Below are 122,868 nucleotides of genomic sequence, written 5' to 3'. Positions count from 1 at the left end.
GACACGTCTTGTCTCTCGCTCAAAGCATGCCAGCAACAAAACCGAGCAAAAAGGGTTCTCTAAAATGCTCCACACAGTCGTACATGAGCACTATATATGCCGCATAAGCTGTACTGAAAAAACTGTGCAACCTGTGAGAAAAATCGCTAGAAAACTGACATACACTACCTCATCGGTCGGTAAACTTGTCGATCAGAAACACCTGCCAAGAGTTGAGCGCGTTTGAGGAAAACCTGCTCCGGAATGGTCCGTCGGAGCCGAATGTGTCGTATGTGTGTCGTCGAAGCCGAAAATTGGAGAATCATCGAAGACGAAATGCCGTGGAGAGTATGTCGGAGCCCTGCCGCTCCGACGGATGGGGGCTAGAGGAGAGACGATGCCACTCTCACTCGTCTGTCTTCTACTATGTCGAGGTCGGGACGTGCGTCGGAGCCAAATCCGCTCCCGAATGAGCGTGGAAGGGAAGTCGATGGCGAAGCTATGCTGGAAGAGAGTCGGGCCGCTCTCACTATGTCGAAGCTGAGGAAAACGCTCGATGTTGCCTTCCGCCGCAGGATGGAAGCACCGATGCCGTAGCCACATGTGGTCGAGGCCAAAGCCGAGCCACCAAATCAGTGTCGAAAACTGATGCTGCGAGAGAAACTGGCAAGTGGATGCCGTATGCCGTGGGTCTGCCGATGCTCAAAGCCAATGACAACAGAGGTAGAGAACTTCCAAGCTTACTCGCTCGTACCTGCACACGACTGTATCTACTCTCTACGATCAAGAGAGCTCTCAAATTCTCTCTTTCTCTCTATCTGCCCGAGATAAAAGATAGACGTTCCCGGGCGAAGTGCAAGTGTCACAAAGGTAAAGAAAAAAAAAATCATTCTCTTCCTCTGTTCTCTGTCGAAACCAGTGTGTGTGTGTGTGTGTGTGTATCTACACACAACACTAGATTTCCAAAAAAGCTCCCTCCCTGTGCTATTGCCCAATTGCGAGCTGCCTCTTGCTGAATGCCCAATGTGGCAATGCTACCCGAGCTCGCCAGTCCAATTCTCTGCTGCTCGACAGCCTTAATGCTCCAGCGCTTGCAGGCTTGCTATGCACTCAGCACAGGGTTGCCCATGCTGCTCGATACGACCAAGGTCTACTGCCTGGCTTCTCTCGATTCTTTTGCCCGATTTTCCAATGCTTTCCAAGCTCTACAATAAGCTGCTCGTTTTTTTACTTAATGCATCTTCTCGATTTGGATGCAGTTTGTGTCTGTGTGGGCACACACACACACACGCCCCCAAGCTCTACCGATTGGCCCGACTGGTTTGCTCTACGTTTTACTCCCCTAGATCTCTTGCTCAGTTTGCTGCTGTCCAATTCACTCAAGAGCTGATGAGCTCCCCAATCCTATGCTCGGATTTGCTGCTCTCTGTCCCTGTGCTGCCTCCATTTGCTCTACAAGATTCCTGCTTGCTCACACACATGGCCTTGTAGATTCAGTGCCTTCTTTCACAGGGATCCCTTCCTGCTTGATTCTCCAAGTTCTACTGAGATCTGCAGACAACCTTCAGCTTGGAAGGGTTGCACACACCGGAGTTTTGAGCTCCATGACTCGCTCGGATCTCCTCCGATCCAACTCCTCCGTGCCGGATCCACCGCCGCCGATGACTGAGCTACATCGTTGCTGTCGAGAGCTAGTTGAGAAGCGGGACGAAAGACCACAACTCTAATACCACTTGTGAGTGCGCGGTGTGGTGGCAGTGCGTGCGAGGAAGGGGAGAAGCACGAGAGTGTGGGTGGAGCAGCCTCAAAAGTATATGAGCTAGGAGCTCCTTATTCTTTGTATATGAAAAGATAAGAGTGCATACACACGGTGGATGGACGGTCGGACATCGGACTTCCGACCGTGGCAAAGCTGGAGCGCGTTTACCTTAACGCGTTTACCTTAACACGTGGCACCCCCTTAAGAAAATTTTGTAGAAGAATCTCTTGGTGTGAATGACATAATTGTTGGAACTTGTGTGAAGTTTATGAAGAAATAGAAATAGACACCTGGGAGCCCCATAGGGGTGGACGTAACCCACAAGCAAAGATTTCAATGGTTCCTTGAAAAAATAAGCTCAAAAATGAGAATGGGAGTTTGTTCTCCTCCCCTTCCAATGCCGGATTAGAGTGATTAACTCTTATATGATCCCATATATTGCTTTCCTCAGCCCCGTGCTCAAGATGGCCAAGTGTCACTGGAAAGAATTCTTAAAACCAGTCAAAAGGTTTCTTTGGAAAAAACAACACGAAAACCTCCCGGCCATGGCAGTGCGCTAGATGGGAGGTGATTGCTTGCCCGGTAGACGAAGGAGGGCTCAGCATTCTTAACCCTGTATCCCATGCTGAGCCATGTGTGCCAAATTTATGGTCTCATGGCTAAACAGGACCAAGCTTGGGCTATCATGACCAAGGAAATGTTTGATGCAGTAAAACTGAGATCAAAAGGGGGAAAGTGGAAGGGGTTTGTGATGCACGACAAACTTCTCGCCCCAAGGTGGTCTTATCGTAGATCTGGTGGACTCTCAGGGGAACTGATGAGGAAGTGCAAAAGAGCAGCTGAGGTTTTGGAATGGGGGGAAGAAACTATGCATTTTGCATTGGTCTCCTTGGCTCTCTAAAATATTGGGGCCGCCGCAAAGCCCCTATTGGATAGAAATGGCCAAGAATATGAATAATAAGGGGCTCGTTCGACTAGAGCAATTCTGTGATTGTAACAGTAAGTGCTGGAAAACTGCTGACTCTATAGCAATTCAATTTCAACTGAATGGCTTTGAGATCTTACTAGTATACAGGGTGTTAAAAGAGATTGATAAGGTGGTGATGCCAATTTGTGAATCCAATTTTGAATGGGACGCTTGGAGATGGCCACGGAGTAGCCTCTTTTGGAAACCACATTCTAAAGGCATTTACCATGCATTAATGCACGAGGCTAACCGGTGTAGCCCCCTCAACAAATTATGGAAGAGGCACTGGATGGAAAGACGGTGGGAGGGAGTCATGGAGAACATCTGGAAGCCAAGGTGGCTTCAGTATATGAAGGTATTTCTGTGGAAAGTGATGTGGGGTGCTCTGCCACAGCGTAAAGATACAAGAAAGAGGAATCGGGTCCGATCGCTACTCGGGGTGCAGAATAGCTAGTGAAGACCTAGCCCACCTTTTCATGGGATGCCAGGCTATCATTGGCATGGCTGGGAAAATATGCAAGTGGATTTAAAGGACATGGCAAATTAAGTTCTTCAAGACTGATCTGCTCTTTGGTAGTATCAGGATGGGAAGTCCTGCTCTTCTTGTTTGCACTCAAATAATCAGATACTACTTCTTTCACCATATTTGGCAAGCAAGGAACTGCCGCGTGTTTGAGGGGGATCTGGTTGTGGAAAGCTTTTGTGAAATCATACAAGAGAGCAGAGTGACGATCCACATGATCGGAGGCAAACAAGCCTCAGAGGACTGGTCTAGAACCATACATGTCATCGTACTAAGTAAAGCCTAGGAGTAGTTGTGGTTTCTTTGTCAAGCAGAAAACTTGTAATCTTATGACCCTCAAGGCTCGGTCTGAGCTTGAGGTTGGTGTATATTTTTGATGTTCTTAATACTATCCACTCACAATTGTGAGTTTTACAAAAAAAAAGAAAAAAGAAATGGAAGAATTTCAATTACAATTTGAAAGGAACTGCAAGGACATAGAAGTAGAAAGTACTGTTAGACATTTTACTAAAAGTTCAAAATCGAGTTGACAGCCAAATACTAATACAGATAAAAAAATATTAATGCATGAGGACTATGTAAATGCAAAGTTCACATGCACACACTAATATTGATGGCATGACATTTTTCTCACTCAGTAATGTTATGCAATCACTTCCAAACCCACAGAACATCTGCACATATTATATATGCATAACTTGAAGCTCAAGATCCTAAGGTGGCTAGTCATGTGTGGCTAGCTAGTATACTATGCTTAGCAATTTCTTACTACACAAATGAAAAATTATGTGTGGCTCTATCACTCACCAAAATATAACCACAATGATGGTGATTGCGACATGCATGAATAGTAGCTCATCGGGACCAACAACATTGATGTCCACATAGAGACCATACGACGACATTTCATTGGAGGCTCTAGCATGAGTTGACATGCATTGAAAAGACCGTTTCTCTTTCTTTGCTCTCTCAAAGTCTTCAATGAGAGGTCTCCTTCATCAACTCACTAAATCCTTGTTTGCTGTAATTAAAATTTGATCCTTGAAACTTAAATGCTTAGAAGAATCCACTGTTACCCTTCTTCTTGATCATCAAGATTTCGGCATTGAAAATTTTACCTCAAGGGTCATGGGAGTATATACTGGGCCTTGAACTTCTTGTCAAACCCACAAATACACTCCTTTAAAAGCGACTCAATTTGTCAAATTTGAGAACAATCTCATGGGACTTGGGTATGTATGTATTAAGTTTGCTCCTCCAAAAGGAAATCTATGCAATGCAACTTCTCAAGCTCACATATTGAGCCAAGCTTATTGGTTGAGACTCATCCATCATGTGTAGTCCTACCATTAACTATAAGATTAGCCTTGATACCAATTAGATGGCGGTCCAACATATGATGCATGTCTCTTCAAATGTATAGCAGTATATTAAATTCATTCTTGGTTTGGTTGTTCTTTTTGAAATGGAGCATACACAAGAAGTTTTGGACAAATTCTCACAATATTTCCCACATTGTGACTTACATCAACATCATGAGCTTCTGTGAGGGAGGCGTTGCATATCTAGCTAGGTACGATTGGGGGCAGGGGACCGCCGGCCCGGTTGGGGGGGGGGGGGGGGGGGGGGGGGGGGGGCAGTCCCCTGCCCCCAATCGTACCTAGCTAGGTATGCGGTGCCTCTCGAGCAGAAGCTCATGATGTTATACATTGTATGAAAAACACTGAGAAAGACTCCGTTTTCCTACATGAGAAAATTTCTAAATCTTCTTCTGATAGGAAGCTTCATCTTCTTGATGAGAAAATTAGACCCTTCCTATGTCCCAAAGAGTCTTGGGGCTTTAGTGGCTTTGGCGAAAATTGAGAAAGGAGAGATCCCTGGGGCATTAGCACCCACAAGATGCAAATGAGTCACTTAGGGTTTATTGGGTTAATAATGGGCCAAGTAATTTAGTGATGTGTCAAATCACATTTAGTTAAGACTTGTCCCTCCACTTTAGTCCCAAAGCATGGGATCAATGGTCCCAATTGAAAGGTGGGATGGTCGTTGATCTGGATCGTTCATCGATTAAATCTAAACTCGGGATCTCGAGTTTAGATTTCGAAAAACTAATCTCGGGAGATCAGCCACGTGAACCTGTGGAGATCTAATCTCGAGACACCTCGTTTTTTAGCCAGGTTTTGAACCCTCACCATCAGCTTGAGGGACACACGCCTTGACCAACATGTCCGCGTGCGTCTCGTTGAAATAGATGTGATTTCACACCTATTTGAAGGTAAACTCGGGATCTCGACATAAAAACTAAACTCGAGATCTCGAGTTTAGTTTTTGTGGACCCCACCATAAAAACTAAATTCGAGATCTTAAGTTTAGTTTTTACCCGCCGACGATCGAGATCTACGCGCGCCTTTGATTTTGCACAAGAGCCATTGATCCCATGGTTGGGACCCTGTGGCACTTAAAGCTGAGGTCATGTGCCTACAATAAGCATTACACAGTTCTCCTCTAACATGGATGAATCTCTAGCTAATGGTCACTATGTGTGTTGCACTCAATAAAATAACACTTTTCTCAAAGGCCATGATGCATATGCTTATTGTTGACAAAAGGAACAATTACCAAAGAGAGATTCATGGCTCGTTAAAAATCTACAATGAGCAAATGTAGGTGACTACCAGAATTTTAATTTAGTGAAGATTGCACTCCACATTGCATGCAATCGCATGTATGGAAAACTATTTCAAAGGTGATTAAGTTTTTACAAGGTGAAAACATTCTCAACACTATTTTTTTAGAAAATTGATTTATAAGAGCTAGCATGTGAAATAGTGGCATGCAGCATTAGGAGACACCAACCTCAAGTTCAAAACGTGTGCATGAATGCAAAGTTATTTATAGTGATTGCTTCTATTTTTGCATAAAATCATGTGCATGACTTGCATTAACTACTTGTACTCATACCAAGGCTGTAGAAGCACTCAAATCAATTGCATGAAAACATAATGCAAGTGTTTTAAGGTTTCCTTGCATCTATAGTCCATTTGCTCAATGAAACTATCATCTATCGCTCAATGATAAAATTTTGGTTACTAGAGTGTAATGCTTAATCTTACTTTTGTAGCTTGCCTGATACTCTCCATAGTGCTCTACAAGTCTACATTCACCTACATGCGCCAATCAAATAAGTTATATCAAGATTGTTATGCTAGTGTACAATAATTGGTGCTACAATATTTGTAGCGATGATTTTCTAGTATACATGCCCTCTTGAGATTGTTGACTATTGCCTTTTTAACTTGCATAATGTAAATTTGAGGGCACGAGGCTAGCATGTAAGCCCCAAAATCCCCTCCTTTTGAGCGTTGCAAGAAGACCATTTCTCCTCTACCAACAATGGACTATCTAGAATGATGCGCTCTCTATTTATTCTTTTTTGGGGGAAACCTAAAAAAAAATAACCCCTTAAAGGGGCTATTCTTACACAAAAGGTTAACTTTTAGTTTGAAAAACCTCCTAAAATCTCACTGTTGGAGCCCAACTTGTCTAACTTTTGTAATGAGCCCACCTTGTAAAGCCTATCAAATTCTCATTATTTTTATGTCAAAGACGTTTTATCATTTTGATCCACTTGTCTGCAACAGAATGGGGCATATATGCGTTTAGGGTAATGCCATTTGCCTTGACCAATGCTTAAGTCACATTTTAGAGATTAATGATACATGCTTTTAAAGAATACTTGAGGATATTTTTGGATATTTACATGGATGACTTGTGTGTCTATTCTCTATTGAGAGAAGACCATATAGATCATCTTAGAAAGGTATTCGAAAAATGCAAAACATATAGGATTTGTCTCAACCCAGAAAAATGTGTATTCATGGTACGGCAAGGTAAGATCCTAGGCCACATAGTATTGGCTAATGGAATTACCACTGATGAAGACAAGGTAAAGGTGATCATAGAATTGCCAAGACCAAACACTATACGAGAGGTGGATACTACCGACGTTTTATCTACATGTATGCTGTAATAGCAAAACCCTTGTATTGTCTGATCACAATTTTCATATGGACCGATGAATGTGAGGAGTCTTTCCAGAAATTAAAAGAGGCACTGGTATCTGCACCAATTCTAAAAGCACCAGATTAGTCAAAGATTTTCCATGTACATGTAGATGCTTCGGCATTTGCAATAGGTTGTATATTAGCACAACCAGGGGAGGGTAATACAGATTTTCCCATCAGTTATGCTAGTAGACAACTCAACAGTGCAGAGAAGAATATACCACCACTGAAAGAGAAGGATTGGGTATGATATACGCGGTGAAGAAATTTCGTCATTATTTGCTTGCGAACAAATTCACATTTTTTGTGGATCATCAGGCACTTTTGTACTTAGTAAACAAACTTTGTAACACGGAACGAATTGTAAGATGGTTCATTGTGTTGCTGGAGTTTGATTTTACGGTAGTAGTAAAGAAAGGATAAACTCATCAAAGAGCAGACCACCTTTCCCGATTACTACATGGCGAAAAGGCTACTGGTGTAGATGATGATCTCCCAGACGCATACCTATTTAATATAGAGATGGTACCGAAATGGTCAGAACAGATTATTCCTTTGTTGACATATGGAATGAATCTTGACGAAAGACACACGATGGAAGACGTTAGGCAAGCACAAAATTACACTATGCTTGCGGGAAGAATGTATCATCATGGTAACGATGGGATTCTAAGGTTGTGTATAGGCCCAGAGGAGTACGACGCGTATCTAGAGGAGGCACATACACAGACAGGGGGATTCCATCAAGGAAATCAAATAACCTATGAACGATTAAGAAGACTTGGAGTATATTGGCCTGGAATGGCAGGCGATGTATCTAATTACATTAAGAAATACAACTTTTGCACAACCAATACCACTGTGGATTATGCCACATTATACCAAGTGACGATAGCACCCGCATGGAGTCATGCTATTGTGGAATATTTGACTAATAAGGAGTTACCAGGAGATTGGTCTAAAGCCAGACAAAAGGCTTTACAAATCGAAGCGAATAGGTATACCATCATTAATGACCAATTGTATAAAAGAGGAACTGATGACCAGTTGAGGTTAGTCCCTCATGAACATGACTACTTTCCATTATTGGAGCAAGCTCATGCAGGCATAGCAGGAGGTCATTTTTCAGCGGAGAGAACATTAAAAATCATTATGGTTGTAGGCATATGGTGGCCGACCATGATTCAAGATGCAGTAGAATTCGTGAAAAGGTGTGATGAATGCCAACACACTAAGGTGCCAGTTAAAAGAGACGACATGCCTTTAAGACCAATGATGAGTGCTCGAGCATTCACTAAATGGGGATTGGACTTTGTTGGTCCTATTACTCCTCTAGCTTATCGTTCACAAGCACAATACATCATAGTGGCCACTGATTATATGACCAAATGGGTGGAAGCAAAAGCCACAACGAAAGTAGATGCTAGAACCATGGCACAATTTTTATATGAATATGTGTTTACACGATATGGCGTTCCAATTGAGCTGGTGAGTTATAGAGGGACACACTTTGTAAATGAAGTTATCGAACATCTCTTGACTGAGTTTATGGTAATTCATCGCAAATCTGAACCCTACCATCCACAAGCCAATGGCCAAGCAGAAGCGACCAACAAAATATTGTGCACAGTTCTTACAAAACTAGTTAGTGAAACAAGAACGGACTGGGATCAAATGCTATATTCAGCATTGTGGGCTTATCGAGTTGCATATAAAACAACAGTCAATGCTACACCATTTAATATGGTGTATGGGTTAAATGCCATACTGCCTATTGAATTTTTGATTCCAACGTTAAGGGTAGCTAAACGGTTGGACTATACGGGCCATGAGCTTTCAGAAAGGTTAGATGGCCTAGAAAAACTAGATGAGTTACGACTCAATGCAATAGCAGCCATTTTTGCAAAAAAAAGGCAACAAAAAGAGTTTTTTGACAAACATGTCAAAAACAAGGACTTTAAAACAGGGGACTATGTCTTGGTATACACCCTTAAACAACATGCCAAGAAGCTAAAGAAAAGAGGAATGGGGACTTATTTGATACAAGAAATCTCGTCTAGCCGAGCAGTAAAACTGTCGACACTAGATGGAAAAGAAATGCCGAATTGGATTAGTGGGTGCCGTTTGAAAAAGTACATCTACCTCTAACTCCTGGGATATTGTTTCAAGTGCATTATGGCAAAGCCTATAGACAGGAACAACAACAAGTTCATGACCAAGCACAACAAGAAGCCAAGGAACGCATTGCTAAGCGAAAGCAGTTTCTAAGGACAATAAACATGGTCACACCAATGATGACTGGAGAATATCCTCTTCCAACATTCCAAACAATTGAAGCGGATATACAAAGAGAAGAATTAGCAAAGACAATCACAGACTTTATGGCTCAGGACGACAACACCATTGACACTTTAGAAAATACGTGGTGTAGTCCTTACATAAAAGCATATGCAGGCACATAACAAGTAGAAATCTATGCATTGCTTGACACTGGAGCGAAATTGAATGTCATCAGCTTTGAGCTCTTTCAAAAACTTGGACCAATGACGAAATTATCAGATACACATAGGTTGAAAGTACAATCGAGTAACGAGGTGTGGTCTATTATGTTACCAATCACAGTGCAGGGGCACACGTACACTCATAAGTTCCATGTGCTGCCACCAATTAGATTAGCAACGCCGTGTATCTTAGCAGTGTCGTGGATGAAAGCTAACAGGGTATTCATTGATTTGGATACTAATGAAGCACTGTTCAGAAATCAAAACTTTTCAGAACCCTTCTTATCATATGATAGATATATGTCAATGTGGAGACATGAGTCAATACATCCGCAACGCATTAATCAACAACAATCAAAGTTTGGATGGCAAGAAATGTATTATCAAAAACCAACAATCATGCAGGGAACCAGGCAAGTTTGGGTACGACGTACAGATCTAGCCGAGGCGCAATTTCATCAAGGGCAGAAATATCGAGTTTGGCTCAAGCAAGACAGCTTAATTCATGTAAAAGAGTTGACAGACGAAAAGACAAAACACCCAAAGCCAGCAAAGCTTCAAAGAACAATTATTAACAAGCCGAATCCTCAACGGACTATATTGATATGGCGTCCAAAATTACCAATTCAGAACGAGCCAACAACACAAGTATGGATGCCGAAGAAGACCAACGAACAGTTGTCTACAACTGTCAATGACAAGCTAGACCATACAACCATCACGCGTAAACACGTAGCGTCCACAACAACAAACACGAGGATCTGTACAACCAAAGTCATCACAAAGATATGGAAACGAAAGACAGTTCAAACAGAACATGCAACAAAGAATACAACCATATTGACTTTAGCGGAGGCACAACCAAAAGTTCATACACCTTGGAAGACCATCAAACAAAGAGCGGCAGAATTACAACTTCTTATAGCCAAGATAATCTGCTAGCCAACTCAGGTTACCACAGGAAACCTCAACGACGAATGCCAATAAGCGTATCGCTTATACCTTCCTCTTACATCGCATAAATTTTTTCTAAATGCATTGACTGTGCATGCATATAGGGCTACTTTACAAGGCCTGCATTAGCACGAGTTAATGCCCATGCACAGCACATACCCTTGATGATACCCTGTCATCCGGGAGGACTCCGACCAGGAGGGGGGGAGGCATTCCAAATGCGGACTCACGTCATATATTAGAGGGCAATGTTTGTGATTAATTTTTCAACCATTTTTGCGTTTTATTGTGTGATTTTTGGGAAAAGAATATGCCCTCGTAATTAATTGAGAGTGGGGACCAAATGATCATATATGGGCCCCTAGGGATGTGTATATACTGTAAAGCAAGTCAAAATTGGCCAAAAACCGTCGAAAAACAGCAAAAAAATAGGCCAGGGTTGACGATTGAGAGTGAGAATATACATAGACAAGAGAAAAGTGAGCTACAAAGTGTTTTGCTATTTATTGATATTTTTATAGTTTAAAATTGCTATTTTCGGGTTATTTTGGGATTTATTTGCTTTATTTTAGCCATTTTCTAGCAAAAAAATTTAGAAAAAAATCCATAATCCAGATAAAACCACAACAGAAGAGACGCCTGATCAGAGCAAGGTAAAGAAGACGCATAAAAAATATGGAGTGCGAATTTCACAGGGCAAAAATGACCACCGTCATGACGGGACCTCCAAAAGGAGAAATCTGCAAAAATTGTAGAACTGGAGCAAATGAGGTCCAAATCAGGAAATCTGCAAGCCTAAACCGCATCTCGCGAAAAGTTATGGCCACAGGTAAAAGATGGGAAAATTTCATGTCGGCGCCTAGACTAATGTCTCATTTGAGTCATTTTCCATTGTGAGAGAGAGAGAGCTCCCTACAGCATCTGAGACTTCGAGGAGCTCATCCATCGCGCACGATCACCATATCAACATTAGATATGAGAGGTATGCTCGTCAACACTGACTCTAAGTGTTGTTTACTTCAATTAGTCGCAAAACCTCGCTAGCACCACCGTCACAACCTGTGCACACATACAGTAGACCGGTTGTTAGAAAGACCTAGAGACCACCAAATGGAACCAAAATTGAAAGGCACAATGACTATAGCTTAGGGATCAAGCCTATGACCTCGAAAAGCGCGAAGGAAGCCTCCCAAAAAACCCTAATTTCACAGGGCCTGCAGAAGGGCAGCTGACCCAAAGTGATCGAAAATGAGCCAAAATTCATAGGCAGCAAGCCAATAACCTCGACAAACTAACTGAATGGTTAGACCATGAAAAAGTCAGTCAAAACTGAGCCTAAAGTCTCTATCTGACGAAAACTACGCAAAGCGTCACGAAACTCTAACAGGCCGACCAAGTGACCAAATGACACCAGATTTGACAGGGTACATCCAAAAGAGGTCAATTACGAGTTGGAATGTTGCCACTCAAGAAGAAGCACTTCCACAAGGGCAAACACCAGCAACAGGCCAGAAAGACGTCCAAATGGTCGTCCTTGGTGATGTAAGCACCAAAAGGACAACCAACTGCTTCGACAGAAGGTCAAAAGGAAAGGAAAGTCAGCCTGAGTCATACAATGACCAGAAAGTACAACAACCATCACCTAAGTGGTCTACTCTGACTCCAGAAACAGCCAAGTGCTGCCAACAGGGAGTACACTTTTCCAAATTAGTTAGAACTTAATGTGTGTGTCTAGGAGAGCCTACTAGCACCATTGTGGTTAACTAACATCAAAAAAACTTGTAAAAATGACTAGACGCTGAGTCTATCGCGATAGGCTTGCTCATACACGTAGACACGTAAAATTTTGATTGTGACTTCATAAAGGGTACTAACAAGGCCTAATGACCCCAGATACTAAATCAAAGTGCAAATTTTCTCTATCTTGACCAAGAAACTGAGTCTATCGCGATAGACCAACTACTCATCTTTGGGGGGGGGGGGGGCTTTTCAAAAAATTATCACAAGGATAGACTTGGGGAAGCATATAGAGGCAGTACACTAAATTTTGAGACAAGATGGACTCATATGACAAGAAGAGATAAACTTGACAGCAGCTTAGAGTCAGAACAGGACACCTCAAGGGTAGACAATTAAAATTCACAGGTGAGGGGTCAAGGGACCTTACATCAACTAGGAGAAGGCAGACAGATGACTACAAAGCCAAAATATAACAAAATGACACTAAGTCGTAGTCTATCGCGATAGACTAAGCAGAATGATACAGGGCCATCTGATCAAAAATTGGAATCAGCAGTTGGCTTCAGCATGATGCAAAAGGGCTACCCACTAAGTTTGATCCCAAAACAACACAAAATGAGGGAGATAGACCAACATCTCCTTGGAGGGAATCTGAAAAAATGAAAGTTGATCCAAAAGGGGGTCACTTGACATCCACTTGAGATGGAAATGGGATCAGATCATGTACAAGACATGAGGAACCAAATGGTGGAGTCACATGTGGAAAATATATCTCCTGTCAAAAGATAGCCTGTCTATCGTGATAGACCGGGCAGAATTTGCAATGAGCTGATTTTCAATTTGTGACTATAGGGTGACCTTACATGCCCTATGCACATACACCACACAAAATTTCAAGGCGTTTGGACATGTTCTCCTTCATCAGCAACGATAATTTGAAGCCGTCACAGTCAGACACTGAAAGAGCTTGCCTATCTGCTAACATTTTTCCTGAACTCATCTTGGGACTAAGAAGGCTCACCTAGATGCATGCTTAAGTGATAATCAATTTAGAAAAGAAGTACTATGTTTGCACATTAACCGTTACTTGTGAATACAGGATCCATGGATGCTTCTCCGGGAAAAAGAAAAGGCAAGAACCTGGCAACGGAGGGTGCAGTACCCTATACACTTCTACACTATTCATTAAAGCCAGCAGCCACATGGATACCTGCAAATGTGCAACAGGCAGTAGCTTTCCAAATCTACCAAGGTTCCTATGTGGATGACAAAGGAAATTTAGTGGATAGAGTAATGATCCCCAAGGAGGCAGAAAACTACCTGAAAAGATCGCCGCAAAGGTCATGGCTGAAGAAAGTTGGCTTATGGAACTTTGTTTCACTACCACAAGTGGGGATAGACTTCAAGAGGGTACAACAACTAATTGAGACTGTCCAAGAAGACGGAACTTGTAGGGTTGCAGGCATGGATAATGAGATGATGGAGATTCAGATCACCAAGGAAATCATCAAGGAAGCGTTAAAATTTTCTGATCAGGGAGCCAACATGAGAGAAAGAAGGAAGAATCTCACAATCTACCTGCAAAGATCCAAACTACCGTCTTTTGAACTCATAGCAAACCCAGAAGTAAGGGAACTGACACAGGTATACAGTCAATGTTTATTGAGCTACAGCAAGAGACCGCCTAGATACACTACACCACACGGGGTCATCTCAACAACAATGACCTGGGCTATGGGAATGACACATGATTTCTATATAGATCATGCATCATATCTATTTGAGGAAGTCACAAAGCTACAGCAGGACAAGCCAAATTACATTGCAGGAGGAGAAGTACTCACCAGAATGATATATTGTGCCATTGGAGCGGCAAATCATCTACCACTTGCTCCTCAACAGAATGACTTGCTGGTGCTAAGAGAGAATATTGAAGACAGACAACAAAGGCGAGTACCTCCCTCTACTAATACCATTGGAGGACGCAGGCTGGAAAGAGTCACCAGAAGTACACAGGAAAAGATGGAAGAAGAAAGAAAAGCTGAAGAAGAGAGCTTGAGATTAAAGAAGTGGAAAGCGGAAATTGAGAACAACACCAAATTACAGAAGGTAGCAAAGATGGAAAAAATGCTAGAAGGCTTTGTACTAGAAAGATCTCTACGAGGCGATGCAGGCGCCACTTGGAGACCCTCTAGTAGCACTTATACATTAAGAAAAAAGAATAAACACAATCCAGCTTTTGAGTTGGACTGGTTTGAGAGATACATCCAAGAGAGGAATGCTACGGATGAGCCAGAACTGCCACTTGAAGAGGAGGATCTCCAAACCTTGAGAGATCAATTGAGGCCAACTACACGAGATGAGGAAACACCACCTCTATCTCCAAAGCCAGAGACAAGTGAAAGGCAATCAACTCCACCTGTTGACTCTCCTCCGCATTCAGAGAGCTCACATCGTGATGAGAGAGTTCCTATACCACCCAATGGAGAAGAAGAAGAAATGACAGATAGCCATCTAAACACTGGAACAATATCAAACATTGATAAAGGCAAGTACATAGAGGTAGATCTGACAAGAGAAAAAACTTCCTCCCCTCAAGAAATTGCGTTGGAAGCTACTATAGACCTGGATTTACAGTCAATGGAGACTCTACTAAACCAAACAAGACTGCACAGTTGGTTGTTAGCCGATCAGAACAGGCAAACAAAAAGAAATTGGAAACAACCCATCAAGAGGTTCTGAAGTTGCAGGAGCAAAGAGATGACAACCTTAAACTGATCAGCATTAAAGATGCTGAGATCTTGGGTCTCAAAAGCAGAGTAAACCTCCTCAAAGAAAATTTACAGGAGTCAAAAAGTTTCAATGCCATTTGTGAAGATACAATCAATGTGTTTCTTGAAGATGTCAATGACAGAGATGAACAAATCCAAAGGTTGATGGCGGAAAAGCAGGATGCCCTAGAGATAGTCAAAAATTTACAAGTCATAATTGATGACTTACAAATCGAAGTGAAGGATTTGAGAGCAGTAACGAACATACAGGCAAGGGAGATAGAAAGAGCAAAGAAACAAAAAACGCTGCTACCAGCAACACTGGTGGTCCAACCGCAAGAAGAAGTGGAGGCACTAAAGAGAGAGCTGGAATTGGAAAGAAAACAGAGATTAATGATAGCCGAAAGTGCGCTTAGAGCCGAGGATCAATTGCAAAGGCAAATCTCGGACTTACAAAGTGAACAACAACAAGGACCAGCTCATGACAGTGAAATAGAAAGCCTCGTTTCCAAGTCCATCAAGGAAGAAAATGAGAATCTACTCAACAGAATAAAAGAGTTAGAAGAGGCTGTAGCCCAAAAGGAGATGGAATTTCAAACACTACAAATCAATAATCGAACAATGGATGCACAAATTGCAAGTCTCCAAACTGCAAAGCAACCCCAAGGGCAGGTGCGGGTGCACTTGGTGCAAGCGGCCACGGATTTGGCTGGCCTGGCAGAACTATATGGGGGTGATGATGACTATGAGGAAGTATCAGAGGACCATGGGGCCCCAGATACACAGAATGATCAAGCTGGCTCCAAAAACCAAGAAGAAGACGAAGATTTAGTCACAAAACTCGAAGAGCAGAAGCTGGCCGAAAAAATGGAAAAGCAATCAGAGATGATGTGGTACAAGGCCATGAAACTAGAGAAGGAGATGCTACAAGGACTCTCCAGATCATGCAAGATAGCAACAGAGCTACGGAAAGAGTGGAATGCCCCGATGTTACCCTATGCTCTCTTGAAATATGAAACACTGACACATCAACGACAGCTAGCAAAGGAAGAACAAGTGCCACTATTTGAAGGAGAAGTACAGGTTCGGGAATAGCAAAGCAGAATCGTAGAAATCCAGCCAAAGTGGAGGCGTCAGTGGCTTTTGGATCATCCTAACAACCTAATCCACTTAGTCAATGCACCACCTGAGCTCAGAGATGATAGAACTTTTTGCCCAACACCCAGAACTTATACTTACAACCAACATAAAGCCTTACAAAGCAGAAATTCCACATGGCTGAACTATCCAGTTTTGCCAGGACCGGCCGAAGGAGAGAGAATATCCGGTTCTTACATGGTGAAAACCCTTCAAGGCACCATTGCGGAATTCGGAGGCTCTCCCGACCTGTCCTGCAAAATGCTTTGTAAAATACTCGGACGTTTTTGGCCTGTCTCACAGCGTTTTCAGAGAGTTGGAGTTCAGAGTTCATGAATACTAAAAGAAACATATCGAAGCTATCATATGATTTAAGTGGGCCACCTATACAGAGCCAGTCTTGTACGCATACTTCAGACGGCTCATGTTTTTGCCCAGCTACCATCTCCAAACATTCAAAGAAGCATTTTACACCGACTTCTTCATGTACAAGTCAAAAAATTTTGGCCCATTAATGGCAATCGAATCTATGCGATACGATGCATTTCTACATCAAATAAACCAGGAAGAAAGACAAAGACATTGAAGACAAAGCCAGTCATGTCGTGGTAGACCTGAACTAGGAGGGGGGGAGTGTTGGAGCCTAGCTTGTCCAACTTTTGTAATGAGCCCACCTTGTAAAGCCTATCAAATTCCCATTATTTTTATGTCAAAGACGTCTTATCATTTTGATCCACTTGTCTGGATTATGTAAAGATTAATTAGTCGGCCGAGACCCAGATGCGTTTCCACTTTGTAATTATGATGAGTAGAACTCAATTAAAACCCCATGTACATTTTGAGCTAGGTGACTAAAGTATAAAGGTCACCTTAGAACCATTTTTTAAAACAACATTTGAATGATTAATCCTGTGTCGTACGAGTCTGAGAGAGAGAGAGAGAGAGAGAGAGAGAGAGAGAGAGAGAGAGAGAGAGATCTTATCCTCTTCGCTACGTGCATCTCCCTCATCGGATTCACAAAGCGACCACACCATCGCGGTAGCCTCTCCGAGAGCTACGCGCCTACGCCACGCATTCGCATCTTTGAGCTGTTCGCGAGCGATCCTTCCACGAGCTTGTTATGCTTGTAAGTAGCACAAACAATGTCTGTTTTCAACAATCAAGTACTTTATGGAATGAGGGAGAGATTAGCTACGCATAGATACTCATAGACTTCGGTTTTGCACACTTTTAGATTATGACCTGTGAGTCTATCGCGACTGTATTCGAGATAACTAGGGTTAAAATCTGGTGAGATTAGACTTATAGGTAAGTATATCCTAGTGAGAGGATGGTGCCTAGCAAGTTTGAAGCGATTCCGAGTTCATTTGATGTGTAAACGGTGTTATGAGCGTTTAGGGATATAGTGGGTTGGAGTTAACAAGGATTATTGATTGATGCATCATAGAAGTGCGTATGTGTAGGTTGGTCTCAGCCTAACAAGCTAACGAGATTGCCTCTGTGCACCTACGGGTTAGTCGTGTCATCGGAGGATAAGTATGTTGTCTGTGTCGTGCTTGTGAGCATGAACAGGGGAGCAGTTAGCCCTAAAACACTCACCTAAAGGAGGTCAAAGTCAAAGTGGATTTTCCTACAAATGTAGTATATTTGTATCAAAAGCATCATATTTCATTGAAGATTTGGCTATTTGATCATTGCTTGTTGTTGATAAATGGATTTTTCTTATTTGCAAGCAAAAAACTTCCTAGAAAACAAATTTGTAATAAGGGTTTTTGAAATTGATTAATTGAACTAGCATGTGGAGGAGATTGCACAACCACACAAAATTGAAAAGAGCATATGTTGACACTGATGACACATTGTTCATGTAACCTTAATTTAAAATTCAAAGAACAGGAAAACCAAACAAAAAGAGAAATGATACTCTTCATAGAAAGTGCTCATCCTTTTTCACCACGATCTTCATTTCCACTAACATTGCTAGAGGACATAAATCCTAGAGTTTCTTTGATCTATTGCATCTAGGTTCAAGATCTGCTATACAATTACCTATTAGAATTCACATAGAGCTTGAAAGTCTCAAAATAAAACAAGAATATTTTAAATGTATGAGACATTTATATCCTCCTTAGTGACCACCTTGGCCGAATACTTCATTTGATCCAATCTTGCAACCATGGTTGCATCTCGGATCTATTCACGTTTCCATCATGTTGATAGAACATGTCGGTGCTACAAGATTAACCCCCAATTTTCCATCCAAAAGTGTGAAAATTTTGAGGTGCCTAATTATAACATTGCAAGCTTCAAGAGAGGTGAGAAGACACCAATGGACACCAATAAGAATGTTCCTTTGTCAATGTAGCGTTTGATTGAATGCTAGCCAAGACACATTGATACTAAAATCAATTCACAACTGCTTGCAAAATAATGTTGGTAAGATGGGAGCTATGAATGTAGGGAAAACAGGGTTGGCTACATATACCTTCGAGCTTTTAGTTTTTCCATAAAGTTTGTGTGAGACTATAGTTGTGCAACTAGCATTTAGATCATCAATACAACAATAGCGCAAAAACTAAAGATTCATAGCTAATTAGAAAGAACAACCAAGGGTAATATAATAATGACCAGTTGTCTTTTTTCAACACTTTGTGCTTGCCTCTAAGTAACTTTTTTATCTAAAGTGTGTGATTGCATTTCAAGATTAGAATCAATGCTCACTTTGTGTGTGCCTCTTAGTAGCTTCTTAATTGTGGATCTTCTAAGATCAAAAGTTAATCAAATGTAGGCAGACAATGCTCAGCAGTTGCAAGAAAAAGGTGCAGTATCACAGTCATACCAGTCAACATCGACGGAAGCAGGTGATAAAGACAAAGACAATGTAGAAAAAGTTCAACCCACGGATACTGCCACAACAAAATCAATCAGTACAGAAAGAAATCCTGAGAAGATCAAGTGCAACATCACCAGTGAAAACGAAGAAAAGTGAAGTAAAGTCAAAATTTTAGTTAGACAAGAACCTCGTGTCTTTTTGCACTTGGAAAAAATGTAGCCAACCACAACTGGAAGATGCTCTTGAATTCATTATTATATATGGAAACAAACAAGCAGAATGCTGGGGAATTATCAATCATCTCCATTGCCATTCAAATAGGTCTACAGATCATCATACCTCAATTTCATGTGGCAATATCAAAAGATGTACCAGATAACATCATATTGGGAATTAAACTCTATATCTCTAGGACCTTTTGGGCCAATGGCATGATGACGGAGTCATCACAGAAAAGAAAGAATGAAGACCAAGACTGGTCACCCGCAAACAACATCACAAAGTCCTCAAGCACAGTTAAAATGGAGACTGATATCAGAGAAAATCTTATTGAAGATGATTTATCTTGAATAGAACTTCAGAAGAGCTTAAAGCAAATCAGGCAATAGCAAGTGTAGATCAAATAGAGCAAAGAGCAACCACCAAAGCTGTTGAGTAGAGAATGCCACCAAGACAAGAAGTAAAGAAGATCAAAATTGCAGACACCCAGGAAGAAATACGAAGTCCAAAGATCCAGACATTGCCAGCTAAATCATCTGATGAAAGTCAATTTGAAATACAAAGTCTCAAACCACCCTCCATAGAGTACAATTAGATCAAGATGAGACCATGACAAAAGCAGGACAAAAATCTTCAATAGAACCTCCAATGAGAATAGTTGTAATTCTCAACAGTACAAAAGGATAAAGTGTCGGATGCAATGCTCTATTGGATAAAGAAGCAAAGTGCAATATGATTGCAGAGAACATCCAAAGGATCCTCCAGATCACTCCATGCAAACATGATAGCAAAACAATGCTACGTACGCATATCGGTCAAAAAGACATGGTTGCTATTCTTAGCATCCAGAAGCATGAAGAGCGGGTAAAGTTTCAAGTAAAGTCTTCAAAAACATGCATGCAGATGTCATCCTTGGACATCAGTGGTTAGACCAAAACAGGGCCTACACAAAAGATACAATGCTAATACTCTCTTTTCCAAGAGGTAGCCAGCAAGATTTACAGGTACCTTTAATGCTAGATTCAGAGTTGCAAAAGACACAGGAATCAAAGATGTAGACAAAGGTAAAGCCAAAGTGGACCTTCCACCAATTAGCACAAAAGATGTGACAACATATGCCTCTACATTGAAGAACCCTCGTAGATCAGATACTTCTAGCAAGTCAAGATTTCAAAAGCTTTGTCAATTGCTGACCCAATTGAAACCTCTAGGAAGACACCCAAAAAAACAAAGATATTTCAGCCAAAGTACTCAAGTAAGCAAAAGATAGTCAAGCAAGTGTTTTTAGTTCAGATGTTGTAGAATTATTTACAAGCTGTAATAGAGTAATTAGAGGACTTAAGCAAAGGATAGGATTGAAGACAAAAAGAAAACAAGTAATTTACTTGTTCATTCAATGTGTGCTTAGAAGGGGAAAAGAAAGAGTTTCTAATGTAAGTACCAGTTAAGAGACACTCTATACATATACATGGAGAATCGAAAGGACAACATGTTGTGCAAGAGGAGTGTTTGAGGGGTGCTTTAGAGACTCTAGCATATATGACACCTAAAGATGACTCAGTAGCTTCCATTATTTGAACAAGGGTGTGTTGAAGCTTATCCATGTATATCTCACTTGGCTTCGTATTTTTTTACTTTTCACATGAATAGTACTAAATAGACCGAATTCTACTAGCAATTTCTATGATAAGCTCCAGGATTAACCTCACTCATTTAGTACCTCGACTACTCCTGACCTTGACTATACCAAAGGATCATCAAACATGAATGACACGACATAAATATGTTCAATTATGCTGACACAAGGAATACCCAGAATAGCTAAGGCACCTACAACATATATAAAGATTACAAGGGTTGACTTACTAATTTTGTGACACGTTTGTTGCATTATGACAACTCTCAAGCTTGCCACAAGATTTCATAGTGGAAGGCAAATTAATTTTTTTTTGTTGAAGGACCAAATTGATGGACTATGCCACTACCATACTTTGTTGAAGGACCAAATTGAGGGACTATGCCAAATTTGTTGAGGGACTATGCCACTACCATACTTTCAATCCTTTCTTGACATTTTGGGCTTTGATCATCCAAACTTCAAAGGATACTACGCATGTACCAGCATCAAGCTAAGCTCTTGAACTCCCTTTACAAGACCTAGAACGAGAAGGCATCAACTATGAATGATGCTACTTTTGGCACACCCAATACAAATGCTAGCAAGAGATGGCTGATGCCCTTCATTGCATCGAAAAAGAGGCTAATATCAAAATCTACGACCTCAGATGCAGCACAACATTATCCAAAGTCTGCACAAAAATCAAATAACCCATCACAAGCCCTTCAACACTCATGAGATGGTCCAAAGCCAAAAACCTTTTGGGTTGGCCTTACCTGAGACAAATGCCCCATTGCTACATACGGAAGAGCTTCAACTAGAGTCCTTTGGTGACAATTTATAGTCACAAAAGTTGCAACAATGACACAAAGTGGTAGAGCTTGATATAAACCCTTCTTCTAAAAACTTGAGAACCTACATATGGTGTATCTTAGAGGTAAGTCTACTATCTTTGAATGTTTATACACTAAATTTCTCTCAAAATTGTAGGTTTTCACTTTTTAATTCAAAATAGAGGTACACTTTAAACTTCGCAAGTGGGATTATAGGTTTTATTCAAGCATTGTTTGAAAGTGGGATTTGAGACTCACATCAGAAGTTTCATGAACAATTTTGGAAGCACCTCCATCAGCAAATCTACCATAATGGTGACAAGCGGCGATAACTGCTACCAATGCCCAAGGAGAAGTGTACTGGTAGAAAACCTGATTTGTCAACTTAAAGTCGCTAGATGGATTTCATATGTGTGTGCCGGACGGCCGGACTAGCTGTGAACTAAGCTGAGATAGGCTGAGAATGTGGACATATATCAGTTACCAAAAAGAATATGCAAGAAACCATCACCTCCAACATGTTCGACACTTTACCGTCTTCATCAAAGGGATAAGAATCATTATGGAATGAAAATTCTTTCTTGATCAATAGCAAATTTTCAATTAACTTTTAGAGTCTTAGGTAAGCCAAAAAAAAAGGAACAAACAAGGCAAAAATGACCAAAAAGCAATTCAAACCAGTATTCTTTATTGATACTACTCCAATGACGCCATAAATTGCCCTCTTACAGATAATAATAACAGATTGCTAAAAATCAAAATGATTTATCTGTCATGATGAAAATCAGCACGGACACTGATCACTAATATCTCTAATGTTGCTTACAAGAGAGAAAACCCCCATTATACATGCACAAGCTATATTTCCTTTGTGTATGCAGGTCACTCTAGCCGTGTGGTAGCACGCACAGCTCTCATTTATTTCTGTGACCTGTTTAGTGAAGAATCAAACCGCCTGAAAGAACCCCAATATGAGAAGGGTGAAAAGAAGAGGCCATCCACATCGGCTTACGGGCAATGAATAGTTGCTGCATCTCAACACAACCAGCATTGATCTCCTTATCTATTGCGTTGGGGGTCGAATGCGGCAAGCTCTGATGCAGGTATGTTCTTTCAGCAGAAAATACCCATGGGCACTCTGAATGCTGCTACTACAGACGACCTGCCTCCAAAGAAAGCTCCGCTCCAACAGCTAGTTGGTTTGGTCCATCATAACTACACCCAGCAGCACCCATGTGTACCCTTAGGCGAGACCCTACAGATTTGACGAGCCTGTATGCTGATTATAGCCACAAAGCATGCCAGATTGCAACTGGTCATACCTCGACTCTGCGTCTCTAACGTTTGCTTTGCCCACTGCTCAACTTGCTGCCCATCGAGTTGTTCTCCTTTGTATTATCTCCTGCTTTTTCTTGAATGCCAAGAGAGCTATCTGGCCTAGCCCAGACCTTTACATGCCCTTCATGACAAACTGTCAGGATGGCGTCTTTGGTGAAAATTAGCCCTGAAAGAGGTTCTACATGCACACGGTGGGCGACAACAGGTGCTAGCTTTGGAACCTCTCTTCTGACAGGAGGTGGCTGTAAAACACCGACTCGATGCTGCGCATTATCCCAATGAGCAGAATGGCCACTTCCACTGCTGAAAGTTGGAGAACCTCCAGAAGGAGTTAGTCTCCTAAGAGGCATAACCACTTCATCCATTGAGAGATCCCAGAGAAGTAGCTGAGTGTCCTGTACAGGCAGGAAAACCCACATTTACCATTGACCTCAATATTGTTGGTAATATGTTTATTAAGGTGCTTCAGGGTGGTGCGGCCTCATGTGTATGTAGGTAAATATAATGTGCCATAATCATGCACGTAGCAGAAAGCAGGTTAAAGCAGAAACAACCAAAAACGAAAAACAAAATAAAGCTGCCGTATAATCAATAGATTTCGAGGAACACTCCAACGATCAGCACCTGGCCAACAGACCCAAACCGGTAAGTAACAGCATCCCCGGTTCCATCTGATGGAGGAGGTGTCCAGAAAGAATCAAAGGCAACCCCACTTACCTGCCAGAAAATAACTTCAAAATTAGATACAGAATGTCATATATATACCAAACCAAAGAAAGTTACAATTGTGTTTGATAAAGGCACAATACAAATGTGTGCATAACATCACATCCAGAATCCGTTTGGAAGACCAGTGTATACGTTCAAGTAGAGCAATTTATACCAATGTACACTACAAACTGCCGTAACTAAAGCTACTCAAGAGATAAGTATAGATTTAATGAATGAGGATTACATGTGACATATGCACAGACGCAGGGAACAACAGCCTTTTGTCAAATCTACATGACATGAGTAACATGTGCGAGTACAACATATAAAAAAGAGTGAAGGGTGTCTAGAAGCAACATTTCCACTCTGCAAAATATCTTCCAGAAAATCGGATGTGAAAAGAAGATTGGTGCTCATTTGCATATTACCCAGGAATTATGCCCCTCAGCCCAAGCTACAACAGCACGGTCCTCCATACTCCAAACTTGAACCAGATCATCTTCACCTCCGGTCAACACGTACTTGCTATCCATGCTGAGAAAAGGTAGCACATTTAGCAGAGAAAAATTGAAGAAATTCAGTCTGTCTAATCCAACAATTATATCTCAGTCCAGGTTACAGTTGCACAAAATCTTCGAGGGCATTAGTCTCACATCATGTGCTTGAGCATGGAAACAAATTGCAAAGCAGATGACATCTCCATTGTGATGCGTCGATGAAGAGGACATCGGTGCCATTACAGCTAAAAAACATCCCACACCATGTGCACAACCTAGCCGACAATTAATACTAACTACTCCTTTGTAATAAACTAGCAAAACCTGAACTTAGTCTTGATCAAACTGGGATAGAGGCGCTAAAACACAATTTTACGAACTCCATTAATTTCTGCGCACACAGACCGAAGGCAAGAAAAGTGGCACAAGCCGTCTTTTCGCCCGGTGGTATACTTCCTTGAAATGCAACATTTACAGAGAACACCTTTTGATGTATCATGCAGTCTTGGTTCTTGAGTACAATAAGAAATTAATTCCATAAACATACAGCATTAATAATGCATCTTCTGGCAATTGTCTTCGTGCTAGAATCTTTCTAGAATTAGGCCTTTTCTACACAAGTGCAACACAGGCCAGCAAGCACTAAATTCACAACAAAAGCTCAAAGGGTCTTTAAGCAGCATTGCAATGCCGCCTTCTGTTAAATGTGGGCACCACTTTTGACCCCAATTCGTTTTTTGTAAAGAACGCAAGACCATAAACCTAAGGACAATGCTTCATTAACAGAGAGTCGCAAGGGCCTTAGTTTGACAAGTAAGTTTGTGTTTGCTTTTCGACTTTCAACAGCTAAGCTTAAAATTCCAACAATCATGAATTCTGATACCTTGAGTTACTTGAGTTTGTTCCATACTAATTCAACAGAGAAAGGCCTTAGCTCAAAAGTTATAATGAAAAACCTGCCAAAAAACTCAATACCTCCAAGCGCAACACAGCAAAGCCCCAAAGTAGCTTTTGCCTCCACATATAAGCTGCTCCAGCTTGAACTCGAAAATTTTAAGATAACCTATAGCAGTCAGCATCCACAGCAAACAAGAAACATAAATTTTAAGCCATTCCTCATGAAATTAAATCCCAAATGATTAACATTACATACCATCTCTACCAACAGTTGCTAGATATGTTCCATCGGAAGAAAATGCCAAACTGTTAATAGCCCCTTGGCATATATGCCATCTAGCAAGAGGATTGCTCTGCACACATTAGAAAAACTAGTGCTCAAAACTTGAAGACGGAATTCATAGCTCCCCTGCTCCCCTCGTGCTCTCCCTGCAACCCCCCAACCTAGTGTGTAGAAAGAGAGAGAAAAATTGCGTAGAGAGAGAAAGAGGGGAAAAAAAAGAGATGAATAGTGTAGAGAAAGAAAGGGTAGAGAGAGAGCCTCTGCCCGCGTAGAGAGAGAAAGAGAGGGGGAAAAAAAATTAAAAAAAACTCTTCATGACTTCTATAGCCCTCTCCCTCTCCTGTTGCGGCCTTTCAATCATGAGAAAGTAGAATGGCAAGGATGACCCGATGGAGGATGCCATCCAAAAATGCAAAGAAGAATTGAGCGAGTCCATCAGCAAGATCAACCGCCACCTCCTAGGTACTATTAATGTACTCGATGCGTGCGTGGCAGCACAGGAAAACACGATAAATACACTCGAGGATCGCGTGAAGGCTCAAGATGAGGAAATCGCACTACTCAAGAAAGAGCTTGCAGAGGTGCGATCGCAGAATGTCCTCAGTAATTGAAGAACTTAACACGATCAAAGAACAAGTGCGGGCCATCAAAGAAGGTGGGGAGCAACAAAAAGAAATGACGACCTAGTGGGTAGATTTCATCACAAAGACCCAACAAAAAGCAGAAGGCTATGGGGATATGTGGCCTCAGAGACCAAGATAATGTGGATGAAGAGCTGAAAGAACTCATGACTCTGGTGGTGGTCAACGAGCAGACGCATACGAGGGCTTGGAGAGTGGGCACTAAGAAAAGTGGGAGCAACGGAGAAACCTCGAAGGAAAGGGCACTCATTCTCCGCTTCCCCTCCATGGAAGCGAAGGACTTCTTGAAGAAGAGACCGACTCTAAAGAAGACTGGCATCTTTCTTGCAGATGACCTCACCCTCTCGTAGATTGCTCATATGCAAGAAGTAATGCCGGAAATTAGAGCAACAAGGGAAAAGGGGAAGATCGAGTTTTACAGGGATGGAAAGGTGGTGATATTGGAGCGACGCCCCGCATGACGGTGCGAGACCTATGGGACCACACTAAAGATGGCAACCTGGAATTGTAATGGGTCACTCCGTCTTGATGTAGGGGCCTTTGAGGATAGCTTCACACAGAGAGACATCATTTTCTACTCTGAGACGCATCAAGCCCCTGGGCAATCCATGCCACAAGTGAGCGGATATAGATGGGAGACACCCTGCAGCAGCAGACAGGAGACCAAATCAGAGCGTCGAGGACGGGGCTCAAGGGGAGTGGCAGTTCTATTTAGGGAGGAGTTGCAGCCATTGATATATATAGCGCGCAAAGATGAACAGGCTAGGTACATGTGGGTGAGGCTCAGGGCATAGACGGGCAGATACCGCTACATTGCTATCTGTTACTTTCCTCCGAGTACGTCAGTATATGCATCACCTAGAGGACAATCCCCCTTTGCTATTTTGGATGATGACATATGGGAGTTTTCCAAGGATGGTGACATTTTCATAGTAGGGGATTTCAATGCTAGGACTGACCACCACCAGACAATATTTTATGATACTTCCGAGAAGATGCTTCCGGAGCTGGACGTTACAGAGATGGGTCAATCCAGACTATCACAAGATGAGGAATACACTGAGTATGGCAGATACTTGATAGATATGGGAACCGCATATAGATTGGCCATTTTGAATGGCCTACAAATATTTTCGACAGCTGGAGGTTTTACTTGCTTTCCACACCGACATGGTGCCAGCACAGTGAACTATGTTAGGGCCCAGCCAGGTCTCGTTCCACTCTTTCAGGATTTCATGGTGGGCACTAGGCCAGTTGGAGTAGCAGTTGATCATGCTATCTTGTCTTTCACCTTGACGTTTCAGTTCAGCACAGCTCCATTAGGAGAGGTCCCCACACACACTCGGTATACCTTCATGACGGAGACGGATTCTGTGTATATGGATGAGATATACAGGCAGCTATGCACCCAGGAGACAGGACGGCCACTAGATGAACTCACTCAGACACTGACAGAGACGCTCCATGATGCAGCATCAAAGGCATACCCCCACAGCCAACCTACACGGAGACGATCCGGGAGCATGCCCCAGTACAGCTGGTATGGTGAGGAGTGTAGAGAGATGAGGATCAAATTACAAAGGGAAGTGCTCATGGGAATTACCACACATAGACAGTCACGGATTATCCTTCATTGCCTAGTGAGACGAAAGAAAAGGACTTATCTATCTCAGCTTGAGCGGGATCTGTATCAACTATTTATAAGTCGGGACTCGGGCGAAGCATGGAAGCTATTCCATGAGCATTCACCACCACCAACGGTCACCTCCACTGAGACATGGGGGGATTATGCCACATTTCTCTACACAGCATCACGGCAACCACCTCTGCCAGACCCACTAGAGACATGCCCGGAGACATGGTCTCTCTTTATTGCCGAGAGGGTAAGGAAAGCCATTGACGGATAAAGACAAGGAGAGCACATGACCATGATGGTCTGGTAGCAGAGCACTTCATCCATGCCAGAGATTTGCTTGCAGAGCTCCTGGCTATGATGTTTAATCGAGCCATGTATGAAGGCTTCCCTGAGACTTGGAGTATGTCCACCATTGTGCCTATTTTCATGTCAGGAGATCCCATGATTCCCGGGAATTATCGCACCATCATGGTTGGTCACACATTAGCTAGGCTGTATGCATCTGTTCTTGAGCAAGAACTGAGTAGATGGGCAGAGCGAGAGGGCATAAGAGCACCAAGGCAAGCAAGTTTTAAGAGAGGTTTCTCCACTCTTGACCAGATTCTGACACTCAAAGCTATTATTGAGGAGGGTAGACACCATGGCAAGAGGATCTATTGTAGCTTTGTGGATTTCCGCAAAGCTTTTGACACATTGCCAAGAGCCAGACTTATACGTAGACTACAGGACATGGGTGTGCCTACAGAGCTAATATGGGGTATTCTGGCTCTATACAGGATAGTGATGGGGCGGGTACGCACCACTGAGGGAATGTCTAACATGGTCCACTCCACTATTGGAGTAAAGCTAGGATGCCCCCTATCCCCGACTCTTTTTGGGATGTATGTGGATGAGTTTTCGGACTATGTAGAACGTAAGGGAGACAGGGGGGCTCAGCTAGCAGGGCAATGGATTCCGTTGTTACTATATGCTGATGATATTGTGCTGATTTCAGACTCTCCAGAGGGGATGCAACGTCATTTGGATACTCTGCATACATTTGCTCGTGACAGTGGATTGTCTGTCAACCTTGGGAAAACCAAGGTTATGGTGTTCAACACCACACCACAGTGGGTCAGGAGGTCAGCACCCACATTTACGTATGGCCAGGAGACTGTGGAGTACACAGATGCATATACTTATCTTGGGGTAGTCTTCGGTGGACCAGTGTTTTCACTAAGGAGAGCATCGGAGACTAGACTAACGAGAGCATATGCAGCTTTGGGAGGGTTAGAGAGGATGTGTTCGCAAGTTCAGTTTCAAGAACCGCGGACAAAGTTCTGGCTTTTTGACACTCTAGTGACTCCAGCTATGCTCTATGGAGTTCAGGTATGGGGACCCAAAGTAGACCACCATGGGAGATCTGGCAACACAGATGGATGGAGATGTATGGAGAGGCCTCTGGTCTCTATGATCGTTCCGATGATTCAGGCTAAGGCCTCAGTGCCACATGAGATTATCCGAGCCGAGCTAACCGCCCCCCCCCCCCCCCCCCCCCATGGTGGAGGCATTGACCAGATCAGTATCCTTTATACACGGTCTATGGGATCTCCCCAAGGACAGATACACTCGGCTTGCCTTGGAGTCATCTCGACAACTAGCTCTACAAGGCGATACAGTATGTTGGTATGGACAGATGACAGCATGGTTTCAGTCGCATGGTTTCAACATGGATAGATTGCCTCCGTTTCAATACTCCCTGGATGCACCCTCCCTGTCTCTCACACGGACAGAGATCAACAGACTCATACGCCAGGATCTGATCCAGCTAGATACCAAGAGCACATGCATACAGCCGACACAGGAGTTGGACACGAAGATGGCCTTCTACAGAGAGCATCTTCTCCAACTCACGGAGGACGGCTTTGTGACTAGGCTTGTATATATGGATACACACTTATCTCATGGGATAAGATGCGCTACTGGGCAGATACACACATCCTTACATCAGCTCCAGATCGAGACTGGCCGATTTCGAGGGGTGCGAGCAGGGGCCAGGATATGTCACCTATGTAACTTAGAGCCAGAGACAGAGCTGCACTACACATGCCATTGCCCGGCATACTATGAGATACGCGGCCGCTTCCATTCCCTTTTCAGAGAAGGTTTCGGACCTTTTTCTAGAGTCATGAGATACAAGGATCAGAGATGCCTTGGATTGCTCCTGCTAGAGCTGCGCAGAATTAGGGAGAGCTTGCTGAGAACATCAGGGGAAAGACAGTCTCAGAGACGAATCACAGATTTCTTTACACCAGCTAGGGGAGAGCCAGAGGAGCGGTCATTACAACAAATCTCAGAACTCACCCATACTAGAGGTACGTTGCTTGATCGAGCCACTAAGCTAGGCAGATCAAGACACCCACGACCTCGGGGGGTCTCCCACCACCGACGAAGGCTGCAACAGAAGATACAGATCACTCTAGCTCGACATGCAAGACGCACCGCCAGAGTATTGACCATGGAGGAGGTTGATGAGATCCGACAGCGACCGATGAGAGATTTCATTTGAACCCACCAACCCGCCCCTCCCCTCCCGCCCCTCCCCTCCCCCCCCCCATCTCGTCTCAATCCCGAATCAACTTCAGATTTATTTCCTTTTTCCTTAGCGTTTTAGTGTTAGTTCTTTGTAATTTTGTACTTTATAATTTCCGTACTCAGACATGATATCAGATTCACCAATTGTAACGTTTTGGTCTCATAGGTCATTTTGGCCTTTCGAAGACGTTAATATAACATTTCTCTCTCTCTCTCTCTCTCTCTCTCTCTCTCTCTCTCTCTCACACACACACACACACACACACACACACACACACACACACATGATTGGATGTGTGATATGTTCAACCTTGCACTATGCCGTTGTTTGGGTGCATAATGGAGGTAAAATTGAGTGATTGGGTTGAAGAGAATGGCAAGCGTGCAAAAAGACGAGCGGGTTTTCGTCGACGCAATAGCACCATTGGTCATCTTGTCACTCTTCGTGTTCTCATGGAAGAAAGTTGGTTGAAAGGCAAGTGATTGTATTGTTGCTTTGTGGACTTTAAGAAAGCCTTTGATATGATTCCACACAACAATTTGTGGAGAAAGATGGAGGAACTTCAAGTGCCAAATGAGTTTATGCTTGCGGTTTCTCGAATCTATGAGGAGATGATGTATCAATTGCGCATGGGAAGAGGAATTCAAAAAAATTTGCAAGCACTATTGGGGTTAAACAAGGATGTCCATTGTCACCCACTCTCTTTGGTCTATGCATCAATCAATTGGAATCTTGAGATAGTTTCCTACGACATTAAAATTCTCTTCTTCTCGAGTGTGTGTGTGTGTGTGGTTGTGTGTGTGCGCGCTCTAATAAAAAGAGGAAAATGGTATAACCTTTCTATCACCCAAGTGTGGTAGATTGGTTAGGCCATTTCCCTCATAAATAACAAGTCTCGAGTTCAACTCTCCTCGTCGGATAGATCTTTAAGGTCTCTTGGGATAGTTTCCTACAACGTTAAAATTCTCTTCTTCTCGGGTGTATGTGTGTGTGGGTGTGTGTGCACGCTAATAAAAAGAGGAAAATGGTATAACCTTTTGGGTTAAAGGCCTAAATTACCCCTTTTTGTACATTTTTATACTTTGTCCAGGTTCAATGTGAACCTCGACACATTTTTTTAAAGTCACTTATAATAAAAGTGGGAAAACCCAAAACTCACTTATTAAGTTTTCCCCAAAAACGAGCGTGCTTTCTCTCTCTCTCTCTCTCTCTCTCTCTCTCTCTCTCTCTCTCTCTCTGCTTCGATCCCTAGCGCTTACTCTCTGCTGCACTTCGCCTCCTACTTCTTGTCCCAATCCTGCACTACATCGCGATGCGCACCTACCGGTACCCTTTGCTTCGCACTTTCAACTGGTATCAAAGCCAAGTTTTCAAAACAACCCTGCTCAATCTGCTGAATAGCGAGTTCAAATTGCTCTCCCGCGATTAATTTCTCTTTCATCGTAAAGCCCCTTACTTCCGAGGTCGAAAAGGTCACCAAAACTGCCAAAACAATCCAAAACAGATTGTTTTTAGGTCAAAACAGGTGATTTACAGGTTATTACAAGTCAAAACAGCAATACATAGGTGTACCAAAGTTGTGGGATCACATATATTGATGTTTGTCGCGGCAAATTGAGTGAAAAGCTGAGTACATGTGCTTGAAATTGCACATTTCAGCTGAAATTTCAGATTTGGACTGTTTCATGTAAAGAAACTGTGACTCTTTGTATACAAAGTCTTGTGGTTGTTACTATTTGCTGAAATTTTCAGCCTATTACATCTCTCTTATATACACACTTGTGGTTGAATTAAGATGGCTTCTTCCTCTTCCCCATCTGCCACTAAAAGTTTGATGGAAATCAAACGGTTCGATGGTCAAAGCTTCGATCTTTGGCAAGAATGCATGCAAGGTATCCTTTTCTTAAAGGATTGTGAAGACGCATTGGAACAGAATAAGCCACCAGGTTTGTCTGACGAACAGGAGGCCAGGTTAAATAAGAAGGCTATGGCCCATAGTTACCAGGAACGGGAAACCGGAACGGGAACGCGGAACGGGAACGCCGAACAAAATGCCATTCCCTGTTACGGGTACTCACGTTTGAAACACGGAACGGGGATTCGGAACGGGAACTTGGAATGGGAACGGGGAACGGAGACCTGAAAACGGCCATTCCCTGTTACTATGCTATGGCCTACATCAAAGTGGCTATCAATGATGACATTTTGACGGACATCAAGCGTTTGGACTCTGCTTATGCAATATGGCAAAAACTAAAGTCCAATTATGAAAACACGACGCCTGTGAACCAGGTGCATTTGATGCGAAAGTTGGTGAATATGTAGCTTGATGACTCGAAGTCAGCTTCTGAGCATTTGAGTGCTTTTACAGGTGTGTTGAGTCAGTTGCAAGGGCTTCAACAATTCGATGATAAGCTGAAAGCTATTTTCTTGCTTATGACATTGCCAGATATACTTGGGAAACATCTCCTTGAGCAACAGTCCCACCCTCACGTATGACGGTGTGAGAGGGTCTATTCTCAATGAAGAGATTAGATGCAAGTCTAGTGGGGAAGGTGGCAGTTCTTCCTACAATGCAAGAGGTAGAAATCAAAAGCGTGATGCGGGCAACAAGACTCAAAATAGAAGTAAGAGCAAGACAAAGGATAAGGATGTCACTTGTTATCAATGTGGCAAAAGGGTCAAAAGAAACCCGATTGCAGGTATTTCAAGAAAGAGCAGGAAAGGAAGAAGGAAACGCAAGATAAGAAGAAAAAAGATGAGAAGAAAGGGGAAAAATCAGCAAGTGATTCCTCCAAGGATGTTGAGAATGCAAATGTATCCTCTAGTGTGGTCATTGAAGAGTTGTCAGACGTTGAGGAAATCTTGGTTGCGGCTTCATGCCCCTCAGATTTGGTGATAGCTAATGCAAAAGACGTGCTTATCTCGAAGAAAGATGTCATTGATGCATTGCTTAGTGCTAATGATGGCCTATCTCATTCTTGGATAGTAGATTCCGGTGCCTCTTTCCATGTGACTCCATCTTTGGAGTGTTTTGCTACATATATTGCAGGCAATTATGGCAAGGTGTACCTTGGTGATAATTTTGCTTGCAATATTGAGGAAATGGGTACCATGCATTTGGCTCTTAACAATGATCAAGAGCTTGTGTTGAATGATGTCAGGTTTGTACCATTCATTAAGAGAAGTTTACTATCTGTTGGTCAGTTAGATGCACATGGTTATACTACCATCTTTGCTGGGGGTTCATGGAAGTTGCTTACGGACTCTATGCTTGTTACAAAAGGGTCTAAAAGAGGTACTTTGTACTATCTTCGATGCAAAACTTTGCCTGGCAAGTTTCTTGTTGTTGTTGAAGTTGCTTCACACATGGAATTGTGGCATAAGAGACTTGGCCATATGAGCCAAAAGGGTATTGATATGCTTTCCTATTTGAAGAGGGTTGATGTAAAAGGCAAAAAACTTCGATTTTTGTAACGATATTCTTTATGGAAAGCAAAAGAAATCTTTTTATTACTCTGGTGTCTCTCGCAAAGCTAATCCTCTTGATCTTATTTACTCCGATGTATGCACTATGCATGTTAAGTCTTTTGGTGGTGCATTGTATTTTGTTACATTCATTGATAACCGTACTAGGAAAGATGGCTGCATTTGTTGAAAATTAAGAGTGAAACTTTTAATGCTTTGAAGAAGTTTCATGCTTTTGTCACTACCCAAAAGAGTAACTAAGCTTAAATGTCTCATATCTGAAAACGAAGGAGAGTATGTATCTGCTAAATTTCAGCATTTTTGTGATGAAAATGGGATTAAAAGGGAGTTGACAGCCCCTTATAATCCGTCTTCTAATGGTGTGGCTGAGAGGTATAATCGTACTTTATGCGAGAGAGTGCGTTGCATGTTGTCCACCACTAATCTTTCCCAAGAGTTTTGGGGGGGAGAGAGGCATTGAAAACTGCAGTTCATATTTGCAATCGCTCTCCTAATAGTACATTGAAAAATGACATTCCAGAGGAGGTTTGGTTTGGCAAACCTGCCTCTTATGATCATTTGAGAGTATTTGGCTGCGAAGCTTTTATTCATGTACGCAATGACTTGAGAATAAAGCTTGATATGAAGTCCATTAAGGGAGGAGGTTTGGTTTGGCAAACCTGCCTCTTATGATCATTTGAGAGTATTTGGCTGCGAAGCTTTTATTCATGTACGCAATGACTTGAGAATAAAGCTTGATATGAAGTCCATTAAGGGAGTCTTCCTAGGTTATGGGGAAGAAGGTGAAATGGGCTATAGAGTGTGGTAACCACAGTTCAGTAAGGTAATTCGCAACCGAGATGTAGTGTTTAACGAGGCAAAATTGCTTAAGAATGCTACAAAATCTGATGGTGACAAGAAAACAATCACATCTAAGCCTTCCGTGACACCCATTGATGTTGAAAAAGAGCCTCATGATGCATTACCGCAAGCTGAAATGGATAATCAGCTGGTTAACCTTCCGCCAGAAGAGGTAGGACATGATATTGATGCTCCTAATGAGAATGGACAGCCACTTGAATTGGCTGAAAATGATTTTCAACAACATGATAGAGCTGAAAATGAGTTGCCTTACGATGTAGAACAGTTACCTGAGAATATAGATCATTGGGTACGCAGGTCAACTCGTTTGAGAAGGCAACCGTAGAGATTTAATCCCTCTTTGCATCATGTATTGTTGACAGATGAGGGTGATGAACCTCTTACTTATAAAGAGGCTAAGTCATGTGAGTCAAGTAGTAAGTGGGAGCTTGCAATGCAAAAGGAAATGAAATCCTTATATGCAAATGAAACTTGGGATCTTGTGCTATTGCCTAAAGGGAGAAAGGCTCTTCCTAACAAATGGGTGTACAAGATTAAGATTGTAGATAAAAAACCAAAGTACACGGCAAGATTGGTTGCAAAAGGATATGCACAGAAAGAAGAGATTGATTTTCAAGAAATCTTTTCCCCTGTTGTAAAGCTTACAACTTTACGTGTCCTTTTTGCTTCGTTGCGGTGCTTGATTTGGAATTGAATCAAATCGATGTAAAGACAGCGTTTTTGCATGGTGACATTGAAGAGGACATGTACATGAAACAACCTGAAGGTTTTGTATTTCCTACACGTGAGGAGTTTGTATGCAAACTGAAAAGGGCTCTGTATGGTTTGAGACGATCATCACGACAGTGGTATAAGAAGTTTGACACTTCTATGTTGTCTCAAGGCTTTGAACGTAGCCATGCGGATCATTGTTTGTATACGAAAAGGGATGAAGATGGTAGTCCCATCATACTCGTTCTCTATGTTGATGGCATGCTGCTTGCCGGGAAACATAAGATTAGTCTTGATGCTCTAAAACGTAAGCTAAATTTAGCATTTGCTATGAGATTTGGGTGATGCAGAGCATATTCTGGGCATGCGTATCAAAAGAGATAGAAAGCTGAAATTGCTGTTTTTATCTCAAGAAAGGTACATTGCAAAAGTACTTGACAGGTTTAATATGGCTAATGCCGTCTCTTGGGGTACCTTTACCTCCATACATTAGCAAAGCAGATTGCCCAAAGGATGAGGTGGCATTGAAAGCGATGAAGGGAACCCCTTATGCATCAGCTTGTGATTCTCTTATGTATGCTATGGTTGCCACTCGTCCCAACATTGCTTATGCAGTGGGAGTTGTTAGTCGATACATGTCGAATCCTAGCAAAGCGCATTGGGAAGCTGTCAAATGCATTCTGAGATATTTGAAAGGTACACAATCAATGTGTATTTGTTATGGCAAAAGTGACTTAAAGTTGCACGGATATTGTGATGCAGACATGGCAGGTGACATGGATACCATGAAATCTACCAGTGGATATGTATTTGCCGTTGCTGGTGGTGCAGTCTCTTGGTGTTCTAGGTTGCAGAAAATTGTGGCATTGAGTACTACTGAGGCTGAATATATTTCAGCCACAGAGGCTTCAAAGGAGGCCATTTGGTTGGGCAGACTTGCGAAAGAACTTGGCATGCCTGCTCATACACCCATGTTGGGTTGTGATAGCCAGAATGTTGTCTATTTAGCCACATAGATGTGCGGTACCACTTCATACGACACGTATTGGAGGATGGTCTAGTCACCTTGACTAAGATCCATACACAGGATAACCCTGCAGATGTTCTCACCAAGAGTCTTGCTAAGGCTCAACATGAGCATTGCATACAGCTGGTGGGAGTTGGTTAACTTAAAGGCGTCATTTATGCCTTTAGGTGGGAGGTTGTTAAGTTAAAGGCCTAAATATCCCCTTTTTGTACATTTTTATACTTTGTTCACGTTCACATTGAACCTGGACACATTTTTTTAAAGTCACTTATAATAAAAGTGGGAAAACCCAAAACGAGCGCCTGCGCACTACGCCTTGTAAGGTGCAGCGAAATGAATGTTGAACTTTGCTCAAGATGAGTGCTCCGAACTATGCTCAAGGTTCCTTTTGTTCTTATGGAAGTGAGAGCCTTCCGTTCTTTAATGAGAGAGTGCAATGGACACAAACAAAGTGAATTGACACTGTGCATGAAGGTGCATGAGACTGAGATAGAGAGAGAAGAGAATACGACACCAGAATGTTGTCAAACCCTCCTCCGAAGGCCCCACTCTCTATGGCGAGAGCGGTCTACTATTCATTGCACAATCTGATATAAGGGGCTGATGCAATGAGTCTAATGTTGCGATGTCGAGGTCGACGGTGTGGACGACGATGACGAATCTAATGCTGAAAACTGAATGCTTGAAACGCTAGCTTACTTGCTTATGAAAACGTTGTTTCTGTTGCCTTTTGACTTGCTGAATTTGCTGGTCCTCCTAGCCAAAAACGCTAGAGTATATGGTTGGGAAACGCTGATATCTGCAGGGTTTTGAAACGCTGAAGTGGCTGCAGCAAAACGCTGACCTGATGTTCCTAAAAAAGCTGATTTATATTGCTCTTCTAAGCGCTGGTTTGAGGCCTGCAAAACGCTGGATCTGAGGCTGAATTACTGCTGCAGAATCGCCAAGGGGAAACGCTGAAGTGGCTGCAGCAAAACACTGACCTGATGTTCCAAACAATGCTGATTATATTGCTCTTCTAAGCGCTGGTTTGAGGCCTGCAAAACGCTGGATCTGAGGCTGAATTACTGCTGCAGAATCGCCAAGGGCAAGGGCTGAAAAACACTCGAGTTGGTTGCTGAAAATGCCACGCTATGGGGGGGTTGTTCTTGCTGAGAAGGTTCTCCAGAGGGCCTACTGCACTGGGTGCATGTTGCTCTCCTTCTTCTTCTGCCAAAAAGTGCTAGCTCTGATTTGCTTATATATTTCATTAGCAAAATTGCCCTAACCATTCCCAACAAAAGGCACTTAATAAATAAGTGAAAAATGTCAAAAATAGGGAAAATAGGTTTTAATATGCTCGAAAATTCCCCTGATGGATTCTAATGGATTCTGATGGGAATGCTGATGATCATGTTGTGTGCAACCTACGTGACTGGTCATGCACGGTCTGCGAACACACTCACAAAAGTGCCAGATCACTTCCTTTTCTAGATTGACTTGACTGAACTGAACCCTAGTCATGCTGTAGCTTGTCCACAGACACATAGGGTTGGATGTGTCACATGACACGCCTCCTGCTTCTTGCCCCAATCCTGCACTACATCACGAAGCGCACCTACCGGTACCCTCTGCTTCACGCTTTCATAACCTTTCTATCACCCAAGTGTGGTAGATTGGTTATGCCATTTCCCTCTTGAATAACAAGGCTTGAGTTCAACTCTCCTCGTCGGATAGATCTTTAAGGTCTCTTGGGATAGTTTCCTACGACGTTAAAATTCTCTTCTTCTCGGGTGTATGTGTGTGTGTGCACGCTAATAAAAAGAGGAAAATGGTATAACCTTTCTATCACCCAAGTGTGGTAGATTGGTTATGCCATTTCCCTATGAATAACAAGGCTTGAGTTCAACTCTCCTCTTCGGATAGATCTTTAAGGTCTCTTGGGATATTTTCCTACGACATTAAAATTCTCTTCTTCTCCGGTGTGTGTGTGTGTGTGTGTGTGTGTGTGTGTGTGTGGTGGTGGTGGTTGGGCGGGGGGGGGGGGGGGGGGGGGGGGGGGGGGGGGGGGGGGGGCGGCACGCTAATAAAAAGAGGAAAATGGTATAACCTTTCTATCATCCAAGTGTGCTAGATTTGTTATGCCATTTCCCTCTTGAATAACAAGTCTTGAGTTCAACTCTCCTCGTCAGATAGATCTTTAAGGTCTCTTGGGATAGTTTCCTACGACGTTAAAATTCTCTTCTTCTCCTTCTTCTTCTTTTCTCTCTCTCTCTTTCTCTCTCTCTCTCTCTCTCTCTCTCTCTCTCTCTCTCTCTCTCTCTCTCTCAATAGAAGTAGGGCTTTGACCCTTTGCATTACACATATACAAGAAATATGAGAAAAACCATGACGGATGAACAATGAGATCATGGGGAAAACTCCTATAACAAACCACAAGATACACCTAGGGATAAAGATACTCTAATCAGGTGGTGGGATCAAGCCTACACAAATCTGCCCAAAGCTCTATCCACCTCGGGCAATGTAGCAAAAACCACAAAGTCCAGTACTGTATATCTGACTAACATGAAGCATCCACTATAAAAATCTCATGCAGCAACTCACAAAAGCCAAGGGATTGTGAATACCGTAGGCTGTGCCTCCAAAAACATCCGCATCCACATTCCTGATGATGTACCCCAAAAAAGGATGCGGATCTACGACACAACCAAATTGTAGGAGAGGCTCGGGGGACCCACTCACTGTCCATCTCAAAAGCCAAGGGAAGGTACCAAGATGCACATCTCTCACCAAACCAACTTCCCCGAGGCCTCTCTAAACCGACTCTCTAACAAATATGCAAATTGTCTAATATCCATACAGTCATTGGCTTCATCCACTGTCTGCTCCTGTAGGATATCATAAACAGCTTCCCTTGTCCAAGAGGAGTCATCATGTAAAACCTGTACTCTAAATCTAATCATGGGAGCTCTCTCTAGACCGGGCGTGTTCTTGACAACTACAGAAAGAGTATGTCGACACATAGTGACCCACTCCTCAAAGGAACATCTGGATATTTCCATAGACCAACCGCAAAGGACTGAGCTGGTAAGATCTCAGAAAGCGAGACGTGTTGCAGATGTGAAGCCTGTTGAGGAGTCAAAATCCTCGGCACACTACGAAGGCTCACTCTCCTCCTCCTAAACAAACAAAAAAAAGTGAGAGGCTCCTGTGATTGCATCTCCAAGAGATCCAAAGCCAGTTGGACCGGTCTATCCTCGCGCAACTCGAGCTGCTCCTAAATTGCCATCGACTTGTCCTCATCTATCCCTTTGTCCAACTGTCTGGAACCTCCTCTTAATCTTGGTCTGGTAGCCTCTCCTCTCGAGATCTGTCTAGGGGCTGCTCTGCCTTTGCCAACCTCTACCTCACTACCCTTTTGTAAACAAGGATAGGTTGTGCCTGTACTTGTCTACCTCCGTGTCTCTGTGTCTGCTCAACGTTGTGCTGTTTGCTGAGCAATCTGCTGCTGCTGACTCTACGCAAGGTCTTGTTGTCACGTGCACATCTAACCCTATGTGCATGTGGACAAGCTACTTTAGGTCTAGGGTTCAGGTCAGCTTAGGAAGTGTTCTGGCACCTTTGTGAGCCTGTGCGCAAGCCGTGCATGTCCAGGCACTTCGAGTAGTTGCATATCCTCTGGTTGCACACAACATGACAGTCCGTAACCATCATGAGCATTTTACAGTGCACAGAACCCATTTTCCCTATTTTATCCATTTTACACTTATTATTAATAAGTGACTTTGTTGGGAAACTGGGTAGGGCAAATTGGCTAAGTTCTATAAAAGAAACCTAGCGCTAGCACTTTCTCGCAGAAGAGGCAGCAGAAGTTCCAACAACTTGTAGTGCACCTTCTCAGCAAGACCGGCAGGAGGCATAGCGTTTCCAGCCACCAATAAGAAGCAGCTAGCGTTTTGGCTAGAGATCAGCCTAGCATTTTCTACTACAGACTCAGCCTAGCGTTTTCAACAGATTCCATCTGGCGTTAGCAGTTGCAAATCAGGACCAACGTTTTTGCTACAGACTCCTTGGCGTTTTTGGTTGCAGATCAAAATCAGTGTTCTGCAGATTTCCGACGATAGATCAGCCCTAGCATCAGCGTTTTCAGTTTTCAGCAATTAGACTCCGCAAGATCAGCCCCAAACCTCACAGATCTCACCTACCCGGAGCAGCAGATCCTCGCCGCACGGTCAGATCAGCCAGCCTTTTCAGTTTCAGCCCGCTGTCTGCAGATTTCAGCATCTGCGTTTTCAGTGCATCGTCGTCGCGTTGTCGCCATCGCCGTCCTCGCCGACAGAGTGTCAGAATTCAGCAATTAGCAGATTTGCAGATTTCAGCCCCTAGTGTTTTCAGATTTCAGCCTGTCTCGTTGTCGTCATCATTGTTGTCAACATCGTCGGCAAGTTCATTGCATCTAGACCAGTGTACCAGATTTGTGCAATCAATAGCATAGACCTCTCTCGCCATAGAGGGGGGGGGGTCCTTGGAGGAGGGTTTGACAACTGTCTAGTGTCATATTCTTCTCTCTCTCAGTCTCAACACCTTCATTCACAGTGTCATTTACTTTGTTTGTGATCATTTGCACTCTCTCACTAAAGGAACGGAAAGCTCTCCCTTCCGTAAGTAAAAGGAACCCTTGAGCACAATTCGGAGCACTCATCTTGCACAGAGTTCAACATTCACTTCCGCTGCACCTTACACTTGTTGCTGTGCAGAACTCTATTGTGGCTGTGGGGGTTCTCTCGTCTTGTGGCCAATCTATCTATGTTGTTGTCGCCCTCTAGGACAATCCCTCACCAAGTGCCCCATCTCATGACATCTAAGGCACTGGTTCGGTCTACCCGTAACCACAATCCTCTGCAAGTGCAATACTCCTTTCCACTCGAAAGTGATGGAATCTCGAAAGACTATGGAAGGGGTGGTTGCCACCTTAATAGATGGCACATATGTCTGAAGTTGCATTGAGCATATAAAAGGTATGCTGAAGATAGAACCCATCTACCTCAGCATATCTGGCAACCAAAACTGTGCAAGTAGCTCTGGAAAAGCTATTTTTACTGGAAACTTTAGAACTTGTTATCTGTTCTCAAAAGCAGCTCTTGAAAAATCCTCATACCACAGATGTAGAAAAACCAATCTGTCTCCAAGCCGAGAGGAGTGCAACCGATGACCCTAGAGGCAAGTTCCTTTGATGAAAAAATAGCAATGAAAGGCTAAAGCACCTTTGCCGAGCAAGATGATATCCTCTACTTTGCCTTCATCCGAACTAGATAGAGTACAGGAGCCACTCTCGGATGTTGACGCAAGCATACAAACACCCCACCGGATGGCCGACACCCCCTCTTTAAGAGAGATTCTCAATACAATCACCAATCTAGCCCTGTAGATCTTCTGAAATTGCCATAGGTGCCATAGTACTTGAGAGAGTACTAATGAATATGAAATCCCAAATCCAAACCCAAGAGAGGCGGTAGGTTATGCACATGGTGCAAGAAAGTGTCACAAGATGATGACATAGCATGACCTAAAGGAAAGACTCTAGACAGAAAGACGTCAGAGCCCCGATGAAAGATGCAAAAGAAGTTGTAACAACTTGCAAAACCAATCTGAGAGGCCAAAAATGAAAGGACACCAATTTTTATAAGCTTTACCAGCTTATGGGGTCCTGTCCGACAGGGCCCAAGAGGACTAAAGGCTAAAAAGGCAGGCGTAAAGGAATGATGACGTGGCAGCTGTACGGACCCACAAATTGTGTTGCTCACGTGGCTGATCGTACGGATTTCGCGACTTACGTTGCTGACATGGCACATGTACGGAATTCCGCGATTTGAGTTGGCCTAGCTTTTGCTTTTAGCCTTGAAGCTTTTCATGTACATTGCTTTTGAAAGGCCCGAGGCCTATGAATAAAGTGTCAAGACCTCAATCTCAAGCAGATAAGCTTGGGAGCATTGCTGAGACAAGGACCCTCGGACATTGTACTTTGTGAAGCATTAATAATAAAGAAATACCGAAAGAGACGCTAGTCTTTGGGCCCAATCTCTCTGGGCGCGGAACTTCGCGATGCCATGTTGTCTCTCTCTAAGTTTTGTTCAGTTCTTTTAGTTTTCTCACATGTTGTGGTAGATTCCCGACTTCGAGTGTCCTAGTCTATTACTGTGGTGTCAAAGCTCATTCGATTCTTCTACGAAGGATCCAATCACTTTACCCACAACACGCATGGATTCAGTCGACGAATCCCGCCAAGAGAAAATTGTGGCGCCTGACCATTCCGGCCCAGGGCAAGAACAATAAAGATTCCAATAGACATCGTCCATCTTCTGAAGATTCGGAGCAATACGGGTCATCTCCTCCTATTGAGTACAAAAGGATGGAGATGTAGCGGCAACAACAAGTGGAGATGTAGCGGCAACAACAAGTTGACGCTTGTGCGCAACAGATGCTTCGGTACTCCAAAGATCCACATTATGCAATTTTTTTTGCCAAGTACCCGCTTGACAAGATGCATTCCAGATGGCGCTTAGTCATCAAATCACCTCTGAAGTCGGCATTAAAGAAGTGGATTATACCTAGGACTCATGTTTAGAAGGTGTATTCAGAGGATGAGTTTGAAGAAGCAATAGAACGACGAGTCAGGAGACTCATGAAGACCAAGAAGTTGCCTGGAAGGAAGAGTCGAGCAGTAGACTATCCAGGCTACTTGGGTCGGAGATCTCTTTTGAAAACGCCGGGAAAGCAAAGAAACAAGTTAGATTTGAGGATGATTCTAGTTCATCCTCATCTTCTTCAAAGACTTCTTGGACTTCCGAGACCAATGACGAGGGAAGAAAGGGCAACAAGAGGGAGAAAGATCTAGAGACATTGCAGAGACAAGAAGAAGGCAAAGAAGAGTCGATCCCTCATAAGATCTTGGAAGTATTTCGATGGTACAAATGAGGATTCCTCTTCCTCGGACAATTAAGAGTCTGGTGAGCCGATGTTCATAAAGAGGAAGCACTTTTACAAAGCCAACCAGTATGATTTTCTCGAGGACAGGAAGAAGAAACCTAAAGATTTTAAGGAGGGCGGGCAAGCAATAAAGGCCACTGAAACGGCCACCTTAAGAAGTAAGCAGAGCCCAAAATGAAGAGATTATGAACCAAGTGAAAGAATACTTCCTACAGTTGCATGGAAAGCAAGCAAAAAGTTCAAAAGACGCATGAAAGCAAGATCTTGAGCACTGGATGGATGCAAGACATAAAGAAGTGGTTTGGGAGATGGGATCCATTACACTTGCTACATGATGCTTTAATTGACTCCCAAGTGAATGAAGCTTTTCTACAACGCCAATGTATTATGGCTTGGGAGAAATCCGGTGGGTCACGCTTCATATATTACACGACACATATTGCCCCCAACTAAAAAACCATGTTCTTCGCTGAGAGAGGAAACCGTACTCACACTTACATACTTGAGCTCATCCCCTTGTCGGCGATACGCACTATCGCAGCCATTCGGCTTAGCTCCCATTCCCTTCAATGCGAGACAGGACGTTGGGGCAATGGAGAAGAGTCAAATCAATTGTGCGCATTATGCTCACTGCAAGTTCAAGAGTCTGAGTACCACACACTACTAAAGTGCTCAGATTTTGGTCACATCCGAACTTGCTTCTGGCACATTTTCAGCCATAACTTAGACCTACACACTTTCCTCTCCCAGCCGCAGTGTGGGCACTCCATTGCGACTCTCACCACCACAATTTTGCAGCATCGAGAGTCACTCATCAATCATACACATACTACATCACATGTAACTTTAGTCCCATAGGTCATTTTTGACCTCCAAGGACGATAAAAATCTCTCTCTCTCTCTCTCTCTCTCTCTCTCTCTCTCTCTCTCTCTCTCTCTCTCTCTCTCTCTCTCTCTCTCTCTCTCTCTCTCTCTCTCTCTCTCTCTCTCTCTCTCTCTCTCTCTACTGCGGCCCATAGTGACATAAAAACCCGTTTCAGCCCTCTGAAACCCCGAAACGGCCGAAACGTTTCGGTGAAACGTGCGAAACGAGTTCATTTTTTCTTTTTTGCCCCCTTTTGACTAGTTAACCTCAAACCACCCGTTCAGGGATTTTTTAAGCTATGCACAAAGGCCACCTCAACCCTCGGGCACATCGAATAATCTCTCTCTCTCTCTCTCTCTCTCTCTCTCCTCTCTCTCTCTCTCTCTCTCTCTCTGAACCTTACACGTCAGCATGGCCGCCTCATCTTTACCTCCACGTTGTTGCAGTTGGTTGCCGACTTACCTTGTTCACTCGTGACTCAAGTCTCACATCTAGATTTTGGTATTTCATGTCTTTACAGATGAATTTGTATGTATATTCAATGTATAATTATACGAACATACATTAAAACGAAACCTGCGTTTCGCTTTCTTTGAGCTCCGAAACGAAACGTTTCAAAAACCTTGAAACCCCGAAACGCACGAAACCCCGAAACGTTTCATGTCACACTACTGCTGCCTACGCGCCACCTGGGCTGCACCCTGCTGTTCAGCTGGACTGCGCCCTCCCCCCCCCCCCCCCCCCCCCCCCCCCCCCCCCCCCCCCCCCCTGTTGTGACAGTGCGCCGCCACCCCCAATCCCCACCACACGAGATTACTAGCGGCTGGATTGCGCCCCACCCCCCCCCCCCCCCCCACCCCAACCCGCAGGGAAAGTTCAGAATTTCAGGATTTAAATAATTTGCAGCATTGACAGAAAATTGCAGGAAATGCAAAAATTGCAGAAAATAAAAAATGTATGATTGATATGGGGAACACACATGTATGCATCATGCGGGACAGGGATGTATGTGTGATGTGGACATAGTGGGTTGACTTGGCAGAAGTGCAGATTGTATTTTTTATTTTTGATGGACGTAATGACTGCTTCGCCGGTATGTAAGCCCCATCCGAAGGCAACTTTTGTGCTTACAAACAAGCGGATTACACAAATGGAGAGGGAGATGAAAGACTAGAAAGCTGATATGGAGGGATGGTGGAAAGAGAAGGCCAACCTTCTTCAAATGTTTCTCAACGAAGGCGCCCAATGGAAGCAAGAGAAAGAGGACCTAAACGCAGAGCTACAAGCACTTAAGGCGGACTCCAAAGCACTTAAAGAAGAGGTCTCAGCTCTCAAGCGAGAACTTGTCGATAGAGCGAGCAGTGGACTAGAGGAGGGGGAATTCTAGCCTTCGGTAGTAGAGGAAATCAAGGTCATCAAAGAGCAGGTACAGATGATCAAAGAGGAGGAGAAACAAAAGATGGTAGAGACATCTTCGTGGATGGATGTGATCACGAAGACGCAAAAGAAGGCGGATGAGGCCGAGAAGTGGATTGAAGTCGCTAAGAAAGGCAAGGGGAAAGAAACCACATATGTCCCCACTCCTACAATCATCAACATGACTCTAGAAGAACAACAACGAAGGAAAACTAGAGCTTTGCATATAAGAGTAACCGGTCTAAAAGACCGAGATGATGTGGAAGGGGAAGTTGAAGAACTTCTCCGCATGATGGGTAGTGAGGCTACTCATACAAAGGCATGGAGGGTGGGGAAGAAGACACAAGGCAATGGGGAGACTTCAAAAGGGAGAGCTCTAATCATCCGTTTCCCATCCATGGAGGCAAAGAAGGACTCCTTGAAGAAGCGTCCTACACTAAAGAAAACGGGCATATTCCTTGGAGATGACCTCACTCTCACACAGCTTGCGCATATGAGAGAGGTAATGCCAAAGATTCAAGCAACAAGGGAGAAGGGAAAGACGGCCTTCTACAGAGATGGCCGGGTTGTGATTGTAGAGCGGCGCTCCACATGACGGTGCGAGACCCGTGGGACCACCCTCAAAGTTGCCACGTGGAATTGTAATGGATCTATGCAACTTGATGTGGGCGTCTATGAGGATAGTTTCAGGGGAAGAGAGATCGTCTTCTACTCTGAGACACATCAGTGGATATAGATGGGAGACTGCCTATAGACAGGAGACACGATCAGAGCACAGAGGACGGGGATCAGGAGGAGTGGCAGTGTTATTCAGGGAGGAGTTGCAGCCATTGATACATATAGCCCGCAAAGATGAGCAAGCTAGGTACATGTCTGTGAGGCTGAGAGCAGAGACAGACAGATATCTTTACATTGCTATTTGCTACTTTCCCCCGAGCACGTCAGTGTATGCACCACCCAGAGGACAGTCCCCTTTCTCTATTTTGGATGATGACATATGGGAGTTCTCTAGAGATGGTGACATCATCATTCTAGGGGATTTCAATGCTAGGACTGCCCATCATCAGACAGTATTTTATGATACTTCAGAGGAGATGCTGAGAGAGCTGGATGCTGCAGAGCCAGGCCTATCCAGACTATCACAAGATGGAGAACACACTGAGTATGGACGACACTTGATAGACATGGGGATTGCACATGGATTGGCCATCTTGAATGGCCTACACAGATTTCCCGCCTCAGGGGGTTTTACATGCTTTCCACACAGACATGGAGCCAGCACAGTGGACTATGTCATGGCACAGCCGAGCCTCATCTCTAGTATCCAGGATCTCACGATTGGACACAGACCTGTTGGTGTGGCAGTGGATCATGCTCTTGTGTCAATGAACATCTCCTTTCAATTTAGTGTAGCACACAGGCTACGGACAGCAGCCGATACTCGCTACACCTTCACGCGGGAGACAGACTCTGTATACATAGATGGGATCTACAGACGCCTATGCACAGAGGAGTCAGGGCGACCTCTGGAGGAGCTTACTACTATATTGACACAGACACTACATGATGCAGCAGCAGAGGCATACCCACATACCCAGCCTGAGCAAAGACGCCGTTCAGGGAGCATGCCCCAGAACAGTTGGTATGATGAGGAATGCCGGGACACTAGAGCTAGACTTCAGAGGGAGGTGCTTTTGGAGGACATCACTCACAGACAGTCACAGATTGACTTCCGACGCCTAGTGCGGCGGAAGAAGAGGGCATTTTTGGCTCTGCTAGAGTAGGATCTATATCAACTGTTCTTGAGTCAAGACTCACGTGAGGCATGGCGGCTCTTTCAGGAGCACTCTCCCCCCCCCCCGCCATCACTGGACTGGGGCCAGTACGCATCATCTCTATACACAGTTCCTGAGCAACCCCCCCTTCCCGACCCCCCCGATCCATGCCCACACACATGTGCTTTTTTCACCGCGGAGATGGTGAGCAAGGCCATTGACAGGATGAGGACTGGGAGAGCTTACGATCATGATGGTTTAGTGGCTGAGCATTTCACACATGCCAGAGATCTACTAGCAAAGCTTCTAGCAGTGATGTTTAACCGTGCCATGTGTGAGGGCTTGCCTGATACTTGGAGCCTATCTACTATTGTACCTATCTTCAAGTCGGGAGACCCTATGGAGCTTGGGAATTATCGCACTATCATGATTGGACACACATTGGCACGGTTGTACGCATCTATTCTTGAGCAGCAGCTGAGTAGATGGGCAGAGAGGGAGGGGATACGCGCAGCTGGGCAGGCAGGGTTCAAGAGGGGTTTTTCTACTCTTGACCATATCTTGACACTCAGAGCCATCATTGAGGAGGGTAGATCGCGTGGGAAACGGATGTATTGTAGCTTTGTGGATTTCCGCAAAGCTTTTGACACAGTGCCTAGAGCTAGATTGATGCGCAAACTACAGCAGATGGGAGTACCCACAGAGCTCATTTGGGGGGTCATGGCATTATACAGGTCAGTAGTGGGACAGGTACGCACCTTAGAGGGTCTATCCACCCCGATTCACTCCACTAGTGGGGTGAAGCAGGGCTGCCCGCTCTCTCCTACTCTATTTGGTATGTATGTGGATGAGGTTTCTGACTACATTGAGAGAGATGGTGATAGAGGTGCACAGCTGGCAGGGACATGGATTCCATTATTGTTATATGCTGATGATATTGTGTTGATCTCCGACTCTCCGGAGGGGATGCAACGTCACTTGGATGCTTTGAAGAGGTTTGCTCAGGAAAGTGGTTTGTCCGTCAACCTTGGTAAAACCAAGGTCATGGTATTTAATACCACCCCACAGTGGATCAGGAGGTCAGCACCAGCATTCACATACGACCAGGCAACTGTGGAGTACACAAATGCGTACACTTACCTCGGAGTGGTTTTTAGTGGGCCAGCATTTTCATTGAGGAGGGCAGCAAAGACTACACTGACCAGAGCCCATGCAGCATTGGGTAGATTGGAAAGGATGTGTTCACACGTTCAGTTTCAGGAGCCTAGGACGAAGCTCTGGCTCTTTGACACTCTGGTGGCTTCTGCATTACTTTATGGAGCTGAGATCTGGGGACCTTCATTAGATCATCACGGGAGGACAAGCCACAGTGATGGATGGGGGGACATGGAGAAGCCTCTGGTCTCTATGGTCTCACGGCTCATTAGAGCCAAGGCCTCAGTACCACGTGCTATTGTTCGAGCAGAGCTACCTGCCCCCCCACTAGTGGTTGAGGCGCTCACCAGATCGGTCTCCTTCATACACCGCAAGTGGGAACTTCCCAGAAACAGATATGCCCACCTTGCACTTGAGTCCTCTCGACAGTTAACCATGCAGGGAGATACAGCATGCTGGTATGGGGAGATGACATCATGGTTTCAGGCGCATGGGTTCACCATAGACAGATTGCCTCCCTTCCAGTACTCACTGGATGCACCCTCTCTGACTCTTACACAGTCCGAGATCACCAGGCTCATCCGCCAGGACTTGACTCAGTTAGACACCAGGAGGACATGGATACAGCCAGCACAAGAGCTGGGCACGAAGATGGCTTTCTACAGAGAGCATCTCCTTCAGCTTACGGTTGATGGTTTTGTGACGAGGCCGAGATACATGGACACCCACTTGTCTCAAGGGATACGATGTGCTATCGGCCAGATACGTACATCTTCACACCAGCTGCGGATCAAGACTGGGAGATACAGCGGAGTACCAGCAGAGGCCAGGACATGCCCCCTGTGTGACATCGAGCCTGAGACAGAGTTGCACTACACATGCCACTGCCTCGTCTACTACGAGATACGAGGCCGCTTCCATTGCTTGTTCAGAGAGGGCTTTGGACCATTCTCTAGAGTCATGCAGTACGAGGATCAGAGATGCTTGGGTTTGTTTTTGCTCGAGCTACGCAGACACACAGAGAGCCTGATGAGAGGAGAGGCTAGCCAGTCCCAGAGACAAATCACAGATTTCTTTAGAGCTGCCACTGGACACCCGGAGGAGTTACTACCACAGCAGAGCTCGTCGTCTCACACCAGAGGCACACTAATCGACCGAGCGACTGAGCTTGGAAGATCCAGACGCCCACGACTGCGGAGGACTACACAGCATCAACGGAGGCTGCATCAGAGGATTCGGATCACTTTGGCTTGACATGCACGACGCCCACTCACACTACTGACTATGGAGGAGATTGATGAGATCCGCGACCGATGTTGGATCTCTTGTGATCTAGCTATCCCAGCTAGCTGCTGTTCACACCTAGTAGTTTAGGATTCCATAGTATTTTATTGTGACAGTTGTCATTTCATTTTTGTCATTGTTGTCATCTTGTTACTCTGACTCTGACTTTGTATCAGATCCACCACATTGTAACTTTCTGGTCTCATAGGTCACTTTAGCCTTTTGAAGACGTTAATATAGCATTTCATTTCACTTCATTTCATTTCTCTCTCTCTCTCTCTCTCTCTCTCTCTCTCTCTCTCTCTCTCTCTCTCTCTCTCTCTCTCTCTCTCTCTCTCTCTCTCTCTCTCTCTCTCTCTCTCTCTCTCTCACATCGCTACAAAGCCATTATCATCATCTCATTCATAATTGTGTTCTTCCATACAAGATTGATTTCATCCAAAAATTCAAAATCTTCTTTCAAAAAGTATTATATATACCTAGATGAATCCAGGATATACCCAGAATCACCCTTAAAGGAAAGTGCAAGGTAAAGACCCATGGTAGTCACCCACAAGACAATATAACCATCAACTCCATCATGCATAGTATTGACTAAATACCACGACATCCCCACTAACATCATCAATGCCCAATAGTAGGTGTAGAACTAGGTACTAACATATGCTCCCAAACACAACACACACCACACGCACACACACAAGAGCATACATGAACACATAAATTAGCGTACTGAGTTTCTGTCACGACTCCGGAGATCAAGGGCGGACTCAGTCATAATGATCATTAAATCAGAAAAATTAGCACAAAAATGAGGTAGTAATTCATCCATAATGTTCTATCTAAAATCCATTCTGGAACGAGTATCTACTCGTCCCGCTGTATTTCCATTCTGTCATTCATCCTTATTCTTGCGCCTTGTTGGGGCACCATGCAACGATATGTCCTTGTTCTCCACATTCAAAACATTTTCCTGCTTTGAAATATTCATCTTTTTGGTCTTCTCTCAGTCGAGTTCGTGCATCTGTTTGTCGTCTGTTTCTGTTTTGACTTCTCGAAGGTTCAGATGGTGGGTAAGTCGAGTTACCCGAATGCATAGCAAATCCCCGCTTAGCATGTCCCATCAATTGTTGAATGAACTCTGACTTCTTCTCAAGCCAGTAGTCTTGAATTTCTTTGGGGAGTCCACAACAAAACCTCTCAATCTGCTCCTTAAAACTGATCTTCTTGAAAGAAGAGGTCATAAGAAAGGAATCCCAAAATCTTTCACAGTAATCATCCAAAGTGTCACCCCTTATCATCCAAAGGTGGTTCCAATCAGTTCTTGTTACCATGTAATATGGTAGTGATGTGTGTGAACACACTTAAGACCACCGGGGCATTTTTTCCCTCAATAGGAGGTTTTTTACCCCGTGCATTGTATATACACCCATCATTCTAGGGCTATCTATCTTTCCATTGCACACTAAGTAATACACTCTCTGTTGTGTGCCTTGAGCTTCCTTCGTCTTCTCCACGCTGTGTGTTTTCCTGCAATCCTAATTCAAACAATTAGTATCAGAGCAGGTTGCGTCTTCTCGGGCTTAGTCGCCAACAGCTCCAACACACGCCTGCTCACTTTCTCTGATTTCTGTGAGCCTTAGCGAGCTTCGCAGGTCGACAAAAATTTCGGGTGAGCTCAGGAGCTTAGTCAGTTCAGATTTTTGATTCGTACTCACTTTGGCCTCCGTTTCCACTACAGGCAGTATTGCACAGGCTATTTCGTCATTTTGTGCACAAATTCTGTCAGTATCGTTTTCTGCATAGCAGGTCTTGACGGTCTCCTACGGTTTGTGCTATATAGCATGTGTTGTTCCCGCTTTCCTTCTCCTCTTTTCGGGTAGTTTTCACATCAGGTGCAGCATTTACCATGGCTGACAACAACACAGATGTGTTCAAGATGTTTGCTGCTAAGGACAGATTGGATGGGGACAATAACCCTATGTGGGCTTATATGATACAACATGTTCTTGTGTCGAAGGGCGTTTGGAACATTGTGCAGAGCATTGATGTACGTCCTCGTTCTGAGGATACAAGGGATGTTGAGGATGTTGCAGGTCTTGCTGCAAGGATTGCTGCTATTGAAGTTGTTTTGCCTACGGCAAAACAAGCTCGTTGGGATGTAAGAGATGCGCAGACTCATGCTTTGATTGCGTTGTCAGTGAAGCGCACTATTACTCCTCACATTCGTTCAGCGAAATATGCAAAAAAGACTTGGGATATACTGCCTGTCTTTATACAAGTCGCAATGAGGCAAAAATTGCATTGCTGCGTAAAGAGCTGGAGTTGGAGATTAAGCATGAGGAAGATGACATGGACACTTTCCTTGCTGGTGTCAAGAATATCAATGAGCAACTTATTTCTACAGCTGAAGTCATTTTAGACGGTTCCCTTGTGTAGACTGTTCTTGATGCCTTGTCAGATTCTTACCGAACTTTTGCTAGTACTTGGAGACTTATGACCCAAGGAAATCCTGAAGTTGTGAGGTTTGATGCATTATGCACATTGTTGTTGCAAGAGTCGCTTTCCAGAAAAAAGCGGACTAGACAGCATGCAGTTAAACAAGCCTTTACTGCTACTCAAAGAAAAGGTGGTAACAGCAATGCAGCCACTTCTTATGGTTCTTCTGTGAGTGGAAAATCACCTGTTCCAAAGACTTCTGCTGACAGCAATTCGTCTGGAAATTCTGGTGATAAGAGCAAAAACAAGATGCGTTGTCATTATTGTAAAGCTAATGATCACTTGATCAAGCAGTGTTCTAGGTTGAAGGCCAAAGAGGCTAAGAAGAAAGAGGGTGGTTCCACTGCAAATGCTTGTTCCACTACAAATACAGCCATTGTTGAGTCTTCTGTGAAAGGAGACTCTGATGTTGATGTTGATGAATGGGCTTTTAGTGCAGAGTGTACCTATAATCCTGCTATCCATGATGCATGCATGTCAGTTGCTGCAGAATAACATGTGTGGTAGTTTGACAGCGGTGCTACAAGCACATTACCTCACATCGTGATTTGTTCACCTCTCTTGAGTCTGTCCCTCATAAGAATTCAATTACTTGTACCAACAATGCCTCTTATCCGGTTTAGGGAGTTGGAAAGATTGTGCTTACTGCTGCAAATGGCAGTTCTTTCACACTTGTTGATGCACTTTATGTACCTGGGATTAAAAAAAATCTTTTGTCTGTATCTGCACTTACTAGACTTGGTCTTGTAGTCAAATTTGTGGATGACAGATGTACAGTACATGATCTCAGTTTCGGTGATGAAATTGTTGCATATGGCATTTTATGCCATGCATTGTATAAGCTCACTTTGTATGACAAGAGTAGACAGAATTTTGCAAATGCAGTTGTAGATTCAAAGGCTATCAAAACTTTGGCATGAACATTTTGGTCATCTGAATTTTGCCAGCTTACTGCGTTTGCAAAAATCTGTTATGGTTGCTTCTTTGCTCCCTCTTGAAGCATTTGTCAAACATGTTTGTGAAGGCTGTATTTTGGGTACGATGCAGCATTCTAAGTTTCCAAAGGATGGTTCAGTTAGGGCCACATGCAGGTTGCAGCTTGTGCATAGTGATGTTTGTGGGCCCATGTCCTTGGGTAATTACCTTTACTTCGTGAATTTCATTGATGATTTCTCCAGGCATGCATGGGTATTTCCACATAAAGCGAAGTCTGAAGTATTTATGTGCTTCAAACAATTTCTGGCTATACCTAAAAATGTCTTGAAATGTACTATGCGCACCCTCGTTCCGATCAGAGGGGAAGTATATGTCTCATGAATTTAATGCATTTCAGGCTAGTCGTGGGATAAAACACCAATGTACAATGCCTTATATGCCTCAGCAAAATGGTGTTGTTGAGAGGAAAAATAGGTCGCTTACGGAAATGGTACGATGTATGGTCAAAAGTCAAGCTTTGCCGCATTTGTTTTGGCTTAAGGCCATCATGTGTGCCACTTATGTACTTAAGAGGTGTCCTACGAAAACTTTGCAGTCTATTACTTCATATGCAGCATGGCATGATAGAAAGCCTTCTATTGAGCACATGCGTGTTTTCGGTTGTTTAACATATGCTTTGGTGCCACAAACACAGCGCAAAAAATTGGATGATAAGGCTGTCAAATGTAATTTTGTTCGTTATAATGTTGAAAGCAAAGGTTACAGGTTGTATCATCCGCAAACAAAGCGTATCTTGGTCTCACGAGAGGATGTGTTTGTGGAAGATTCTGTTCAGCCCTTGCGGTCATGTACTAGAGACAGTAATGTCAGCTTACACGACATTTATGACACTTTGTTGCCTCTTCTCAGTGGTAGAAGATCAAATGTAAATTCCAATGAGGCAAATGGACAACCTATGGTGGTTTCTGAAAATGTTACAGATCAACCTATTACTGATGCATATGTACATGATGTACTAGATGAGGAAAGGGCTGAAAATGAGCACGCTAGAGGTATGCCTAAATGGCTGGTGCATACTTTGCTTGACAATAAATTGGATGTAGTTCTCGCCATGCATCTTATGCATCATATTATTATGCTTTGGTTGTGTCTAGCTTACATGATGTTGAGGAACCTCTATCTTTTATGAAGCACAGAATTCAGAAAATTGGATGGCTGCCATGCAATCAAAATATGATGCACTTCTAGAAAATGATACATGGACTTTCTGTGATTTGCCTCTAGGCATTGGTACGAAGTGTGTTTACAAGTTGAAACGCAAGCCGGATGGTGAGATTGATCGCTATAAGGCTCGACTTGTTGCAAAGGGTTATGCACAGCAAAAAGGCATAGATTATGAAGAGACTTTTGCTCCACTTGTCGTATGACTATGTTCATTGGCAACTCATTTTGGTTGGGATGTACATCAATTCGACAGTGTTACGGCTTTCTTGAATGGTGACATATTTGAGGAAATTTATGTAACGCAGCCTCAAGGTTTTGTCAAGAAAGGACAAGAAGATAAAGCGTACAGATGTAAGAAAGCTTTGTGTGGGTTGAAGCAATCTCCTCGTGCTTGGTATGAGAAGGCTGACACTCATTTGGTCAAACAAGGCTTTCGTAACAGTCCAACGGAAAGCACATTGTATATAAAGCGTGAGGGTGATGTACTTCTGATTGTGGTTCTTTATGTAGATGATTTGCTGATCATTGGACCAAATGAGAGACATTGCTGAATTGAAGGCTGATTTGAATGCTACTTTTCAAGATGAAAGATTTGGGACTGTTGCATCATTACTTGGGTATACAACTTAAGCAATGTGATGGTGGTATTGCCTTGTGTCAAAAAAGTTACATAAAAGACACTGCTATGTAAGTTTGGACTTGAGGATTGCAAACCTATTGTCACTCCCATGGAAACAGGTTTGAAATTGTGTCTTCATGATGCTCGTGATCCTGCAGATGTCACTCTTTACCAGACTGATGGTGGATGCCTCATTTATGTATGCAACGCGAGGCCAGATCTTCAGTTTGCAGTCTCACAGGTCGGCAGATTTATGCATAGCCCAGGGTCTAAGCATTGGCAGGCTGTCAAGAGGATTTTCCGCTACTTGAGTGGCACTTTACATCTTGGCTTGTTTTATCCCAAGGGGGGATCATTGCCGCCAGACTTAGATGCTTTTTCGGACTCAAATTGGGCTGGTTGTTTTGACACGCGAGTGTCCACAAGTGGTTTTTGTTTCATGCTCGGCAGTTCATGTATATCATGGTTGAGGAAGAAGCAACCTACTATGGCCACTTCTAGTTGTGAGGCTGAGTATAGGACAGTCTTCACAAATACGGTTAAGTGTGTATGGCTCAGACGCCTTATGGCTGATTTGGGTGTTGGACAGAACAGTGCCAACACTATCTACAGTGACAGTCAAAGCGCATTAGCAGTTGCGAGGAACCCAGTTTTCCATGCTCGCACAAAGCACATTGAGGTGCATTACCACTATGTCAAGGAGAGGCTCTTAGCAGGAGAGATCAGCTTGGCTTATGTGCCAACACAGGACAACCTTGCAGATCTTTTCACAAAGGCATTGAGGTTGAAGGTCGAAGCTTTCCGCAAAGCTTTGGGCTTACTCCTCTTTGTGGACTGATCATGTCCTCAGGGCATGGCACTTCCCTTTACTCTATGTGCCAGCTCTTGTTCACAGCATCACTCCAAGGGGGATTTGTTACCATATAAATGTGGTAGTGATGTATGTGAACACACTTAGGACCACCGGGGAATTTTTTCCCTCACTAGGAGGTTTTTTCCCCTGTGAATTATATATACGCCCATCATTCTAGGGCTATCTATCTTTCCATTGCACACTAAGTAATACATTCTCTGTTGTGTGCCTTGAGCTTTCTTCGTCTTCTCCAAGCTGTGTGTGTTTTCCTGCAACCCTAATACCAACAGTTCACATCTCATTCGTACTCTTGAGTGAGCCATGAAGAAATAAAAAGTTTCTTGAATTTCAATCACTCTATCGGTGCTTCTTTTCTTAACAAAAGAGTGGACCACCATGTCCATGCATTGCCTTTCAGTAAGGATCCTGCCCATCTAAGCTTGGAGTGCTCTGGATAGCGGCCTCCAAAAAATGCTATATCGAATTGTTGGACAAAGGCTACAGCCTTAGGAGCATCTTGAAACCTTGAAATTTGAAACTTTATTACTTGTCAACCCTCTCTGAATTCCGTGGCCTTCTTGCCCTTGTCGTCGAGAAAATCATACTGATTGGCTTTGTAAAAGTGCTTCCTTTTTTAATAAAACATATAGTTTGCTCGTCGTTTCTTGCCCTTTCTCTCCTCATCACTGGAGTCAGAAAAGGATGAGCTATCCGAGCTGTCAAGAGACGATGAGAACGAACTTGACAATGCTTCGAAGCGTACACGCTTCTTCTGTTTTCTTGCTTCTCAAACGAGGATTTTCCGCCAAGGTAACCAGGGAAGTCAGTTCCCTTGTTACGTTTCTTCAATTGCTTCTCCTTTGACCCGTTGACTCGTTTTTCAACAATGTCCTCTAGTTCATCTTCAGTAAATATCCGTGGGACAGGAGGTTTCTTGATAGCCGGTTTTATTAGTCAATCAATGGATTTCTGCCAATGAGTATGCACTTTATCCATCGGGTGCCGGGTCAAAAATTTGGCATACTGTGGATCCTTGGCAAACTGAAGCATCTGCTTTGCGCACTCGTCAACCTGCTATTGACGTTGCATTATAAGTTAATACTGCGAAGACCGAGGTGACCCGTACTCGTTATCTGCTAATCCACTTGAATTTTCCGTACTGCCTCCCACTTTGAAGGTGGCACATGGAGTCGTCTAATTCTTTTTGGAATCCACATGTGCCGCGAGATGAAGGATCGGATTTCCCGGTAGCAGAGAAATCAGCCGTGCTCTGATACCACTGTCACAGACTTAGGCACCCCAAGTCTAGAATCTGTCGCAGGCTAGTTTTTGGCACTTCTATTAGGGGCAACTTTTAGCCTCTATTTTAGCACTGAAAAGCATAGATGGAGCGCCCAAATTAGGGGCCCCTTGTAGCCTATTTAAGAGTGCCCATGGGGTGGGTTCTGGAAAATAAGCTTGGAAGCCAATCGTAAAGCACACCTCCCGGCAGTGGTACTCTGTGGTCGTTAATCAAAAACTAGATACTCAACAGGGGTGCCAAGCTTTGGGGCCAATGAGGAAGCAGAACTCTCTCTCTCTCTCTCTCTCTCTCTCTCTCTCTCTCTCTCTCTCTCTCTCTCTCTCTCTCTCTCTCTCTCTCTCTCTCTCTCTCTCTCTCTCTCTCTCTCTCTCTCTCTCTCTCTCTCTCTCTCTCTCTCTCTCTCTCTCTCTCTCTCTCTCTCTCTCGTGCCTATACTGCTATGCTGCACACACAAGGTAGCCACTATCCGCGGAGTCGGAGCTACCACCCACTCTCATACTCATTCACAGTAGGCACAGTCGGTTTATTCTTTCTTTTCTCTCATTTTTACCGACACCCAGATCACCACTTTTGTATATGATTTGGTCTCATAGGCCAACTTTGGCCTTTAGTAGACGTAAATAAAGCTCTCTCTCTCTCTCTCTCTCTCTCTCTCTCTCTCTCTCTCTCTCTCTCTCTCTCTCTCTCTCTCTCTCTCTCTCTCTCTCTCTCTCTCTCTCTCTCTCTCTCTCTCTCTCTCTCTCTCTCTCTCTCTCTCTCTCTTTTTTTTCGTGGAAAAATCAGGGCTGTATATTACTGAGTACAAGATAATCCCCAGCGGATGCCAAAATAGCCTATCATGTGGGGTGTACAAGCTGAATGTAAGGTTGAGAGCCACTCGACTAGAATAATCTCATGGTGGTCTATATGATGAGTGGAGGAGGAACCACTGAGGAGGCGCATAATGCCATGTATTCTGTCCACCTGTAAGTGTGAAGAAGAGTGGAGATCTTGCCCAACGCTGAAGGAAATCAAATCGACGAGCCTCGGCTGCTCTAGATGTACCTGAGGAAGAATCCCACTGCCAAATGAGGGTGTGAATGATGTCCAGCCAAATGGCAGTGAGGATATCCGGAAGGAGCTGAGGTGCCGCACTGAGAATATGAAGACAACAAGCTCTCCAAACATTCCAGAGTGCAATGCTAGTGATGACTGAGAAGATTTCATCACGTGTCTGAGGATCCCCCTGCCAAGCAATCTGTGGTAACATAGCCAAAGTCCCTCGTCGGTAACCAGTCGTGGTAAGCATAAGAGCTGGATCTGTGTCTGAGCCCTCGTAGAAAAGATGCGGTCCGGGCATCGGCATCAACCAGGAAACAGATCCCCAAGTGAGAAATCCATGCTGAACACCAGCTCTGCTAAGTAAAAAGCAAACTGCTAGCCAAACTGCATGAGAAGACGAGCATGACCAAAGGCAGTGCGCAGGTGACTCAGGTAGGCGCAAAGAACAGCGAGTACATAACGGATCGTGACCCATAGAAGCTAACCAAGTCCCAACTGGAAGTCTTGCATGTGCAGTCATCCAGAGGAAAAAGGAAATACGACGAGCCACATGTAAATCCCAGATGGCTGACCAAAATTGCCGTAGATAGGCATGTGAGAGACCTGAATGTAACCAGAAACGCATACGAGTGGGCTGTTCTGAGTGTTGTCTCATCAATGCGAATCTTCCAATTCTGACTGTATACTCAAAGAATGATACATGTGCGACGGTGGGGTTAGAGTGAGGCCAATGCCACTCTCCAGGGTCCCAATAAAGCTGAGAGAGGGCACGACCCTCCCACACCCAAAGCCTCCAAAGTGCAGCATCAGCGGAAGCGAAACGGGGGTCAACACAACGACGCTTCCCGCGGGAGCCAACTACTCGTATGGCCTCCCAGCGAGCATCGGGGTAGACAAGGCGCGGAGAGGTAGTAGCATATGTCAGCCTAGCATGCATCCCCGAAGAGAAGTCAGTATCAACTGTGAACAACATAGTGTCGAAACGAACTAATAAGAGAGTGCTCTGAGAAAAGAGGCCTTCCCAGCCACAATGTGGAGGCATCTGAACTGTGCCTCGCATGACTGCGTCCCAGTGTGAAGAAATGGCGGAGCCAATCTCAAGCAGTCTGTCTGTTACCCCGCGACCAATGTCATAATGTTCTGCCACAAAATCTGCATCCAGCATACGTGTCTCATGAAACAACCACATAGAGGCAGCAGGGCCAGTGTCCCAAGCAGCCCAGTCAATGTGAGTCCTCTCTCCAAGCTGACGGGGTGGATTAACCGAAGAATCAAGAACTGCATCATTCCAAATGAGAGGCTGGCGCTCAATCTCCTCACGGCATGAGGGAGGTGAGCGTTTGATAGCGCGTCGCATGGATACCCAAATCTGAAGGAGCGATCGAAGGAAGGGTGAGAGTGTTGGTGCACAAGGGGGCATCCGTAAAGAGAAAACGATACCCTGTTTGCCAAGTATGGCCATCTCTAGTGCCGAGGCGCGGAGTCGTTGTGGAAAGAGCGGCCTGAAGAAGCATCTTCCAAGGTTCTTGGCCGGGGAAAAGACCCCGAACAATAAGCTTGGTAAGAAGGGCACGGCTCTATAATTCTGGATCAATAATGCCAAGGCCCCCCTCTGATCTAGGACGAATAATCGTGGACCAGCGAACTCGAGCACGAGTATCAGTAGTCCCATCTGTTTCTGACAATTCTACAGGGGAGTCATCCTCTGACAATTCGGACTCCGATGACCATATGTTTTATGCAAAGAAGAAGCATTTTTACAGAGCCAACCAATATGACTTCCTCGAAGACAAAAGCAAGAAAGCAAAAGAATTCAAAGAAGGTGGACATTCGATTAAATTTGAATCCTTTTCTGAATTCGAGATGCTCCGAGGGCTTTGGCCTTCATCCAGCAGTTTGACATAGCCTTCTCTGGAGGACATTACTCCGAGCACTCCAAGGGAGATTCTTTGGACGCTTATTGCGAGACTCTTTTCTACCAACCTCTTCATTTAAGAAGGTCACCTTTAAGGAACACATTGAGCGGTTTTGCTACGGACTCCCTACAAGGATCCGAGACTACTGCTTGGAACAAAAGTCAAATTCTATTCAAGAATTAATGGGTCATGCAAAACGGGGTTTCTTGATACATTCGGGAAATTTGACTTACCCCACTGATGAGATTCTGACTCAGAGAACCCGACAGACCTCCAACAATGAAAGTAGAAAGAAAAAGAGTTCCTAAGAAAAGAAGGATAAGGATACACGACCCCGGCTCACTCTTTGAGAGAGGGACAATTACATCAGAGAGGAGAAGTGTTTTGGTAGCGAGGAACATGGGCACATCTCCGCAAAGTGCCCAAAAAAGGCACAGCAAGAACAGACTGAAGAAAGGCCAGAGAGTTCTAGAGCAGCAGAGGAACGTGGCAGAAAAGGCAAGATGAAAGCAAGACTGGTACCAGATTGCATGGGTACTGACCCAAGCCTCATTGATGAAACTACAGAACTTTGCCGAGCTTGGGGCAAAGTGAAAGATCAAGAAGCCCTGATTTTCTTCGATGGAGGAGCCAAGGCCAACTTCATTTCACTTGAATTGGCGGCGTGGCTCGAGATTACACCCGAAAGGATGGGATCACCAACAGAGACAGTTTTAGAGGCACCCGGGCGGGACATAGCTATTACACCTGTCATTCGCTAACATCTTGTCACAGTTTCACTTCCAGATTGTCCATGTTCGCGGACAGAAAAACTTGGTGGCATATGCTTTGTCTCGAAAGCCGTTAGTCTTGGCTATTTCCGCAATTCATCATAGAAGCTTCAAGCACATGGTTGATCAGTACGCCACAGATGTGGATTTTTTCGATGTATTCACACGAATACAGAATGGGGAGGTAGTAGCAGGATATTCCATATGGGATGGCTACTTGATGAAGAAAATGATGTTGTGGGTCACACAGCCGTTGAGGGAAAAGGTTTTGACTGAGTGCCATTGTCCACGTTTTACGGGTCACCACGGCATTGACACCACCTTGAAAGGTGTGGAGCGTTACTTCTTTTGGCCGAGACTCAAGAAGAATGTGGACGACTTTGTACGCAGTTGCTTACTATGCAAAGGGTCAAGTTTGATAGGCATAAAGCACAGGGATTGTTACAGCCTTTACCCATACCCCCCCGCCCCTGGGAAAGAATTGTAATGGATTTCATTTTTGATCTCCCGAAGATATAGAGTGGACATGATGGCATTTGGACTGTCATCGACAGATTTAGCAAGCAAGCTTACTTCATTCCAGTGAAGAAAACAATCAAGCCGGATAATTTATCGAGACTGTTCATGGCACAGATTTTCAGACTACATGGCATGCCTAAGACAATAGTCTGCGACAGAGATCCCCGATTCACGAGTTTGTTTTGGAAGGCTATTTGGGAGAACATTGGCACACGGTTACAATTCTTGTCATCTTTCCACCCGCAGACAGATGGGCAATCTGAGATTGCAAATTCAGTTGTACTAATCGCCCCCAATTACGCCTGCAAAACAGACTGAGGCCATAAACTGTCTTAGTAGACACTGACTGTTAGTACCGACACACTAGACACGACACATCTAGCACTTGTACAGAACGACAGTCACATCACAGGACATCACATAACAAATCACCGATAAATTCATTCCAAATCTCAGACCATGACCAATCAGCAACGTATTTAGTAATTGCATCTAGATCCATTTGGGACCTCACGGATGCCCAATTAACTAATCCTTATTACTATCCTTTCTAGAGAGATTTATGAGACCGAAATGCTGCAGTCATTTCGTCTTTGAGTTCCTGCACTCAAACAAATCAATCAATTTCATTTCAAAGAATTCCAATTATAAAGTCGTACAGCAGAATACTACTCAGCCCTTCAGTTTCCCTGAAACCCAAAGGAGACATCAGTGACTCTATTCAAAATCGGGGTAATCCTTTGACAAAGGAGCGGAGTGAATCCCCTCTTGTGCCAACCCGCTGCACTAGATTCACCCTCGCTGAAGTCGGGATTCTATCGGAGTAGACTATGCTAAACCGAATGCTTCAAGGTAAAGTTCCAAAATCTAAGTATCTACTAGGTTGTCCTCCTCCATCCACTTCGCATCCAATGCAGGATAGTTCTTGAACTTAACTAAGAACCGCATAATCACTTTACCTTTTATGTCCTTGTGTAGCAAAATTTGTTCTGGAACGAGTATCTCCTCGCTTTCCTCCACTTCGGGCTGCTCATCTAGCTCCCGTCATCGAGCACATCGCCTTTAAAAGGCTTCAATAGACTCATATGAAATGCATTGTGAATCTTCCAAGTATCGGGCGGCTTCAATCTAAAGGAGACATCATTTAACTAGAAAGGGCCATAATACCTCAAGCTAAGCTTTGGAAAAAGTCGATCCTTTCCATTTTGTATTCTTCGGCGTCTCTTCTCAAAACGTAAGAGCACCCAATCGTCTTTCTTTAATTTCAAATCGCGACGGTGTCGATTTTCTGCCTTCTTGTGTCGTTCCTAAGATTTCGCTAAAGCCTCCCGGACCTTGGCAAATGCAACGTCCAAGTCCCTCGTGTACTAGTCGGCTTCAAAAAATTATCTTTTGTGCTAAGGAAGGGTGGAACCTTTGGAGCACCTTCAATGATCTCAAATGGCGCCTTCCTTGTCGAAGAGTGTATCGTGTTATTGTAGGCAAATTCCACCAAGGGCAAATATTTTTCCCATTGAGTCTTCTGATCAGAAATGTAGATCTATAATTCTTTCAAGAGGGGGGTATGTCACAAACTGGTGACATGGCAGGCCCTCGGACATAACACTCACACACACCCTGCGGCAGAAATGCCACGTGGCAGCAGTACAGCCCCAAGAAAACAAGCCAACAGGCTGACGTGGCAGTGCCGTACGAATCTCCGCAAATTCCGCTAACATGCTGACATGGCACCGTACGGAAATTGCATTGGCTAAATTTGGCAGCTTTTCGTTACAGTTGCTTTCGAGTTTGAGAAGCTTTTGAGTTTAACTTTTGAGGCTCTGCTTTTGGGCATCCCTTGTAAGAAAAAATAAGTCCTTTGGGACTCACTTCTCAAAGCATCTGGACACAGAGTTTGAGAGTGAGTAGCCGCGGACTCTCTTGTACTTTGCACACAGATTAATATAAAAGCACATACCGAAAGGGGCGCTAATCTTTGGGGCCAATACCTCTTGGCACGGAACTACGCCAGGCCGTGTCGTCTTTTGTGAAGTGTTTCGAAGTGAATCTCTGTTGTGTCGCGGTAGAATCTTGACTTGGGGTGTCCAAGTTTGTTACAACAAAAAACCGATGAAGTGGGTAAAATTCAAGAAATTGTTTTCTTCAGTATAATTGACCCAGCAGTACAAGGCCGACGTAATCACAACATGGAACCATATGAGGATGAGGGAAGATGACACTTTGGCCATCTATAGTCAACATTTTTGGGATCTTTTTTGCCAGTTGCTTCTTTCCGCAAGATCTCTTTTCAGGAGCAGATAGAACAGTATTGTTGCGGATTACCTAAAGATATGGCAATATTGTTTGAAACAAAAGTCCAAGAGCATTTAGCAACTCGTGGAACAAGCTATGGACAGTTTCTCCATGCATTCACGTTCCTTGACTTATGCAATAAACGAGCTAGTGTCCACGTCATTTGAGAAGGAGTCTTCTTAGGAGAAGAAGACAGGGCAGAAGCAACAAAAAAAGAAATCCATAAGGCCTAGATTGTTGACAAGAGAGCAGCATGCAGACTCTACAAAGAGCACAAGTGTTATGGCTGTGAAGAAGTTGCGCCCATCATAGCAAAGTGTCCAAAGAAAGAATCAAAGGAGAAAGCAAAGGATAAATCAAAGAGTTCCAAAGCAACGGAGCGAGCAAGCAAAGAAAGGGAAGACAAAGGCAGAACTTGTTCCGGATTTTGCGAGGGTGACCTTAGATCATGGGGATGAGGGTACTCAGCTTTGCAAAGCATGCGGCAAGGTACGAGATCAGGAGGTCCTCAATTTTTTCAATGGAGGAGCCAAGATCAACTTCATTTCACCATAATCGCAAGCTTGACTTGGAATAACGCCTAAAAAAATGGGGCCACAAATGGATGTGGTTCCAACAATACCTAGGCATGATGTCACCATTGAACCTGTCATAGGCAAACTTCGGTTGAATTGTCAAGGGTATCTAGGGCACGAGGACTTCTCAAGGGGTGTGATGTACTTCTGGAGATACCTTGGTACCAAAAGAACTGTGTCATGGTTGACTATTGGGCAAGAAAGCCACATTGAATAATGAGAAGGGTAAAGATATCATCGTAGATATAAAGTTAAAGGGCAAGTCCATCCCACTTAGAATGGCTTCAGCCATTTCTAAAGTAATGAATCTAGTCTTTTTACTTACTCATTTTTATAAGAGCATAAAGATTCAAATTTGTCAGATTTATAGTTAGAACCCCAAGGATTTTTGCAAGCTCAACCCGATTGTTCCTCTGAGGGTTTGCCTCGGGAGCTACCTCCCGAGAGACCTCACGATCATGTAATTGATTTGATTCCTGATAGTACGCCACCAAATCGGCCACCTTACAAAGTGAGCAAAGACCAAAATGTAAAAATAATGAGCCAAGTGAAAAAAGGGTCTAATTCAACCAAGTACTTCACCTTATTGTCCACCAGTGCTTCTTTTTTTAAAGAAAGATGGATCTTGGAGAATGTGCATTGAGTATAGGGCTCTCAACAAAATCGCCATCAAGAACACAATTCCCAATACCCAAGATCGATGATGTACTTGACAGACTGAGAGAGTCTCCTTATCTCGAATCCTTTCAACCTTGTCCTGCAGATTAGCAATGAGAGATGGAGAAGGAGAAGTATCCACTCCATGAAAGACAGTAGGGGAATCACTATCGGCATTGAGAGTTATAGTGTTAGCCGAACAATTTATGAAAGCATCAGTTTTACGAAACCACTTAATGCCTAAAATCATATCACATCCTGAGAGAGGAGAAACAACAAATCTTCTAGTGAAGGCAGTCTGTTGAATTGCAAACAACACATCAAGGCACTCCATGATGAGAGCGTCCATACCGGGACGAAAGCCAGAGACCTCAATAGGAGATCTCGGACTAACTTCGAGGCGGGGTCTCTCAACAAGAGAGTAACTGATCACATCATGCATACTACCTGGGTCAAACAATATGACAAAACGGTGCCCCGACGCACGACCATAACATTTAATGAGAGAATCGTCAATGGGAGGGTCCTGAGAAACTGTGGGCACAATCGTGTTATCATTCATTGCATTGACAGATGTAGTGGGTGTTGTGGGTTCTTTTGATTCATTCGATTCAAGCTTAGGACATGTTCGTTTTATGTGACCCTTAATGTGACAATGAAAACAACGACCTTCTTTAGAATACGTGATTTGTTCTTCCGAAGTGATGTATCCTCCTACAATTCCTTGTGCTACCTTTTCATCTGAAGTAAGCTTAGGTTTAGCAGTTGTGTTAGCCTTACCCTTAGATTCATTGGAAGAATTCTTTGATGAAAGACTGTTGGAAGATTGGTTAGAAGAGTTATCATTCTTACCGTTCTTACAATTCTGCGGGTTCTGAGAAGTCTGCGAGGTACTTGTGGAGGTCTTGTTCTCCTTAGGCTTTCCCTTGTTATGCTTCATCTCCTATGCGAGAGCAATCGCTACCGCCTTGTTGAGATCGATTGGATCGAATACCTCGACATCGTACTTGATATACTCGTCCAATCCAAAGAGAAAAGCCTCTTTGTGCTCATCATCCGACATGCGTAATTGGGTACCTAGCTGCAAAACATGATTAGAAAAAGACATAACCGGCATACCATTTTGCTTGAGAGCGCGCCAATCGTCCTTCAATCGTGCGAGGTACTGAGGTGGTATAAACCGCGCCTTGAGCTTGTCTTGGGAATCAGCCCAACTAAAAGAGAGGGGCGTGAAATCGTCGGCTGCCTCTAGGTGCGCGGCTAGCTGTGCCTCTTGCCATGCGTGGTACCAATTGATGGCATCACCAGCAAGGTACATAGCTGCCGTCAAAACTTTGCTATTTCCTGTCTTCTTAGTTGTCGCAAAATAAGCATTAAATTGATGCAACCAAGAATAAATAACTGTAGCATCCATCTTACCGTCATACTTACTGAAAGTCAACTTTTCTGTGACTGCATGGTTGGAATCCGCGTCGTGGCTTGCGCCACTTGAAGAACTCCCACGATCTTTGGGTGGTTCGGTCTTCGAGGCTAGGATGTGGGAAATAAATTCTTGATGACGAATCTCCCTTTGAGCCTCTCGTTCATCGCGCTCGCGTTCGAAAGCAAGTCGATGTTCTTCTTGTTTTGCGGCAATAGCAATGCGCTCACGTTCTTGAGCAAGGCGCTCACGGTCCTGAGCAAGGCGACTTGCTTCTTGTCTATCCATCATGGCCATCATCTGCTTGACCACTGCCTCCAGAGGGTTTGGCCTAGATGGCGAAGGGGGAGGGTTGAAGAAATCATCTCCAGGTGGAGACGAGTCTTCGTCGCCTCTCTCATGCTCATCACCTGTATGCAAAGAATCCATTCCATTTCGGGTGACGACCATGCACTATAATCTTGGGTTCTGAAGTTTGCGAGAAACTTGGGTTCTTGAGGTTCTTGAGTTCTTGAGGTTTTCTTTCGCTTGCAAATCGCGTTGAGAAGGATCTTCTCTTCACCAAAGTTCTACCCTTTTCTGCGGGCGCACCCCGTGGCGGCCTTGCGCTCACACCAAGGTTGCTTTTTCCCACCTCACGTCGATTGGCCGGCCGCTAAGTGCACGGTCCGCTCTCAATGAGTGAAAAGAGACACAAGGGGAGGATGGACAAGCCCTTCTTTCTTGGGATTCCTGTCACTCTTCAACAAAACAAGATTAGGAATCGTCACGCCCAAGTAAACTTGGGTTCGTGCGATTGCAACAAGCAAAAAAATTCTTGTGGTTCTTGTGGTTCTTTCCTTGAGTAATGCAGAACACTTTCAAAGCTCTGATACCAATGTAAGGTGCAACAGAATGAATGTTGTATTTTCTCAAGATTAGTGATCTTTATTGCTCAAGGTTCCTTTTAGTTCTTAGGGAAAGAGAGAGCTTTCCGTCTTATGGAGAGTGCTATGATCACGAACAAAGAGAGTGGGTATTGTGCGTGCAAGTGAATGAGACTGAGAGAAGGAGAGAGAAGAGATACGACACCCGAGAGGTTGTAAAACCCTCCTCCGAAGGCCCACTCTCGTCGGCGAGAGTGGTCTAATCTTTGATTGCACAAAAGTGTACAATGAGTATGCAATGGACTGATGCAATGGGACTATGCCGATGACGACGACGGTGATGACGACAACGACTTAGGCTGAAATCTGTGATCTTCTTGGTGGCTGAATTTATAGACTGTTTCGGGGCTGAAACTAGCTGTTCTACTGCTGTCTTGATGGCTCAAAATGATTGGTAATGTCGGGGGTCATGCTGAGGATGGAAACGCTGATGCTGCTGCTCTTTAGGCTGCGTTTTTGGAGAGAGTTCCTTGGCTGAAAAACGCTGCCACAGCAGGTGCTATAATGCTGAAAACGCTGGTCTGGAAGGGTCCGAATACTTGAACAAAAACGCTGAAGGGATATGTCTTGCTGGCGTTAGTGCATGGGCTGAAAACACAGATGTTGGTGCTGAGGTTTGGTGAGCAAAACGCTACAATGCTGATGGTCTTGGCGATGATGCAAGGGGGGAAGGATGCGGGGGATCTGGTGTTGCCTCGGTACTGCAAGAGGACACGCCGGCTGATCTCTGTATCCAAAGCGCTAGGGCTCTGATGTTGTAGGCGAGGATGGAAAACCAAAACGCCAGGCTTCTGGGGGGGTACTGCTGAGAAGTGACCTGTTGAGCGGGAAGCACCTGCTGCCTCTTCTGCCAGAAAGTGCTGACTTGGGTTTGCTTATATATTAACTTAGCAAAATTGCCCTACCTACTTTTGTTGGAAAGTCACTTAAAAATAATAAGTGAAAATAACGAATAAATAGGAAAATAGGCTAAATGCACTGGAAAATTCCCCTAACTGATGCTAATGGATTCTGATGGAAATTCCGATGATCATGCTGTGTGCAACCAGAGGATATGCATCTATGCTAAGTGACTGGGCATGCACGGTCTACGAATAGACTCACAAAAGTGCCAGATCGCTGCTAATCTAGACTTGACTGAACGGACTGAACCCTGTTGTGGTGTAGCTTGTCAATGGACACATAGGGTTGGGATGTGTCACGTGACATCCTGGCACTATGCTCGAGGAGCTTGCTTCAGGCCATAGAGAGCCTTCCGCAACCTGTAAACCTTGTCGCCTGATCCTGGAACTGAGCATCTTGGAGGTTGCTCCACATACACCTCCTCTAAGTTTCCATTAAGCAAAACCGACTTGACATCCATCTTCAACACGGGCCATCGATGATGAGCTGCACGAGCAAAAACTGTCCGAATAGTCTCCATATGTGAGTCGGTGCAAAGGTCTCATCCTGGTCGCTAAGGAAAACCCTTGGCTACTAGTCGAGCCTTGTGCCAGTCCGAGACCATCTGATTTGTACCTGTGGAGGATGCAATGACAACATAGCATTCTTTCCAGCTTATAGCTCTCCCCCACCTTAGGAAAACCCCCCCAAGTAATCCCTCCCCCTCATTGACTTGTATAACATCGTTTACAACACTTCTTGACACACATCAAGCCAAAACGGTTTGCTCGCGGCAAGAGACCGGAAAAATAATCTGAAACCCTAAAACCTATGCCTCTACTTGTTTTAAGAGACTGACGGAAAGAACCATTTATCAGGCTGCAGAAGAAGGCAAAAAAAAAAAAAGTAGCACCCTGGAAGCTGAGCCTCTAAGGTACTTCTGTAATCTTAGCCATTCATAAAACCTGCGGAAGAAATCCCAGCTTTTTTATGCATACAACTGACAAGAAGCAGAAAATTTTTAAGGAGTTGCAGCAATTTTATAGAGAGACACCGGTCATTTACAAAGGAACTATCTGTAGCAACTTGAGACCAAATGTCCCTTGAGTAATCTTAATGAACTCCAATTAATAATCTTAAAAGAACCTACGTTAAGTTTCAAAAGTGCACTGCCAAACAGGAGAGATGAAGACCTTGCTTGATCTAGCGTGGACTACTAGAAACTGTGTGACTTCCTTCACTGGAGGAAAAGACGCATCGCCACTGCCTTCCTTACTCTGCATACAAGACCAGCCATTCACAACCATAAATAAAAGACCAAAGAAGATGGACCAGAAAGCTGGCATACACCACTTACTTTGTCATAAATGTACAGATTTCCATCCGCATGGGCGACAACAAACTGGCCATCTCCTTGAGGAACCCAAGCCAGAGCGGTACACCGGCTGCATAGAACAGAAGAAAACAACTAGTACATCTCAAAATGAGAATAGAAATTGCAGCTCCACAGAAGAAAGGAACCAATAGATCTCTGCATTATGAATTGCAGCTCAATGAGCAATCTTCTAGGTATGAGAGTCAATAGTTGGCACAATATTAGTAACCTTTGTCCTAGTAGCAATGGGGCCTTCTTGTCAATTAGTCTTTAAATCTCCACATATTTAAACCACAGTAACCAAAAACATATCGAGATTTCTAGTTTTAAAGAGGGCTTCGATAAAGAAACATCGAGGCTTTTAGCTACTTAAAACAGAAGTTGTAATCATCATAATGCTTGTAACATTGTATGCCACCACAATCTGCAACACTTTAATCAGTAGTAATGCACAACTTGAAACAACTGAATTCAACTAGAGAGTGAAGGTTGAGAGGGAAGGTGGTGGATTGGGATATTCCTGCCATGAAACTGCCACTACCAGCACCCCGGTTTAAGTATTTCTTAATTTAAGATACTAGTGGGCACAAGTTAAAAATAAGGTCCTCAAAAGCTCACATACCAAAAGCTGCCCAACTCAAAAAGCCGGGACAACTTCTGTGAGGATTTGGGGTAATCCTATACTTTACCAAAACTTAATGACTTGAAAACTCAGAACTTAAAGAATAAACATTGAAACTTAGACATTCAACACTGAGAACTCGGGTGAATTGATGGATTGATTGATCGAAACTGCGATACAAGACTCCTTTATATCAGAGATGACAAGACACGTATAAATAGTTATGTCTCATCATGTAGACAAGGAGATCGCCATGCTTGAGTGACTATGGAAATGGAAGATCCACACTCAAAATTCTCTTGTTGCAACGTACCTTGAGAAAAGAACACTTTGGTTATTGAAATCACTTGGGCAAAAGGCTCTCATCAAAAGATTTTCAAAGTAGGAAACCAATCCTGAAGCGTTAGTGCATCCCAAAATTCTTCGGAAACATCTTCAAAATCTTAGGTTAATGATTTGCAATTTGCACATCAAGTGCTTGAAAGAAAGTATCACCCTATACTAATTCACAATTTGCAACACATTATTTTCCTTCAAGGAAACGTCTTTTTATGTTATAATTGGCTCTTCAATACAGGATAGAGAATCCAAAAATTCATTAATAATAGGCTCTAATCGATTGCAACAAGTTGGTTGGCTTGTAGGTAAGCTCTAGAAGCTGACTCTCTACTATGGAGTCCTTGTAGAGTAAGAGAACCACAAGGGTCCAGGCCATGAGTATGTGCGAGCATTCTCAAACATCATTTCTTCCTACTCCACCGGGGAGTAAATCACCAAGCATGGAAACTAGTATTCAACCAGAGTCAAACAGTTCAAATCGGCACCAAGAGAGGTTTAAAACAGATAGCATCCATTTCAAACAAATTTCAAACAATATTACCTCAAACAGAGTTGAAAGTATCTAACTACAAAACAAGTAGAAAATTCATTCACATTTTTGTTCGGACAACCGAATTTTGAGGACGACGGGCTTTGTCCTTCTGCATCAGTGTAATGGTTCGGTTCCGGATATGGAGAGTCACACATCATTCTTGTCGTGCCAAGGCATGCCCAAGAGAATATCCCAATTGTCCAACTTCATAATGTGTAAATCGGCTTTTCCATGATAATCTTGGATTGTCACTGGAAGAGCACCAATGAGCGGTACCACTTCTGAGTTTGCCCCGTGGTTAGCTCGGCTTCAATTTCTCCACCCTCTGCGTCACAATCAAAGTGCATTTGCTTCAAGAATTCTAGATAGATGAAGTTCTCTGTAGCTCCAGGGTCAAAGAAAATAAGGGCTTTCAAGCCGTTGACTTTGCCATATGCTCCACATAATTCATTTACTTTCAAGGCGTATGCCATAGATATCAAGGACTGGTCCAAAAGCGGGTCTAGCTCTCTTAGTTGCAGGCGGCCTTGTGCGATGGAGACAGCCAGAATGGTGATGCCCTATCGGCCTTCTTGTGATAAGGTGTCTCGTAATTGAGGCGTCAAACGAGGCCTTTGCAGTTGACTTTCACAAGACTCTCGAGAATTTGTTTGTTGTTGCCGAGAGTTTTGGTTAGTGGCCGGAGGTTCTTCTCTGGTAAACTCCAGCTTTCCCTTCATCAGTTTGTAGCCGATCGTGGCATGGTCCATAAGCTCTTGCATGGTTGAGACTTGCTTGGAGGGAGAATATTCCTACGATGGTGATGGTAGTCCAATGGTGTATGGCTCGCACTAATCCTCCAAGGAAATGAATTAGAAGGAGGACACCAGGAGATAGACGTCAAGAAACCTTTGGCTATAGTCGTCCATGGTCTCTGTGGCAAGAGTTTTCAAGTTGCCCCATTTTGTCAAGATGCGAACTTCAAAGAGAGAAGTCGTATAACTACGTGCAAATACTGTCTTGAAAGCTTGCCATGTCTTGGAGCATGCGGTTGTGTCACGATTGAACTCGACTCACTGCATAGCATTATCTTTAAGAAATCCCGCTACTCAAGAAATCTTGGATTCTTCTGTATAGTTTACCAAAGCATAGATGTTGTCGAATTGTTGTAGGAATTGCAATGCTTTCTTCCAATCTTTCATCCCTGAAAAGGTGAAAATTTTGATTGTCGTGCCTCCATCCTTGAAATCTTTCAGTTGGTTAAGTGCGTATCTCGGGTATGGATAATAAGGGTATCCATATGGGCTCCAACCATTGTAGCCTGGTGGCGGTGGTGGTGGGGGAGGTGGGGGCAACAACGATGGCAAAGGCGGTTGCACTGGATCGGGGTCAGATGAATGTACCATATTCCTGAAGACTCCCCGAATCCGAACAGACGGTTGGGAAGGTTGCCGGTGGGAAGCTCTCGTGCTTTCTGGTGCCGGAGGAGGAGGAGGTAACACATGGGACATCAGATGGGGTAACATGTAATTCACAAACTATTGAAAACTTTGCAGCATCGGGAGATTCTGCTGAGGATGCCGCAAAAGAATGTCGCAAAGCTCGTCAAGGAGAAATTGCAAGTATTATGTTGAATCCATGAACACCATGTCTTGGGTTCTTTATGGTTTATGCCCTCTTAGACAGAGCGGTGAAGACGGGAGCGTGCTCGATGCGCGATAAAGTAAGGGTGGAGTGGCTAATAGATCCGGCATCACGCCACGAAAATTCTTGAATAGAATTTCCAGTAGACTTTGGAAGCGCCCGTTTGCTCTTTCGTGGGTCTGGTATGCTTTCAGAAAAGCACACGCTAAAGCTCTGATACCACTGTCACGAGATGAGCACCATCGTGCCAACGGAAAAGAACAGACTCAATAGACTTTTAGCACTTCAATAACAAATGAACTAAAAGAGAGAGAGAGAGAGAGAGAGAGAGAGAGAGAGAGAGCACACGACACAGAGTGGCGGAATTCCACCCCAGAGAGTACTGGCCCCAAATTGTGGCCTCCCTTTCGGTATTTCTTTATATTGCTTGAACAAAGTAGCTATTGCTCTGCATCTGCCCGCAGTAGAATGCCAAAGTGAGAGCCCACAGTTCATATTTAAAGGCCCTTGGCCATTCAAAAGCAATTACATGAAAAGCTTAAAGTTCTAAATGCATCTGCTGTCAAAAAGCTGCCAGCCCGCAAAACGCGAAAATCCGTAAAGGTTGTCATGTGGCAGCTATCATCACAATTCACGAAAATCTGCCATGTCAGCAGGTTAGCACAAATTGCGGCAATTCGTATTGCTATGCACATTATCAGTTGGTACACAAAAGAGCCTAGGTGTGTGTGCGCGCGCGCTGGTCCTGCTTTATCTAATCTCTATAGGGCACTTGGGCCCCATCGGATGGGGCTCCATAAGTTGGTGGGTTCTTCTTCTTTTCCTATTGCTTCTAAGGGTTTAAGGCCCCTCGAGGCTCGACCGGGATGTGCAGGTTGGCTCCGTTCTTCAATGGCTTGACACGTCAGCAGTTTGTGACAGTTCAGTCGTCTGGCCTTGATACAATGGGATCGCCTCTGACACCACCATTGCCACCACCACTGCCTCCTGGATACAATGGTTGCAGCCCGTATGAAATCCACATTCGAAGTTTGCACCTAACCAATCAAAGGATTTCAAGGATGGCGGGACGATAGTAAAAATTTGCACAATTCGACAACATCTATGCTTTGGGGAATTATACATAAGAATTAAAGATTTCTCGAGCTACCGAAGAGTTGGCAAGCTTTCAAGATGTAAGGTGCAGTGGAAGTGAATGTTGAGCTTTGCTCAAGATGAGTGCTCCGAACTATGCTCAACGGTTCCTTTTACTTACGGAAGAGAGAGCCTTTCGTTCTTTAGTGAGAGAGTGCAATGATCACAAACAAGTGAATGACACTGTGAACGAAGGTGCTGAGACTGAGAGAGAGAGAGAGAGAGAGAGAGAGAGAGAGAAAAGAATACGACACCAGACTGTTGTCAAACCCTCCTCCAAGGGCCCCACTCTCTATGGCGAGAGAGGTCTATGCTATTGATTGCACAAATCTGGTACAATGGTCTCGATGCAATGGACTTGCCGACGCTGTCGACAACAATGGTGATGATGACGAGACGGGCTGAAGACTAAAGACGCTTGGGGCTGAAATCTGAAAATCTGCTAACTGTGAATTCTGACTCTATGTCAGCGAGGACGGCGATGGCGACGACGCGACAACGATGCGCTGAAAACACAGATGCTGAAATCTGAGAACAACGGACTGAAACTGAAAATGCTGGCTGATCTGACCATGCGGCAAGGATCTGCTGCTGCAGGAAGGTGAGATCTACAAGGTTTGGGGCTGTTCTTGCGGAGTCTAACTGCTGAAAACAGAAAACGCTGATGCAATGGATGTCCTGTCTCGCCGAGAATCTGCAAAAAGGTAGAATGAACTGCAACTTGCATAAACGTCTCTTGCCAAGCGTGGTACCAATTAATGGCATCACCGGCAAGGTACATGGCTGCCGTCAAAACCTTTCTATTTCCTGTCTTCTTAGTTGTCGCAAAATAAGCATTAAATTGATGCAACCAAGAATGAATAACACTAGCATCCATCTTACCGTCATACTCACTGAATGTTATCTTCTCTGTGACGGGGTTGTTGGAGTCCGAATCTCTGCTTGAGCTACTAGATGAGCTACAACATCTCTGACCCAGCTCGGGTTTCGAGGTAAGTACCTGTAGGACCAAGTCTTGCATGCTTTGGTCTCTCTGCGCCTCACGCTCTAACTCCAAGGCCACTCCTCTGTCTTCGCGCTCGCGATCCAATTCTGCCTTTCTTTCCTTGGCTGCCAAGCGTGCTTGCTCACGCTCGCGATCCAAGGCTTCCTTTCTTTCTTCGGCCGCCAAGAGTGCTTGCTCGCACTCACGCTCCAAGGCTAACCGTCTTTCTTCGGCCGCCAAGCACGCTTGCTCACGCTCGCGATCAAAGGTGGCGCGTTGCACCTCTTGTTGGAACGTCATATCCATCATCGTCTTGACCAAAGCCTCCATAGGATTTGGTGCAAACCGTGGCGTAGATGGGGAAGGGGGAGGGTCGAAAAAACCTCTTGGTGGGGAAAATTCTTCTTCGCCACCTCCATGCTCATCACCTTCATGCAAAGTATCCATTCTGCTTCGAGTAATGACCATACCCTGATATCTTGAGTACTTAAGTCTACGAGGAACTTGGGCTCTTGTGGTTCTTGGCCCTTGAGGTTCTTGAGTCCTTGAGGTTCTTGAGGTCTTCCTTTAGCTTGCAATCTCTGTTAGAGAAGGCTTTTCTCTTACCCGAGCTCTACTCTTCCCTACGGATGCACCCCTTAGCGGCCTTGCGCTCACACCAAGGTTGCTTTTTCCCACCTCACCTTGATTGGCCGGCCGCTTAGTACACGGTACTCTCTCAATGAGTGAAAAGAGGAACGAGGGGAGGGCGGACAAGCCCTTCTTTCTTGGGTTACCTGTCACTATTCAAAAACACGATTTAGGAATCGACACGCCAAAGTGGACTTGGGTTACGTGCGACCGCAACAAGCAAAAAAATTCTTGTGGTTCTTTCCTCGAGGAATACAGAACAGTGTCAAAGCTCTGATACCAATGTAAGGTGCAGCGGAAATGAATGTTGAACTTTGCTCAAGATGAGTGCTTTCTTTCTCTAACCAACAGAGCCTTTGCAAAGGATTTATTCGCTAACCGCGAATTGTGCAACCTTTCCATCTTGCTAACCGCCAGGCATCCCGCTACCCTCGAGCCGCTACCCTCGAAGCATCTCGCTAACCGCGAGGAACAAAAGAGAGCCGATAACCTCAGCTTAATCTTCGCTAATCGCGAAATCATCTCGCTAACCGCGAGGCATAAAAGATATTCTTCCCAAATAATTCTTCAAACATGATCGACCAACTCTTCATATCAACTAGTAACAACTTATCAAATAATAATAATTTACAAGCAATAATAATTTAACAAACAGTGATAATTCATCAAACAATCCTTTCACTAATCTATGAAAACACATGTTTGTTTCTTGTGATAACATCACGTTTCTTGGACGGTTTAAGGGGTTCCCTATGCTTGACTTCCCAAGTCAACATAAATAACAATGCAAAACTATAAATTTGTCTTACCGGATTAGCGACATGTTCGATTACCTCCCGTATTTGAGGTTGGACGATTTCACCTTCTTTTGGAGTCGATACCTCCGCTTGAGTTATGACTGGAGTAAACGATACCTTCTTTTACACCTCCTTGGAGGTGGAACGACATGAGCATCTTTCAAGCTTCGGGTCACTCGCTTCTTCGGGGCCATCGTAACAAGGTAGAGAAAAGGGAAAGAGGGAAAGAGAACTCGAGAATCTGAAGGGCAACACGACGATGGTAGAGAAAGACTTGGAGATGGAAATGGCTTGAAGGCTCAAGGGTTCCTTTTACTTACAGAAGGGAGAGCCTTCCATTCCTATAGTGAGAGAGTGCAATGATCACAAACAAGTGAATGACATTGTGAATGAAGTTGCTGAGAGAGAGAGAGAGAGAGAAGAATACGACACCAGACTGTTGTCAAACCCTCCTCCAAGGGCCCCATTCTCTATGGCGAGAGAGGTTTATGCTATTGATTGCACAAATATGGTACAATGGTCTAGATGCAATGGACTTGCAGACGGTGTTGACGACAATGATGACGATGACGAGACGGGCTGAAAACTGAAAACGCGAGGGGCTGAATCTGAAAATCTGCTAACTGCTGAATTCTGACTCTATGTCGGCGAGGACGGCGATGGCGACGATGCGCTGAAAACACAGCTGCTGAAATTTGCGAACAGCGGGCTGAAACTGAAAATGATGGCTGATCTGGCCGTGCGGCGAGGATCTACTGCGGGAAGGTGAGGACTGCGAGGTTTGGGGCTGTTCTTGCGGAGTCTAACTGCTGAAAACAGAAAACGCTGATGCAATGGATGTCCTGTCGCCGGGAATCTGCAAAACGCTAGAATGATCTGCAACTTGCAAAAACGCCAGGTTGGTCCTGTGGTCTGCTAACGCTAGGGCTGATCTGATGTTGAAAACACTAGGCCTGAAATGCAAAGGCTGATCTGCAAGAGAAAACGCTGGTTGGTCTTGGTGGCTGAAAACGCTAGGTTTTCCTGTCGGTCTTGCTGAGAAGGTTCACTGCCAGATGTTGGTGTCTACTGCCTCTTCTGCCAGAAAGTCCTAGCGCTAGCTAATTTGCCCTACCTAGTCTCCCAACAAAGTCACTTATTAATAATAAGTGAAAAATGGCTAAAATAGAGAAAATGGATTTTGTGCACTGTAAAATGCTCATGATGGCTACTGACTATCATGCTGATAATCATGCTGTGTGCAACCAGAGGATATGCAACTACTCTAAGTGCCTGGACATGCACAGACTGCGCACAGGCTCACAAAGGTGCCTGAACACTTCCTAAGCTGATCTGAACCCTAGACCTGAAGTAGCTTGTCCACATGCACATAGGGTTAGATGTGCACGTGACACAAGATTAATTTTGCACTAAGTTATATGACCTCGCTGATCGAGTTCAAATTTTGTCAAAATGGGGAAACTTGAAAATACTTGCCGCAGAGACCATGAAAGAGTACAGCCAAATGTTTTGCAACGTCTTTCTTCTGATGTCTTTCTTCAAGTTGATTCCCTTGGAGGACCAATGCGAGAAAGATGGACGTTGCCACTTCCAGCACCGTAGATCAGAGGATGAGAAGGCAGTAGGGTCCACGTTTGATGGTTCCATTAAAGCTCATGCGTGAGCAAATTCATCATCGCCTACTAGCTACGTCATAGCCTTCTCTCTCTCTCTCTCTCTCTCTCTCTCTCTCTCTTGCAAAGAGTGGCCAAAGACAAACCTGCAGACACTCCAAGCTGCCTTTGGGAACGTGCGAACTGCTTGTGGAGAATTCTGAGAGCAATTGAGCAAACGCAGGGTGCTTTTTTTATTTTAATCACCTCGTAGCTTTTCACGCGGAGTTTGTTTTATTTAGAGCTTTTTAGAGCTTTTCATGGAAGCAATGTTTTTTTTTTATTTAAATATAGTGCCACGTGGTGGTTTCTGCGTTCAGAAACCGGAAAAAAAGCCTTGGGGTCACCAAGTACATATACCATTGGACTTGACATCACCTTTACAGGAATACTGTCTTTCTAAACAAGTATCGACAATGCAAGAGCTTACGGACCATGCTGCAGTCGACTACAAGCTTACGAAAGGGAAACTAGAGTTTACTACAAGAGAAACTCCAACAAACATACAAAACTCTCAGCAACAACGAACAAACCCCCAGGAATCTCATAAAAGTCAGCCTCACCACAGCGTCAACAAGAAACCTTCTTATAAGAAGGCCAATGCTTTGAATGTTTTCAGACAAGCATAATTACATTTCATGTTCTCAACGAACAAATACCTCCTCAAAGCAATCTCCCGCTTTGAGAGCAAATAGACCCATAGGACCACCTCCGGCTAAGAGAGCTAGACCTGCCATTGAACTTGTACCTGATATTTATGGCATTAATCTCGAACATTCTAATGAATTGTGCAGAGCATACGCAAAAAATCAACGACTTGAAGCCCTGATTTCTTTGACCCGGAAGCCACCAAGAACTTCATCCTTCTCGACTTCCTCAAGCAGATGGACTTTGACTATGATTCACAGGGTGGAGAACTTGAAGCCGAGCTAGCCAATGGGCAAACTCAAAAGGTGGTACCTCTCATTGGTGCTCTTCCAGTGACCATCCAAAGATACCAGGGAAAGGCAGATTTTCACATCATGAAGTTGGGCAATTGCGACGCTCTCTTGGGCATGCTTGGGCACGACAAGAATGACGCGACACTCTAGATCCGGAACTGAACGATCACCTTGATACAATAGGACAAGCGAGTCGTCCTCAAAGTTCGACTGTCCGAACTAAACCCCGAATGAATTTTCTAATTGCTTTGTATTTAGATACTTTTTGAATTTTATTTAAGAAAGTACTCTTTGGAATTTGTTTGGAACAGATTTTATCTGTTTTAAACCTGTCTTGGTGCCGTTTTGACAATTGTTTGATTCTGGTCTTCATGTTGCTTTCAATGGTTTGTAATTTACTCTTAGGAGAAGTGTTTCTAATTATTGGGGAAACCTTTGAGCGACACAGAATGAATGTTTGGAGAGCATTTGGTCGTATGCTAGAAAACCTCCGAACGACGCAGACCGGGTGTTTGGGGAGCGTTTGGTTGTATGTTGGGAACCTCCAAGCGACGCACGCTGCGGTCCAGGGAACGTTTGGTTGTATTTGTTCTCTAAGCTCATGGCCCATATCTTTTTAGGTTACTTGTGGGGGGAGTGAGGAGGTGGTCGTTGAGTAGCTTCGTGCCTAAGACCGTCTGTCTGGGAGGAGTGCTCATCGATGTTGTTTGTCGTGTCTTGTGACATACATATGTAAGCATTTGTGTTGCATTGTGATGTGCCAACCACTAAATATATTCCTAATTGGGTAAGATTGCCTGGGTATGGAGTTTAAGTGCATCAAGACACCCATTATAGATCAACGCGGTTTGGGTGTGATGGCTAATTTCGCTATGCCAAAATATCAAGAGCTCCGATATGGAATGAGAAAAAAACTCAATGACCCTTGGAATGACCCTCTGAATAATCCTCGGATATTTTTGAGCTACCTTGAATTGTTTTGCAGATGTAATCGCGGACGATTACTCTTCTTTCGAGAAGGGGGGATATCACAAACTGTTGACCTGTCAAGTCACTGAAGACCGGCTTAGCCAACCTGCAGATCTCAATAGTAGCAAAAGCAAAAGAAGAAGAAGTCTTTACCACTTTACAGATCCTCCTCGGTTAGGACTAACTTATGGGACCCCGTCCAATGGGGCCTAAAAACAAAGCACCCACACGCAAACACAAGACATTGCGTAGCCAGCTGATAACGTGGCAGCTGTACAGACGACCTGCAAATTACGCTAGCTGATGATGTGGCACACTATATGGATGCCCACATTTCACACTACTAACTTGACAGGTGCACGAATTTCCCTATTTTGCACTCAGCTTATGGTGGCAACTATTGGGGGACCAGATGCTTTTAGACTTGTGGCTCTTCATGTAACTGCATTTGAATGGCCACAGGTCTTTAAATACATATGGTGGGCTCTCTCTCAGGCATTCTACCGCGTGGAGAAGCAGAGTAGAGCCACAGAGTGTTACACTGTTCAAGCAATATAAAGAAGTATCGAAACAGGCACCATCGTTTGGGGCCATTACTCTCTTGGGGTGAAACTCCACCACTCCGTGTCTCGTATGTCATGCATCTCTTTCTGGTCAGTTGTTTAGAAGCGTGTAAAGTATGTTCAATCTGTTCTTTTCTATTGGCACGTGGTGCCCTTCCGTTACAAATGGCTAAGTGAACGACATGTGAATGTAAATTTAGTGCATCAAGGTTTCTATCTGGATGAGATTATTAGATACTCTTGTGAGTGCATCAAGAGTTTCAAAAGGATGAGATGGTTGCACAAGGATCTAGGTGCATCAAGAGTTTTGTATTAGATGAGATGCTTAGATTGCATAATTGAAACACAATGTTCAGTGGTGAACTAAGTGTGTGACTTTGTGAACTGCATCCTCTGTGAATGTCTTGTCACAATTGGTGACGTGTCAAGCCACTGAAGAACGGAGCCAACTTGCAAATCCAGTCGAGGGGCCTAAACCCTAGAAACAGTAGAAGAAGCAGAAGCAGCAAAAGAAGTTTTACCAACTTATATAGTCTTTCCCAGTGGCCTATTTTTAAAAAAAGTTCCCACCAACTTACGGGACCCGTTCGATGGGGTCCAAGTGACCTAAAAGATTAAATAAAGCGGGACCTCCACACACACATACAAAGCGTGGAGCATGTAGGCGTCGCAGTCCTACGGACGTCCACGTTTTGCGTTGACAGTGCCACGTGGCAAACAATACGGATTTTCGCTTTTTATGTTGATGATGTGGCGGCTATACGAATTTCTGTGAAATGCGCTGACAGCTTAGGTTACCATGATCATGATTTGTATCTGAGACCCTCGACAGAAATGTGATCGATTAGTGATGCCCTTTGGCTGTGTTGCAAGCGTAATCGCCCACGATTACAATTCGAGTCAGCACCCTAAAAACAAGGGGTTTGTCACAAACTGATGATGTGGCATGTCACAAACTAGTGATGTGGCAGAGCCACCCGGGCATACACACTCACACAAATTGGTGACGTGACAGAGCCACCGGAAAATGTGCCGACGGGCTAACGTGACAAAACGGCTTTCCGTGTCTGGCACTGACAAGTACGGACGTGGCAGATAGTACGGACGTCCTCTTTTTACGCTGATTGTACGGACGGTTCTGCGTGTTACGAACAGCAGTACGAAATTTCGTTTTTAGTGTTGACAGCTTTTGGGACAGTTTGCTTTTGCAAGTTTAATGCTTTTGGGGCTCTTCTTTTAGCAGCCTTTGTAACTCTTTATAAGCACCCTAGGGGCTCGCTCTGCAGGGCATCTGGACGCAGAGTCTAAGAGCGAGCACCCATAGGCTCAATTGTGCTTTGCTCACAGATTAATATAAAAATAAATACCGAAAGGGGCGCCAGTGCTTGGGGCCAATATCTCTTGGCACGAAACTATGCCGGGTCGTGTCGTCTCTCTTGTGATCTCGGAATAAATTTGAAGTGAATCTTTGTTGTGTAGCGGTAGAATCTTGACTTGGGGTGTCCAAGTTTGTTACAGTGGTATCACAGCACAGTCGATTTCTCTTCTACCGAGAAATCCGATCCCTTATTTCGCGACACTTATGGATGCCGAAAAGAATCAATCGACTTCTTCTGCATTTGCTGATGCGGAAGGAGACCACGTAGAACATTTAAACGAATTAACAGAGGAAGAGTACGGGCCACCTCAGCCTACTCAGTATGAACTTCAAGAGATGCAACGTCGACAGCAGGTTGACGAGTGCACAAAGCAAATGATTAAATTTGCGAAAGACCCTTAGGTTGCAAAATTATCCATCGCTGAAGTGCACATTCAGTGGCAAAATGCCACCCAACCACCAATCAAGCCGGCAATCAAGAAACCTCCTTCTCAAAGGATGTTTACAGAACAAGAACTTCAAGAGGTGGTTCAGACTCAGATCAGTCAGCTTTTGGACACGAGGAATCAATCCAAAAAGCAATTGAAAAAGCGCAAGAAGGGGACTACTCACTACCCTGGTTATATGGGCCGTCAATCTTCTTTTGCATCTGCAAGAAAGCAGAAGAAGCGTGTACGCTTTGAAGGACTACCCAGTTCTTCTTCTTCCTCTTCTTCTCACAGTTGTTCTAGCTCTTTTGACTCAGCAAGGAGGACAGAAAGGGTAAAAAGCGAAGCAAAAAGCAAAGATTCAGAAAGAGCAAGAAAAAGGCAAAGAAACTCAAATTTCGACCAGTTTCTGATAGCTCTATGGAGGAGTCATCCTCTGACAGTTCGGACTCCGATGACCATATGTTTTATGCAAAGAAGAAGCACTTCTCCAGAGCCAACCAATATGACTTCCTCGAAGACAAGACCAAGAAAGCAAAAGAATTTAAAGAAGGTGGACAGGTGATAAAATTTGAATCCTTTTCTGGATTCAGAGGTGCTCCGAGGGCTTTGGCCTTCATCCCAACAGTTTGACATAGCCTTCTCTAGAGGGGATTACTCAGAGCACTCCAAATTTAGGAGGGCTACATCTTTTCGCAAAGGAAATGATCGAACATGGTAGTCCACTCTTCTTCTAAGGAAAGAAGGTCCAGTCAAATGGTTAAAATTCAAAAGGCTCTTTATTTCTTCTTGGCTGACCCAAGAGTATGAATGGGATATAAGAACCGCTTGGAACCAGCTTCGGATGACCAAGGGAGATTCTATGGACACTTATTGCGAGAGGTTTTGGGACTCTTTTCTACCAACCTCTTCATTTAAGGTCGCCTTTAAGGAGCAGATTGAGCAGTTTTGTTGCAGACTCCCTACAGAGATCCGAGACTACTGCCTTGAACAAAAGTCAAATTCTATCCAAGAATTAATGGGTCATGCGAAACGGGGTTTCTTGATATATTCAGGGAATTTGACTTGCCCCACTTATGAGATCTTGACTCAGAGCACCGACAGACCTCCAACAATGAAAGTAGAAAGGAAAACAGGACCACGAATGACTCTTCAAGAAAGAGCTAATTATATCAAAGAGGGGAAGTGTCTTGGTTGCGAGGAACAAGGACACATCTCTGGAAAGTGCCCCAAAAGGCACAGCAAGGACAGACTGAAGACAGGCCAGAGAGTTCGAGTGCAGCAGCGGAACGTGGGAGAAAAGGCAAGATGAAAGTAGGACTGGTACCGGATTGCATGGTTACTGACCCAAGCTTGATAGATGAAAGTACATAACTTTGTCGAGCGTGGGACAAAGTGAAAGATCAAGAAGCCCTTATCTTTTTTGATGGAGGAGCCAAGGCCAACTTCATTTCACCTGAATTGGCGGCACGGCTCGAGATTACACCCGACAGGATGGGACCATGAGCAGAGGCAGTTCTAGCGGCGCCCAGACGGGACATAGCCATTACACCTGTCAATGGCAAACTTTGGTTGCATTGTCAGGGGTATTTAGGGCACGAGGACTTCTACATCATGCCTTTGGAAGGCTGAAGTCCTCCTAGAAGTCCCTTGGTAACATAAGAACAACGCCGTGGTCGACTATCGGGCTAAGAAAGCGACTTTGACTAAACAATATCCACCCCATCAAGGCAAGAGTCTTCCAATAAAGAGAATGAATCGGGGGAATCGGATGACAGAACATCACAGGATGTCGATACAGTACGAGAATGAGATTAGTGCATCCGACGGTTCCGATGAACTAAGGGAACCTGATGCAAGATCATCAGAGGATTCCCGAGAAGAAAGACCCAGTGAAAGAGCTTCTAGAGAAGGGTCTCATTCAACCTAGTACATCACCTTATTGTTCACCAGTGTTGTCTTAAAGAAAGACAGATCTTGGAGAATGTGCATTGACTATAGAGCTCTCAACAAAATCACCATCAAGAACAGATTCCCTATTCTTAGGATCGATGATATACAAGACAGACTTCACGGTTCTACTTGCTTTAGCAAAATTCATCTGAAGAGTGGTTATCATCAAATCCGAATTGCTCCTCGGGATTCTATTCGGATCGAGACACGTTGGCACTCTCCTTGAGATCTCTCTATGCCTTTTAATCATGTTTTTGAAACCGTTCCCTCTGACTTATGTACATTTATTCATATCTTGGAGTATTCGCATGCTTGGCTTCTTAGGAATAAATCCAGGACATCTCTTGGCTTATATGAGTGTTTCGTGATGCCTTTCAATCTCACAAACACTCCAGCAATGTTTTAACAGGATGATGGACAAGATTTCAAAGAGTATAGGTCATTTGTGGGCACTTTTTCGACGTGTAACTAACTTGGACACCCCAAGTCTGGAATCTGGCACAACATACAAGAGAAAATCACTTTAAATACTTCATACTTAAATCACAGTTCAATTGAGCCGACACACCCTGGCGTAGATCCGTGCCCAAAGAGATTGTCCCCAAAGACTAGCACCCCTTTCGGTATTTCTTTTTGTATTAATAATTGAGTAAAGTACAGTGCCCTTGGGTCGCCTCTGCTCACCGGCTCTATCACAAAGTGAGCCAGAGAGAGCCCAAGGGGCTTATTTAAAGGCCCTTGGCCTTTGGGGAAAGCAGTACATGAAAAGCTTGCAACTCAAAAGCGCTTGGCTCGCAAAAGCAGGCAACGCAAAAAAGAAGAATTTTGTACGGCCTGCCACATCAGCACAACCAGCGCGATATGCGGAAATCTGTACGGACAGCCACGTCAACAGCTCAACGTGATTGCAGAAGATCCGTACAGCAGCAATCCGCCAACTCTTTTAATTTTCCTAGTGTCCCTAGGGCCCTGTTGAGAGATGCCCTATAAGTTGGGTACACTTATGGACATGCCACGTCATCAGTTTGTGACATACCCCCCTCTTGAAAGAGTTGTAATCGCCCTCGATTACGCTTGCAAAACAAACAGAGGCCATAAACAAGTTCAGTAGACATTGACTCTAAGCACCGACGCACTAGACCAACACAAATCTAGGACTTGCACAACGACAACTCAGTCAGTGCACATTCACATCATATCAATCACATTGAAATTGATTCCAGATCTAAGATCGTGATTCCTGGCAACGTATTTAGCAATCGCATCTAGATCCATCTCGGACCTCACTGGCGTCGAATTAGCTAATCCTTAGTGTGATCATGTCTATAGATTCTCAAGACCGAAATGCTGCACTCATTTCGTCTTTCAATCTTGCACTCAAACAAAATCACATGAAAGAGTACACATCAATCAGGTTCAAGTTCACGAATTCCCATTTTCAATATTTATAGTGTCATACAGCAGAATACTGTCAGCACAGCAGTATCCCTGAAATCCAAAGGAAAATCAGGGACTTCATTCCATCCAAGTAATCTGTGACAAGGAGCGGAGTGACTCCCCTCTCGTGCAGTCCTGTCTGCACCAGATTCAACCCTGTTGATCTTCAACATCTTTCGGAATAGATGCTGCTAATCCAAAGCCTCAAGGTAAAGTTCCAAAATCTGAGGAGTATCTGCTAGGTCCTCCTCCTTCATCCACTTCGCATCCAATGCCGGATAGATCTTAAATTTCACTAAGAACCGTCGAATCACTTTACCTTTCCCTTTTCTTTCCTTATGTGTCAGAATCTGTTCTGGAACAAGTATCTCCTCGCTCTCTTCCACTTCGGGTTGCTCATCAGGCTCCCCATTAATTGGCACCTCACCCTTAAAAGGGTTTCAAAAAAGTCACATGAAACGCATTGTCAATCTTCCAAGTATCTAGCAACTTGAGTCTGAAGCATACATCATTTATCTTTTCTTGAATCTGGAAAGGGCCATAATATCTCATGCTAGGCTGAAAGCACGGTTTGGTGGTACAAAAAAAGGACCAAATTTTTTTCCACCTTATTGGTACTAATGAAAAAGTGGGGACCGGTAAATTTTTTGTATTTTGTGTCTAAACTTGTCGGAATTTGTTTTCTTATGTTCTTTTCCAAGATGTATCTAACAATATACAATATGATAAGTGATTTCTTTTGGGACTTTGATAAATTGCATTGCAAAGATTTTGTCAAATGTACAACCAATTTGTACCACCATCCCTTGCTTTCATCCGCTAAGCTTAGGAAAAAGCGTTCCTTTCTTTTTTGTTTCCATAGACGTGCCTTCATCAAAACGTAAGAGCACCCAATCATCTTCCTTCAACTTCAAGTCGCGTCTATGTCGAAATGATGGCTTCTTGTGCCGTGCTTGAGACTCTAAAGCCTCGCAAACCTTGGCAAAAGCAATGTCCAAATCCCTCGTGTACTAACCACTAAATTGGCAATTTCATATTGCCCATCTGTCTGTGGGCGGAATGATGATGAGAACTGCAACCGCGTGCCAATGTTCTCCCAAATTTCCCTCCAAAACAAACTCGTGAATCGGGTATCTCTGTCCGACACTCTCGTCTCAGGCATGCCATGCAACCGAAAAATCTGAGCAATGAAGAGTCTCGCTAAATGATCAGGTTTGACGGTCTTCTTTACTGGAATGAAGTGAGCTTGCTTGCTAAATCTGTCAATGACACTCCAAATGTCGTCGTGCCCACTTTGATTCTTAAAGAGATCGAAGATAAAATCCATAGCAATGCTTTCCCAGGGGCGGGTGGGAATGGGTTAAGGCTGTGGTAGTCCTTGTGCCTTATGCCTGTCAAACTTGACCTTTTGGCATACTAAACAACTGCGAACAAAGTCATTAACATCCTTTTTAAGCCTCGGCCAATAGAAGTAACGCTCCACACCCTTCAAGGTGGTATCTATGCCGCGGTGGCCTGTAAAGGTGGGCAATGGCACTCTGTCAAAACCTTCCTCAAAGGTTGTGTAACATACAACATCGTTTTCCACATCAAATGGCCATCCCGTATAGAATAACCTGAAACTGTCTCCCCATTCTGGGTATCCGAGTTAAAATGTCGGCAAAGTCAAGATCTGTGGCATACTGGTCAACCATATCCTCAAAGCTTCTATGGTAAATCGCGGAAATAGCCAAAACCAAGGGCTTCCAAGACAATGCATCTGTCACTAAGTTCTTCTGTCCCTGAACATGGACAATCTCGAAGTGAACTGTGACAGGATGTTAGCCCATCGCATCTGCTTTTTTGAAAGCTGCTTCTGTCACAAGTAGCAGTGTAAACTCTAGTGATCTGTAAAGACTGTGAAATCGGTTCCAAGTAAATAGTGTCGCGACTGTGTAAGAATATAGATCACTGTCGATAGCTCTTTCTCATATATCTGTGCTACCAATTCTGGCCATCAAAACATCATGCTTTCATAAGCAATAACATGACACTCATCCAGTAGTCAATTTTTCTTTAAGTGTCTGAAAAGCAATCATTTATGTCGGTCCCCACGTGAAAGGGACTCCTTTTTGAGTCAATAAAATGCAAAGGCGAAGCGATCTCTACAAACTTCCGAATGAACCGCCGATAATAAGAGCACAAGCCCAAAAAGCTTCGAACTTCGTGACCATTCTTTAAGTCAAGCCAATCGCGGATAGTCTCGATTTTGGCCAGGTCCGTTTGTACTCCTTCTGCTGAGACAATGTGTCCGAAGTAATGTATCTCCAGTAAGAAAAACTCACTATTGATAACCAATCTATGCTTCCGCAACACCTGAAAAACCTGTAGCCGCTTTCTTAGTCCGATAGTCAACCACGGCGTTGTTCTTGTGGTACCGAGGGATTCCTAGGAGGACGTCACACCCTTTCAAAGGCATGATATAAAAGTCCTCGTGCCCTAAAATACCCCTGACAATGCAAACGAAGTTTGCCAATGACAGGTGTGATGGCAACATACCGTCCGGGTGCCGCTAGAACTGCCTCCGCCCCATCCTGTCGCACGTAATTCCAAGTCAGGCCACCAATTCAGGTGAAATGAAGTTGGCCTTGGCTCCTCCGTCAAAGAAGATGAGGGCTTCCTGATCTCTTACTTTGCCTCATGTGCGGCAAAGTTCTGTGCTTTCGTCCATCTGATTCGGGTCGGTCCCTATACAGTTTGGTACCAGTATTGCTTTCATCTTTCCTTTTCTGCCATGTTCTTCAGCCGCTCTTAAACTCTCTAGCCTCTCTTCTGATTGTCCTCGCTGTGCCTTTTTAGGGCACCTTGAAGAGATGTGTCTTTGTTCTCCGTAGTCAAAACACTTCCCCTCCTTGAGATAATATGTTCTTTGTTCCTCGGTCAATCGGGGTTGTGCATCCTTCTTTTTATGGAACTTCATCTTTCTTCTGTTATCATTTGTTGAATTATGTTCGGTCCTTGGTGTCAAAACCTGATCAATGGGGTAAGTCAAGTTACCGAATGCATAGCAAATCCCCGCTTAGCATGTCCCATCAATTGTTGTATGGACTCGGACTTCTGCTCAAGGCAATAATCTCGAATCTCTCCACGGCAAAACCGCTCAATTTGATGCTTAAAAGTGACCTTGAAAGAAAAGGCCGGTAGAAAAGCATCCCAACACCTCTCACAATAAGCATCCAAAGAGTCAACCTTGGTCATCCAAAGATGATTCGAAGCGGTCATCACATCGCGTTCGTACTCCCAAGTCAGCCAAGCAATAAAGAGTCGTTTAATTTTTAACCACTTGGTAGGGACTTCTTTCCGTAAAAAAAGAGTGGACCACCACATTCGGAAATTTCCTTTAAGAATGATGCTGCCCTCCTGATTTTGGAGTGCTCTGAATAGCGCCCTCCAGAAAATGCTATATCAAACTGCTCAATAAAGGCTAAAGCCTTGGGAGCATCTCATAATCCTGAATGATTCAAACTTTACTGATTGTTCACCTACCTTAAATTCCTTGGTCTTTTTGCCCTTGTCCTCAAGAAAATCATATTGATTGGCTCTGTAAAAGTGTTTCTTCTTTTAATAGAACATGTGTTCATCGGAGTTCGAACTTTCAAAAGAGGATGAACCCTCAACTGTTAGAAACGGGTCGGGATCTGCTCTTCTTTGCCACCTTCTTGTTCTTTCCAAAACTTTGATTCTTGCTTCGTCTCTTGCCCTTTTGTCCTATTCACTCGAATCAGAAGAGAAAGAGCTATCCGAACTGTCAGAAGAGGAAGAACTGGACAATCCTTCGAAGCGTATATGCTTCTTCTGTTTTCGTGCACTTGCAAAAGAAGATTGACGGCCCAAATAACCGGGGTAGTCAGTCCCCTAGTTGCATTTCTTCAATTGTTTCTTCGCCCCCAAAAGTTGGTTGACTCACCTTTCGACGATGTCATCAAGTTTTTCTTCAATAAACATCCTTGGAGTAGGAGGTTTCTTGAGGGCCGATTTTATTGGTGAGTCGATGGCTTTCTGCCAATGTGTATGCACTTCGTCAATCGGGTGTCAAAAATTTTCCATATTGTGGATCCTTTGCAAACCAGAGCATCTGCTTTGCGCACTCCATAGTTACAGGGAATGGCCATTTTCAAGTCTCTGTTCCCCGTTCCCATCCCAATTTTCCGTTCCGGATTCCCGTTTCGTGTTTTAGACGTGAGTATCTGAAACAGGGAATGCCATTTCATGCATGTTGCAGTTCCCGTTCCCTGTTCCAATTTCCGGTTCTCGGTAACTATGGCGCACTCATCAACCTGCTGTTTGTGAGAGTGCGCGTGTGCGAAAGCGTGAGAGAGAGAGAGAGAGAGAGAGAGAGAGAGAGAGAGAGAGAGAGAGAGAGAGAGAGAGAGTAGACCACAAACCAAAATGTTGGAGTAGGAAGGAGGGCGCGATCAGCCCCCCATGACTACCAGAACAAGAAGACCCGTACAATGATCAGATGATCTCTGTGAGATGAGATGATATATGGAAATATATGAGGGCGCTCGGACAAGGTGGGTGGCCGGCCCCAAACTCGGGCGATCAGACCATGTACAACCTAGACTATGAGTGGCCAACCCAGAGACATACTAGTCGTATAAGTATGCCCTAGATCTGTGAAGCAACAGAGTATGAAGATGTTTGTTGCGATGTCCACTGAAGGACAAGACTCCACGAGTGTAGCAACAGTCTGGGGTGTCACGACCGCCAAGGAATATTTATGGTAAAGTGCCGTCACAAGCAGTGTAGTAAACTGTTGTACTCCGTCGATACAGGGTGAAGATACTGCAAGATCGGTTCTTCCTGAGGGGGGTCTTTGGACCTCGACTCGAGAGCCAAGATTGGTGCTTCGTGATTGATCGTCCTGCAATGAGGTTAGCTTCACTAGAGAAAGTATCCACTAACACATCATCCTTGTGGACAATCACAGCATCTTCATGCAAATCATCATGCTTGTGAGAAATCACATCTTGATCATTATGCAAATCATCATGCTTGTCATTGTCATCCAAATCATCATGCTTATCATTATCATTCAATTCATCATGCAAATCCTGTGTGTCAAGCTTTGGAGACGAACAGACTGAGAGAGTCTCCGTTTGCCGAATCTCTTGCATCTGTGCTTGCACTTGAGAAAAGAGTCGCAACATCTCTTTCATGTGTCGGTCGTTCATTGCTTTTCTTGCTTTGGTCTCTCGATCAAATTCTGCTTTTCTTTCTTCGGCTTCCAAGTGCGCTTGCTCGTGCTCACGCTCTATGGCTGCCATTCTTTCTTTGTGTTCTGCCTTTCTTTCTGCTTTTCGTGCTTTGCGTTCTAACTTCATGTCCATCACCATCTTGTCGAAAGCCTCCATAGGAGTTAGTGCAATCCTTGACGTAGATGGGGAAGGGGAAGGGTCGGAAAAACCTCCTGGTGGGAAAATTCTTCTTCACCTCTCGCACGCTCATCACCTCCAAGCAAAGTACCCATTCCGCTTCGAGTGATGACCATCCACTGAAGTCGTGGGTTCGTGTGGGTTCTTGTGGTCTTGGGTTCTTAAGTTCACAAGGAACTTGGGGTTCTTGGGGTTCTTGGTTCTTGAGGGTCTTGAGGTTCTTGGTTCCTTGAGGGTCTTCTTTCGCTTGCAATCTGTGTTAGAGAAGGATCTTCTCTTCACCCAAGTTCTGCTCTTTTCCACGAGCGCACCCCTTGGCGGCCTTGCGCTCACACCAAGGTTGCTTTTTCCCACCTCACGTCGATTGGCCGGCTGCTAAGTGCACGGTCCGCTCTCAATGAGTGAAAAGAGGCACAAGGGGAGGTTGGACAAGCCCTTCTTTCTTGGGTTTCCTGTCACTCTTCAAACACACGATTAGGAATCGGCACGCCCAAGTGAACTTGGGTTCGTGCCACCTCAACAAGCAAAAAACAAAATTCAATGGTTCTTGTGGTTCTTTGCTTGAGTGATACAGAACACTGCCAAAGCTCTGATACCAATGTAAGGTGCAGCGGAATGAATGTTGAACTTTGCTCAAGATGAGTGCTCCGAACTGTGCTCAAGGTTCCTTTTACTTATGGAAGGGAGAGCTTTCCGTTCTTTAATGCGAGAGTGCAATGGACACAAACAAAGTGAATGGACACTGTGAATGGAAGTGCATGAGACTGAGAAATAGAGAAGAGAAATACGACACCAGAGACGTTGTAAAACCCTCCTCCAAAGGCCCCACTCTCTATGGCGAGAGCGGTCTACTTATGATTGCACAAATCTATACAATGCTTTGGACTCGACGACGATGAGGACAACGAGCCGGGCTGAAATCTGAAAATGCTAAGGGCTGAAATCTGCAAATCTTTATCTGCTGAATTCTGACTCTATGTCGGTGACGATGTCGATGACGACGGTACGACGACGACGCGCTGAAAACGCAGATGCTGAAATCTGCGTTTTCCGGGCTGAATCTGCAAACTTCACGGGATCTGACCGTGCGGCAAGGATCTGTTGCAAGAAGGTGAGATCTGTAAGGTTCGGGGGTTCTACTACGATGTCTGACTGCTGAAAACTGAAAACGCTGGTGGTTCTTGATGTTCCCTCGCGGTGAATCTGCAAAATACTGAAGTGTCTTGCAGATGCAAAAAGGCTAGGGCTGAAAATGGTCTTGCTGCGGAGAATCTGCTAACGCTGGGGGCTTCTGCTTGGTCTTCTGTCGCCAGGGATCTGCAAGATCAAAAACGCTAGCTGATCTGGTCCAAAAACGCTAGCTTTATGCTGTGAAGCAAAAACGCTAGGGCATTTGGGGTTCTACTGAGAAGTTGCATGTTGAGCGAGTGCTCTTGCTGCCTCTTCTGCCAGAAAGTGCTAGCTCGGATTTGCTTATATTTTAATTGCCCTACCTAGTTTCCAACAAAAGTCACTTAAAAATAATAAGTGAAAAATGTCAAAAATAGGGAAAGTAGGTCTATGCACTGTAAAAATGCTACTGATGGGATCTGACCGGAATCTGATGGTCATGCTGTGTGCAACCGGAGGATATGCATCTAATCTAAGTGACTGGTCATGCACGGTCTGCGAACAGACTCACAAAAGTGCCAGATCACTTCCTATTCTAGACTGAATTGACTGAACTGAACCTTGGTCTTGTTGTAGCTTGTCCACGGACACATGGGGTTGGATGTGTCACGTGACAAAGGATGAGGCAAAACATAGAGAACAACTGTTACAGGTCTTTCAGGCATTACGAGATCACAAGTTGGTGATTAATGCAAAGAAAAGCGAATTTTTCCTACCAGAGATACACTTTTTGGGACACATTGTGTCAACAGCATGAGTGTAGATGGACCCGGCCAAGATAGAGACTATCCGTGCTTGGCCCGATTTGAAGAATGTCCATGAAGTTAGAAGCTTCTTGGGCTTGTGTTCGTACTACCGGCGGTTCATTAGAAAGTTTGCAGAGGTTGCTTCCCCTTTGCATATCTTGACACAAAAAAAAGTCCCTTTCTCATGAGACCCACAGAGGTGACTGCCTTTCAAACATTGAAAGATAAATTGACTACAGGACCAGTTTTGACTTTGGCGGACTTGCAGAAGTCATTTGAAGTATATGTGATGCTTGTGGTCGTAGTCTGAGTGCGGTCTTAATGCAAGAAGGCCATGTCATTGCCTAAGAGAGCCGACTATTCTCAAGGCCGGAATTGACAGCACAGATTTATGAGAAAGAGCTTTTGGCGGTTATCCATGCTCTTACTCAGTGGCGACATTACCTACTCGGAGCCAATTTTACTGTCTTCACAGATCATCAGAGTTTACGCTACTTCTTGTCACAGAAGCAGCTATCGGAAAAGCAGATGCGGTGGGCGAACATCTTGTCACAGTTTCACTTCCAGATTGTCCATGTGCAGGGACAGAAAAACTTGGTAGCAAATGCTTTGTCTCGGAAGCCGTTGGTTCTAGCTATTTCCGCGATACATAATAGGAGCTTCGAGGATACGGTCGATTAGTATGCCACAAATACAGATTTTGCAAATATTTTCACTTGGATACGGAATGGGGAGATAGTAGCGGGATATTCCATTCGGGATGGCTACTTGATGAGGAAAACCATGTTGTACGTTACACAACCGTTGAGAAAAAAGGTTCTAGCCGAATGCCCACTGTCCACTTTTTACGGGTCACCGCGGCATTTCCACCACCTTGAAAGGGGTAGAGAGATACTTCTTTTGGCCGAGACTCACGAAGTATGTGGACGAGTTTGTACACAGTTGCTTGGTATGCCGGAAGGTCAAGTTTGACAGGCATAAAGCACAAGAATTATTACAGCCTTTGCCCATACCCACCCGCCCCTGGGAAAGTATTGCAATGGATTTCATTTTTGATGGTCATGATGGTATCTGGACTGTTATTGACAGATTTAGCAAGCAAGCTCATTTCATTCCAGTGAAGAAAACAGTCAAGCCGGATCACTTAGCGAGACTGTTTATGGCCCACATCTTCAGATTACATGGCATGCCCGAGACGATTGTCTCCGACAAGGACCCCAGATTCACGTGTTTGTTTTGGAAGGCTATTTGGGAGGTGAGTGTAAGCAACTCTAAAGGTAGCAATCCAAATGATGAGGAGTGTAGAAGAGCAACTGCACTACCATCTAAGCCAAGCTCTGGGTGACTCCGGATGTAGTCGCGTAATGATGCCTGATCTCCCGCATCTAGCGGGTAAACTCTCCAAGAGAGTCCAAAGCACTGAAGTCCCACTCCAGTCTGTAGATCCAAGCAATGAACCTGTCCAAAAAGAGATCTAAGATCCTCTCCCCGAGTCCATGTAGATGCTCCTGTGTAAGCAAGTGATCGGAGGTGTCGAGGTCAAATGGTAAGTGTCTGTCCACCCAAGAAGGTGGTGTCTTCTCTAGGAATGTCGGAATTCCATATGCCATGAGCATGGCCATATCTCGTGTGAACTCCTCTGATGAGTGCATAGGTGTGTCCAAAATAAACCACAAGTCACCACCCCCTCTTGAGTGCGCAACCGCCGAATGATGGTTGGAATGAATGGACCTTTCAAGGATCGTACGCCCATAGATGATCAAGCCGATGTCGAAGATACCATGTATTACAACAATCACTGAGAGACCACATGGACCACCACCGGATGATGTCTTGGCAGGAGGTAACTTCATCCTCACACAAGCCAAGAGGCTGTTGTCCACTCAAAAACACAATTGCGAGGTGATGAAAACGCTGCTGTCCAGCGATTTTCAGCGTGCTCGTATGCTCCCAGCAAGGTCCGGAGCGGGGCAGAGGGTATGAGGAGGATGGTGAATCCCTGGCACAACCCCGAGTGGGCTGGAAACAGAGAAAACAGCAGTGGTATATGGCTGAAATCTGGTGGAAATGGAGAGGATACAGGCCGGCAAGGCAACAGATGCCAAGCCGGTGTGTCGAAAGGCAAGATCGGGGGTACGAAGCCCAGCGCTCCCCCTCTGTGCAGCAAACGCTGCCTTGCTGTCCAAAAACGCAGCAGATCTCAAAAACACAATCTGGCTGAAAACGCAGATGGAGCAGAGGGGTTTTCCGGCGATGAAAAGTCCCAAAAAGGGTAGCGCTTGTGGAGACAAAAACGCGAGTGGTGGGGTCCTCCGCGACAGAAAACTCCATATTCCATCGCCTGCCTGCTTTTGCAAAATGCTAGCAGATTTGATCTTCTTCTTGGGAGGAGAACCTTGCAGGTGATGAAGCGTTGGTCCCATGGAGAGCTTGAAGCTGCTGATACCATGTGAGTGCGCATGTGCGGAAGCGTGAGAGAGAGAGAGAGAGAGAGAGAGACCACAAAACGCTGGTGTAGGGAAGAGGGGGCGCTCAACCCCTCATGACTACCAGAGCAAGAAGACCTGTCAGTTTGTAACTGTGGGTACCCTCCCTGGCCCCATATATAGGTGCTCAAGGGGAGGTAGGGCAATGCCAGGTAAAGCCCCCACGACCCAACAAGAAAAATAGAAATATGAGGGCGCCCGGCCTAGGTGAGGATGCGCGGAAGGAAGCGTGAGAGAGAGAGAGAGAGAGAGAGAGAGAGAGAGAGAGAGAGAGAGAGAGAGAGAGAGAGAGATGAAATGAAATGAAATGGAATGTTATATTAACATCTTCAAAAGGCCAAAGTGACCTATGAGACCAGAAAGTTACAATGTGGTGGATGTGATACAAAGTCAGAGTCACAAAAAATGACAGAAAAAAATACTTTGGAATCCTAGATTGCTAGATGTGAGCTAAGCAGCTGGGTGGAATAGCTAAATCACAAAAGATTCAGCATCGGTCACTGGCGGATCTCATCAATCTCCTCCATGGTCGATGGCCTGACCGGGCGTCATGCATGTGGGGCCAAAGTGATCCGAATCCTCTGATGCAACCTCCGTCGATGTTGTGTAGTCCTCCGCAGTCGTGGGCGTTTGGATCTCCCTAACTCGGTCGCTCAGTCGATCAGTGTGCCTCTGGTGTGAGGCGACGAGCTCTCCTGTGGTGGTAGCTCCTCAGGTTGTCCAGTGTCTGCTCTAAAAAATTCTGTGATCCGTCTCTGAGACTGGCTAGCCTCTCCCCTCATGAGGCTCTCTCTGTGTCTGCGCAGCTTGAGCAAAAACAAACCCAAGCATCTCTGATCCTCGTACCGCATGGCTCTGGAGAGTGGTCCAAAGCCCTCTCTGAACAAGCAGTGGAAGCAGCCACGATCTCGTAGTAGACGGGGCAATGGCATGTGTAGTGCAACTCTGTCTCAGGCTCCATGTCACAAAGGAGGCATGTCCTAGCCCCTGCCGATACTCCACTATATCTCCCACTCTCGATCCGTAGCTGGTGTGAAGATGTGCGTATCTGGCCAATAGCACATCGTATCCCTTGAGACAAGTGGGTGTCCATGTATCTGGGCCTCGTCACAAAACCGTCCTCTATAAGCTGGAGAAGATGCTCTCTGTAGAAAGCCATCTTCGTGCCCAACTGCTGTGCTGGTTGTATCCATGTCCTCCTGGTGTCTAGCTGAGTCAGGTCCTGGAGGATGAGCCTGGTGATCTCGAACTGTGTGAGAGTCAAAGAGGGTGCATCCAGTGAGTACTCGAAGGGGGGCAATCAGTCCATGCTGAACCCATGCGCCTGAAACCAAGATGTCATCTCCCCATACCAGCATGTTGTATCTCCTTGCATGGCTAATTGTCGAGAGGACTCAAGTGCAAGGTGAGCATATTTGTCTCTGCGAAGTTCCCACATGCGGTGTATGAAGGAGACAGATCTGGTGAGCGCCTCCACCACTAGTGGGGGGGCAGCTAGCTCTGCCCGGATAATGGCACGTGGTACTGAAGCCTTGGCTCTAATGCGTTGCGAGATCATAGAGACTAATGGCTTTTCCATGTCCCCCATCCATCAGTGTGACCTATCCTCCCGTGATGGTCCAAGGACGGTCCCCAAATCTCAGCTCCATAGAGCAATGCAGAAGCCACGAAAGTGTCAAAGAGCCAGAGCTTCGTCCGAGGCTCCTGAAACTAAACATGTGAACACATCCTCTCCAATCTTCCCAATGTTGCGTGGACTCTAGTCAATCTAGTCTCTGCTGCTCTCCTCAATGAAAATGTTGGTCCACTGAAAACCACTCCAAGGTAGGTGTAAGCATCTGTATACTCCACTGTCTCCTGGCCGTATATGAATGCGGGCGCTGACCTCCTGTCACAAGACGGGCACCACGTGCCAATAGAAAAGAACAGACTGAACAAACTTTTAGCACTTTAATAACAACTGAACTGAAAGAGACAGAGACAACACGTGACACGGAGTGGCTGAATTCCACCCCAGAGAGTATTGGCCCCAAACCTTGGCGCCCCTTTCGATATTTCTTCATATTGCATCAACGCAGTACAAGCCGGTACTCCAGACTCTGCACCTTCTCTAGGAAGCATGCCAGAGAATGAGCCCTAACCTCATATTTAAAGGCCGTTGGCCTAAAAAGCACTTACAGTGAAAAGCCTTGAAAACTCAAAAGCTTCTGGTCCAAAAAGCAAAGCCAAAAGCTGCCAGCATAATTTTACGAAAATCCGTACAGCCTGCCAGCACAAAATGCGGAAATCCGTACAGCTTGCCACGTCATCATGTCAGTGCAATTTTCGAAAACTGCCACGTCATCAGCAGCTACGCAATTTCTTCAGTGTGTGTGTGTGGGTCCTGCTTTATTTTAATCCTTTGTCACTTGGGGCCCCATCGAACGGGGTCCCCATAAGTTGGTAGGACTTCGTTACTTGTTCTTCTTAGGGTTTAGCCCCTCGGCCGACATCTGCAAGGTGGCTCCATTCTTTAGGCTTTGACACGTCAGCAATTTGTTACATCTCCCCTTCTTGAAAAGATGTAATCGTCCGCGATTACAGCATATCTGCAAAACAACTCAAGTTAGCTCAAAAATTTACGAGGGACATTCCAAGGGACAATCAGTTTGCTATTTTTATTAAGAAGTTAGCTTCTCCTTTTTGCTCTTTTGATCAAGGAGTTAGTTTCTCCTTTCGGCTGTTTTGATCAAGGAGTTAGCTTCTCCTTTCTGCTCTTTTGATAAGGAGTTAGCTTCTCCTTTTCGTCCAGATCGGAACTCTTGATATTCTGGCGTAGTAAAATTAGCCATCACACCCAGACCGTACTGATCTTCCACGGGACACAAATGCTTACATATGCATGTTACAAGACATAGAAACATAAAGCCGCCGATGAACACTCCTCCCGCATAACCTAACAAGGTCCGGGCCGGGAGATATTCAACGACTCCCTCATCACTCCTCCCGCATAACCTAAAAAGGTCCGGGCCGGGAGATATAGGGCCTTTTACAACCAAACGCCCCCCGGACCACAGCCTGCGTCGTTTGGAGGTGCTGAGAGTAACCACTGCTCAGACTTCTTAATACTCCTCTCGCATGACCATCCAGGTCCGGGCCGGGAGTCACAACAACAATTATATTACAAGCATACAACCAAACGCTCCCCAGACATCCCATTTGCGTCATTCGAAGGTTCAAACAATAGCAAAACAACATTTCTCACTACTACACCCGGGAGTAAAATCACCAATCATTGAAACTAGTATTAAAACCAAAGTCAAACATCTCAAATCGGCACCAAAACAAATACTTTCCATTTCAAACAAATTTTCAAACATTACTTTCTAACTATAAAGAAAAACAAATAGGGCGAGTTCATTCGAGGTTTTGTTCGAACAAGCGAACTTTGAGGACGACTGGCTTGTCCTTCTGCATCACGGTGATGGTTCGATTCTGAACCTGGAGAGTCGCATCATTCTTGTCGTGCCAAGGCATGCCCAAGAGAACGTCGCAATTGCCCAACTTCATGATGTAGAAATCAGCTTTTCCATGATAATCTTGAATAGTCACTAGAAAAGCACCAATGAGCGGTACTACTTTCTGAGTCTGCCCCGTGGCTAGCTCAGCTTCAATTTCTCCACCCTCTGCATCATAATCAAAGTGCATCTGCTTTTAAAATTCTGGATGGATGAAGTTCTTTGTAGCTCCAGGATCAAAGTCAAAGGACGGACACCACGTGCCAATAGAAAAGAACAGACTAAACAAACTTTTAGCACTTTAATAACAATTGAACTGAAAGAGAGAGCGACAACACGCGACACGGAGTGGCAGAATTCTACCCCAAAGAGTATTGGCCCCAAACCTTGGCGCCCCTTTCAATATTTCTTTATATTGCATCAACAAGTACAAACTCTTCACCTTCTCCAGGAAGCATGCCAGAGAATGAGTCCTAACCTCATATTTAAAGGCCTTTGGCCTGAAAAGCACTTACAGTGAAAAGCCTTCAAAACTCAAAAGCTTCTGGTCCAAAAAGCAAAGCCAAAAGCTGTCAGCGTAATTTACGGAAATCCGTACATCCTGCCACGTCATCAGCCAACGCAAAACGTGGAAATCCGTACAGCCTGCCACGTCATCATGTCAGTGCAATTTTTGAAAACTGCCACGTCATCAGCAACTATGCAATTTCTTCAGTGTGTGTGTGGGTCCTGCTTTATTTTAATCCTTTGTCACTTGGGGCCCCATCGAACGGGGTCCCCATAAGTTGGAAGGACTTCTTCTTCTGTTACTTGTTCTTCTTAGGGTTTAGGGCCTAGGCCCCTCGGCCGACATCTACAAGTTGGCTCCATTCTTTAGGCTTTGACACGTCAGCAATTTGTTACACCTCCTGATCCACTGCGGGTGGTATTAAATACCATGAGCTTGGTTTTACCAAGGTTGACAGACAAACCACTTTCCTGGGCGAACCTATGCAAAGCATCCAAGTGACGTTGCATCCCCTCCGGGGAGTCGGAGATCAACACAATATCATCAACATATAACAATAGTGGAATTCATGTCCTTGCCAGTTGTGCACCTCTATCACCGCTCTCTCAATGTAGTCAGAAACCTCATCCACATACATACCAAATAGAGTAGGAGAGAGCGGGCAACCTTGCTTCACCCCAATAGTGGAGTGAACCGCTATAGAAAGGCCCTCTGGGGTGCGTACATGCCCCACTACTGACCTGTATAATGCCATAACTCCCCAAATGAATTCTGTGGGTACTCCCATCTCTTGTAATCTACACATCAATCTAGCTCTAGGTACTGTGTCAAATGCTTTGCAGAAGTCCACAAAGCTACAATAGATCCGTCTCCGATGTGATCTGCCCTCCTCAACGATGGCTCTGAGTGTCAAGATATGGTCAAGAGTAGAAAAGCCTCTCTTGAACCCTACCTGCCCGACTGCCCGTATCTTCTCTCTCTGCCCATCTGCTCAGCTACTGCTCAAGAATGGATGCGTACAACCGTGTCAATGTGTGTCCGATCATGATAGTGTGATAATTCCCAGGCTCCATAGGGTCTCCTGACTTGAAGATAGGTACAATAGTAGATAGGCTCCAGGTATCAGGCAAGCCCTCACACATGGCACGGTTAAACATAACTGCTAGAAGCTCTGAGTGTAGATCTCTGGCATGTACGAAGTGATCAACCACTAGCCATCATGATCATATGCTCTCCCAGCATAGTTACCCAGAACGGGAACAAGGAATGGGAACGGGAGGATTCGGAACGGGACGGGAACGGGGAGGAGGAGGGGGGGCCGGAACGGGAATGGGGCTGGAACGGTCCACCTAAAGTAAGGATTGAATTACCTCCATTTAGCTTAGTCCCAAATAAACCATAGTTACAGGGGACGGGGGGGACGGGCCCTAGGGCCGGGGGACGGCCGTAACCGGACCGGGAACAGCTGGGAACGCCGAGGGACGGACGGAAAACGGGCCGGACGGGCGGGTCGCAGGGGGGACGGACCGCCGGGGACAGCCGGGGTCGGACGGACCGGACGGGGACGGCAGGGGTCGGCCGGGGTCGGACCGGAACAGATTCAAAATAATGGCCGTTTTTGACCGTTTGCAACGGCTCTGTGCAGCCCCAACTGCCATATTTTTTAAGCCTTGGCCCTTGGGAGGCTATAAAAGGCTCCCTTGGGCCTCTTAATACTCATAGTCTCAATGCTCAATGCTCATTCCATTTCCCTCAAGCTCAAGGCTCAAGTTTGAACTTTGAAGCTCTCCTCTCCCTCTTCTACCCACTTTGAAGCTCTCCTTTACTCTCTCTCCACACAAGCTCTCCTCTAACCCTTCTAACTTCGAAGCTCTACTCTCTCGAGTCTCTCCACCATCATGTCATCTCAAGCCAACTCCACTTCTCAAGCCGCTTCTTCTCGAAGGAGGCCCGCCGTGCAAACGTGGTCGTGGTGGGATGAAGTCGACTTTAGCTCGCGTGGCAAAGGTGGCGGTGCAAGACCATGGACGTGCAAGCTATGTCCATACAAGAGATCGGGTGGTTCAAACAAAGTGCGAGCCCATCTTCTTCATGAACCCGGTCACGAGGTGAAGCTTTGCCCTCATGTAGCTCCCGAGAAGAGGTTGGATCTTCTTGAGAAGCTCACGGTATATGAGGTTGCGGAAGCGGCCAAGAGGGGCCATTTTGTTGCCGTTGATCCCTTCGCCACGGCGACGCCGCGAGAGCAAAGGGAAGCCAACCTTGACGACATCTCTCGAACCTTCAAGAGCAATGGATCTACACCGTCCTCTTCCCTTCCGCACCGCCAAACGACTCTCAACGAAAATTGGAATCCTAAATTGAAGGAAGAGGTGGATAGGTCGGTTGCCCGATTCTTCTTCCACGACCACATTGCCTTCCATGCTTCGCGGTGAGTTTCCCTTGGCATATGCAGATTGCAATCTTCCATTTTGTATTCATAATGGGTTATAATTTCTCGCCTCTCCATACTAACGCAACATGCTCTATTTTGTGTGGATAGGTCTCCATACTTTCGAACCATGGTTACAAAAATAGGGGAATATGGCTCCTCTTATGTGCCACCTTCATCGGAGAGGTTTCGCACCACCCTCCTTGACAAAGAGAAGCTTGCCGTGGAGCAAGCGGCCCAAGCAACAAAGGATTTGTGGGAGACCAATGGCGTCTCTCTTCTTGTAGATGGATGGAGCGACACCCGCAAGCGGTCCATCCACGGGGTGGTGGCCTACTCTCGGAGGGAGATGTACTTTGTGGAGTCACATGATACATCCGATAGTGGCAAGGCCGCCGAGATGCTTGCTGCGGAGTGGACAAGCACCATAGAGATCACCGGCCCGGAGAATGTCCTTTGTATGGTTGCAGATGGAGAGGCGTCAAATAGGGCAGCCGGAGCTATCATTGAGGGCATGTATCCCAGCATCCATGTCACATTTTGCATGGCGCATTGCCTCAATAACCTCCTCAAGGACATAGGGAACTTGTCATGGATTTCACCCACCATTGGTGATGCCTCTCGAATTGTCTCCTTTGTGCTCAACCATCAAAAAGTGCGCCATGAATTCTCAAAGAGGAGCCACTTGTCTTTGCTCAAATATTCAGAGACAAGATTTGCATTCAATTGGCTTATGCTAGGCCGCTTGTTTACATGTGGCGGAGCCTTAAGGGGCCTCTTTCTCAGTGATGAGTTCCAGGCCATGCCGGAGTCTACATCAGCAGTAGGATTGAAATGCCGAGAATGGGCCGACGACGCCGCTTGGTGGGAGGAGGTGAAGACTCTTGACGCCATGGTCAAGCCTATTCTACACCTACTTCGAGTGGTGGATGGCTTGCAGCCATGCATTGGCAAAGTCTACGAAGCCATGGATCGGATGATAGAGGCACTTGAGAAGCTTGTGCCTGACCCTGTTCAGTATGTGGAGATTCATGGCTTGTGTGAGTCGAGGTGGAATGGATACTACTCTCCACTTCATGCGGCAGCTTATGTGCTTGACCCTGAGTTTCAAGGAAGGCGTCAAGAGACCGACAAGGAGGTGAGCAAAGGATGGCGGCTTGCATTGGAGCGCCTTGAGCCTAGCAGTGACATTAGGCGCAAGATTAGAGACGAGCTACTCAACTACAGGCAAAAGAAGGGCTCCTATGGATGTGTAGATGCACAGCTTGATCGCAACAAGATTGGCTCGGTTTTGTGGTGGGAGGACTATGGAGGAGATGACCCACATTTGCAGCGCTTGGCTGTTCGTGTCCTTAGCCAAGCATGTACCACTAGTTGCTTGGAGCAACTATGGAGTGTGTACAGCCACATTGCCTCTAAGAAGAGGAATCGCCTTGGGGTTCAGAGGACCAATGATTTGGTGTTTGTGTGCGCTAACTTGCGCATGCTTGCCAAGAGCGTCACACACAAGGCAGATCCTTTCACTGAGTGGGAGATGGCACAAGAGAATCCATCTATGGCCGATACTCTTTTGGAGGAGCTAGAGGAGGATTTCGAGCCTCAATGCAAGCCTCCCGAGCCGGAGCCCTCATACGTCGCTGACGACCTCGACTACGACGACGATGTGGAGATTCAACAGGCGAGCACTTCTTGAGTTTGATGATCATTGATCACTCGACTCTCAAGTCTAGACTCTTGAGTCTACGACTCTACCTACTACATAGCCCTTTGTACTTTTTGTTATCCTTGAGGCCTCATGCTTGTGTTAAGTCCTTTAGGCTTTTTGACTCTTGAGCCCTTGTGGCATGCACTTCTCATTTTGTATCCATCGATCATCGATATTTTATTAGCACATTTCAGCCTATATGACTCGTGTTCTTTGGTCTATTTAGTGTAAATTTATGGTCAAAGTGATGCTCTATGTGTGTGGCATGTGTGTAGGTCAAAAAATGCCAAAAAAACACTCTTTTTTTTTTGCCGTTCCGACCCCCGTCCCCATTTCCTAACTTTTGCCGTCTCGACCCCGTTCCCGACCCCGACCCGCCGTCCCATGTAACTATGAAATAAACTCCTAAACAACCCCAAAACTGCCCCCAAATCTGCCCCCTAACCTACCCTCAAACTGCACCAAATATGTTCCCCGAACAACCCAAATCTGCCCCCAAAAGCCCACATTTTTTCCCCAAATGCCTACTTTTGTCCGTTCCACCCTGTGTTTCGCCATTCCGCCCATTCCGAAACACCGTTCCGGTTACACCCCGGTCCGGAACGACGTTCCGTTCCCATCTCTATTTCGGGAACGGGACTCGTCCAGAACGCCGTTTCGGGCCTTACTCACCATCTCAACAGTAAAAAAAGCACATGTGTGGGGACATGGATCGGGGGGGTCGAGAAGGGGTGGCTGTCCAGGAACTGTGTACAGAGATGACGTGTACTGGCCCCAAGCCGCTGTAGAGGTAATGGCAGGAGGGAGGGAGTGCTCATGAAAGAGCCGCCATGCCTCACCTGAGTTGTCACAAACGGGAGCGCATAACAATATAAATACATTCAGATAAATAGGATTTATCACTTATTACTGAAGCCAGAGGATATAGAGAGAGAAATAGATAGAGAGAGAGAGTGAGAAGATCGACATAGTACTGGGGTCCAGAAAATGGGCTGGTCCCCCCCCCCTTAAAGAGAATCCTTTATTAGGGAGAATCTTTTTACAAGCACAAGAACCGGAGAAAACCCCTCCGTTCTAATTCTCTGACTCGATGGTCGTTCCTTCCCGTAAGGGAAATCCGAGAGACGAGCTCTCAATCCGTTTTCCGTCGGTACTCGAAGTCGAAACTCCGCAGACAATTTCCGAGTTCCGTTCCCGGAACTCCCAAGCGTAGGCTAAAGCCTTCTCACTTCTCCTTCGCGATGAAGTACCTGCAAACACACACGCAAACACGCCACAACAATTCGTATGGCGGATCCACAATAGATACTTGTCGCTCTTGCGCGGGAAAAGCGATTTCCATGCTTCATAGTCTCGCGATCTCTTGCGTTATCTGGCGGCAAAGTCTTCTCTTGCTAACGTTGGTAACTCTTTTTCAGTGAGGGCATGTGGTGCTTTTATAGCTCCTTGCCCACGGCACGAACAGCTGCTCGTGTAGAGATCGCGGCCGTAATTTTTTATTTTTTTAAAAAAAATTTGGGTTGTTCTACCCGAAATAGGGAGAGAGAATTCGCTGGCTGGTTTTGTTGCTTTATTTTCTAAGTGGTTGCCCACTTATTAATTGGGCGGCCGGCATATTTTTAAATTGGTCTGAACCTGCCCAAAAACTCAATAAAACCTTATAAGTTTAAAGCAATGCTTCTCACAACGCTTCCCAGGCGTCCCTGGATGCAACCACATGCACAAATGCAATGCAAACATAGATTCCTCGCGGGAAAGCGTATGCTCTTCCCGGAAAACTCGTTAAAATATTCCGCTTTTTAAGAAAAGCTTCTCAGAACCCATCTTTATTCTTGTGCTTGAATCTTCACGCGTATTCCTCTTTCCAATTCAGATTTCCTCTCGACTATGGATATCCCCTTTCCGATGCACCCGTCACCCACCTTGTGATGCATCAAGAATACCCATCACCTAGTCCTTTCCTACTGAACTTACGGTACAATCCCCTTCACGATGCTCTATGTCACCCATCCTATGACGCATCAAAGATGTCCGTTCCCGGATGGTCGAATACTTCTTACTGATGCTCAGTGTCACCCATCCGTTGTGACGCGTCAGAAGTACTCGTTCCTTGTGGCCTTACAGATATTCCCTTTCACAATGCTCCTTTCATTACTTTGAATGACGCACTAGGGATACTCTGTACTTGGATGTCTCCAGTGAGAAAAACCCTCACACTTAAAATTCCAATAATTCATTTAGAATTAATTTCTTGGTGTTCCAAGCAAGAAAACCCTCACTTATAAATCCAATAATTCATTCAGAATTATTTTTCTGTCAAATAAAGCCAATTTAGCAACATCCCTCTCACTTATAAACAGTTGTCCTCAGCTGTAGAGGTCGAACTGAACTGCCGGGGAGAAATCGGAAAGATTGCAAATCTTGCTCAATGGTGAGTTGAGTTGGTCCTTTCTCAAAAGAGAACTTAACAATTAAATTAAACAGAAATTCAATAATTCAATAATTCAATACTTACCTTACCGATTCATGTCATTCCTCTAGTACCTCGAGGATATCCTTCACCAATCATCAAACTTACGAGCCATGTAAGAACTCGTCATTCACGTCTTTCCAACAGATCGGAAGTTTCCTCATCCGAGAATCTATTAACTCAAGTCTACCTTCTCAATCCGAGAAGAATAATCCTCCTAGAAATCAATCTAGGTATCAGTCCTTGCGCATAATGCTGCGTTGTTAGTCCTGAGGACATTAAACCTCTTGTGTCCTCCCACATAGGGAATGCCCAAATCATAAGAGTATTAATCTCAATGTCTTCCTTCACAAACAAAGTCTGGGATCACCTTAAAGAAGGTTCTTGTTTCGGGCCGTCGCTCAATGTAGGCGAACGGTTCCAATCCGAAGATTCCTTGTGCACGGCGGCACTTCCTTCCAATCTTTTCCTCCTGCGAGTTATGACCACCAGCAGTGTTTTCCTGACGCCCATTAGCGTCTCTTCCTTGCAGAGGCCATTCTTGCAAGCATCTAGGACTCCTTGCCAAATCTTAGGCAGATAAAATTCTAGCCATACCATTCTGTGAACATAAGTTCAAACTCGGCCCACTTAAGGGCGAACCCGCTTTAGATCTCAATGATGTTCTCCCAAACGTGGTTAAGATAATGCTTACCATTTTAAAAATGGTTGGCGAATTATACTCTTACGAACATAATAGTTCGAATTTATTCCAGCAGCGTGTAAATGCTACTTGACCTGCTCATGGAGAAACATATACCGCAACCAAAAGTTGCTACTGTAATGGTGAAAGCACATAACGTACTCAATGATCAACGACCGTCAGAAAACCTCTTCTCCGTAGAGAAACTTAAATTTCTTCTACCGAACACATCTCAAATAGAGATTCTTGTGTCGGAATATCCTTGCGTGCAAAAAGGCGCTCAAGAGAGTATAACAAACTCCCGTCCCGTTCCTGAAAAGGAAGTTGGTTCATCTCATTCCGTTCAACAGAAAAAAATTCGATTGGTAGATGACCCACCTTAGCATAGGTCTGCACTTCGTGCGTTATCCATGTACCCAAAGGTGTACCTAAGTTTCAGTCAGCCTGGGAAATTACCTTCCCTTCGTAAGATCCTTGAAGCGAAGACGCTCAACCTGACGATCCCTTGGCTCAATCTCAGAGCAAAACCCGCTCATCAAATAAACTAGGATTTTATTCCTTGGATTCCTTGATCATAGGCCGTAGTCGTCACTTGTTCCTTCCCTCGTAAAGAGAGTATTCCTTCATTTGTGCCAAAAGCACTACTATATCTTCCCTTACCGGGTAAGGGGTGTGGGCTTAAAGAGTACTCAAGCTTCATGAAAGCTTTTCTTTGCTTGAAAGCTCAGAATGGTTCCTTCATAATTTCCTACCTGCAATAGCAGGTAATTTGTTGGAGAACTACCGGATACCAGATCAATCATGGACTTTCCGGATGGTTAAGCAAAGCAGTTCATCGTATAAAACAATGTTCTGACTCAACCTTACTCTCATAAATACTCAAGAGTGATTGTCCTGGTTAGACACGTGCATATCTCGTGCATAAAAGCAATACGCAGTTGATGAGTTCCTCAAAGATTTAACCTTGATCAAAGACCTGCCCTCTCACTTAAAGTTTGAGGGTCTTCTATTCAAAAACTCAGGAGTTAGATTGAATTCCCTTACTCCAAACTTTCTCTGGATAGCAATGTATCCTTCAAGGAGAGGTAACAAAAATTCGTCCACTGCGGGGATTGTATTCTATGTACACTAAGGTATACACTTTCACCTTTTATTCCTGACTCCACCATCTGCTGCTAAGTATTTTGCAGATGTGTCTACAAAATTCGGACAAAAGTCCTTTGTTGAATTTCTTCATCTTTCCTCCCTCAGAGAGGGTCGAGAGTGGAGCTACCTTGGCAAGAGTGAACCACTACTTGCTTTGACTCATTCGTGTTCCTATTGGGCAAACCGATCCCAATCTTCTTGGATGCCTTCCTCAAAGCGTAGAGGAAAAAAATTTGTCGGAAAATTCGCCTTGAATTGAATCCAAGTCATATTGTAAGTTCCTTACAGAGCCTTGGTATACCACCAAGTACTTGCAATCCCCTTGAGGTGTTTGGTCACATGCCTCACCTTCGACGCTTCTCAGAAATTGCCGTTTGCAAAGGCAACTTCATATTGTCGAATGAAAGCGGTAGCTTTCCGGACATCTTCCCTTCCGTCAAAAGTATCAAACTTGACCGGCAGGTTCTGAGGTCTAAAGACCTTCTTCATATCCTTCCCGGAATGATGGGATTTCTTAGCTTTGGTTAGGGATTGATGTTCATGGATATTTCCTAAGTTCTGAAGTATCTTGAGCATTCCGCTCCTTGGATTCTCTAGGTTCTTGAGCATCATGCTCTTGTCGCCTTCTCAGAGAATCCGAAGTCTTGTGTCGACTTCTGCAGAGAGAAATTTTTATTTTTTCTCTAACTCTGCGAGCTTTTCCTTGCAGGACTTAGGGTTCCGCCTGCTTACTTCTCTCTTGGCTTGTCATGGCTTCTTCCCGTATCTTTCCAAAGTCGTCCTCCTTTCTTATTACTGAAGCCAGAGGATATAGAGAGAAATAGAGAGAGAGAGAGAGAGAGAGAGAGGAGAGTGAGAAGATCGACACAGTACTGGGACCAGAAGATAGGTTGGTCCCCCCATTAAAGAGAACCCTCTATTAGGGAGAATCTTTTTACAAGTACAAGAACCGGAGAAAACCCCTCCGTTCTAATTCTCTGACTCGATGGTCGTTCCTTCTCGTAAGGGAAATCCGAGAGACGAGCTGTCAATCCTTTTTCCGTCTGTACTCGGAGTCGAGACTCCGCAGACAATTTCCGAATTCCGTTCCTGGAACTCCCAAGCGTAGGCTGAAGCCTTCTCGCTTCTCCTTCACGATGAAGTACCTGCAAACACACACGCAAACATGCGACAACAATTCGTACGACGAATCCACAATAGATACCTATCGCTCTTCGCGGGAAAAGCGACTTCAGTGCTTCGTAGTCTCGCGATCTCTTGCGTTATCTAGCGGCAGAGTCCTTTTCAGTGAGGGCATGTGGTGCTTTTATAGCTCGTTGCCCACGGCACGAATAGCTGCTAACGTAGAGATCACGGTTTTTTTTTTTTTTTTGGTTGTTCTACCCGAAATAGGGAGAGAGAATTCGCTAGCTCGTTTTATTGCTTTATTTTCTAAGTGGCTACCCACTTATTTAGTGGGCGGCCTGCATATTTTAAAATTGGTCTGAACCTGCCCAAAAACTCAATAAAACCTTATAAGTTTAAAACGATGCTTCTCACAACACTTCCCAGGCGTCCCTGGATGCAACCACATGCACAAATGCAATGCAAACATAGATTCCTCGCGGGAAAGCGTATGCTCTTCCCGGAAAACTCGTTAAAATATTCCGCTTTTTAAGAAAAGCTTCTCAGAACCCATCTTTATTCTTGTGCTTGTGTCTTTACGTGTATTCCTCTTTCCAGTTTGGATTTCCTCTCGACTATGCATATCCCCTTTCCGATGCACCCGTTACCCACCTTGTGACGCATCAGGAATACCCATCACCTAGTACTTTCCTACTGAACTTACGGTACAATCCCCTTCACGATGCTCTATGTCACCCATCCTATGACGCATCAAAGATGTCCGTTCCAGGATGGTCGGATACTTCTTACTAATGCTCCCTGTCACCCATCCGTTGTGACGCATCAGAAGTACCCGTTCCTCGTGGCCTTACAGATATTCCCTTTCACAATGCTCCTATCATTACTTTGAATGACGCACTAGGGATACTCTGTACTCTGACTTAAAATTCCAATAATTCATTTAGAATTAATTTCTTGGTGTTCCAAGCGAGAAAACCCTCACTTATAAATCCAATAATTCATTCAGAATTATTTTTCTGTCAAATAAAGCCAATTTAGCAACATGAGTCCTAACTCAAGAATAACAGGTATAGGTCCTGCTCTAGGCGAGCCAAAAATGCCCTCTTCTTCCACCGCACTAGGCGTCGAAACTCGGAAGTCAATATGTGACTCTCTGTGAGTGATGTCCCCAAAAGCACCTCCCTCCGAAGTCTAGCTCTAGTCTCGCAACATTCCTCACCATACCAGCTGTTCTGGGGCATGCTCCTAGAACGACATCTCTGCTCAGGCTGGGTGTGTGGATATGCCTCTGTTGCTACATCATGTAATGTCTGTGTCAGTATAGTAGTAAGCTCCTCCAGAGTTCGCCCTGGCTCTTCTGTACACAGGCGTCTGTAGATCCCATCTATGTATACACCATCTGTCTCTCGCGTGAAAGTGTAGCGGGTAGGCTGCTGCCCGTGGCATGTGTGCTACACTGAACTGGAAAGAGATGGTCAGCGACACAAGAGTCCACTGCCACACCAACATAGATTCTGGGTCCAACCATGAGATCCTGGATACTAGAGATGAGACTCGGCTGTGCCATGACATAATCCACTGTGCTGGCTCCATGTCTCTGTGGAAAGCATGTAAAACCCCCTGTATCAGGAAATCTCTGTAGGCCATTCAAAATGACCAATCCATGTGCGGTCCCCATGTCTATCAAGTCTCATCCATATTCAGTATGTTCCCCATCCTGTGATAGTCTGGATAGGCCCATCTCTGTAACATCCAGCTCTCTCAGCATCTCCTCTGAAGTATCATAAAAAATTGTCTGATGATGGGTAGTCCTAGCATTGAAGTCCCCTAAAATGATGATGTCACCATCTCTAGAGAACTTCCAGATGTCATCGTCCAAAATAGAAAAGGGGGACTGTCCTCTGGGTGGTGCATACACTGATGTACTCGGGGGAAAGTAGCAAATAGCAATGTAAAGATATCTCTCTGTCTCTGCTCTCCTTCCGCATTAAGCATACATGTCCCCGCATTAAGCATACATGGCGCTTTCAATTTCTGCAATTTTCTAAAAATCTTCAATTTTGCAATTTCTGAGTTTTGCTAAAATCTACTATTTCCTGCTCTGATCTGTCCTGCAATAATTCTGCGTAGAAAACTGCCTGCTGTAATTGAGAAAATCTGCTTGCTGAAATCTGCAGAATTTGAAAAATTTGATTCGAAAAAATCTGCCGCGGGGGGGGGGGGGGGGGGGGGGAGCATGGGTGGGGATTACACGGCAGCGCAAATGGAAGAGGGGGGGCAGAGCGAGGGGGGGGGGAGAGCACAAAACGTCAGTTAGGGAAGAGGGGGCGCTCAACCCCCCATGACTACCAGAGCAAGAAGACCTGTCAGTCTGTAACTGTGGGTACCCCCCTACCCCTATATATAGGTGCCCAAGGGGAGGTAGGGCAATGCCAGATAAAAGCCCCCACGACCCAACAAGAAAAATAGAAATATGAGGGCGCCCGGCCTAGAAGTGGGTGGACAGCCCGGAGACATACTAGCCATACAAGTATGCCCTAGACCTGTGTGAAGCAGCAAACTGGTGTAAATCTAACACCGCATACACTCGAGGAAGATAAAAGACCAGATCCTTGCATTAAGTCGATCCTCTGCAAGCTTCGCCAACTCCTTTGGTAGAAAGAGACTCATCTGTAGGGGCAGCATAGTCCTGGTCATTCTTCTTGTCCACTTTTACGGTGGATAAGGGGAGCGGCCGGGCTTGCCCCGCCCGACTCCGAAAACAAAAGAAACTCGTCTGTAGGAACCTTTGGCTGCTCAATCTCAACATGCACCATCAAGATAAGGTCAAAGGTCTCCAATACCACCTTCATAAGCACCTTCCACTCCTGGCAGTTGGTGGCATCTAGCTTTTGATCCTGTGGAAACACTTGCAACACTGGAATCTTCCTCTCACAAAACTCCTGCAACTCCTCGCTAATGAGTAGACTTTCACAAATGCTCTAATGCATCATCCACTACGTCTTCATAGGCATTTTCTTCATTGTCCCCATCACGAGATAACTCCGTAACATTCTTCTTCTTCGGTGCCATCGTCAAGACACGTCAAATCGCAAAGCAATCTTCCGTAGACAGGTATAAACCAGGTATCAAGGCTGCAAGCAACCTCCCGTCGAAAGGGATCTCCAATCTCCTCAGTAAGGCCAGGTACACCGGCTGAAATCGGTCCAAAATCAGGCCCCTACCGCACAAACATCTCCAAGCGGCTGGCTGAAAATCTGCAGAGGTACGCAAAATGACGCGTTGCACTTGTATCACCTTCGAAACTCCAAAGCACAGCCCAGATCTCGTCCAGAAAATCAGCAATACTACTACGTCAAAAAGAGGCTGAAAAATGCAAGTATACAAGGGTTCTTCCCGACAAAATGATGCAGAGACAGATCAGCCCCCTCTTGAAGAAAAAGCGCAGGTACAAAAGTGTTCTTCACAACAAAAACGCTGCAAAGACAAATCAGCCCCCTCTTGAAGAAAAAACATCACTCGCAAGATCTAGACGGGGAAACCTAGGAGATGACCACCAAAACTCTTAACAGATCTAGTACTCCATCGCCTTAAGGACTCACTAACAGATGAACTAGAGGATATTCCCTTCTCTAAGCTCTATCAACTCATTCAATGAGGCATCCAGTGGAATACCTTGTAGTCCATCCAATGGGATGGACTAGAGGTTATTCCACTTAAGATGGTCTATTCATCTATCTAATGGCGCATCCGAAATAACTCTTGAGTCTGCTATATCCATGAATCTTACTCCTAGTCTTGTTTTGAACGAGCTAAGAGTTGATATTTATCGAGAATTAGCTTAAGAGTAGGACTCATCCACAAACTAAGTAAAAGATAACTTTGAGAAGGTCAATCTAGTCATCAATTAGAAAGCAAAGCTTAGGGAACTTCAAATAACCCCTACTCTCGTAACTTTTCCATATAAGAACAAAAGAGATCATCGTTATCATTGATAATGTCATGAATCAAGGGCCCTCAAAAGACTATAAAACCTCAATTCGTAAATCAATTTACCATGAATTAACACATAACTAAATAATCTATCACTGTGCCAGCTTGCAGCCATGTGTACTTGGCTCATCTCTTAGTGCTCCATATGATCATTTGAAAATTGAGCTATGATGACCTAACTACCCTCATAAGCATTCTCTCTTAATCACATAGCATTCAATCACATTAATTAGTAGGCTCAAACGACATAGTTTGCTCAGACGCCCTTGGTAGACTCCTCATTTTTGGGGAAAAAAAAAGTATCATTCTCAAGACATAAACAAAGCTCATCATCGGTACCTTAAAGGCCTAGAATTGGAAAATGCCAGACTTGAGTATTAAACCTGTTATTGATAGAACCGTCTTTGTTGTAATGCATTGCCCCAAACAGTTTCTTCCCAGGATCTTGCAGCTGCTGCCTCAATGACACTGAATAAACTGTGAAAATAGGAGGATAGGGATAAATTTGAAGCTCACAGAAGATATACTATCATGACTAACTGCCCTGTTCACAAGAAATTAGCTATACCCACCATCTCCAGAACTCATACCCACAAGGAGATCATGCCCATCTTTGGCTTCTGGATCGAAAGCATGGCATACTGGATTCAAATTGCTGAAAATAATAGCCTTAATTGGGTCCTGAGAGAGCAGCAGAGAAGCATACCCGTTTTTTAAGCTAACTGATAGCAATGTTTACAGAATATGACTTAGAAAGAATCACAGGTGCTATCACCTAATAGATGCCTTGGTTTACCTTGTCTTGGGAATTATAATCGCTGATGAAAAGTGTATCCCCAACATTAAATATCATGTATGTGCCCTCTCCGTCATAACTAGCAACTGCTGGCCCATTACTTGCCCCTTGGCCCAAGCTGGCTGCTGCCGTAAGCTTGCTATTCCCTCCAGGCAATTTATTGGTGGTACCACTACCAAATCCAAAAGTCTTTACTCCATTTGCAGAACCTAAAAATCTTTGTGTCACCATTTTCACACTACTACTTGCACTAATGCCACTATTTATGACAGAGGATGTTGTGGCAGGTTTGTCCTTTAGATGGGCCATAGTAACCTGTTAAAATCAGAATCAACAAATTGTATAAACTTCAACAGATGTCCAAACAGAATCAAACCCTCTAAAGGCAAATCAATTCAATATAGTGAATTTTAGACGTGCTGTAAAATGTATGTCTGGCACAAAACCACTGTCTGTTGTTTTTCTACAGCTGAAATAAAGGGAACACAAGCTTGCCCACAAAATGCCTGGAAGAGTAACACCCTGGCTAATGATAAATACTCATAGTTGGAATTTATAAACAAGAAGGCCAATAGGTATAAAATTGTCTTGTGTACAATAAGATCGTCTGAATGCTGCAAATTCATGTATCATTATCATCGCGCGTGAAGAAGAGTATATAATGTAAAATGGACATACATGACCTTAAAGTTGCTAATGTCGGGGTTAGATTGAAATCGAATCATCGACTCTTTTTCTCTTTCTCATTCTCTTGTTAGGACAGTGTGATGATGTTGAGTAAGTCAAGGGAATAGTTAAGTGTTTGCTAACACATGGAATTGAATTGAAATCAGATCATCAACACTCTCTTATGCTTTCTCTCATGTTACTGCAGTGTGATGATGTTGAGTAGGTCAAGGGTCAGATTAAGAACAACTATGACTGTTTGCTTTCATAGTCATCGTCTAAGATGTCAAACACGGAAAAACATTGGCATTGATGTCAATTTGGTTTATAATTGGATTGCAGTATTCTGATTTTATCCTCAATTGTTTGCGTTGGGGTTCTGCCAATTCATTGAAGGTCTTCTGAGCTGGAGGTAGAGCATGCATGACATAATCCCTTTGAAGTATGCAACGTGATGGTGTTAACATACAAATACCCAAGCAGACAAACCATCAAACGTCAAGCGACATGGCACGCATGTTGCATCAGAGTAAACCCAACAATAGTGGGCACAAACTGTTGATTAGGATCTGTACACGCACCTGAGTGACAGCCTTGACATGCCCATAATGAAGACCCGGAAAGTGCGTTTTTTCATGAGATAGCTTGTAGCGGCCCTCAGGGGTCTTAAAGTTCGGCTTCACAGCAGGAGACTGAGTATTCAAAGCTGCCATAACATACCAATCACGAGCAGGCGTGAAGCGGGCGATCGCCAAGCGTAGAAGGATCTTATATATATATGTAGTCCAAAGTATTTGTTTGAACGCACGCACGCACACACACGCAGTCTCTCTCTCTCTCTCTCTCTCTCTCTCTCTCTCTGCGCGTTTGCCTTCAATTTCAAACACTAAAGCGCCCAAAATGTTGTGAACGCTTATTAGCTTTGCTTTTCGATCCCAGCTAGTGAAAACTCCTTGTACAATAACGCACAGTACTAATAAAGACAAGGTAGGAGGTGGAGAAGGAGAGAGAGAGAGAGAGAGACTATGCACATGTAGTGCTTTCATTAAGAGATTCACCTCTACTTGGAGGCCTTTTTGTGGGCAAGCAACACTTTTTCACCGCTTGTAGCAATGTAAGGTGCGGATGTGGGCACCACATAGAGAGAGAGAGAGAGAGAGAGAGAGAGAGAGATTTGTATAGCAAGCAATCCACAACAAAAAGAAACTCTCAAAGAGTTTTCGCTATAGCAATGTAAACCTTTGTTGCCTATTGGTAAGATAATGCACACTTTGTAGTGAGGAGATAATGTGTGTGCGCTTTTTACATGGAGGCGTTTTTGTGGGCTTTTTCACCGCTTGCAACAACAAAAGGTGCGCATGTGTGCACCACAAAGAGAGAGAGAGAGAGAGAGAGAGAGAGAGAGATGTATTGCAGGCAATCCACAACAAAAGCCTCAAATAGTTTTTTTGGAGTGATGTAAAACTTCGTTGCTTATCGGTAAGGCGGTGCACACTTTGTAGTGAGGAGATACCGTGTATGCGCTTTTTGCACGTGTGAGTTACAAGGCTCTTTTATTGAAGGTGCATTGTCATGACATCCTCCATTGCTTGCTAAGTGCATTGAATGCCTCCCCTCCTCCATATAACTTCACTAATGGAGCTTGATTTTTTCTCACCTATTCGAGCATATGCAAAGAATCTGGCAATAGGAAGTAATCCGCCTTCCTCTTCTTTCTTTGGCCTACATAAAGCCTTAGGGGATTCCTAGAAAGCTAAGAGAAATTCTCAACCCTTTAGTTTTTTCTTCACAATTCGAACACTTAGTGTGGTGGAGTTCCACAACCCTTTAGAATAGAAGATACTTTAAAGCTATAGTAAAGCATCTAAACCCTCTCCTCCTCATCCTCCTCTCTCTCTCTCTCTCTCTCTCTCTCTCTCTCTCTCTCTCTCTTTGCGCGCAAAAAATGGGATCCATATATTGAGTAGAAGAGACCTTTGAGTCCACTTCTCTGGATGCTCTTCATATAGAGGGCTTTCTCCTTGCATGATAGTGGTATTAGAGCAATGTAGGACACGAGTCTTAACGGATGGCCTACGGTGACATTGTGGCAAGTGGTGGTTATGAGCCTAAGTGTCTGGCATTTCCCTGGCAACGGCGCCAAAAATGTGCGCGTCTGTCGCACGTATCAATGCAAGAAACTTGCTAATACACTGTGTGCGAGCCACAAATGGCTCCAAGCACGCAACTAGCATAAACTAGTAAGCTCAAAAATGACGATAGTGTGTCACTCACCGCTCAATGCTTGCTGTCGTGGAGGATCCTCGCCGCAAAGAAGAAAGAGCCGCCGTTGCGTCGCGGTCAACCGCTTCACCGCCGCCGTGCCGTCGTCGCAATGCTCGATCGCACTCTCTCTCTCTCTCTCTCTCTCTCTCTCTCTCTCTCTCTCTCTCTCTCTCTCTCTCTCTCTCTCTCTCGCGCGCGCGCATACACACACACACAAGGAGATGAAGAAGAAGAAGATGGAGATGGAGCAAGAGCACTCTTCAATTGCACAAATGAGAGAATGAGTCAATTTTAGGTTTGATTGACTTTTATATGAGCTCGCCCCATTCACACTTGGGCACCCATGCTTAGACAACTAATCCCTTGAATGTTCCAGTTAGAGTGCGCCTCTCATCGGCGATCACTCTTACCCTTTTCATATTGGACCGACAAGCCCGGTACCTGACTCTACCAAATAAATAATACGGCGTCCGTCTTAGGTGATAGGAATGTGCGTGAGGGTTAACATGCCCCCCTACTGATGTAGATTCCGTTCTCGGAATCTATTGAGTCGAAGCTTGTTTGTCGAGGTGGAAGAGCATTTGAGATGAATGTCCTTAGCCTTCTTCAGTCACTGCAAAATCAAACAACATTGGCACAGTAATTGCATTCTCATATACAAATAAAAAGCATTTGCAGTTGTAGGCAGACAATTTGATTGGTAACAGAATTTTAAACCATTTGTCAGCAATAAACATTAAATTGCAATATAATCAAATGCATAAAGAGTTGTAAAGGTAAAAAATTAAATAAGTATGGGGTCGCTAATTTAATGGTTGAAAGGCACTAAAGATTGACTATTAATACAATGGGCAAGCTTCTCAATTTTCTCTGGTCAATTAAATTGTTTAATCGCGAGAGCCAAGTATTTCATGTTCGAGGACTGACTACAGGCTATACCTAGAATACCTTGTAGTTAAACTACGATAAAAGGAATTGCTCATGAAATCATCGCCTGACTTATTTACTTTTCTTTGACCCCCCAAAGTCTTTTCACAGTGATTCAATTTTGATGTGCGTGTTTATTTTGTATGCCTCGGGTTTTTTGCTTTTCAAGGAAAAGCGCCCACACTGGGAACCTTTAGGACTCTAGTACCATAGGTGATACATGTGAGTGGAGTACCGAATCAAGCTGAGGTTTCTCTTCCAGCTTAAGATTTTACATTGTGGCACTTTGATTTTTTTGTTTGTTTGTTCATTTATAGCATTTTTAATTTTGTAACTTTGGGGGGTCATGTAACATTGTTACCCTCCCCAGGCTCATCACATTAGTAAACTCCCTTTATAATACTTAAGCTAAAGGTCAATAGGGACTAAACCCACTAGAAAGCCCTAGTACATCTCACACGATACTGCTTAAATCGGATTAAGAACCTAAGTAACCATTGATTATTAGGAAGGCATTCCCCATGGTATTAAGAGAAGATCTCTAACACCTAGCTTGGTCAAACTAGCTTAGTTGGACTGCTTGAATTAAACCTAAACAAGAGATTATGAAAAAAAATTACATTGAATTTAATGTTTGATACTAAGCAAATGTACTAGATATTATGCTATCAATCACAATTTTAGCAGACAAACATGGATGCAAAAAAGATAAAGGGCAATGCTAATGGATAAGAAACACCTGTTTGTGTTGATGATCACGCTTGATTTGAAGAGTGAGTCGAGATAAAGATTCCATGAAGGTCCAAATCCTAACAACTGCAACATGTTCCTGTACACACAAGGAAACACAAAGAATACCTCTAGGAGGCACATCAGTGGGAAGAAAGAACTTTGCTAATCACTAAAATCTAAAATAGAAACATTCCTATTGTACTAATTCTACCTACCCTCCATCGCTCGAGTGATGAGGATCAAAGGTGTTTGATGACATAGGTTTCTGTTTCAGTGTACCAGATGTGAATGTGTAGGTCTAGTCACTCTTTTGACTTTTATTGTGCATACTTGTTTGTTAATTGCTCTTGCTCTTTATTTTTGTTTTTTGTGAGTATAAGGCTTTATATATGCATTCCCTAAGATTGGTGATTGAGACGTCAAGGAAAGAAGGGTAAGAGGGAAATAATTCAATAGGCTGACGTGAATGAAGATTCCCCCCTTCCTTGGGTAGGTCATACTGTTTGAAATGTACTCGTCACCTTTTGAAACCAATTGTTCCAGTTGGTAATAAGTGAGGATTTTTGCCATTAGTTTTCTATTACCTCAGGTGCCTCATCGAATTGCAAGGGTGGTAAGGTACTCTCCCAGGATCGAACTTGAAGTGGTTCATCAGGTGATTCTTGAACACTGGGAGGTGTGGATTTCTTTGTAGCTTTATGGAGGTCCACTATTGTAGGTGGAGGCTATGGAGAAGCTTTTACCTCTATGGATGCATTACATGAGTAGCTAGAAGCTTCATGGGACTCCCCCTTTCCTGAGATAGGTGGAACAAATCGTTCTTTTTTCGGTACCCAAACTAGCTCTAGAGAGGGTGTGCAGCATTCTGTGATTTTTTTTCTTTCCACGATCGTCATTTCATTTTGGAGCTACAGGATTGGGCGCACATGGGTCAGGTGTCATAAAATCTAATATCTAACTAACCCAAATGATTTTCTCATATTAAATTGATCACTTAATGTGGGAGAATAAACGGGAACAAGTGTTAAGATATAGGTATGTGCTTTTATATCTATCTCAACACGGGGCCAATGTAAAGGGGCCCAAAAGGGAGATGGTCTATCAAAGAGCAAGGCTAACCAATGGAGCATAAGACCTTAGGGTTAGCTTCATTGAAGACCCCCAATAAATGTGTGTAAAAGTCCTTTTGACCTTAAGTAAGCTAGGGCTAAGCTTGAGGTGGGAACCCGGCCCAAGCTCGAGGTGCTTGTCTTGCTTGAGGTGCTTGTCATGCTTGAGGTGTTTTTCATGCTTGAGGTGCTTGATTGGCTCCATGCTTGAGGTGCTTGACTTGCTGCATGATTAAAGTACTTGAGGTGCCTTGAGAAGCTTGCCTGAGATGCTTGTGGGAACCCCCCCTAGTTCAAGTGCTTTGTCATGCTTGGTGAGTAAGGTGCTTGATCACCTAAAAGTCAAAAGCATTCCTACAAGAGGGGGGGCGAGCCCTTTTCCTAGGGCCTAGAGAGAGAACACCCACTCACACACACAAGGGAAGCCCATCTTGAAGAGGCAGCAAGGACACATGTCAGGCCCCTACCCATGTTACCTTCATGTGTTGCTTGAAGCCTATTGGCTAGGCTTCAAAGGGGTCCAATGATAAATTACATGAATTATCTAATTGTTTTAGCATTTATCAAGTCCTCTCTCTCAAAGGGGAAAGGGGGACACTTGTCCCAAGGCTACCCATGTTGCTTGTAATGGCTCCTGCTTGTGATTGGCTAGGCCTGGAGGGGTCCAATGAGCTTCAGGCATGAGCTACAAGGGGGGGTCGACCCAAGCAAGCTAGGGGGGTGCCTAGGGGGTATACTCACCCACACACACTCACAAGCACTCTCATTGTGTGATATGCAAAGTGCAAGAGCTCCCTCTCCAAGCAAGTAGAGGTTGAGAGCCTACACCAACACTCTTGGCTATGGAGTGCAAATCCAACCAAGAGCCATGCTTCAATGCTTAAGCTTGCCATCTCCTTCTTCTTCATTACTATGCTATTATGTATGCTAGCAACAAGAGTATGATAAGTGAGGAACTAATTCTTTCTCCTACGAAATGTTTCTTCTTCCTCTTCCCTACCCTCATTCCCTGCTAGCTCTCTCCACCTTCGAAGGTGTTTGAGGTCTTGGGACTGAGGCTTGGGATAGTTAAAGCTTTCTTCAAGTTTATGTTATGTTTGTGGTGCATGAAGCCTTCCATCTTCATGGCATCACCTAGGTCACAAGGAACACAAAGACTGTATTGTAACAAGTCTCTCTTTATGGGAGAAATCATAATACAAATGCCTATTGGAGGGGGGACCGTCTCCACATAAATCCGGTCCTCAATTGTTGTCATGTTCTCTAAACTCTCTCTCTTGCAAAAGTATTGTCTATGCCAAGTTAACTAATTGCTATGATTATGTTGCTATCTTCAATTATGTATACCCGCTATGCTCACAAAATCATTTCTTGAAAGTACTCTCATTAAATTCCGCTATTCTCAAATTGAATAGGCAAAATCCATTACATCAGGTGACAGGTACGAACACAATCTACGTTTTGGCACCCAGATTTGATCATTTCCTTGATAATAGCCTTGGGCTTTCAATAGTCATTTAGGAATCCACCACCATGTTTCCTTACATTTTTTGGGACGAGTGGGATGTTTCTTACAAGGCTTCTGTTTTTTCGCATTAGCTATGGTCGCTAAAGAAGCTTTAGGAACCCACTTGTATGTTTTCTTTGTTATAGTGGGATGGGTCTTGTGTGTCTCAAGCTTTATTTCAACTACATCAATTGAAGCTCTAGAGAGTTGGACTATAGGGACATATGGTTCAACCTCTTGGACATGCAATGTTTTGGGTTTTATTTCCTTAAGAGACAATATCTCAGGGACTATGGCTTGAGTGGCAGGGCTAAGAGTTGGTTTCTGTGTTGTGACACCCCCAATCCCCAATCACTAGTGCATTTGGTGGCTATCATCCACGTGCGTCCTAGGTTTATATTACTCTCCATAGTTCCAACAGGCATGACCAAAAAGTCTTGAGCTACAACCCCATTGTCATAACTGACAAAAGTGTGCCAAATTCCAAAAACCGCAGATTTTTTCTTGTTGGCACCCTTGACTGGGATAATACTCTCAGATAGAGGTGGCTTCCCTAACTGACACCACACCCCATATGACAACAGATTATATTTAGCACCCATGTCCAATAAAGCGTTACATATCACTTTTCCATAGGTGTTGTTTAGCTCAATAGGGTATCATAGAGGTGTGTCAGAGTCCAACCAATCCTCATTGGTTTCAACGTGGAATGCATGTGTAACTTTAAGGTTAGCCTCTCGTTTTCGTCTTATGCATTGTTGTCGCTCCTTAGCTTCAGCTTGAGCTTGTATCTTCTTCAATTCTGTTTGTGCCTTGGCTGCCTTTTTTGTATGGATGGCATGTAGCTCCTCTTGGCTTAAAGGATCATAGTATCTTTTAAATTTTCTCCCATTGAGGAATCCAATGGTTTCAACTCCATCAAGAGTCTCCACACGAATGGTTCCTTGTGGGGTGATCTCACATGCTCTATATGGTCATTTTCCCGCATATTTCAACTTTTTCTTTTTGTTATGCACTCCATACATAAGGACTTTATCACCAACATTGATATCTTTGTTCTTTAGATGACGGTCAAACCATTTCTTCCTCCTATCTTTCTCCATAAGTGCATTTTGCATAGCTAATTGCCTCTCTTCATCTAGCATTTCAAGGATATTTAATCGCTCAACTAAGGGGTTACCATCCCAACCTTCTTGAGAAGCTACTCGAAGGCTAGGAACGACAAACTCCCATGGCATAACCGCTTCTTGGCCATACACCATCGTAAATGGTGTGCAGTTAATGGCAACTTTGTACGCAGTACAATAAGCCCATAGAGCTAATGTAAGCTTTAAATCCCAATCTGTGCGATGAGATGCCACCGTTTTGGTCAAGATAGAGATTAAGGTCTTGTTGGTCATCTCAGCTTGGCCATTTTCTTGTGGATAATAAGGTGTGGACTTATGGTGAGCTATCATAAAGTTGGTAGTGAGTTCTTTTATTACTTGATTTATAAAATGAGTACCATTGTCACTCACAATCTCAAAGGGACAACCAAATCTTGTAATAATGTTCTCAAAGAGAAACTTGGTAGTTGACCTTGCATCGGCCTTACGTGTCGCCCTGGCTTCTACCCACATTGTCACATAATCAATGGCAACGATAATATATCGAGATTGAGTGCTACGAGCTG

The 122,868-nt window shown here is 44.4% G+C and overlaps 1 protein-coding gene across 1 annotated transcript; it reads right to left on the bottom strand.

Annotated features, from left to right (window-relative positions):
• Positions 1-22,567: 22,567 nt before the first annotated feature.
• LOC147427949 (putative catabolite repression protein creC) lies at positions 22,568-115,549 on the bottom strand. The gene is made up of 11 exons (XM_086496649.1): positions 115,238-115,549; positions 113,991-114,305; positions 113,767-113,875; positions 113,578-113,671; positions 69,818-69,905; positions 69,654-69,737; positions 25,598-25,694; positions 25,420-25,507; positions 24,376-24,481; positions 23,861-23,953; positions 22,568-23,631 (listed from the first exon to the last, which is right to left on the bottom strand). The coding sequence occupies exons 1-11, from the start codon at positions 115,367-115,369 to the stop codon at positions 23,236-23,238; spliced, it is 1,602 nt and encodes a 533-aa protein (XP_086352775.1). The 5' UTR covers positions 115,370-115,549; the 3' UTR covers positions 22,568-23,235.
• Between the last annotated feature and the right edge of the window lie 7,319 nt (positions 115,550-122,868).

The sequence above is a fragment of the Adiantum capillus-veneris genome, chromosome 23, assembly GCF_014529385.1.
Source record: "Adiantum capillus-veneris isolate H3 chromosome 23, ASM1452938v2, whole genome shotgun sequence".
Lineage (NCBI taxonomy): Eukaryota > Viridiplantae > Streptophyta > Polypodiopsida > Polypodiales > Pteridaceae > Adiantum > Adiantum capillus-veneris.
This window is presented reverse-complemented; position numbering and strand designations above follow the sequence as displayed.

Coding starts and splice junctions, on each gene's coding strand:
- LOC147427949 (XM_086496649.1), bottom strand. CDS start 115,369: ATGGCAGCTTTGAATACTCAGTCTCCTGCTGTGAAGCCGAACTTTAAG. Junction 113,672..113,766: donor GGGTATGAGTTCTGGAGATG/GTGGGTATAGCT, acceptor CTATTTTCACAG/TTTATTCAGTGTCATTGAGG. Junction 69,906..113,577: donor GACGGTTCTATCAATAACAG/GTTTAATACTCA, acceptor TGTTCTATGCAG/CCGGTGTACCGCTCTGGCTT.